The sequence below is a fragment of the Rattus norvegicus genome, chromosome 19 (genome assembly GCF_036323735.1).
Source record: "Rattus norvegicus strain BN/NHsdMcwi chromosome 19, GRCr8, whole genome shotgun sequence".
Lineage (NCBI taxonomy): Eukaryota > Metazoa > Chordata > Mammalia > Rodentia > Muridae > Rattus > Rattus norvegicus.
Window position 1 is genome coordinate 33,141,288 of NC_086037.1, and position 144,179 is coordinate 33,285,466.

The 144,179-nt window shown below is 42.1% G+C and overlaps 1 long non-coding RNA gene across 1 annotated transcript; it reads left to right on the top strand.

Moving 5' to 3' along the window:
- The first annotated feature begins 32,670 nt into the window (after positions 1 to 32,670).
- LOC102549475 (uncharacterized) lies at positions 32,671 to 113,197 on the top strand. The gene is made up of 6 exons (XR_361697.5): positions 32,671 to 33,075; positions 33,151 to 33,297; positions 44,821 to 44,925; positions 48,115 to 48,849; positions 56,556 to 56,683; positions 113,102 to 113,197. It is a non-coding gene; the product is annotated as an uncharacterized LOC102549475 (long non-coding RNA).
- Positions 113,198 to 144,179: the final 30,982 nt, after the last annotated feature.

Consider the following 144,179-nt stretch of genomic DNA (forward strand, 5'->3'; position numbering starts at 1 on the left):
GAACCACATCATTCTCCAGCCTGCTCACAGGTATCATGCTCTACACACAGTTGACTTTCCTGGGTCCCCAGTCTTCAGAGGACAGGTTATCACTTCCTCAGCAATAATGATTCAACACAAAGGTAGGCTTGTACCTTATTGTGTGTGTTTGTGTGTGTGTGTGTGTGTGTGTGTGTGTGTGTGTGTGTGCATGACATGCAGAGTACAATGCATTATACACATGATACTATCTATATGTGTCTATTTACACATGATCTCTTACAGCTTCTGTGGCTCTGTTTCACTAGAGAAGCCCGATTATACAACTATTGACACCAAAAAGTAGGGGTCTACAATAATAAATACCTCAAAACATAGACATATCAGTACAATCTGGTAGTGTGTAAGAACTTTAAAGGTTTTAAGGTATATGCTAGAAAAAAAACAAGGCAGTGTCATAAGAAAGGTTTTAAGAGACCATGATGGTGAGGACCAGAGAGAGGAGACTGTGAGCAGTGTTTGGCCTAACAGTGGTACAAATAAAGGCAGTGAAGGCTATTTTGTGGAGGTCTCAGATGTAAATGAGGACGATGCATTGCTATAAAGTGGCATAGAAAAGGAGCAAACTGTGTTGGTGTTCAGGTATGCTGTGGAATGGAAGGAAAGGGAAAATAAATATTTAGCTGAGGAGATTTGAGGAAAAGTAATGGAGCAGTTTGGTCCCTCCTGACCACAGCAAGACACAAAGGGAGAGAGGTCAAAAATGGAACTATTAAACAAACAGGAAGTTAAATCTGGGAATTTCACAGTTTGTCAGTGAATGAGAGAGAGGGAGGGAGAGAGAGAGAGAGAGAGAACGAGAGCCTTAAGATTAGTACAGCCATGACATGCATTGTATTAGCAAATACAACTGAATAAGTAGGACTAAAGAGAGAAGGATATCAGTAAAGATAGTGTCCATTTGACCTAAAGGAGATAGGGAATGCTCTGGGTACAAATGTGTATTATTCTTCTGAACAAGAGAATATCTGTGAAGGCATTTCAAAGCCTCCTACTGATGCCTCTCTCAGCACGAGACTAACATGTATAGACCTAGCAGCTAAGGCTGTCCCCACCTCAGTTTTGAAGGACAGGAGCAACACCTAGCAGTGTTGTGTGCTCAAGGCAATTACCTCATTCTCAAAAGGCTGGATGAGAGTTGCTAGGTGTCTTAGGGTTTCCATTGCTGTGAAGAGACACCATGACCAAGGCAACTCTGATAAAGGACAACATTTAATTGAGGCTGGCTTACTGGTGATGTAGTTCAGTCCATTATCATCGCGGCAGGAAGCATGGTGGTACACAGGCAGTCATGGCCCTGGAGGAGTTGAGGGTTCTACATCTTTTTCAGAAGACAAATAGAAGACTGGCTTCAATGCAGATAGGAGGAAGCTCTCTCAAAGCCTACCCTCACAATCACACACTTCCTCCAACATGGCTAAACTCACAAGGTTATACCTCCTAATAGTACCACTCCCTGGGCCAAGCATATTCAAACCACCACACTGGGCAACATGGAGGTAGGGTCCCTCTGAGCCTTGGGATGACAATCTGAAACCCAACAGAGCTACAGACATGTAGTCCCAAACAGCAATGTCTCAGGAATATTGTCACTGTCCCATTGGGTTTAGAATTAGCAAAAAAAAAAAAAAAATTAGTCTTACTCTTTAAGGTATGATAGGATTTGTATTGAGAAGCTTCATATTTACTTGTGACCCATCTCTCCTTTTTCCCTTTTAACAGACTAGTTATGTTGCCACTCAACTATTACATCTAAGAAGCATACAATGTGTTGGTTTTGTAGGCTCCAAACTAGCAGTGCCATCCTCATTTCTGCATGGCAACAAGTCTATCTAGTCCGTGGCCTTGCCACAGTCTGACTTAGCCTTTGCCAAGCAATTGTTCTTCCCTGATGGTCCCTGTGAGGATTTCAACTTGATCCTTATTTAATGAGAGGCTGGGGTCAAAGAGCAGCTGAGGGGATGTGTAGCATATGATACAAGTAGCCAAAAGCTATGCTTTCTTTGTATTATAGGTCCACCAGGGAAGATTTATTATGCAATCGCATGTCAAAACATGGGGAAACTCCACACTGGAATCATGCATCTGCAGAGTAATGAAGACATACACTTAAAGGATCGAAGTAGTGGCAGCCTTCTGAGTGGCTGTAGGGACAAAGTAAAATAATGATCAGAGGCCTTCTGCAGGGCAGAAGTGGCTTACAAACATGGAAAGGGTAAGACAGCGGATGCAGTGGAGGGACATCTCTAAACACTAATGTGCAATATAGAAACTCTCATGGTGGGTGTCAGAAGCCTCCTGGCAATGTTCTTAGAGTCACCTTCATTATCTAGAGTATCAGGAGTGACCAGAATAGTCACTCACATTGGTAACAACACCAAGCCACATCCAAGGTATGCTTAACTTTCTGGAGACCCACTCTTAACGAATTGAAACATTTCTCCAGACTGTGGGGCAGTAAAGAAAACAGCAGGAAAATGAGGAAGCAGAAGTGACATTGACAATCAAAGTAGATTAGAAGCCCAGCAGAGGTGTTTCAGCCCCTGGGAGTGGAGGGAGCTTTCTAGTCAGTATACAGGCTATGTGGATTCGCCTCTTCAGTGGGCCTAGACTTCTTAGCTTTGTGTCATAATGACATGAGCTCGTGCAAACATCAGTAGAACCTGTAAAAAGGGGAGCCCTCCTCCCATTGGTGAAAAGGAACCGAAGTGAAATTGGTGGGTAAGAAGAATGAAGCCAAGGAGAGGGACTTCCTTCTCTGAGCATCCGAGCTACCAGTCTCACTCTGGTAGCGATTTGCTTTGTAAGCTTGTGTAATGACATCCTGATTATTAAGGTTCAGACGCAGGGATACCTGAGCAAATGGTGTTGAAGGCAAAATGGCCCAAAGATGAACTTAGCATCCTGCCTCTCCAGACATGCATTAGTCCACGTCTTGTCATCCAACAGAACAGACTATAGTTTCTTTCCCTGGACTCAGCCCTGAAATGGGGAAAATGAGCTGGATGACCAGGATGAGGATTCTTGAAAGAGGATTGGCTCCCTGCTCCAAGTCAGAAACAAATGTGCTAAAAAAAAATGTGAATGCAGATGGATGCCTCAGGACAGAGGGGCTCAACCATGACTTACCACAGAATCACTCAGGTAGTGATCGGAAGCCTTCCTCCTCCAATTTACACACTCCCTGGAGCTGGTGCTCTGTAGGACATGCTTGAAAAGTGCTTCTAGTGATTTTAATGTGCAGTCAGTATGAGAGGGAGACAAACTTTGAGGTTTTGGTGTTCCTCAAGTCCTGGTGATATCATAGGAGCCAGCAGGCTTCTCCTGAAACACCAGGAGAACATCAAATGGAAACTTAAGGAGTCAGCACTGGGCCCCTCCTTTTCTTCAAACGTCATTGCCTGTTTCTCCTCCTCCTTTGGTTCTCCTGGGCAATACCCACCCACTCTTCTTGTTTCGGTATCTTAGGGCTTCTTTGCCTATCCACACCTTCTTGAGGTTTCTACTCTCTGAGTTGATATTCAGAAAACTCTGGCCATTCCTAATCTTTTGGCACCTCAACTCGGTCAATCAGAATATTCACCCAGAGTAAGTAGGAAATAGGGGGCACACTGGTCCCCAGCCAAAGATCAGTAAAATTCCCTCCCCCTCCATCTCCTACCCTGAGAGTCCTACAGGACTCCTGTCAGCCTGTTCTTCTGTCCTTCTCTCACCTAATCCTGAGTGTCAAGAGACAACCTTACATAGTAGGGATCTACCTGTAGGAGATGAAGACAGCCTGCAGCTTCAGGGCCATATTCAAAATTAAAGTCACAGGTGAGCTTTCTGGTTATACAAATACTAAGTCACTTTTGCTCCTTTGGCTAGTGTGACTTGCCCTCTGTCACAGATCTGCATCCTGGTGGCACTGATGCTTCTTTCATTAAGTTCTTGTTGTGGGGAGCTCATGGTCTCACTGAGGATAGATGTTAAGGGATCCCTCTAAGGGAAGGTCCTGACTGATACACCCCCACAGGAGTCCCAGGGTGTGGACTCCACTTTGGGAAAGAAACATGGATCCTAAATGGAATCATTTCTTTCAACTCTGGCAAATACATGCAAACCAAGGTTATAAACTATGTTTGCATAGGGATACCTGATAATAACTCTCACAAAAGGCTGCTAAAAGCACAGCTATACACAAGGCCTGTCCTGCCTCACATGAACAAAGAATTCTGCAGCCACCAATGCAGACACCACCTAGTCAACCTCAGACAGTGATCACTACGGTCAGAGTCCTGGGGTCACAGATTATTGTATCAAAGCACCTGATGCAATGCAGACGCCTTTAAAACTGTCCCTTGTCTCTGCCTCTTTGAATACATCTGATGCCTTATCTAAACATATGTTTAGTCCCACTGCCATGCTCTGCCAGCACCCAAAAATTGTCATCATGCTTTGGCAATTCTCCTTTTGACTTTTCTTTTAGGTTGACAATTTCGGTTTTGGATTTCCTCCATCTTCCTGATAAAAAGTACAAAACAGCCAACTGGAGGGTCATCCAAGTGGGGTCCTCCTGAGGGCAGGTAGCTTCTTGTGGGGAACACTGAGAGCATTGTAAGAGTGGCCCCAAACTAGTTGCTTAGATTTAGTTCTTTTGCCAATTGGTGAGAAGCAACTGAAGCTTGTTCTCTCCTCATAGCTCAGTGTCCCAGAGAAGAGCAGTTTTCAGCCTGTCACAATGGCTAGATTGAATAGGAGGCAATATTATGTAAGACGTTGTGGGCTGTCAAGAGGTTGTAGCTAACAGATATTAGGGAAATTATAAGTGTTAGTCACTGTATTTGTGTGTATGTATACATAGTATACTTTATAGTATATAAATGTTATAATAAATAATATAAGTGATAGATAATACATTCATTTTATTTGTGCCATGACTATAAGAGGTTATTCTTGGCATTTCGTTCATTTCATGCATATAAAAATTAAGGTATAAGTGGATACTAGCCTAAATGCTCGAATTACCCTAGATGCACAGAACACATGAAACTCAAGAAGGATGACCAAAATGTGGATGCTTCACTCCTTCTTTAAAAGGAGAACAAGAATACCCTTGGGAGGGAATAGGGAGGCAAAGTTTAGAACAGAGGCTGAAGGAACGCACATTCAGAGCCTACCCACATTTGGTCCATACATATACAGCCACCAAACTAGATAAGATGGATGAAGCAAAGAAGTGCAGGCTGACAGGAACCTGATGTAGATCTCTACTGAGAGACACAGTCAGAATACAGCAAATACATAGGCGAATGCCAGCAGCAAACCACTGAACTGAGAACGGGACCCCCATTGAAGGAATCAGAGAAAGGACTGAAAGAGCTTGAAGGGGCTTGAGACCCCATATGAACAGCAATGCCAACCAACCAGAGCTTCCAGGGACTAAGCCACTACCCAAAGACTATACATGGACTGACCCTGGGCTCCAACCTCATAGGTACCAATGAATAGCCTAGTAAGAGCACCAGTGGAAGGGGAAGCCCTTGGTCCTGCCAAGAATGGACCCTCAGTGAATGGGATTCTTGTGGGGAGGGCGGTAATGGGGGGAGGATTGGGAAGGGAACACCCATATAGAATGGGAGGGGGATGTTGGCATGGAAACCAGGAAAGGGAATAACATTTGAAATGTAAATAAGAAATACCCAATTTAATAAAGATGAAAAAAATCAAGGTAAAGGGACTTAAAGGCTTTGCTCATAGTCACAGCTATAGAGTTTCCGAGGTGGGGTTCCAACTCTAGAATCCAGGTTCCAGGGCCAGCAGAAAGCTGCATCCTAACCTGCTCAAGACCATGTGCTCAGTACAGGGTGGTCTTCTCCATTTGGTGGAAGGTGAACGAGATCGCAGGACACAGGACAATGGATGGATGCTGCTGATAGATGGATGCTGCTGGCAGGTGACTTGCTCACATGTAAGACCACGTAGTCAGCCTTTCCCTCCCGAATGGATGTTTGCTCCAGTGGACTTGGGGCTTGGCAATATGAGCATGTATTGATTTAGGACTGTCCCAGGGGGCCAAAGCCCAGTAACTCAGGAATCAAGCTTCGTAGCCATATTGCCAACTTGAAGCACAGCAACCCTCCATCGAATCCTCAGAAGGTGCTTTGCTGCTAGAAGGAAATGTTTAGCGGCGGTTCCTCTTTTAACTGAATATGAAAGCAGCACTTGATTCCCTGGGCGTATGCATGTCTAACTAGAGCTCCAAATCACAACCTAATTAGCACCATTCACTCCAAAATGGGAGCTTTCCTCTCTCAGGGAATAGAGAGCCATTAGAGAGGCTTCCTGTCCTAGGTCCCTCATTTGCTCTACACGGATTTCAGTTTGTTCAACTTCTGTCTCCTGGTTCCAAACAGGCCCCTAGGAACAAAGAGAATATTATCTCTCTTCTGGCCACATCTCACATTCTGCTCCCCTTTTCCGATTTCTCCCTAAAGCTGGAAAAAAAAATCGCTACAGTGTTTCAACCTGGCTGCTCTCTTCTGTGGTTGGAGATCAGCCCTGAAATTTCAAAGACACTTCCTTTGTTCAAGATTTAAGGAAACAATCACCACCTAGCAAATATTGATATGACTTTTAATGGCCATTTACCTGATTAATATCCTTTCATGCTACAAGGCAGCATGAGACTCAGCGCTTAAATGAAAGCCAGCTCCAAAGCGTGGAGCACGTGTGTTACTAAGAAACAATGTTTTGTGTGATTTAATTAGTCAAAGCTTGGACTGGAGCAATTAGAGGCAACCTTAGAGAAGTGGCGGCCGTGTGGAGCCCTTTTCTATAAATTGGTTTTTTAAAAGAAAGACATCATGGTTTAATAATTGCACATCTTGAGTGAAATGAGGAACCCCCTTTTAATTGGGAGCATGGGTGTGCTAATCGCAGGGCTCCAGTCTTCCATATCTTCCTCATTTTTCTTGGGGGGAAAATCTAAACGACTTGCAGTTATTTCTGGGATTTGACAGTGGTTGTTCTGTTCCACTTCCTGTTCCCATGAACCCCTCCCTCTGTAGCGTTTTTTTGGGGCTGGCCTTCCCTTTGGTGTGACAACTTAGGAGAAAAATGGAATAATTCACCTGGTCAGGCTGAATTCAGGACATAAAAGTTCCTTTATTGCGCCGTGACATATGAAAGAATTGGTCTTGGGATGATTTGATGGGGCCTTCTTCTTCTTCTTCTTCTTCTTCTTCTTCTTCTTCTTCTTCTTCTTCTTCTTCTTCTTCTTCTTCTTCTTCTTCTTTTTTAATCCTCGCGGTTTAACGATGTGTCAACCTACCACCAAAGGATTGACTGGCGTAATGCTTATTACTTAAGATAAAGATAGATTTCTTGTGTGATGCTGTGGCTTTGCAGTTGATACGGTCTTATCAGGAAAGTCTGCCTAACCCAGGGAGGATCTGACTTCTACATTTCGGTGCTCTAGATGTCTACTTAAATTAGAAGACAAGCACTCGCCGTAGAGGGAAATAAGCACCCAGATCCAAACGTGAACCATCTTCTCTATCACTTCTCTATCAGGGTCCCTTGATGCCACTTTGTTGCTGTTGTTGTTGTTTTGTTTTGTTTTTCCGATGTAGGTAGACTGAATTTGTACATACTGAGGACTCAGATTTCCTTAAAACATGAACAACTGGACATAATATATAATCTCACAGTGTTGGTAATCTATGGTCACTGAGTGAACTAGTTGGAATCCCTTTGTCTCTTTTTGCACTGTACAGATAGCTCACCGGATATGACGATGGTATTTAGAGTTCAGGAGCTCCACCTGGCACTGGATTTGGATATCTTGGGCCACTGATGAGGTAAAGAGATAAGACATTGGTTGTAGCCCTCAGTCACACCCAAGGTAGCATTGGCAAAGAATGATTGCCACACAGCCATCTATCACCCATGCCGCTGTTTGTGCTACAATGGGCTGGTTGAATGATTTCCCTATCTGTCCCACCAACCCTAAACTGTCTACTTTCTACTTCTACAGGATGGGTCCTTAATGTGTTGCCAGAGATGACTCTGATCAACAGTCCTTGCTAATGTAACCTTTTGTTAAAAATTACCCTAGAGGCATCCACTTGAGTGTTTCTCAGTGCCCGTCTTAGGATTCCTATTGCTGTGATGAGACACCGTGACTAAAGGTAGCTTAGGGAGGAAAAGCTTTAGATCACTCACAGTTCCATATAAGAGTTTATCATTCAAAGCAGTGAGGGTGGAAACTCAAGCAGGGCAGAAAGGAAGGAGCTTGTGCAATGGTTTACTGGCTTGTTTTCCATGGTCTATTTAGTCTCTTATAGAATCAGGGCCATCAGCCCAGGGGTGGTCCACCCAGGCTTACTGGCTTGTCTTCCTTCCATAGCTTGCTAAGTCTCTTTCTTATAGAACCAGGACCATCTCACCCACAATGGGCTGGCCCCTTCCCCATCAATAAGTAATTAAGAAAATGGCCTACAGGCTTGTTTATAACCCCATCTTCTAGAGGCATTTTCTTAACTGAGTTTTCCTCCTTTTAGATGACATTAGCTTGCATAAAGTTGACATAAAACTGTCTAGACCAGTGCCCAAGTGGCTCAGGCTGAGAAGGACATGAATAAGAAAACACGAGTCTCTATCTCAGCTCGGTAAGGGGGGTCCTTCCAAGGCTGGAGCTACAGTTCCAGAGGCAGTTTGAGTCCATCTGGAAAGAGCATGGAAGGCTTCTTTAGCTTTAAATTATGGATTGTGAAATGGATTCATGGATGATAAGTCTCTGCACTCAAAGCCATATGCTCTGAGCTCTTTTTGTAGCGAAAATACATATGCTTTGCACACATCCTTTTTTTCTTATGTGTAACTCTTTCATTTCAAAAGAAACATGGGAATTTGTTTCTCTAAAATCTTTTGAGCAGCAAAGACAAAGCTGATGACACAGGATGATACTCAAACACCCAACAACAGTGGGCCCATATGCTGGGCAATCAGGTGGATGCCAGCTCCCCATAGTAAGTGCCTTCGAATGGGCTGTAGTGGGTACTTTGCAAATGGCCTCTTCGACCATCCAGTCCTGACCCCCATTCATTTCGATTCCATTGTCGTTGTTCTACATTTGACATACCACTCCTTAGAAAGGGCTAGATACTTCTATGTAGACTCCTAGTGGAGTTAGAGTACCCGGATGTCACTGTTTTAATAAACAGTATCATTTTACACAATGCTTTGTTGAGGAACTCATTTCTTTTTAGCAGATTCTTTAGTACTAATAGATAAGGCTATTCCTTTTAGTTACTGTGTAGAACACATAAGATAGGTACTTTTAAGAACCCCCAATGCCTTTTGAAAATGAATGCAAATGTTAATAATAAAACATCCACTTATTTAAAATATCATTATATTAACTATCTAAAACATCTACTTATTTAGAATGTCATTATATTAACTATCTTAACAGGGGGAGACAAAAATTGCAGTTACCCTAACTTTCCTGGTGATTGAGACATGTTCTTTGTTAAAGTGGAGCAGCAGGAAATGAGCAGGCACTGTGTATATTCACACACTAGCCTGCTTGGACAGAAGAGTCTTTGGAAGATTCCGAAATAGAAAACTTGGAAAGAGAGTTTTCACTATTGCCTTTTTTGGCATGAATTTGGGGATAAAGAGTAGGGAGAGGTTCCTTGGTAGATGAGGGGACCGAATTGTCTGGCTCTCCATTTGTTTAAATGAGGAAAGCAAACTGTGCCAGGGACAAAAGCAGGTGGAAGTGTCTCGAGTTGATGTGGCGATTGTCTGGTTAGCTCTGTGACCCCTAACAATTGTTCTCGAATCAGACTAAATCATCAAGCATTTATATCGATATCAGCAACCTCTGGGGAGGGCAAGGGCTTTCCTGAAATAAACTGCAGATTGAACCTTTTCTGGAAACAAAAAAAATCCCAACCAAACATAGAATATAGATCGACCAAATTAAGATCACTCTATTGAAACTTAAACAAGCAATCCCCTGAGGACCCCGTTCAGCGAATAGCAGCTGCTGCTCCTTGGGCCCCTCCCCTTTCCAGCCCGTGTCTGACCTTTAGGTCCCAGGGGTCACCCATTCAGATGTACCTCCCCTGACCCATCCAGCCTGTGAGTGGCAGGCAATGGAGGAGCAGCTGTTTCAGAGGACCCAAATGCCAAAGCCAGGACTTCAAGGTCACTCCTAGCCCCACCCAAACAGCAAGGCTGATTAGGGGTCTTTGTCTCCCATTTCACCACTGAGGTCTGTATAGACTCTAGGAACTCTATTAGCTTGGTTGGGAGAAGGGTTTTGTGTGTACTTTTTATCAAGGAGAATTTCTCCAGACTAGCAGCTAGATTCTTTTTTTTTTTTAATCTTGCATACTAGCCAACATTTATTGACCATTTATTAAGTCAGGCAGTTTATTGAGTGGACTATTCAATTACCATTGAGATATATAATGATATTATACCCATCTTACTAACGAAGAATCTCAAAGCGCTTTAAAGAGTCAACCATGCAGCTAGTCATAGTTTTCTCTGTGTCGCAAAGGCTCACTCTCACATTTAGTTGGAAGATACTCAAGCTTCTGTGATAACACAGGGCAAGATACCTGGATAATCTTACTCCAGGGGTTGCCGGATGTAATGACTGCCCTCTGAAATAGTTGTTTAGAGCATAAAAACAATTCCATCAGGACCAAGTGATATGCTCAGGCATGTTGAGGCTCGTCCAAATTCTGGAAGTTGGAATGTGACAAACTGGGTATGCAATGTGGCCCCACAGAGAGAGAGAGAGAGCTCGATTACCAAGTTTCTACCACCCAGTGGTGTCATAGTGGTAGGAACATTGCAGCATAGTGTAACACCTTACTCAGTTGACTATGGGGCTGCTGGTGTAGACTAACCTCTCCTCTGCCTGTGCTATATAAGCAGAACACATGGTTGTGTACAATATGCAGTGCTTCATAATGCTCAGAAGTATGGTATTTAATGCTATTGGCTTAAATACTTACTGTATGATGCCTTTAATCATTTTAGCATACCTTCCTGCTCATTAAGAAGAAAACAAAACAGTATGTTGTGTCACACTCGCCATTGCTTCATACATGCCATGCTTATTGGGCCTCTTGGACACACCAGGAAACTACATCAAGTAACTACACTGCATTGTCTAGGTTTGTACAAGGTACATTTGATGATGCCAGCACAACGGAAGTGTCCAATTACTAGTTCCTCAGAAAACATCCCAATCACTAAGCAATGCATGTGATACTTATTGAGCACCATGACAGATGCTACTTCACAGGATCCAGTTATCACATGGATTCCTAATCTTCCTGTGGAAGAGATCTGTTATTTCTCTCATAGATGAGGAACCAGAGGCCTAAAGAGATGCCGAGTCTCCCAGAGTCTCTGAGGTAAGACAGTTTCAGGGCTTGGAATCAGATTTTAATCTTTTATTATATAATATGCTCTGCTGTATGAATCATATATTATTCTACCATGTTCTATCTTATTAATTCATCAGTGTTAATGTTTGCCCCATGCTTCATATACCTGATATGTTCTCTACTGTCTTCTTCTTCTCATAGCCTACAATTTGTAAGTAACTAAGTCTAGCTCATATTCACAAGGAAAAGACTGCACTGTATCTACACACCAAATCTAGAACCCCTCCGTGTAGAAGATTTCTCCACTTTTCTCCATGTATTTCCTTATTCAAATCCATACATCTGTACAGTAGAATCTATCTGACTTTGGTGCTTAAGTTGCTCAGACATGGACTTTAAGAGTCTTTTTTGATTGGTTCTTTTGTTGTTTGGACAGGGTTTCTCCCTTATTGTGTTTTGGGCACTTTCATAACTTCTGAAAATTCATGGTGCTCAAAGACATCTTGTAATTTCTGTGCCTAATCCCTAAAATCAATTATTTCTCTAGGAGCCCTTTTAACAAATAATAGTGTCTAGAAACCAAGGTCTTGTGTCTGAGTATGCTCACTGATATCTGGATTGCCTCTGCTTGTAGCTGTTCAGAGTGGTCAAAGCTAGAAGATCATATATATGCATATATATACATATATATAATATGACCATATTGATACATCAATGTATGTGCTACTATAAATCTATACTAATCATTGTATAGGCACATGTCTCTAATTATTTCTACAGCTATCTAATTTGGAAGTTTAATCTGTTACCTCTGGTGCTAATTCAGAGCCATAACTTTCTTCCCTTATTTATTTGTAAACATTACTTTTTCAGAGACCGAAAAGAATCTGTCTCCCACAATTCACCCTTTTATTCTCCTTGTTCAACTTTAATGTGCACGTAGGTGCAGATTTGTGAGTCTATGTGCACAGGAGCAATACATTACCAATGTAAGTACTATGATTATACGAAATGTGTTTTGTCTTTAGCATAAAGCTTGATGTCAAAATACCATTCTCCCTGGTTACTTAGCCCAACCCTATGCTCTCCTTAAGCGTAATAAAGCTAAGCTGAGAAGGCATAGCAAAGTCGGCGCTGGTGCTGCTCTCTGATGTTTGCAATAATCTTCTCTAAGCAGCATGGGAGGTTTGAATTTCTCTGCCTTCATTTAAATCAGAAAAGAACATGGTACCTGCTTTGCCCATGCAATGGAATAGAAGCTGGCCAGCATTGCTTCTAGGAAAGAGCCAATCGCTTGTTGCTAGAGTCTCTGGGCCTCTCTTCTCATCTTGCTGATTATGGAAGGATCCTCTACTGTGAAATTACAGGATTTTTCAAATGGAAGATAGCAGCCCAGGAGGACATTTAAGAGACTCTTAATGGAACTTATATGGAATTTTACATTTGTTGTTTTAAATACCTAAAGTTTTAGAGTTATTAAGGCAGAATCATTATGGTTTTGTCCAATATATAAATAGACACAAGTAAGGACAATAAAACATGAGAAATAACTCTATAGGGGGAAATTAGGATTATGGAGATATGCTTTGAATTATGGTTTTAAAGCTGTCTCTGCTCAGTAATTCCTTTGGAGATCTAATGAACATAACTGCTCTCTTCAAATACAAGGAGTTCTGTGATAGGTGCTTTCCTCATCTCTGTAACAGATTACCTGACAGAAGCAACTGGGGGTGGGGGATTCATTTTTGGCTCATGGTTTGAGGGGATACCATCATGGTGGGGAAAGACCTGGCAGCTAGTAGCTAGGCCCCTGATGGTGGGACTTTGTAGTGGTTGGTTACAGTCAGGGATTGAAGACTCAAGCAGAAGTAGGGCCAGCCTAGAGCCCTCAAAGTCTACGTATTCACTCACAAGTCGAGGTTGCATGTCTCAAAAGTTCCAGAACTTCCCTTAAGAGCTCTACCTTCAGGGGCTGGGGATTTAGCTCAGTGGTAGAGCGCTTGCCTAGGAAGCACAAGGCCCTGGGTTCAGTCCCCAGCTCCGAAAAAAAGAACCAAAAAAAAAAAAAAAAAAAAAAAAGAGCTCTACCTTCCATTTTGGCTGGTTTCATGGATTTTTAGAAATCTGCCTAGGTCATATGTCTTCTCTCAAGCAGGTCTGTCATTCAGCCAGCAGTTGCCATGGGTTGGTGTTGAGCTCTAAGTTGTATTGTTATCCTGTGCCCCTCAGATTTAGGTGGATCAGGGTGAAGGAGGGCAGCAGGTGAGATGATTCCTAGGGAAGTTCCTGCTACTGCCAAACCTTAAATGAAATACAAAGGAGATATGGAGCCCAATTTCAGATGGGTCATTTGAGTGGTGGAAGTGGAAGAATGCTTTACGCTCAAGGCTGTCCTACTTTGGGTCCCATTTTAAATGTCTCCATTAATAACAATGCTGATTCCACTGAAGCGCTATTCTCTCTCTCTCTTTTTCAGCAAAGCTGGATGGACATCTAAGCCTGATGAAGGTCAAACAAGGATTCCAAGATTCCAAGAGTGGCTAAAATTCAAAATACTCAATGCTCAACGGAATCAAGTAGACTGCGGTGAACTGAATGCAGAGCACGTGGCCATCTCAGATGGATACTGTGCGCCATCTTCAGCAGCCGCCACCGTGAGGGATTGTGGGTAGTGTTGTATCATTCCAGGTTTGCAAGAGAAATGTCTGTGTTGTGTGCTTTGGTGAACTAGTCCGATTTCTCAGAAACAAAACAAATCACCCAGAGCCACCAGTGCTGTTGAAGGTGCTTGTAGAACAGGTCTTCCCAGAGGAAAAGATGTTTGGTGGTAATCCACACATGTTTATACAGAGGGCTGCTGAGACCCAAGGGTCCGCCATTTGCTAAGGTCCTCAGGGACATCTTATTTTCTATGTTGTCAGCAGCCTTTCTGCAAGCTAGTGAGGACCATTCACAAGACACAGCTGGTTCACAAGGGCAACCCTCTTCCATGCCATGAAGCCCTTGTTCCCTCATGGGGCAAGGAAGCTGTTAATGGTGGGCATTTTCAGTTCTAGCTGCTGGGTACTTCTAAGGATGTATTACGTACCTGTTCCTGCGTATGAACAACAGCATCCTCCAGCTTTTCAGGAGGGCATGCAAATCTAATCCCATAATTCTTAACTCAAAGACAGAGGAGAAAGAGAAGCATGGTGACATTACCTATCACAAACTCCCTGTACACTGGACATACAACACTAGGAATTGGGAGAGGAGCGAAGAGCCAAGCTAGCATTAGCCACCATGATATACGGCTCTAGTTTGTTTCACATACACATGCTTCACGTTCCAGAGTCCAGGGTTTTTTGTTTAACTCTCCTTTTCATGGATTGTACAGATTTGGGTGAGAGTAACAACATTGTTTTGCTTTTTCTCACAGCAGCAAGTTATCCATCCACCCCCGACCCTGGACCCCAGTCTTCTGAGAGCTGCAATCAAATGAAATCTTCAGAGCATGATGGTAAGTAAGTTCCAGGGCTCATTCTGCCCTGTGGGGAAGAACGGACTCTCTGGACCAAAGGGCGATGGCACTGTGGGCCTAGGGCCACCTTGGGGTGTTGAGGTAGCACATGACATTAAAGGATGGTTCCAGAATCAGGAGATCTTCACTGATGCAGTGAGCCTCAACTTTCTGTGCTGGAAATTCTCCACAGAGCTTGAGTCTCATGGTTTTGATGAGAGCAGGGTTCCTACAGAGCTTTAAGTGGTCAAAGGCAAATCTGGCAGCAGAGCCAAAGACTTGGTATGCGATGGGGGGGATAACTGAAGTTGGAGCAGAAATGCAACTGAACCAAGGAGCAATTGTAACAGTCAGGGCAGGAACCTGCGGCATCACAATGTGCAGCTAAATTCCACACACTTCCCTCCAACAGCAAGCTATTGACTTTGGTCCTATGAGAGAGCACATGGTATTCTGCTGAGGGGCTGGTTGGGTGGATTGTAGGTCAGTACATGCTATCTCACCACACTGACTCATCTAATAAGTATGGACCATGATTCCTTGGTGAAGCAGTAAAAAACAGGTTCATGGGCAAATACACACACATATACATATGTACAAATAGACACAAAATATACACACATGCACATGCATACATACATGTATACACTGGACAAACACATGTAGACACAGATCCACAGATACATACATGCACATATATGCACAGTATGCACAATGACTCACATACATGTGCATACATGTACACACACATAAACATGTATATATGTGAAAACACAAGAATGCTCACATGTACACTTGAACATACATACAAATGAGCCAACGCATGGGCACACACATGTACACACAAGTGCATACACACATATACATGTGTATACATATATACACATAAATAAACATGCACAAACACATATACACATGTATACACACATATATGTATAAACATGCACAAATACATATATACATGTATACACATATACAAACATGCACAAACACATATACACATGTATACACATACACACATATACAAACATGCACAAATACATATACACATGTATATACATATTTACATGAATAGAAACATGCACAAACTTATTCACAGACACTGTGATAGCTAATTTTCTGTGTCAGTTGGGGGAAAGGAAGTTCAGAGACCTAGGAAAGCATTACTGTTAAGTGTGTCTGAAAATGATTCAGTTGAGTTTGAACATTTAGTAAAGAAGAATTCGAAACAGTGTGGTTCGCATCCTCCAATTTGTCAGATTCCAAAAGGACAAAAAGGCAAAGGAAGGCGGTTACCCTCTGATTCAGAAGTTGGTGCCTCTAGCCACAGAGAGTCAATGTCTTGTATTTCTGGACTTTGGACTCTAGGGCTTAAGTAGCAGTTTTCTTACCCCAGTGCCATCCAACCCTGGCTTGCAGGTGTTTGCTTAACACAGTCATTAAGAAACTGGTATGTGTGACTATCGGACTAAATGAATGTCAAACCAGGGACTATTAGTCCACATACATACAAAAAGAGCATTCCACGATCACTTGGTAACTTTCTCGAAAAAGCAATCTTCAAAGCCTATGCATCTGCTAACAGTAGACAAAGGCACTGCCATGAGAATGTACAGGACAAAGAGAAACTGAGCGATCTACATCCACTGCGGTCTCAGGCAACAGAGGACAACACTAGGCTTATTACAGAACTTCTCTTTAAGGACATGGGACCAAGTGACTGTGGACACCAACCCCACAATCCAGAAACCAAAATAAGTCCTCCACGTCCTCCCTTCAGTTGTTTCTGTCACAGCTGTGGTTTGTCCCAGCCACGAGCACAGTAACTAATACAACAAATGTGGGGCTGGTGTCATGGCTCAGTTGGGAAATGCAGGCTGGTCATGCAGAGCTGAGGCCCTGAGTTTGATTGCCAGAACCCACACAAAAAGCCAGTGCTGGAGCGCACGGTTGTAACCCTAGCATTCCTATAGTAAGGTAAGAAATAGAGACGGAAGTGACTGGTAGTTTGAGGGACAGCTAGCCAGAAGTACACAATCTGCAGAAACAAGAGAGAGACACAGCCTCAATAAATAATATTGATTATTAAATATTATTATTATTAAATAATAAGATTGAGCCAATTCCTTAAAGTTGTTCTTTGACCTCCATATGTTCATCATGGGGCCTGTACTTACACACACACACACACACACACACACACACACACCAACCACCACCACCCAAAACCCCTCAAACCCACATCAATACATTTCTAGAAATAAAATAATGAAAACATCAAAACATCCCTACATTTAAATCTATATATTACTGTGAGGAAAATGGAGTCTTAAATAAAAAAACAAACAAACAGTTTACTTGCTCATGTAGGGAGCCTCAACATTGTAAAGATAGTAAATTTTACAAAAATTAATTGATATAGATTGAATTTAATTCCAATCACAAATCTATCATGCTTTTTTGATTGGAACAGATGAGCTGCTACTAAAATGTACACACAAATGTAAAAAAAAATTACAGATAGTCAAAATCACATTGAGAAAGAAGCAATTTGAAAGATGTATTCAGTCTTATTTTAAGACTTACTATAATTCTACAGTAGCCAAGACAGCGCAGTAGCAACTGACACAGAGACAGACACGTAGTTCAATCAAATAAGAAAGAAGGTTCCAGAAAAGACACACAGCACAGCCCACTGACTTTTGAAGCAAACACTAGTCAGTTTAAAGGTTCGGGGAACAGCTTTTCAGCAGATACCACTGGGTAGTGCCTGTAAATAACAGGTTGAAAACCGTCCTGTAACTCGTGGTTCCTGTCATATGCAAAATTGTATTGCAAACCGGTTCCAGAGCAACATGCAAAAAGTCAAGTGGGGAGTGACTATTTGGTGACCTGGCTAGACAGGAAAAGGTATTTTTCGACCGAATATGAAATGTAAACTATAAAATAATAAGAATAAGCATGATGTCATCAAAACTGTAAAGTCTCCACGGCAGAACTCAGAATGCTCAACGGCAGACTGAAGAGAACATTTACAGTGTTTGCATGAGGAACTCCATGTACGATAGTGTATTTGCATACAGAATGTGTGAAGTCCAGGAAATGAAAAACACAGAGATGAATGACCCAATAGATAACAGACAAAACACTAGACAGTTCTTCAGAGGATGCATTAATGCCACTAAGCACATATGAACAGATATGTTCAGCATTGAAAAACCTGCTGGCAAGTTTATACATAAGCCAGAAGAAACTACTGTATGCTCAGTAAAATCTGTACAGGTGAAAATAGCCAGTCTTGAAGGATGCACGACAACTATGCTGTGCTTGTCTTTGATAGGTAAAACTATAAAATTATACGTCTACCTTGGGAATCTGGCAGTGTGTGACAATGTCGAATATATACCAACCCCTACATGATTCAGCAATTTCACTTCTGCCTACTTACCCTAAAGTTGGTGTGTGTGTGTGTGCGTAGAAAAAATTTAAAGTTAGAACCAAAAAGAATTAAAAGACAATACATTTGAATAATAATCCCTAAACTTGACCATGTAAAACCTACTGTATGCCCATCTTGGTTCTTATGTGTTTGGGTAGAGCTACAAAGTTCTATTTCCACCCTTACTGGAGCCAGTTCAGCCTGCTGGTCATTTTAAACTCAGGCTGTTCTAACACAGCTGAATAATTAAAAGAGTACTTTGATTTCCATAACTGATCAGTTGCAGAAGCATCTTAAAGAGCAGAGGTAGGCTGCTATTGGCCTCGTAAGGAAATCTCTAGAAATACTGTGCAAGTACCTTTGGGTGTAATGCCATCTCTGTGAGGCTACTTGGGAGCAGAGTTCTCCACGGTTTAAAGGATTTCTCCTGCTTTTGCTCATACTCACCCCCTCCCCATCCATCTCCTTTAAGATGCCAAAACTCTTTTGTCTCTGAGACTATACTGCCTTCAAAGTTCCTTTTGCTTTCCAGTCTACAAAGGTTGGTAATTTAAGGAAAAAACAAAAAACATAGACCTGAAGTGTGAAAAAGAGACAGATAATATATATATATACATATATATATATACATATATATATATAATTTACAGATAAATGTATGTATTTACAGATAAATGTATGTGTGTCACACACATTTCAGTTAATCACTCTGGTCAAGATTATATGCTGCTATGATGGAGGAGGCTGAAAAACACCTCTGAAGAACCCAGGGTGGAACTGGAATTTGAAGGAAGAGGCAAGGCAGTGGGCAAGGAGGAAAACTTCAAGGAAAAAGACCCAGAATATGCAAAGGATGTGTTTCATTAAGGGATGGGAAGGAGGCCACTGTTGTACAGTGGTCCCAGCCAAATGAGCAGGACAAACACGGCATCCTTTCAAAGGCTAAGATTTGTCCTAGAGTAAGTGGGAACCCCTTTGGTTCTTCCCCCTTTTTAATATGTCTGCCTGTCAATGTATCTGGGGAAAGTTTGATCCTCCGTTCTCCACACTTCTAGGACTACATCTAAATGCAGGGTGGACCCTTTGACAAAGCATGACCCTATAGACTCAGGAGGACCGCCATCCCCAGAGACAAATAGCCACTCGCCAACGGATAATATACTCTAGCCAACTCTTGCTAGAGCTTTATTTCAGCAACTTGGGATATGGAATCATTTTGCCATTTGATTCAAAGTAGTTAGGCGAAATGGCTGGAGAAATAAAAGTAATTTAGGTTATAAATGAGAATGCTAACCTCATGATAGGTTGCTATAAAGGAAGACCAACATTAACGTGCAGTAATATGCAACTTGAACTTAGGGAGGAATGAATTATGTCCTGCAATAATGAGGAGGCAAAAAAGTTACAGGAATCCTTACTGTGGGGGAAAGCGGTTTCCACGGCGAGGTTCTCATCCGGGTCCTTGCCCATGCATAATTTCCTTAGGAGTCTCAGATATCCTATGTTAGATCTAGAGAAAGAAAGGGGTTAGTGTCCAGGGGAGGAAAAAAATGCTATTAAACTCATTAATTTCAGAGTTCTGGCTGTTGAACGATTGTGAAAGACAGCCGTTTCTTGGCTCAAATATGGTCCAGCACTACAATTCTAAGTGTGAACTTGTGAAAATATTGAGTGCATGTGTTAAAAGAAGCAAATGTAGGGTGAAACCTTGTTTAGTTAACCCCATTTTGTCGGTAATAAAGGAGGGGAATACATGAAGACATGAAGGGTCTTTTTAAAAACAGAACCCAGAAGAGAGAATAAAACGGAGTGATATACTTCAAATACTGAATAGAGCCCATTTTACCTTCTCATTTTAGTACCTTCTATTACTTCAGAAGCACGCATTTACATATCAGTGATAAATCAGGTGCTGATCCTGACAGCATTTTTATTAGGTGATGGTTTGAACGTACTACATTGGCTTGAATGGCTGTGCTTCTGAAAGGGGCCCTCACAGCTGTGTGTCCTTTAATGTAAATTCCCCAACCCAGAATGCCCAGTTCTCTTTGCCAAGCAGCCCTGCTATTGAAGCTTTGGTAACTAGAGAAGATTCCAACCTCACAGCTTTGGCTGGGGTTCAGTGGGGCATGGGAGGTTGGTGTAGGGATGTTCATGGCCACAGGAAACCAGAAGGCCCAAGGGAGGGGGCCAGAAGGAAAAGCACTGGGCTCAGGTACAAAAATATATGCTCCACTCAACTAGAGGAAAGTGGACCCCAGAGGAAAGTGGCTTCACTGGCAGACCAGTGCCATCGTGGGCCTTCAGTTCTTGGTTCTATGGAGCTCCAAATACTCAGATCTGAATTCTCATCAGAAGAGGCTCCCTTTCTCCACCGAGTGTTCCGGTGTCTGGCCTTTGCCTAATCGTGCCTGCTCATTAGCCTTCACAGACCGTGAGAGGTAAGGGAGAGCGCCTCTTCAGATGCCTTCCTCTTTATTTCCTGATATAAGTAGTGGCTACATAACCTTACCCAGTTTCCGCTCTCACTGGCTTCTTTGCCCTTCTCTTCTTTGCTCTCGGTTACGCTGTTTTTATTGGTGATGTGTTTATTAGCAAACATTAATATAATAATTTATTGGCATAATTAACATAACATTAATACAATAAGCCTATATTACAACAATATAATGAATATTTTTAGCATATACTAATTATGCAAAAATAGGATTCACCTTGATGTTTTCATGCATGTACATATGCCTTCTGATCATATGCCCTGCCCCTTGTCTTCCTCTCTTCCCTGCTGATTTCTTCTTCTCAATCGGTCTCCTTTCTACCCTTCCTCCTTGTTTTGTTGTTCCAGTGAGTCTCCTTAGGGTCACAGGACCATGAACCTGTTTCCGGTGGCTACACCACTGAAGAACATATGGCCTCCACCTTCAGCAACCACTGTCTCTAGCTGGAAGTTCGGTCCCCAAGGGTCCCCTTCCCCACACACTCTGCAATGATAAGACGCTGATCTTGGGCAGGTCCTAACAGATAATGCCAGCTTTTGTGAGTTTGAGAGTTTTGGTCTTATCTTCCCAGGAAGACAGCGTTCCACTACACCTCCAGCCCTTCCTCACGCCCTTACACCCTCTCCACCCGCTCTTCCACTATGTTCTCTGAGTCTTGAGGGGGAGGGTAGTACACAAATGCTCCATTTATGGCTGAGTTGTTGAGCTATTCTCAGCACTTGGACCTGCCTCTGCAGTTACAAGTGCCCTCTGCGGAGAGAAACTTCTCTCCTCAAAGCTTGCTCAGTTTCCCTCCAACTGGAAAAAAAACTTTTGCCCAGGAGAGCTCCTCTACTCTTCTCATCCCCATACAGTTTTGCTCATTTGCACCCTTTGTGGATAGGAGAGAAAACCCCTCCCAGTCAGGGCCTGGCTGGCTGGAGAGGCTTTGGCTCTGCTTGTTCTTTGTTCCCACTGGGCAAACGCTTCTATAGTTGCGAGTTCGAATGCCCAGCTGTACTACTGACTGGGTGTGATCCTCGGGTATGGCATTCACCTCTATGAGTCCTGGTGGCTTCATTTTTAAAATGAAGAAACACAGAATAACATCCCTGGTGTTGAGTGGTTAAACTATAACTGGAATGAGACTCTTCTTCATTCGTTGTTTTGTTTTTCTGTTTTTTTTTTTTTTGCTGTTGTTTGTTTGTTTACTTCCTGAGACAGAGCATTACTATGGAGCTTAGACTAGCCTAAAACTTATCAGGTAGCCCAGGTCAGTCTTAAACTAGTAATCCTCCTGCCTCAGCCTCCTAATGACTAGGATAGCAGATGCATACAATCATAACCCACTCAAAACAAAACAAACAAAAACCCAAAATGGATAATAGAGTGATATTACGTCATTTATTAAGAAGTGGGATTTTATTACATATGCAACTTACAAATTGTCATTTTACTGAAAATATATTTTGATCATTTTAATGCTACCCATTTAACATCAATACATTAGCCTTTTAAGTATATTGGTTTAAATGGCTATACCGTACCCCATTGTGAAGTTTAACTTGAGAGAATACTCATTAGAGGAACTGATTTCAATGCTGTGTGGGAAACAATGCTTCAAGGTGCTTCCTCACCAAGGGCCCGCATCTTTCTTCCAGGGCCTGGTTTTGAAAATGGAACACACAGGTCAGTACAGAAGCACATTTTAACGACTCTTCATTTGCTGAGCTGACTTTCATTTTCCATGTCCATTAGTAGAAATAGAGACATTTTTATTTTGATCTTATATTCATTGTTTCAGGGACCCTGAGCAATTTGGATCTAGAATATTTCATTTTTTCCCTCATGACTTTTGCATCTGTGTGCGTCTTCCTAATAGATACGGTGCCAAACACAGATTTGACAGGGCGTTGAAAGAAGCCTACTCCTGAGGCCTCAGCAGAGTGGTCCCTAGATTAGCTAATGTCTTCACGAAGGCCTTGGGAATTCAGCTAATGTCAATATGTTGTTCCTAATAAAGAGGTCCACACATTTGTGTTCACGATACAGTACTGGGGAAGGGGAAGTGACATTAAAAAAAAAAATCAATGCTTGAGTCCTGCCTCAGTGGGTCTGGGGAAAGGCCCAGGTGCTGAAATCATGTGAAGACTCCACAGGAGATCGTCATGCATGGTTGGAGGTAAGAAGGATGAAAGTCCTTTAATTACAGGTGAGGAACTGTAAATGAAGTCACATCTGTTTCCTTGCACCTGCTGGAGGTGTTGTCTGATTTAAGGGCCACCATCTAGTCACTCCCACTCCTTAAACACATGAACAAAAAAATAGCTTCCGAATACTGGCAGCGTTTGGAAGCTCAGGTAAAATACAGAATTAGCATCCACTTTTCTCTCTCAAGTTTGCTGTGGGGAGCATCCCAAGAGTAATCTGCAAAGCCATTAACCATCTCTCTGTGACCAGACCTCTCCTCTCGCAGGACATTAAATCTCTTTTGTGGTGACGATACCTACTGTTGGGGTTCATGAGTTAAGGGGAATTGAGAAACTGCTGGTTCTTACTGTGTTTGTAAGACAACCTCAGCCTCATGTGTGTTGGGAATGTAAACTCTTGATGCAGCTCACTGAACTTGGACATCTGCAAGCCCTGGGGGACCTGTAAGTAATATAGTTCCAGGGACAACATTTGAAGAAGCTTCTGCACTCTCATCTTCCTGAGTTCTCACATGTTTGTTTAAAAAGAAGTGTATCCAGTTATGGCTGTAGACAGGAGGCTGAGGAAGCACAAGTTCAAGTTCAAGGCCAAACTGGTCTATACAGAAAGGCCTGCACTGTACAAACTAGTAAACACACACACACACACACACACACACACACACACAAAGACACACACAGACACACACACACAAAGACACACACACAGACACACACACACAAAGTCACACACACACAGACACACACACAAACACACACACAGACACACACACACACAAAGAGAGAGAGAGAGAGAGAGAGAGAGAGAGAGAGAGAGAGAGAGAGAGAGGAATTTAAGAAATACAAATTGTGGTCCTCCTACAAGAAGATATCAGCCATACTTTGCAATTAAAACAAGAAAAACTGACCAAGACAGAAGGCTGCCCTTACCAGACTAATGAGATATGGTTACAACTTTTGGCAGAAGTTGAAGTTGGTAAGGCCATTTGGAAGAGATATTTAGCAATATTTCCTACAATTAAATGATTGTGATTACCTAAACTAAAATTCAAAACAAAAATTAATTAATTAACGTATTTTACATCCTGACCCCAGTTCCCCCTCCCTTCTCTTCTCCTAGTTCCTCTTCCCACCTCCCTATCCACTCCTTCTCTCTTTCTCTTCAGAAAAGGGTAGGATATACAGATATCAAACATGTCATATCGAGTTGCAGTAGGACTACACATATCCTCTCTAGTTAAGGTAGTGCACTAGAAGGAAAGGGTCCCAAAGGCAGGCAATAGAGCCATTGACATCGCCTGCTCCTACTGATCAAGCTACACAACTATCACATATGTGTGGAGGGCCTAGGGCTCTCTACAGGCTTCCTGGTTGGCTGTTCAATCTCTGTTAGCCCTTACGGGCTTAGGTTAGCTTATTCTGTGGGTTTTCTTATGGTGGAGGACTCAAGTTTAGACCTTTATTTACTTCCATATTTTAAGACCACATTTCTCTATTGTTTATAGCAGGAGGTAAGATCATGGCGGTGCTGGCATCTGCTAGGACAGTTACCCAAAAATGATGGAACTAGAGGGAGGTGAGACACTGAGAAGCTATGTGCAATCTTTGGAGACTTTTCTCCCCTTTTTTCTTTTCAGATTCTGAAATAGGGGTTTACTATGTAGCTCAGACAAGTCTTAGATTTGTCTTCTTCCTGTCTAGCCTCTTGAGTGCTGGTATTACAGAAGAGCCCTACCAAGCCTCCCACTCCAACTCCTCCTCCTCCTCCTCCTCCTCCTCCTCCTCCTCCTCCTCCTCCTCCTCCTCCTCCTCCTCTGTCTTTTTCTTCTCCAGACAGAGTCCCACTATGAAGCCCTGACTAGCCTAGAACTTGCCCTTGTGGATCAGATTGCCCTTGATCTCACAGAGATCCTCACATTCCTGCCTTCCAACCTGGATCTAAAGGTGCAGGCCACCACACCAACATAAACTCAGCTTTCAAAACTTCTTCTTTTGTCTTGTACTCCTAGGGATAGGACCTTGTGTACCCCAAACAAATACTGCACCCTTAGTAGCTTCCATCGCTCCTTCTCGGACTAAGAAGGAGACATTATTAGCACACTGACATCAGCTAGAAAAGCCACAGCACTTGACATTCTTCCCCTATCTGTAGGGCCCGTGTGATCTGTCTCATACACAGGCACGCTCTGAATGAGCGCTTTTATGGAGACAGTGGTGTCTCCTTACTTTGGGCCCCATCCCCCACTTCCACCACAGCACTATGAATATTTCCAAGATCAGTTGCTAAGAACCCAGGTCAAGTAGTGGTGTGTGCAAATGTGTAAATTCTGAGCCAGGGGAGCTCAGTTATTAGCAGCTCCCAGGCTGATTCTCTCCACAAGAAGAGCACCCTCTTAGAGCCGCTTCATGAAGTAGTCCTGGGCTCCATGGCTTCCTGTACCGGATGACCATCTTTGGAGTTAACCATAACGATCACCGGTATCAAAACAAAGTAATTAGATCAGGGTGTGAGCCACCCCCACGGAGCTCCTAAAATACATTTCAGTGTTACATAAAGGTCAACAGTACCTTGTCTAGGAATACAGGTCAATGAGAGAACTTGCCTTGCCTGCCCACAGTTCCAGGTTAAATCCTCAGCATTGCCAAAGTAAGAAAGATAATAGTGTATGTAGCCCGGTAAACACCACATCGGCTAGTCCTGAGATGGTGCAGTGCGCAGCAGACAGACTTTCTGAAGATATGAAGTGTGTAAGAGGAGAGTAACAAGAGAAGGAGACCAGTTGTCTATTCTAGACATCCTTGGCATCCTTCCGTTCATCCCAGGTCCACGAAGTCTGCCATCCAGGCCAAGTCCACTCCTTTTATTTTATCTTTTGTCTATTTAGAGCATAAGTTTGGTCTTACTGCTGGGGCGGTGCCCTCAGCTGGACTGCTTCCCCATCAGAGTTTGCAGAGTCATGGCTGGTCTCTGTTTAAACCCAGACATCAGGAAAAGCTCAGGTTCATGTTTTCCCTATGAAGGTTGGGATCTGTGAACTGTACTTTTTTTTCCTGACTATTATTATTTCTCGTCATCTTCTCTGTCTGTTGTGTACATTTTCTTGCATCTTCTCCCAAAGCTGGCCACGTGTTAGTCCATGATCTCCAGAGTCAAGCTTATCCGCACGGCGGCCTTCCAGCTTTTCTTCACGCGCTATTTCCCCGGCTCTCAATCGTCATGGATGCACAGTCCTTTTGGAGCCTTTCATGAGATTACCTCTATTAATATGATAAGTGAATACTGGCAAATGTAGTTCAATTAACATTTCATAATCAAGAGCATACTGTAAAGTATCAGCTGGGCTCCCTCCCCGTAAGGTTGAGCAAGAACCTTTTCTGTTGTGTTTCTGTTAGCTGCATGAGTGCTAAACATGGCTTTTAATTAAATAATAAAGAATATTACAACCTTTACAGTATCATTAGGAATTTTGATGTGGAACAACAACTTGATTCTTTAAAAATTAATTGCCTAGGAGTATATTTAAGTAGTATTGATTATGCTTGTACCTCGTGTTGATCTGTGATACTTAACCCAACATTTAAAATATCTTTTTTTCCATTATACGTTGTGATGCAAGAATAAAAGCAAAGTAGAAAACAAATGGGCACTTGAATTCTAATAGCAATAAGCAATAAATGTCAGGCATCTGGAAATTATGGGTGCAATTTCGTCAGGGTACACTTTGTTCTTCTATTATGCCTGCATGAATTTTGCTACAGGCAAAATCTATTACAGATAACAGTTAAGAACCTTTCTAATCTACACAGATAGTCATGGCAGAATGCTAGAAAACTAAATGTTGGAAAATGTAATATTGCTGGGGAAAATTGACACTTGTAGAAAATAATGTGGCCCTATTTAGAACCACAAATGGCCATAATTTCTTTAAGATCATGGTGTATCGCATGTTTCTGTGATGGGTGACCCAGATGAAGGACGAGGGCCCTGGTAATGAATCCTGTTGTGGATATGTGCATGTAGGGAGATGCTTATCTGGAACCCGAGAGGTGGAGTTTGTGCTTAATGATTGCCAACCATGTTGTAATTACAAAGGCAGGTTGCACGTGAGAAGCCTGGGTTTTTTCCACTGCCCTTGGGTACAATGGGGAGGAATATTTCTATTCTGGGCACACTAGAACCCCTCCGGAGAAAGATTAGTTGGTATTCACCTCTCTTGATGGCAGGCAGTGACCCTGGGTAGTTGCTAGGTAAATTTGCTAACGGGGTTTTAGGGAAATTGGCTCCTGGCTATTAACTGGCCGAAATTGTTTTTCTGCACTTAAAGTCCAGCTAACCTGCCACTTGTAGGTTTCAGAGAATGAGAACATGTGTTTGAAAATGAGGAGTCTGTCATTTACTTTATTCCCTCGCGTTCTTTATTTTCCCATCCACTCAGTCTGTCTGAGCATTACCACCTGGATTAATTATCTACCGTGGTGTAGCCTATCACCCTCAGCATCACACTGATTGCAGCAGATGCTCAGGGTCTCACAGTTCACGTGGGCCAGCCTTTGGGAGTAACTCTGATGGGTGGATCTGGCATGAGGTTGATTCCGGCATTAGTTGACTATCTGATGTCAAACTGGGGATGAGGGTCGCTCTTTCAGAAAGGTAGCTGAGGCCAAGAGATATCCCTTTCTTGTACATGACTGAAAGGAGGCCTCTGCTTACCTTGTGGGTTTCTACACAGACTGCTTCCATGAATGGACAATATGGAGGCTGGCAAGCTCAAACGCAGTTTATCAAGAGGGGGGGAGCCTCTGTGCCTTTGAGGGACTGAATCCGAGACGTTACAGCAATATCTTCTCCCATAGTTTAGATTTCAGTTGTTAGAGACAGAACCTTTTGATTCCTATTCAAACTGAAGGGGGACAAACGTTCTTCGATTTCTGAAGTAGTAAAGAATTCATTAAAATATTTTCAGAATACCATACCAGGACAGGCTCAATTTATTTTCCAGGCCTGATTAGATGCCAGCTTGTCTACCTTTTTTTTTTTGATTTTTTAAAAGCATATTCTTCCTGTAACTCCAGGTAGCTGAGTACCTTACCTCTTAGAGCATAGCTCTTTGGATACTAGGAATCGTTATTTCATGCATTTTCTTGACTTCTCCCCAATAAAACATGAGGCATTTGTAATTTTATTTTTTTTTACATTTTTAAAATTTATTTTATGTATGTGAATACACTGTTGCTGTCTTCAGACACACCAGACAAGGACATCGGACCCCATTATAGATGGTTGTGAGCCACTGTGTGGTTGCTGGGAATTGAACTCAGGACCTCTAGGACGAACAGTCAGTGTTCTTAACCGCCGAGACATCTCTCCAGCCCTAATTTTATTTTCTTTAGGGTTTGATCTGTGTTAGGCACACGACTGGTGCTTCATCAGTCATCATGAAAGGTTGTCTTTGGTAGTAGGCCATAGCTTTACCTTGGAGTCTTAGGTCAAAATCTGATCCTCCCTGATAGAACACTGGGTGGGAAATGTGTTCTACAGGGGATGTAGTTAAAACACAATCTACAAGTCAATTGTGCGGAAGTCATGAGTTAGTGCATAGTGAGAACGTGACAGGCACTGAGACTTCAAATCCCATCCCCCACACCCATTGGCCCTTCAGATCATTCACCGCAAATATCCAGGGACCTTGTGAAAGGTCTTCAGTTTGCATCATCCCACTGCTTAAAGCTCTCCTATCACACTCTTTATCTCTCCACAAAGGAAAACTAAATATTTGTTTACTGAAAGACTGCACGTCTTAATTGTGTGTGTATGCTTTAACTGTAATGCTAGACTTCTGTTCCCAGAAGTAATTAAGGTGCATCCTTATTGGAGGTTAAAAGGCTATGACATATTTTCTTTTAACTAAATGCCTCATTCCAAGGCAAGTTGAAACCAAATGAGCCTAATTGCAGCCTGCAACGTCTCTTGGAAATATGTTTCTTCTTACCTTTTGACTGCTGCCTCTTTGGAAATCAGAGTTAGACAACTTGTTTATTGAGAAAGACAAAAACGGGAAAATTTTAAAAAACAATTTCATGTTAAAACATTCCACATTAGAATGTTTCCTATGATACGAGTATCATGTGATATCAGGGCAAAGCCCTAATAGCTCACGGTCCAATATGGTGTGGATGCCTTTCCATCTGAGTCTCCACCTCTGCAGACAATGGACTTCTTTCTCCCCTCAGTGCAATGACATGGTTCTATTTGGAGGCTCTGTATACTTGTCCCTTCCTCCTGGCAGGTTCTGCTGAATATCTTGGCTAAGCTGTGTTTTTGTTACAGGTCTATGTGGTCTTGGAGGGGTGTCCTAAATCATGCTACCTTGTGTGACAATTAAAACCACCGTGATTGTCTTGTTCACTTATTAATTTACTGGTTTATTATCTGTTTCCTTCTCTCAAATGTCTGCTTTGAGATGGTGGAGATTAGAGCCTGGCCCATTTGTTTGTTGTTGTATCCCGGGACTCTGCCAGCACACGCAATGAGCAAATGTTCCCTGAAGAAATGAAGCAATCTTGGCTCTGCCAGTTGCCACCTGTGTGACCTTGGGCAAGCCACTCTTCTCTATGTTAAATTACACTACAAAATCGACTTGTTATGAAGATTAATAATACACAATAAAATGTTTAGCACTGTGCCAGGTACATAGAACGTGTTTAATAACTGAAATTTTGCTTCTCTGAGACGCCTCATCGGTGCGCATATGTGTGTGTGTGTGTGTGTGTGTGTGTGTGTTTGTGTGTGTGTGTGTGTGTGTGTGTCCATGAACACATGCAGTGGGCACTGAATAGATATGTGTCAATTAAACATAGGAAGTTCTCCAGGTCATTGGATTGCACAGCTAGACTGTCAATCAAACTTCTTCAATGTGATGGTTTGTAAATGCTCGACCCAGGGAGTGGCACTCTTAGAGTAGGTGTGGCTTTGTCAGAGTAGGTGCATCACTGTGGGTGTGGGTTTAAGACCCTCATCGTAGCTGCCTGGAAGCTAGTGTTCTGCTGGCAACTTCAGATGAAAGATGTAGAACTCTCAGCTCCTCCTGTACCGTGCTGGCCTGGATGCTGCCATGTTCCTGCCTTGATGATAATAAACTGAACCTCTGAACCTGTAAGCGAGCTCCAACTAAATGTTGTCCTTATAAGAGTTGCCTTGGTCATGGTATCTGTCCATAACAGTAAAACCCTAACTAAAACACCCACCCCTTGTTTGGGATTTGATGCATCTTTGGTAATTCTCAAGGCCTGTGGGTTGGGCTAGAGAAGATGGAATTTATGGAGATGGGAGGTTTTCTGGAGCCATAGCTTCTGAGTGTAGTTCTCCCTCTAGCTGAGTGATAGGGACACCTCATTATATATACTGGTCAGGTTTCGGATGTGGGAAGCTGAGACCATAATGTCAGGCTTCCTCTTCCTTTCAGTAGTTTCTGTCACCTTTTCTGCATCAGGAAGGAAGCCACAGCTCTGCCCACACGTGGCCCATGTTCTAGGTGGGGAGACAGACTGGGGACAATCATTCCCAAGAACAACACAAGACCCCAACAGCAAAGGAGCTCAGAGGTCAGCTGCGGGTGCTCTTCATCACCAAAGGCTATTGTGTCCCCATGTCATCTGGCAGAGAAGTGTTCATGGACTCACAGGACTTCACTGGATGGATTGTGTGGAAGTACAGGGCTTCATCTCCTCAGAAGTGATGGCGGCTCATCCTAAGGCAAGGGGTCTATTGTGTATCTCCACAAGCCTTACTCATACACAGAGCCAGCCCGAAGCCAATACCAACAAAGCAGAATAGTGCCTCAAATGGTAGAGATGTAAAAACGAATTTCACATCCCCAGTTGGAAAGTTGTCAGGCGTAGCAATTTAGATATGCTGGTCCCATCCTCTCCTACTGAAACTTGTCTCTCGGGCAAACAATGGTTTAGGAAAGACAGTGAAGGGTTTTCCTGTTGAGGACAGACTGCAGGAAGCTTGGTAAGAGCCATACTGGAATGTGAAGAGATAGAGCTCCCCAAGCAAGAATTCTTGTAGCTGGCCTTTGGCTGCTCTGTGGGTTCTTTTTTCTTCTACCTTTCTCCACCCTTTTAACTCCTTAACACTAGATAGAAGAGAAAAAAGGATAAAGATGAAAGGGGGCAATGTTATCATTAGAGTACTTCCTACTGATTAGGGGTATTGTTCCTTGGGGCAAGTTGAATCTTTGCTATCAGGATATCTAATTTCATTTTCATCTTTCCTCTTTCTGTGTAACTGCTTAACACACGGCAGTCACCATCAGCCACAACCAACCAGCAAGCCACCCCACCTTTTGGGATTCCAGGACTAAGATACCATGTGAAAAGTCCCCAAAATGTCAAATGTCACAAAATTGCAGAAGCTATCTGCAGCTGGAAAAATCACGTCTCTGCTAGAGCATGAGTCAAGTCATAGTCAGCTGCTGTGGACAATCTGAAGTGGTCCCATATCCCACACCTTGGATTAAGACAAAAACAAATTCTTATAATATTTCCATGCTTTTTAAAGAAACCAAAATTCCAAAATTGTCATTACAGAGTTTCACTTTCCTTCCGGTTAGTCGTTGTACAGCACTCAACCTTTGAGATCAATGAACTTTTTCTTGGAGATTTGTGTTCATCATTATTAACTTAATTGTTAGCTTACAATTATTATAGTGGTAATAGTTCTATCTTCATGCTAAATACTTCCTTGAGTAGAATAACAGTAGCACTTGAAGCCTATCTCTGAATCTTGATTGCAATATCATCTTGATGCCTGATGTGAATAACCACTTAGAGGTGTCCATCAGGGACTGTATTTTCATGTAAATTTCAGAGAATCCTTTGCTCGTACACATTTGACATTAACATCCCTGGGTAGTTGTGAGATCAAATTTGAGGGGAAGAATGTATTTTTCATCAACCTAAAGACCAGGTGTGTTGCAATCTGAGAGAAAGGCCACCTTGCTCGTCCCCTGTTCATCTATCTCCTCTGAAGTCTCCAGCTAAGCCTCATGACAGTCCCTTCCCAATGTTTACCTTGTCTATCACTCCAGGCTCTAGTCAGGATTTTCTCACTTAAGGCCGACAAGATTTTAGATGAAATATCTTAGTGCATTGCAGTCCTTTGAACATCCCTTTGATTCCTTTGAATTAGCTGCTGTTAGAAGAGTGGGAAGGCCAGCGATAGATAGATGTGTAAGCCAGCAGTGCCCAAACTCATTTTTGTTGACTGTGTCCAAGTCAAACACATAAGAGTCTTTCAACACAGTCATCCCAGAGCTTCTGCTCCCTGGTGTACTTACTTAGAAGACTAAAGCAGATCCTAGAAGGCTTATTTTTAAAAATCTGATGGATACCTGGGTTTTAGAACAGAGTGCTTCAAACTCAACACTATGATTTTTTTTTAAACAATGAAAAGTAAGGATGGAACACAGGTAGCCAGTAACAGAAGATAACCAAAGCTGGGCCTTTCCTTCTGACTTTGTCAGCATTCTTTAGTTATGACAACATAATGATGAATAGCTACTCAATGAGTACAGCTCTATAGTCACACAGCGAATATGCGAGTATATATGTATATGATTATACATGTCACTATACAACATAACTTATATAACACCACATACACAGACATGGAGACAGAAAGAGGAACAATTAAAAATTCATAAGAAACTCTTTAAAATATCTGCTTGATCAGGGTTCTGGTGGACCTGGGACTGATTAGTCCCTGATCTGGATTACTTCTGAAGACATGAGAAAGGTTGTGGAAGAAGAGAGCACACAGCTAGAGGGCTAGGCATGTATTTGTGAACACAACTCAATGTCCTGAATGTGCCTCTCTCCCAGGAGCACAGGGACTACTCTGCTGGGCAGGAGAACAAATGAACTGATGTTCCCAGGACTTCAAAATTTGCCATTCAGGGCACATTCCCCTGGGATTCAGGGTATCCTCTAGCAGGAGCCACAACATCATCTGGTAGGTTGGCATATCCCTCATGTGTCCAAGTTAGTCATATCTTTTATTATCAAAGTAACGTTTTAACAATGTAAGTTTCAGCTCACAGAAGGCAGTGTAGAAACGCAGCATGCCTACATGCTTCCTTCACGATACCTCCTGTCAACTGTGTTGAACCAGTGCTGACAAGTCTCATCACCCAAAGTCCACAGGTCATGTCAAGGCTCACTTTTGGTGCTCTAAGTAAGTTGTTATCATTTTCTTTATCTAAAAACTTTGAGATATTAAAAAAATAGAGACAAATTAAAAGTACTACAATCCTGTACCCAAATTTAAATACCATAATATTGAGTTTGCCAGTATCTCTCATCTTTTTGTGTATGTGTGTGTACACGTAAGTGTTCTCTTGTTTTGACAGTGGAATTTTATAAAGCTAATAATGTGTTTCAGATCTCTAAAGGGCTACCAGTTTTGCTCCTTCAAAGGCAAATATCATCATTACCATCTTGTTTATGCAGTTATTTCTAGGGGCGACTGCTTCCCAGCAGACTTCCTGTATCCTGGACCTTACAACATTCTGATCCCTCTTTAGTGATAGTCTCAACTATAGACACAGGAGCCTTGATCTAGATGTATTCATGGGAGATGGGCTTCCCAAGGCCCATTGGTCTATGCATTCTGTCCAATCGTGGCTTTCTGTGCTGGTTTCCAGTTGGTCTAGGAAGAGCAAAGCAGTAGAAATAAATTTGGTTTTAAAGTCTGTGACATCACTAGCTCCAGGAACTTGACTAGGTTTCTAATACCTGGCATGATTCTTTTGAGTGAATCCTAGGCCCTAATAGAGAGCTGTGGCTACCACTTATTACACCTTCATAGGTGACTTGCCATGCTGGCCATTGTTGTGGTTCATAGGGGTTGTGGTTGGATAAGACTATTTATTGTGTGCATAGTATTTCCTAGTACCATGGAGATTAGACTTCAGGAAAGAGGCTTTCAGGTTAGACTCAGTTGAATCATGTGAGCCCTGTGTCCTATATGTACAGTGTCTTCAACAACAGGGGCTGACCTTCGACCTCTTAGAAACTACCAAAGTCACCAATAATGGTCTGTATTGTTTGGGGACTCACTTGGCCTTCCATGGCAGGCTGTGCTCTTTCTTATGATGCTTACTGAGGTTTGATTAAATGGGCAACTGGAAGAGGAGGTTGTGGACTGTGATGTCAGGCATGGCCAGCAAAGGCACTCGACGATGTACATTCTATCTATGTATTTTTCCTCCAGAACAATCTTCTAAGAGCTGGGTACATGATGGTCATGAAGGCCAATCTAGCTCTTTGTCTGTGGAGCAACCATCTTGAGGGAGAAATCAGAGAACAAGGATGTAAAGAGCTTGTTAAGTCATGCTGTCGTAAGAATGACAACCAGAAAGCAGGTTGATGGGGCTGAGGGAAGAAGGGGCTATTGAATGGCCATGGTGGCTGAACTGTTCTTCCAGCAAACTTATGAGACAAGCAGGGTATGCTCATGCCAAGGAGGAGCCTAAACAAAGTCTAGGCATTCAAGAAGTCTAGGGAACCATGGGAGGCATAGCCAGGGCTAGAGGAAAAGTGTGGATCCAATGGGGTTTGAAGAGAGAAGGTCATTTGTTGAAGGATGTGTGAGGATGTCTTCTTGCCTTCCCATTTCCTGTTTTCTGTTGGGAAGCTAAGGACAGTGGAGGATTCTGTGGAATGTAATGTTCCCAGGGACATGGATAGAACTAGCCAAAGGAATACTCCATTTCCCTTTCTGTAAGGTCTTTCTGCTGCTTTTTTTCTATAGGCACCAATCTGTTTTTCTTGATATTATCAAGACAGTGTCTTGGTATATAGTCAGTGTTCAAGGCTGATTTTGAAATTTACCATCCTCTTGCCTGAGGGTTAGGATTACTGGTATGTGTGTGAGGAGGGGAGGAAGCCCTGAATGTGTAAAGTCCTAAGAGTGTGTTGTTGACGTGAAGTAGCTTTGTCAAGGACTCTAGCCACAGACCCATGGGGGAATGACACAGCTATTTTTTTTATAAATGTATAAGTTATTTATAAAAATGTTATTTAATCTTATTTTATGTACATTGGTGTTTGCCCACATGTCTGTGTGAGTGTGTCAGATCCCCTGGAACTGGAATTACAGACAGTTGTAATCTGCTATGTGGGTGCTGGGAATTGAACCCCCCTGTCCTCTGGAAAAGCAGCCAATACTCTTTTTTTTTAAATCTTTATTAACTTGAGTATTTCTTATTTACATTTCGATTGTTATTCCCCTTCCCAGTTTCCGAACCAACATCTCGCTAACCCTCCCCCTCCCCTTCTATACGGCTGTTCCCCTCCCCATCCTCCCCGCATTACCCCCTTCCCCCAACAATCAGGTTTACTAGGTATTCAGTCTTGGCAGGACCAAGCAGCCAATACTCTTAACCACTGAGTCATCTCTTCAGCTCAAAACATCTACATCTCAAAAAAAAAAATCACATGTTTATCTGGAATTCAAATATGCCTGGGCGCCCTCTGTTATCTGATGGTATTGCTTCTGGGTTACGTTCCTGAAGTCCAAACATGCCAGTGATTCTTCAGCTGGGTTTTGCATTCTTGCCCTGGCTGCCAGGGATAGACCTGATGAGGTAGTGAGGGACTAGAGAAAGGACAGACACATATACTCACAGACAGAGGTACACATAGACAAAAAAGCTGAGACTGGGTGGTCTGCACACTCTGGTGGGAAGACACAGGACCCCAGACGCTTAGCATGTTTAGTGAACACAATGGAACAGAGAGGTGAGGTTACTGTATACAGCTGAACATGGAGGTAGGGATATTATGTACAGATAAACAAGGAGGCAAGCAGGATTATTATGTACAGATGAATTAAAAAAGTCAGTCCAGCTAATCCCTGTAGATGCAATCTACAGGGAACAGTTTTCAGTCTGTAAATACCCTGGGGGAGAAAGATACCATGAACAATTTCTTCCCTTCTTATTGACATTTGCACTTTGACCCTCAAGGAAGACCTTGCTGCCCCTCCAAGCCTCACCTCAAAGGAATTGTATGAACGTAAAAGTCAAATTCCACTAGACGCTCTACAATCTCACCTCTAAGTCTGGTAATGCCTACCAGGAGAACTGCAATGGCAGAACCAGATGTTTTTGTGTGTGTCATCTCTCAGAGGCACGGACTTTACCTTGTTGGAGACGAGTCCTTGCCCTGTTTGGCTCCTGTTTCTTCCAGGATAGATTTGTTTATTTCCGATTGGCTTCTTTCTCCTGAGGATCCGAGAAGATGCCACAATATTTGTTAGTAGAGCTGGAGAGATGTCTCAGAGGTTAAAGTCACTTGCTGCTTTTGGGGAGATCTACGTTTGTCCTGAGTATCGATGCCAGACAGTTTATAACCAACTGTAACACCAGCCCCAGGGGACCTGATGCCTTCTTCTGGCCTACACAGGACACCTGAGCATACACGCACACAAGACAACACATACACATAATAAATAGTAAAATAAATCTTTTCTTTTCTTTTTTTTTTTTTTCGAAGCTGGGGACCAAAGCCAGGGCCTTGCGCTTGCTAGGCAAGCACTCTACCACTGAGCTAAATCCTCAACCCCAAAATAAATCTTTAGAAATGAAAAGATAATAGTCAATGTATACTTAATAGGGGACCAAAGAGCCAGTTTCCTTTAGATGGCTTCTGGAAGGGACAAACAGCTCAGCAAGGCTTCAGGGTGGGAGGGGGTGTAATGAGGTCTTCACAGAGGTAGCTCTCTTTAGAATTTAGGGTGGTTTCGGAGAGGGTCACAATCCACTCAGCTCACTCAGCCCAAGGCAGTCCAGACTTACTGCTCTCCTACAATATTCTGAGTTATACGCACACCCTCCCTCTCATAACCGTCCTGGTTTGAGGTAACGTGGTCACTCCACGATGTGCAGGAAGCTCAGACCAGGACATCCATTTTACAGACTGTGAAGTCACATGACCTGCTGGTCTTCTCTTGCTTCACTGGTAAAGGGGAGCATCAACAAAACTCTAAGCTCCCCCTCCAGAAACTTCTGTCCGTTTTTGGGCTGGAATGGTAGTCAAAGGACATCCCATAGGCAGCCTTTCCAGACTTGGGGTCAATTGGTATTCAGTGTTGCCATATGCTTTGTTTATTTACGCCTAGCAGACTTAAAACCCAAAACCGAAACCTCTTCTCTTGTCCTGGGGACATGGAAACCGAACGCTAGTTGATGCCTGAAGCAGTAGCTTTAGTGCGGTCAGATCATAGGAGAGCAGGCATGACTCAGCTGGTGAGAGCCGGCTTGTGGAAACGACTTTATAGACTCTTTAAGGAGGAATTGCACGATGTGATAGCAGAACATGGCCAAAATTTCCACCTTTTAGCTCCGCTGTTGGATTTACAAGGTTTCCCTCAGACCAGTTTTATGTGAGCCCGTTCAGACCTTGTAAACGGAAGTCTGTGTTTGCATTCATTTAAACTCCTGTGCTTTGAAATGAAAAATGTCTATCCCGAGTTACTAAATAAATTGCTGTCCGTAGTTCCCAGCCACCCCCCCCCCCTTTCACCAAATGCATGTCTGTCTGATTATGTTTTCTTTCTGGTGCAGGCTACCAAGCCCAGGGCCTTACACAGGAGAGCAATTTTGATACCAGCAGTTGCCGTTTACGTTCATGTTTTTTCTGGTTTTGGTGGGATTTTTGTTGTTGTTGTTGTTTGTTTTATTTTTTAATTGTGTGCTATTTTACAGTATGGGTATACCAAAGCATATAGAAATGATTCCCTATTGGTGGATTTTGAGGTTATTGCTAATTATTTGCTATGTTTAATTATTGATATTATCATGCATATATGAATTTATGTAATATAGATTCCTAGAAATGGAATAATTAATTTTATTAGTGTGTGTGAGTGTGTGCATGTGAGCATATATGTGTGAATGAATGTGTTAGTGTGTGTGTGAGTGTGTGTGTGAGTGTACGTGTGTGTGTGTGTGTGAGTGAATGTATGTGTGTGAGTATATGTGTGAATGTATTTGTGTGAGTGTATGCACGTGTGTGTGAGTATATGTATGTGAGTATACATGTGAATGTGTGTGTGAGTGTGTGTGTGTGTGAGTGTATGTATGTGAGTGTGGGTATATGTGTGTATGTGTGAGTGTGTGTGTATGTGAGTGTATGCATGTGAGTATGGGTGTATGTGTGTGTGAGTATATGTGTGTGAATGTATGTGTGAGTGTGTGTGTGTGTATATGTGTGTGAGTATGTGTGAGTGTGTGTGTGAGTGTATATATGTGAGTGTGGGTGTATGTGTGTGTGTGGATGTGTGTATGTGTGTATGTGTGTGTGAGTATATGTGTGAGTGTGTGTATGTGTGAGTATGTGTGTGTGTGAGTGTATGCATGTGAGTGTGGGTGTATGTGTGTATGTGTGGGTGTGTGTGTGTGTGAGTGTATGTATGTGAGTGTGGGTGTATGTGTATGTGTGTGAGTGTGGGTGTATGTGTGTGTGAGAGTGTGTGTGTGTGTGTGAGAGAGAGAGAGAGAGAGAGAGTGTGTGTGTGTGTGTGTGTGTGTGTGTGTGTGTGTGTGTGTAAAACCCATGCCACAGTGAGCATGTAGAGATCAGAGGACAACCTCAGATACTGGCCCTCACCTCCCACCTTGTTTAAGACAAGGTCTCCTGTTCACCACTCAGTATCAGGATGTCTGGCTGGGAGCTTCTGGGGAACTGTTCTCTTGTTCCCACCTCCCACCACACAGTAGGAGAGCCTGGGAGTCTATTGCTCCCACCACCCAGCGCACAGTAGGAGCTCTGGGATTTCAGACACACCTGTCTTTTGAGCTTGCTGGGGATCTGAACTCCTGTTGTTAGGATTGAGCGGACAACAATTTACTCATTGATCTGGCTCCCCGAGCAGGATTAACTGATTCTTATTAGCGATTGGTGAATTGACATTTTCAAAGGACTCTTTTCAGTTGCTTGTCAGTTTGAAGGGACTTTTCAGAACTTGAAGCAAACTTTGGAGTGACAGCAAGGTTTCAGGTGTTGGCTGTGCATTGCGTCTTTGTTGTGGTCAGGCAGTTATCCCTTGACCCCTGCAATTGGATCAAACTGAGGCAAACTGAATCTTACTTATGTAGACCCTTGCTCTCTGTGACCTTGTTTTTATGTCCTGAGTGATTCCTTAGACTAGACTGCAGTCCAGCCATGAACGGCCCTGATGGGAGAATACTTTTATCCCTCAATCTGTAGAAGCTGAATTGAACTTACTGGGATTAGCTGGTACTGATGGACTTGTTCGTCTACTTTAATTATCCTTCCAATGAGAGCTTTTTCCCCAGACTGGATTTTGAATCAGAAGAATGGCAGCTGCAGGAAATGTTGAGTGAGATCAGCTAAAGATCTTACAGAAAAGGTGCCCACAAGGAAAGCTCTAGCCTGAAGGAGGTAGAAAAGATTTTAGTTTCTAAAGGAGAGGGCATTTTCTGAGGAGTCACACTTAAAAGGCAGAAAAAGAATTGTTTTACTTGTTCTAAAGCCAGCCAGGCTGTCCTGTACTGAAACTTGCTCCCATAAAAGCTAAAAGTTAACAAAAGAATGAAAGCTGGAGAAATTGAGGGAACTTGCGGGTGGAAGACAAAGCCTGGACAAAATGGCTTTCGCGAGCATCATGTTCTCTGCCGCCCTCTGGTGGCCATGTGAAGGAGCGAAGTGTAAAGCGGTCTTAAGTTCATCTTCAAACTGACCTGCAGTTTGTTTCCACTGCAGCCTGTTCTTTCACAGAAGGCGGAAACAGTGATGCTTCTGATGTAATGACGTAAACGAACAGCAGAGAGGGAAAACGGAAGGAAACGGCAGTCGTTTTGGTTCAACACCAACTGTGCCATATTCTGCGTCCAGTCCTGGAGGCACAGAGCGGAATGAAACATGACTGCAGTTTTTGAAGCGATCCCAATATAGACAGGCGTGCACAAATGAGCGAGCGGTCCTGCAGCCAACCGTGTGAGCAGCAGTTGACAAGATGTAGGTCCTTGACAGCAATTCTCAAGTCAGATTGACATTACTTACTGAGAGTTTCCATTTGCTCCCAAATAGAAAAACAAAACAAAACAAAGCAAAAGCCCTCCACATTCTTGTTTAGAGTAGAGATGATGTTCGGGGAGAATGGATGTTTTCTTTCTTCCCTGACTCTGTAAAACATTGGGTTTGGGACGCTGAGATGGCACACGTATGACAGTTCAAAGTTGAAGCCTTGGCTTGGAGATGAAAGGCAAACTGTGTACACGAGCAAAACACACCGCTCTGTGAACAGCAGCGAATGCAAGGCTCTGAGGAGGCTGATGCCACACCATATGCAGTAAGGTCAAAGATGGTCACCCGACCTTCTCTGTGGGGAGTACTAAGGGTGTTTCTCAAGGGCTGTATGCAGGCTCCTCTCCTGAGTAATTCTAAGAAGCCCTCTGTATTCAGGGACACCTAATGGCACTAAGAATTCTTACTCTTGATATAGTTTTAGGGCTACATTTATAGTAGCTAATATAGTCTTTGAGTTAACACAAGTAGCCATAGAGGACTGAGGAAGTTGTATTAAAGATAGTGTTCTGCGTTGGGGATTTAGCTCAGTGGTAGAGCGCTTGCCTAGCAAGTGCAAGGCCCTGGGTTTGGTCCTCAGTTCTGGAAAAAAAATAAGATAGTGTTCTTTTTTCACTGTGTAGGGGTGCGTGCATGTCCATGGGTGTGAGAACTTGAAGCCACACTTGGTTTTATAAGGGAAAATGGCTCTTTTGTGTCTTTCCCTTGTGACTCACGAGTTCAAAACACCCTTAACCATGTAAATGATAAAGTGGTCACTCAGGCATCAAAACCTGAGCTGCACTAGTCAAGGCAAACAGAGCTCCACTCTCCCTCTCCCCCAGGGTAATCGTGAAGCTGGTGACATCTTGTCACCATAGAGAAAGATGTTATCTAATAATGCAGCCATTCTAGAGGAACGGTGAACAGCGAGACAGTGTGTAGTCAGTGATGCTTGAACTCCCGGACAGAGCCATACTTGAACCATGGCATACTGGTTAATATTCCAGTTATACAAAGCAACCCATTTCTCTGGCTATTGCTCAAGTCAATAAACCCCATGCTTTGGTGACTCTTAAATGATCTAAGGGGCTTATGGAGAGGTGGATTGTGTTCCTCACCTTCATGTAGATCTGGGCTTGAGGACTTGAATCTGGAGTGATTTCCAGGGGATGGAGTACTTGCTAGTTTGGCTATCTTACTATGAGAACCATTGGCTTAGAAGTCTTCTAGTAGATTCTCCTGCTTATTCCCCAAATTAAGTGGCTTGATAGCAGAGGATATTTTCTCAAAGAGGGAGAATCTTGGGGGAAATTCCTGGAAGGGGCCCCAAGAGTATGTTTGAAGCCAGTCAGGAAGCACTTGAAAACGTGGCATGACCATGCCCCATCATGGTGCGAACCATTTTAGTAGCTTTATTTTGCTTTATTTTGATCTCTTTCTACTCTCATCCTACCCCCCCCCCCTTTGTGGTTAGAGGCAAAGCCAATAGAGTAGGTGACAAATTAACCCAAACAGTAGGACTAATGCGTGTTTTGTCAACGACTTAAAACGCACGCATTGAGAAAAGGCACATTTTTTCCCCTCTGATCCAGTCTGTCAACAAAATGCTTTTCAGGAGAAACATCAAAGCCATTTCATCTGCAAATTTCATTTTTTTTCCCCTGGAATCCCTTAATCTACACTGTTGACAAAAATTTCTGTCAAGTGCCTCAAACCATTGTATTAACAAATCTCGTTTTGTCAATCATGATTTAGGCTGCTTGCAAATGCATTTTGTAATATTCCACTCCATCCTGTGGGAAGAACAGCTCACAGTCAACGCCTCAATCTTAATACTGAGAGCGAATGAAGAAGGAAAGGGAAAGTGGTGTCATCCACTGGGGGTCCCTATGCATTTCAAGTAAGGGTAGCACGTCTGAAGTCTTCCCTTAGCAATGCCAGGTTGGGGAGACTGACCATGAGTGTTGGCGAAGGCACAGAAACTGTACCTCAGGGTTCCTGTTTAGTTTGTTATCTGTGAATAACAGCCTTGCTGTCTTCTCCTCTTAGGCGACTCACTGTGCCTACCATTGGTGGCTCCTACATCCACTTCTAACACCCCCTGATTATGAATTCAAGAGGATGGCGCGCATGTCACTGCGTTTAGATTTCAGTGTGTCTTTGCTTTAGTTATCACACCATGGTGCCGAAGATGGTCACCACTGTCTCTCCTAGCCACTCTGAGAATGTCTAGGGGCATCTGCTCAAAGAGGAAGCTATTTTAGGTGAGCTCAAGCTTGAGATGTCTGTTTTCTGCTTGGCTTATCTCCGAACTCTTCATAGTGGGATGCCAGGGAGGGGCTGTTGCTGCGGTTCCCAATAGCCTCTAACATAGGAAGTTGCTAAGTTTTCTTGGTGAGGGATGTCACTGTGGCCATCAAATTATGGTGGACTAGACACCCGTTACTGCAGAAAATAACAGATGTGTTAGGTTAGATGTTAGGGGATCTGAATGTGAGTCCCGACTCTACCTCAGAATAGCTACTGGATTTGAGAGGTCACTGTTCATCTTTTTAATGACACTAAGTGAGAACTCCTGAGCTCTTAGGAAGAACAAGGGAGAGAAGCTTGTAAGCTTGAAGTTAGAATGATGGTCAAGCACAGAGAACATAGGCTGCAAGGAATGCTGTTGCAGAAATTCTGGCTATCTCGGAGGAGGTCGATTTTTCTGTGCCGTAAGCCAAAGCAGACTGATGATGTAATATGGGATCATAATTCAGATGGCTTCAGAAACCCTGACCTTCTATAGAGTCTAAAAACCCATTCTTAGGAATCAGATACATAGAATACCCTCAAAGGTTGCTAGGCTATGTAGGAATGATGTCATACAGGTGAGGGCAGGTACAAGATAGAACGAGGCCTATCATTGAATGAGAAGGAAGGATGGGTGGGGGAAAAGTTTGAGGGAAGAGAAGGAGACTAGAATGGGAGGAGACTGGCGGAGGAAGCCATGGAGAGAACATGGAGGCTGATGTTAAGATTCTACTCTGTGTATTTACAGGTTGTTATAAGTATTCTTAAGGGACAGATGTGTACAGGGCTTTGTATGTTTAGGTGGGAAATTATATCTTATCAATTGGAACACAGGTTATTGTGTTGTGTGTTCTTTCATGTAGCGAGAGAGTGTGTGGCGGCAAGAGATCCTGGGCTGCCACAGAGTTGGGATGTGTGTTTCTGGCATAGTGCCTTGGGAACTGGATGGGTAGAGAGATTGCTGCCAGGCTCAGAGAGAAGCCTTTGGCAGTGCAATATGGGATAGAGCAAAGTGGGTGAGAGGTTCTGCTGACTGAGATGAAGACATCTACCAGATATCTTGGGGCACTGTGGTACCAGACCTAGCGGGGGTAAAAGACAGCCCTTTTGTATAATTTTACAGCAACAATGCTATGCATATGTGAGTTCACCTTGGCTTTTTGTGTAACAATTTATGGAAACCCAACCAGGAAGAATCGGGCCCTAGAACTCAGAAAGCACTAGACAGGAAGCAAGATGGGTCCTTCTGATGCCCAAGGAAAGAGGCCACACTGAGGCCAACTCATGTTTGATCCCCACCGCCATAATTTTGCTTCCATCCAGTCTATCACATGTGAAGAATGATTATATCCTTGAGAAGATTTAGATACAGGCTGGGTCTAGAAAGCCTGGTGACTGCCTGACTGCTGTAATGGCTGTGACTTCCATCTATAAATCCCCATGTTGAACACTGTGACAGAGCCAATGACTTCCGCATGCTACCACCCCTACCCGTTCCTTCCCGCCTGCTTAACCCCTCCACAAACTTTTCTTCTGCCAGTAAAACTAGCCCTGTTCCACTTCACTCTTCCCAGGCCTTCGTCATCTTCATAGCCACCCAGATTCACTCTCTTCTTCCACATGACAAGTGGTGTGCCGCTATTAACAGGCTTCCTGGAGCTCTCGACCCTGGGTTTTGCTGCCTACAGCTGAGGGAATCGAGATTGAGTACACAGTTGGAGAGAAACAAATCAATTATAATAAGTGACAAACAAACAAAATCTCTGGTCCCTCAGAAGCCAGAGCTAATGTACTGAGTTCACAAACAAGGGCTCTCGGGGCTGGTGCTTTCTGGAGAATCACCCTCAGAGTGAGTGTCCCCAGATGCTGGGAGGGAAAAGGCAGTGGGCAGCCCAAGGGTAGAGAGAAAGACCAAAGTTGTAGCCTGTGGCTATAAGCTCTGCTCATTCTATTGCACATAATTGGTTTTTCCCAGGAAACTTTTGTACTAACCTTTGGCTTCTGGATGCAGAGACTGGCCTACAGAATAAATGAGTACGATAGGCAGTGTGACAATCAGGACTTTGTAATCGCCAATTATGGATAATGTGGCCTCAGCCTGTTTATAGAAAGGGGGGACTGTGCACAAGCCTCTTGGTTTAGGGACCCTAATCACGTAACGGTAAACCTTACTTAAAATATGACTGGATTCAAGAGCTCACGACACTGCAGAAGCGACTTCCTATTCCTCATCAGCCCAGCTTCCTCTTTGTGGAATCTGTTTGCAGATGGTTTTGTCTCATGGATGCAAAATGATGTTTCTGGGGCCCAAAGCCACGCCCCACTAGCTTCAATTCTGGCAGAAAAGAGGTCTTATTTCTCTCATTCCTAGAAACCTCCTGAGATTTAGAATGACCAAGGACTCTTGGATTCTCTGCTTAACCATGAAGTAGAACCAGTTGGCCTGAATTGTAAGAGCCTAGAAGGAGCAGGTGAGGTAAGTTGGCAAGGAAACTGAAAATCAAAATTGACGGTGGGGATGGACTTATTAGTCAAGGCTGGGTGGAAAGCACACAGATTGTTGTTTTAAGCTGAAAGTAGATTATTGTGGGATATTCCGTGAGAAGGGGCAAAGTCTGACTCATCAATGACATCCAGAAAAGTCACCCAGAATTGACTCACAGGGGGAACTCAGGAAGCCAGGAGTTGAGATGTTCCACCATATCTGGACTCTTGGAACATCACCTTTATGTGATCTAAGGATCAAGAATCTCCATCAGAGACATTGGCTCCAGCAAAGTGGTGCCCTCTTTACTGCCATCTACAAAGTTAATGAGGCCTTTTGTTAGATGCCCTATAATCCCACAAAACCCAAGAATCATTCTAGAAACACTAACTAGCAAAATCATGCTCTCTGCCTCCCGGCCCTCCCCATCCTGTGTGCCACGCTGACAAAGTCTAGAACCCAGAGCCATGAGGAGCTAGAAAAGAAGAACATTCAACTTCACAGTGCTTAACACCATTGCCTAGCATAAGGGTAGGACAGAAGTTGGACGGCTCCTTTTGTAACTCAGAGAGCCAAGTAAGGACTCCCTACTACAATAGAGAATGTAGCTGCACACAAGGCAGGTCTATATGTATGCTCAGTACTTCCTAGCATGGATTCATTTTACTAGAACATAGGTAAAGAGACCTATGAGGATAGGCATGCTGCATTCGACTCATCCATAAGTACTTAATTAGCAAAGAGGCACATGGCTAAGAAGATGGATGAACAGCAGATTCATGCAATACTTGGGTAGAAGGCATAGCAACCAGCCATGGGATAAGGAAGAGTCTAAGAAAGAACAACCACTCCTGACTTCTTTGACTATATACCCATGGTTCTGCAGACCCTGAAGCTGTCACTGTGGGTACTGAGAGCTAATGATCTCCCCCTGCTCTCTTGTGTTCTCTCTCTCTCTCTCTCTCTCTCTCTCTCTCTCTCTCTCTCTCTCTCTCTCATTATTATAGTAGTGTTGTTTCCTGTATGCATGCCATGCCATGTATCCTCCTATTCATCCTATTCAACGTAGAAGAATTATTCATTCAGTCAACTAATACTTGTTAGTTACTTGCTATGTAGTGGTCCTAGTCCTCTGATAGTGTTATAGCCACTCACAAAGCAGACAAAATTCCCACCCTTATGGTTCTAACATCCTGATGGTGATTTATATCTCTTTGGGGAGAGAGCAAGTTGAGGCAAGCATTTCTGACCAGTGGCGACAGGTAGTATTGGAATTCTAGCATTCTGGCAGCGGGGCTGTCACTTACATAGCGTCCCATCTGTGCCCCAGGGCTCCCTTGAGAGAAAGTTCCAGAGAAGGACCTTCTTCCCCTCTCATTGGTGGCTGAGCTGAGCCTCTGGGCTGCTGGTTGCTGCAGCTTGGATGACTGGAAAAGCATGGGACAAAGCTAGAGCTGGGTAGGTGTTTGGAGCCACAGTGAATAATGCTCTGCCTCAGAGCTCAGCGTGCTCTTCTCCTTGCAGGGAACAATGGCGGCTGTGCTGAGGGCTGGCACTAAAGAGGAAGCTGCTCCAGACTCTGATTTCTTTACCTTATCACCCACTCTTTACTGCTCTGTGAGGCATATGCACCCATGTAAGACAGTGTAAGAAAAGTCACTAAAAAAAGTAGTCTTCCCAAGGTCACACAGCTAGAAAATGGGGGAGTAAAGGCTTAAGCCCTCTTTTCTAACCCATCGCTATGCGAAATTATGAAGGAAAGGTCTTCTAATGCATGAAGCATCTTCCTTTTTAAAGATGTGTCCATTTATTTACAGACTTACTTATGTGCGTGCACAAATGCACGTATTTGTCTGTATGTCAGGCAAACATGAGACGGTGCACCCCTGTGGATGTACTGGGGGCAAAATAAGAAGGCATTGTGTGCACTCTTTCATAGTTCTCCACTTGTTACTGTGCACTAGGACCCTCCTTTCTGAATGGAGGATTGTGTCAACAAGCTCCAGAAATCATCCTGTTTCAGCCTCTCTCCAAGTGCTGATTCCAAGTAGCTGTGGAGAACATCAGGCTTGTTACCTATGTGTTGAGTTCTCTTAGTCCTTGTAGTTTTTCCATCAAATGCTCTTAGCCATGGAGCCAAGTCTCTGACACAACCATCTTACTTGTTATCTGTGGTGACATAAGATCAGTTCAGACCCATGGCTAGGCATCTGCACTTTACTGGACTCACAGTGGCATCCTGGAATGGGAATTTAAACTAAGCGATACCAAAGCAGAGAATTGTCCCTTGGTCTGATGTTCTTGGTCTCCATCATCACTGCTGTTTTCCTTAAAGTTGGTTCTTGGCTTGGCTGACATTCTGGGTACTTTTATTCTTATTACTGGAGGATAGATTTTTTTCCAACAATACTTTCTGTTGTAAATAATTTGACGCATTTCCTTTTGCATTAAAAGGGAAAAGCATCTTCTGTCACTTAAATTCAGCAATTTCATATTCACACTGGGGACTGACCCAGTGGGTGACTTGCAGAGGCCTCCTCTTATCTGGCAGAGATGCGAAGAGCAGGGCTTGCTCAGTCTGGGCACCTACAGCATGAGAGAACAGGTCATTTTTAGCTGTGAGATTGTTCTGTGCATTGTAGACATGTGGCATCATCCTTGGCCTGTTTCCACCAAATGCCAGTTGTAGACAGAGAGCTGGCCCTATTTTACATTTCATCACCAGATGCCAGGCACTTGAACTCAAGCTTACTGCAAAGGAGGCTGGGAAATGTACACTGACAGTCTTGGGCCCCCAAATAAAAATATCTAGAATTACTGCAGAAGTTCACAGCTCATAGTGAAATAGAGAAATGGCCCCTTGCCTGTAATGTTCTGTCTAAGAGGATAGCATTAGGAGTCAGGGATACCTGAGTGGACCTGGAGAATTTGTTGATTTTTTTTAAGAGATCAAATGTCCAATGGACAAGGCAGTGGTACCTCCTCATACAGATGTCAAAACTGAAGTCACATGAGAAATAAAGAATGGTTGCAATTGCTATTCACTTTTTAATGTCCTATAAAGGGCATAAAGCAGCATACAGTTCTAAGATTCCCTTGCAATAAGATAGGATTAGGCTGCCTGGAATCTTACATATGAATGTGCTCTATGAGTACGAGGCCCATGTGATTCTCTTGCAGGCAACCTCTGTGACATTCCTAGGCCTGAATCTATTGTGGAGGTCTCTGATGCTCCAAAGGAAGGACAAGATAATCTAAAAAGTCAGGCAATGTGTGTCTTGACATGGCTTCAGAGAGCACAACCATGCTGCGTCGACATCGGGGACTTCGCCTGCCTCTGCTGGCTCTGGTATATATAACAGAGAAGCAGCTTTGATTGTATGAAGCTATTGAAAAATGGAAAAGTCAATCTGTTATAACAGCTAACAACCTCTGACTGCTACCTGCGCATAACAATAGACTGAACCCTCGGAAAGTGTCAATAGCTGTTAGATAATATTATTGATAGGAACAATGGGTTTCTGAATTTGACAGACAGTTGGAGACTACGGAGGGGAGAGAATAGGAGTCGAATGGATTGATGTACATCACTGTGTCTTTCACCAATTCATGAGACTTGATGGATGGATCAGCATTGGCTTATGTTATGCTTTCAAGAGCATTGTTATGATCCCAATGGTGCATCTCAAAAACTAGAAGCCCTGCCTCCTCCCAGGGGATGGAATTGAGTCATCTGAAGAAGAATCTATAGTGAGCTTCTCAGGAGGACCCAGGAATGAGATCCAAGTTAAAAAAGAAAAAAACAGTATGTAAGGAATCTGAGAAAGCCTGGCAGGTCCTCAGATGTATTCCTTATCAACATGAGAAATTCATTTTTCTGAAGAGATTCACTTGAATCCTGTACATTGAAGAAAGGTAAGGCTTATCCCAAGAGTTCATAAGGGTAAAATGAATGCAGTGAGGACTCCCAGAGGAAGAATCTATTAACCCCTTTTTCTATTCTCTCTGCCATAATTTTGTCTTCTCTGATATTTAAGATATTTGTAATATTGGACTTTCAGAAGGCCATTAAACATTTCCATTAGGTCTCTTGAACATCAATGATAGTGTGTTGAGTAAGGGACCTACAAAGACACCATATCTTAATCTATGGGATGTGTGAATATGCTACCTTCCATGATGAATGGGGTTTGCAGAAATGATGCATTGCAGCTCTTTCCCCCAGGCTTTCTGTGTCCATCAGACCAGTCATCATGGAGTAGAGGCTGCAGTGGTGGCCTACAGGGTATGTTGGTCCAGCCATTTTAGTAGCAATAGATAAGCAAAATGATACAACAAAAGCTAGCCATGAGAGGGGTAATGAAGTTGTTAGCATTTGTTAGCATTCCCTTGGAGAGAAACTGGGAGGGGATCACCTGATCACCAATGGAAGTCTAGTCATTATGCCCTCCGGTCTGGTCCCTGACTGTAAATAGAGGTGGTGGAGAATATAAGAGGTGAAACATTGATTAAGGGTGGAACTATGAGGATGGGTACTAAAGCTTTTATGAATTATCCCAAATGCTGGGGTAGGACTTTTCAGTAAGGAGGCTGCTTTGGATTCTCTGAAGTTCCTACCAATAACAGTTCACCAATTCTACTGTAACCAACTTCAATAAAGGCATTGGTTTACCAAGATGGACTTAGATGGAGTCATTTTGTCCTAGTTAGGTTTCTGTTGCTATAATAAAACTGGCCAAAAGCAACTTGGGAAAAAGGATTTTTTATTACTGGTTACAGTCTTTCATGAAGGGAAGCCAAGGCAAGAGCTGGAAGCAGAAGGCAATGGAGCAATGCTGTTTACTGGCTTGCTCTCTCCGGCTTGTTCAGCTACTTTTCCCGTAGAGTCCAGATGAGCCTGCCTAGGGATGGCACCGCCCATGGTGGGCTGGGCCTTCCTACACCAATTAGTAATTACAAACATGCTTCATAGTCACAACCACAGGCTAATCTGATCTGATCAATTCTTCAGTTGAGGTTCCCTCTTCCCACATGAACCTAGGTTTGTGTAAGACATATTTATTTGGTCTGTTGGTACCTTATCTGGTAAGTATAGAATTTTCATCTCTTCTCCATGGGAAATTAGCATATAAAGGTGTGCCTAAATTAAAAATCAGAGAAGACTCTCCTGAACTAAATATGTTCCATGTAACCAAACAAAAATGTTCTTCTAAGAGGAAGGCAAGGGGACTAGGACTTGATGTGCTAAAGATTCTAAAGGTTGGGCCATGCAGAAGCTCTCATCTGAGAGATGCAGTGGAACCCAGAAGCTTTAATGTGAATGAGAACAGTTTCTTACTTCAGAAGCCCCAGAAGGAACCAGCCCTGCCAATACCCTGATCTTACTCCAGTGTGATTTGCTTTGGTTTCTAACTTGTAGAATGATGCAGTCATTGTTTAAAAAGAAGCAAAAGCCACAGCAGTCCATCCATAAAGAAGCAGACACAATTCCCTTCAACAAGGCTCATTAGAGTGAGAAGCCTCAAGGCCATGTTTGAGCCTTGGGGTGGGAGCAAGAATGTTAGACAGAAACAATGCAGAATATGGAGAGCTAAACATGAAAGAGAAGTTTGACTTTAAAGTTGCAGAAGAGCTTCATTAAAAGTAAAAATATGAGAGAGAAAGAGAAAGTGTGTGAGAGAGACAGGGTGGGGGAGAGGGAGAGGGAGGGAGGGAGAGAGAGAGGGAGAGAGAAAGGGAGGAAGAGAGAGACAGAGAGAGACAGAGAGAGACAGAGAGACAGAGAGACAGAGAGACAGAGAGAGAGAGAGAAACAGAGAGAGACAGAGAGAGACAGAGAGAGACAGAGAGAGACAGAGACAGAGAGACCGAGAGAGCGCCACTATGAGAGGAATGGTAGGGGGACAAAGGTAGGACCAGAGGAGCCTCTTCAGAGAGCATTCTTCATCTTTGGGCCAAATTCTCCAGCAGTATCTCTGAGGAATCTTGGACCCAGCTTCAGGACAAATGAAATGTCTGATTCTTTTTAAAATAATGCTGTAGCAGTATTGAGAAGGTACACATTGCATGACAGGATACATGACAAGGAACTTGGAACAGCCGGCTACCATAAACTGGGAGCTGTCAAGTTACAGCACAAATTGATTCTTAACTCTGTCTCAGAGAGAACTTCAGAATGGCATGGCCTGATTCAAGCTTAGGGATCCAGTCTAAAGGTAGACGCCTATGTTTCTCTTAGTCATAAGCTTGCTATTCACTAGATAGTCTAGTTAGGGTAGGGGTTACTGCACAGGTCGGGATTTCTAGTTGTGATAGAACATTTAGCACAAAACAGCTCTGCGAAAAAGCTATAATGGTTCCAGACATGTCCATGTTGAAGAACTCAACAACAGTATGAAAACTTGAATCCAGACCAGCCGGTGGTAAAGCTGATTTCTTCTAGAATTTAAACACCAATTGCAAGAAGCTTTCTGATTGGTTGGGGTGCATTTTATGAGTGTCTCTGAACCTATCATTGAGGTAAAAGAAATCAAGAGGAGTGGTTCCTACACAGTGGTCTATATAGCAGTACTTGAACCCAGGCTTCATATTTCAAGATAGTTGGAGGAAAAATGAAGAAAAACATGTGGGACAGATGGGCTCTCATTTGGCCATTAGAGCTGAGGAGAGGTTTGCTAACAGAAGACAATAAAAATCTGTAGTGAGGATGATGGCGGCTGGGTTGGTAGGATCTCACTGGGTAGTACAGGCTGGTTGCCCACTGCTGACCTTCTGCCTTAATGTTCTGAGCGTCATGATTATGGAAGCGTCCCCTCATGTCTGACTACATGACAAAGGCCGTCAGTGGCTGGCTAAAACAGCTTATAAAGATCTCCCCATCTCTTTTCTTTCTCTCATCTGTACAAATTAAGTCACTAGTAGTAAGGGCTAAGCTATCTTATCCCCTCCACCCCTTATTTTATGTATGTGAGTACACCATAGCTGTCTTCATGCACATCAGGAAAGGGTATCAGGTCCTGTTACAGATGGTTGTGAGCCACCATGTTGTTACTGGGAATTGAACCTGGTAGCTTTGGGAGAGCAGTCAGTGCCCTTAACCACTGAGCCATCTCTCCAGCTCTCTTACCTCCAGCCCACTGTTTGCCACATATTCTCTAATATTTGGGATTAAGAGTCTCTGAGACTTACCTGCTAGGCACAGCTCTTAGGGCATTGTAGGCAAAGCTGAACTTGAATGGATGTAATTAATCATCATAACTGATTAATTTCTTATAGAGAATATCTGATTTTATCAAAACAGCTGAGCTCCTGAGTTCTGGCACAATTTCATGCCTAGAATGAGCTTGCTGTCCCTCCTGCCCTGCCCCTGATCTTTTCTGCACATTAATATGGCTTATTGGGTTCCTGTGGTGTTGGCCATCGGAGCTATTGAGTGAGTTTTCTTCCACTGTAGTGTTGAAATAGGATAATACCAAGTGAGAACCTGCTGGTTTTCTAAAAATGACTCAAAGGGTGTGTGTGTCTGACTCTATTAATCTCTCCTAATTTGTGCCAGCCTGCTACATTTAGACTGGAAACCTTTCTTTTGCCCTAATATTTAAACTCTTCTGATCAAGATCTTCTATCTGAAGAATGTGTTCATATGTGTGTGTACGTGTGTGCATGTGTGTGTGTGTGTGTGTGTGTGTGTGTGTGTGTGTGTGTGTATGTTCCAGCTCCTGTGGCATGTGTGGTGATACAAGCATCGCCGTCTAGCTAGCAAGCTATACTCCTTGTTCAGGGGTCTAGAGAGTGGTACAAGTGTGGTGGGAATGTGAAGCGATATCGCTAGGCAGTATGGGACTTCTCAAGAAACCAGTTCTGGGTATGCCTTGGCTAGGCTAGGGGGAAGAGCTCCGTGTCTCTCAGTATCTCAGGTCCATGTTGTCCACATCTGGTGTCCACACTCTACCTGTGGTGTTGGAGGAGCTGTTTGGTGCTATGAAGTGAAACCTCATAAGGGGTAAGAAAGGCTATGGAGCCATTCCTGAAAAAGGACTGCCAAACTCAGAGCTCTCCACCTTCCGTGTCTATGCTGGGGATCTCTATGTGGATGAAGCACACAGCGTTTAGTATGCTAAGCAACAGACCAGATCTGTATAGAACCCTCATTCCCTTCTCTTATGGGCACTTATTTTAGGCTTGCTACTACACAGTAAGCCTGCTGCCCAACACATCACTGTGAGCACTTGTTCAGTCACATGTGTCATAGGGCTAGGCTTTCAAAGGACCATCTGTGGGAATATAGAATCATTATATTTTTCCTGGAACAATAGGCTTGTATGGGTTTGTGCCTACATCTTAATCACTCCTTATGAGTGATCTGTAGACTGAAAGGATTCCTTTCGAACAAACATGCATTCTCCATTTATTGCTTCAGAATACAATGCTCAGGGTGAAGTGCCAGTCTCTGGGCCTTCCCTACTCCTGAGGACACGGAAGGGCACACATGTGGCACTTGCAAGCTCACAAGTCCATACTTGGTTCTGTAGAATGTTTTTAAGTTCCTAGAATCTTGCAGACATTGTCTTTGTTTTTATTTTCAAATTTCTTTTCTCTCTCTCTGCAACTCTGTTGTGACCATTCCTTCATTTACTAACAAGACAATCATGGGGCAGGAGTCAGGGAGACGTCAGGTATTGCAGATAACAAGACAGAACACCAAGAACTTCTCTTCTACTGTTTCATCTTTCTCTCATACACAATTTCATGTGTGCTATCACATGCATGCATGTGCATATGTTCTACTACATACATGTTAACATATACATGTATACATACACATGTGCTTCCAGCACATATGTTTGCACACATGGGTATGTATGCACACACACATGCATTCCTTCATTACATATATGCTCTCTCTCTCTCTCTCTCTCTCACACACACACACACGTGAACATGCATCCTCTTCTATTGCACACATATTTGAACACGCATACATGCATGCACACCAAGGCACGGTCTTCCTTCACACCATTTGCTTTCCAGTCCTCTTTCTCTTTCACCTGACAGAGGACCTAGTCCCATATTAGGCACAGTACCTGCTATCTGAAAGAGAGAATGCAGAGAAGTCTGGCCATGGTCTCCAGTGAGAAATCATAATGAGGAGGGGACTTGCCGAGCTGACACACCGCCCAGAGCTGTGGCCCTGAAACATACTCTTACCTAAAAAGGTATGTTGGGAACACTCCACTAACTCCTCATCCCCTCGAGCTCTGAGACCATCAGAAGCATCTACTCTGTGCCTGCTGGGGGAGAGAAAAAGTGAATAGCCCCAAGAGGTAGAGATATTTTTAGGTAAATAGCAGCTCTCTTCCATTCAATTAATTCTTGGGACATAATAGGTGTTCAGTAAAAGTTTACATGAGAAGAAATGATTCTTTTGAGCTTGGTGTTATATAAAGTATTATTGCATGGTATTATTATATTATATGTAATATTATTATGTAAAGTACTATTTTTAAAGGAAGTCCCCAATTTAAAGGTCTTGAGGATGTTCATACTTTAGAAGATTTAAAGTGACGTTTAGAATATTCCTACCCATGATCCTTTGTGCCCCTCACTGCTGGAAGCACATTCTGTTTCTCGTTAGCCTCCCAAGTCTTTGATTTTTGTTTCTTGTCCGGCCATCACTTTATCACTCCCTTTAATGAGGTTCCACACAGAGAGGCAAGGCTACACACACTTCCCTAATTGCAGCCCAAGAAACGACAGGGTCATTTTATAGGCTGATATGACCCAGGGAATGAAGGCCTACTGGTGGCTGAAGAGTGACCCTAGGTTGGAGCATCAGAATGAAGAATCTGTAGATCTCGTCCCTCTGTCACATCCAATGTAACTCCTTCCGGTCTCTATGGCTGTCTTCTTAGGAAGGATGGAGTGGACAGTCGTGCGTGAGGCCCTCTAGGCAGATGGCCTCTGCCTATTGCACAGTAGCCTCCAGTCCATACTTGTGATCCTCCTAACAGGTAATTTGGGGCTCCTTGCATGTCAGGTACTGCCTCAGGCTCTTGGTCATCAAGAGCTCATGTGACTTTCAGGTCCGTCACTTCTACACTAACGCACCTAGGCTAGAGTTGAATGGGCTGAGCTTCAGGAAAATCTGGAGCTAAGTCATACTCCAAAGTCATGCTGTTAGCACAAGTGAGAGCTAGGTTTGAGTGAAAGCAATTTGTGCTTATATGTCAGGGCCCCTTCTCTCACTCTTAGTCCCAAACCACACCTGTCTACCCGGTTTGCTTGTGAATTCCAGTCACTTGGTTTTCCTGGCACCAGACTCTGAGTAAAGGCAGGACTGAGAAGTGGAGGGGAGGTGAACGCCTTAAGGTCCCGACTTGATTTGCAACAGAAATCAAGGTTAAGAAGGGAAAGTGGCAGGTCTTCACTTCACAATCCCTCATTCTTTACAGCCTTTCTCAAAGCTTGGTCAACAGGCAGCTGGAGGTACATTTAAGTGACAAACTACGACATTTCTAGTTTTTTATTTTAGTAACATGTAAATCCCTGTAGAGAGTGATTTGGGTTTTCTTATTTTAGAAATCATTTTTAAATTATTATTTTACGTTTATGGGCATTCCCTCTACATCCATGTTTGTGTAACACTTGTGTGCAGTTCCAAAGCAAGCCAGAAGAGGGCATCAGAGCGTCGGGAACGGGAGTTGCAGATGGTGAGGCAGAACAACGTGGGTGCTGGGAATTGAATGCGGGTACTTTGGTAGAGCAGCCAGTGCTCTTAAACTTGAGGCTTCTCTTTAGCTCCAAAAAATATGTTTAATCACAGCTCCCCAAAACAGGGTCATGCTGTGCCACGTCACTCAGCTTAATTCTCTTTAGTACACAGAGAACTGTGTCCAAAATGATACCCATTTGTGCAGGTACACACACACCACATCCAGAACTGATCTGGGATTGGTCTCTTTCCAGAACTTTCCTTATCATCTCAGTTAAAGCTGAATACGTTAAGTCTGCTAAAGGATGTAAACCGAGCACCTCCTGTTCTCTGGAAATACATTGTGGAGGCTGGTATCCCCACTCCTTTGTGTATGTGTTTGCTATCCTGATGGTTGCTAATGAGAAGCAAGCTGAGCCTGCAGTACCAGCTGAGACCCTGCATCAGCCAAGCAAGTCGAGCCAGGCTCTGGACAGCCCCTTGGAGTTTTTCCTTGTTGAGCAGGAACTTATGATGGAAGCCAGAATCATCACTGTGTCCCTAGAGCACTGACTACTGTGGAGACATCCCAATAGTTTCTGTTGGTGTGTGTGTGTGTGTGTGTGTGTGTGTGTGTGTGTGTGTGTGTGTGTGTGTGTGTGTGTGTGTTGGTGGTGGTGGTGGTGGTAGTGGTGGTTGAGTAGATTGACTCTGCCCCTCTACCTGTCTGCATTTTCACAATTTACCAATCAGAGTTCTGCTTAGGATTCTGCTTTAATTTTGAAAAAGAAGGCGCATAGCAATGGTGGGAAAGCTGTTTGAATGGTAGGAAGAAAACAGACCTTGCAAAGATGACTTTAAAATAGACCTGTGATGGGATTGGGGCGAAGAAACTCACCTTTGTAAACCAGTATTATTTACTTTTCTGTAGCTCTGATACAACACCATGATCGAAGGCAACATAATGAAGAGAGAGCTTGTTTTGGCTTATGCTCCAAAGGTGATAAAAAAAAAATCCATCATGACAGAACAGTAGGACTGGTATCCCGAATCTCGAAGGTGAGAGATCATATGCTCAACCCCAAGCACCAAACAGAAAGAAGAAACGGGGAGAGGCAGGGGATTTTAATCTCAAAGTCTCCCCCCAGTGATTTACTTCCTCCAGGAAGTTTGCACCACCTAAACTTCCCCTCAACAGCGCCACCAACTAGGGGCCAAATGCTCAAATGCCCAAGACTACTGGGAAAAGCCTCATTCGAACACTGACAGAACCTGTTTCCTCAGTCTCAAAACTGTGGTCTTTAGGGTTGATTGTAAACACTGAAGCTGCACAAAGGAAAGAAGCCAGCACCATTCTTGAGATGGAGTAGATTCTGGGTAATGGGGAATTTCTACCTGCTATTACCATCATCACGGTATCCCTTTTGAGATTACTTTTGTTTCATAGGGAACAAAAGCGGAGGTTGAATACCTGTTGTAGTTAGGGTATGGCCCTCAGATCCATATGTTGAAGCCTTGGTCTCTGAGCTGGTCTTGGAAGATGGCGTCTAATGGGAGATAATTGGTCTGTAAACTCAGAGTCCCCATGAAAGGATTGATGACCTTTTGTTAACAATGAGTTAATTACCTGGAGAGTAGATTGTCAGAAAGGTGAGTGTCCCTCACGGTCTCTCCTTGGTGTATGCTGTTCATCCTTTTGTTCTTCCACCATAAGAGGAAGGACAAGAAGATGCTGATGCCACAGCCTTTCCGGCCTCCACATCAGAGGGAAGAAACGCCCTTTCTGCAAAAATATGTCAACCGGTGGTATTAGTTGAAACAGCATAGCGCAGATTAGTGCAATACCAAATTGGGAACCCCAGGAGGGCCTCCATGAGTCAGATAGATATATTCAGTAGTGGCGATGGCAGAGGTGGAGTTCAGCTACAGACTGGATAAGCCGAGCTACCTTTTTGTAAGTACAAGGCCAATTAAGGACCATTGTCATTGGGCAACTCGCATGCAGCCACCAAATTCAGAAGTCTACCTTTGCCAGAAAGAAATAAAGTCTTTAGGCAGCCAGGGTAAACCAGGGAAGGAGCCCAGAGTGCACAAGCAATGGTACCTGGGGCATAGGCATGAACACAGCACAGAAGACAGTTTCCATGGTAGTCCCTAGGATGAACTTCTTCCCATTGCCTGTGTTCTGGGGAAGAGAAAAGAAACTTCTTTTCTTTATTGATGCAGGGGATCATACAAAATGGCCTATTTTCCCTTCAGATGACTCCTTGTGGAGACAGTACCCTAAGCCTGCAGTTCTGGGTGGAGCGCTCTAATAGTAATGAATGATCTGAAGTGACATCTGTGCCCACCCCCTTCACTCTGCCTTCCCGTCCATTAACACCAGCACTCTATTCTGGCCCAATTAGAATCATAAAATGACTCGGGCTCAGAAAGATGTGTTTTGAACTTGAAGTTGCCTCTTCATATTTTTAAATCATTGCATTTGAGTCTAATTCAATATGATTCTGTATTTCCTTCCCATTGAATTTGTGTGCTGCTCTCGCCTACTTGTTGCTAGGACAACCAGCATTAGATCTGGCGTTCACTTGTTGTCCAGGAGGAGGCTGTTAATTAACTCCCTGAAATTGCAGGCCAGGTAATCAATACCAAATGTATGGACTTGGCTGGAATGTTTTAATTAAATTTACAGTAATTTTATTTGCAGCTTCTTTTGCAATCTGCATGGCTGCCATTGATTTCTGTCTCAGACACAATGGCCTGTTCACCAGCCAGGTCATCCTTCCCTTTTAGTGCCTTTCCCCATCAGCTGAGCCAGTGTGAGACGAGGATTCACAAGGCAAATTGTTAGTTAAAGCGATAATACAAAAATGAAACAAGCCTTAAAATATGAGGAGGGCTGGGCTTCTGCCAGTGTGGGACGAGTTCTGTGTGAAATGAATCCAGAAAGCAGGGCTCAGAAAGGGTCCATGGAAAATAACCCGAGATGGGCAGAAAACAGCAAAACCCAAACCATGCTGCAGCCTCTTCAACGTTGCTCAAAATAAGATGGTAACCACCTGCCCTCCACCACTACAGTATTCTTAGCACCTTCGTGCCTTTCTAGAACTGAGCTGTGCACCTCTTAGGAGAAACATGCCCCCTCGTCCTTAAATAAAGAAAACGAGGTTTCCCTGGCAGCAAGACCAAGTCAAGGGCATTGCCTTCTCCCAATAGCTGTAGGTGGTGGCTTATCCTCACCTCATAGAATTATCATGGATTAGATAAAATCTTACAGAGGATAGGCCCAGAGCATGCACTGTGGAGTCAGTCAGGCCTCTGAGTCCTATTTCTCATTCCACTTGCTATTCGAATAGCTTTAGGCCAAGAACATAACCTTCAGGGCCTCAGGCTTTTTCCCTGTCAAATGGGCACATTGCCACCTGTCTCACGTTATGTGGAAGGATGAACATAAAGCCCGGGCCGGTGAGCCTGGCTCATGCACCCCTGGGTTCTTGTTTCGTGTGAGGCCCCACTACACAGTTGGGACCAATACCTCGGTCCTGAGAGCTCTGTTGTTTAAGCCAAGCAGCTTTCCCTGGGGTGAAATGAACAAACTTGTACCAATTACTCAGGGTGATTGGAATTTATTGTAAGGATATTTGAGACCCCAGGTAGAATAAGAATTGGTGCCAACAGACACATTAACACTCCAGACATGGGTTTGTTGGTTTTTTTTTTTTTTTCTGTTAGAAGGGCCCTGAGGAGCATCAGTCCCAAAATCTTTCCTTTCTTAAAGCAATGAAGCCCAAGCTGAGGACTGCTATTTTCTCATTCGTCACCTTCTACAGTGAGGAGTCTCATGAAAGACCTCTGTCCCTTCAGGAATGGGCAGCTTCTACAAGACAAAGTCTCCTCTAAACCACATACCAATCGGTTGAGTGTCATAAATACTTCCGTTCACATAGGGCCATGCTAAGTCCTTCGTAGCAGGAGCAGAGGCTGGCTATGATGACTCCACCTAAGAAAAATGACAGACACTTGGCTAAAATAAGAACTAAAGAAAATAGCCTCGGTGGGTACCCTGTTACAATAGTACCACCAGAACTTTACCTCCCTCCCCCCCCCTCTCTCTGTCTCTCTCTCTCTGTCTCACTCTCTCCCTCTCCCTCTCCCTCTCTGTCTCTCTGTCTCTGTCCTTTTGCTCTTCTTCAAACAAACTTGTATTTGGTGATACAATAATTTATTTGTTTTTAGTACTTACTAGGGACCCATTAGACATCACTGAGTAAGGGAAGAAATAAAGAATGTGTTGGGACAGGTTAACATGCTTCCAGATAACTCCTTCAGGTGGCAGAAAGCAGCCAAACTTGTGACGCTCCTGGAGTGCATTTCAAGAGTCCTTTTCTAAGTCCAGTGATCTGTTTAACTGAAGGTGTTATTGGCCACGAGAGCCTGGAATGGCCTCCAGGGAGAGGGTAAGATTTGTATTATGGGTAACGACTACTTGAAAATTCTTTCTCTCTGCCCACATGTTATGTTTCAAATAAATAGAACCTTACTGAGACTGTATTAATTCCCCTTCAAAGGCAATAGAAGAACTGCTTCCTGGAAGCATTTCAACTAACAAACAAAAAGAAAATGTTCCATGATGAAAATATAGCTGTGGTGGTGGAATTTGACCATTTTTCCCCAACCATAAAATCAATCTCTTTCTTGGTGCCTAAGATGATCTGTTTTTGGGGGACAGCATATTTATGAACATTTAAAGTTATTTAAATGCAGTTAGAGAATTAGGGATGGGCGACACTTGAGATCACACTCTTCCCAGTAGGTGTTCCTCATATAAATCTCTTTCTTTACATTTTTTTATGGCAACTGTTCTCAGAAAGAGAGGTCTGTGAAGGATCAACTACAAATTAAACAATGTGGGCTCAGCTGGCCAATCCTTTTTGTTGAAAGACCCTGAGAAGTGTCCCTCACCCTACCTTGAGCAAAGCCAAGGACTCTGCCTTTCAGAGACACACCCTCATATGAGGTCCCACACGGCCATACTCATTCTAGCCATTTACAGAGGAAGTCTGAGGGACTTGGGACATCGCTTACCTTCCAAGGAGCTGTAGTTGGCTTTGAAGGGACACTAACAAATTCAAAGCAAAAGAGATTTGAAGAATGTGAGTTTTTGGTCCCGTGTCTCGGCGGATTCTTTTTTCACACACATATAGTCATCTGTGGAATAATTATATAGTTTACCTATCTCTTCTCTAACTTTTCACCCTGTCCCAGAGACTGCAGTGCAGAAGACAGGCGCACTCTCCAAGCCAGAGTTCTGTCCTTAAGACAGGCTGAAGTTCACGGTAGACATATTCTGTGATCCTTCGTGGAGGGTGTGGTTGGGATTTCTGTTCCCTTCATGTTTAAAGGAGTGCAGAATTGGCACAGGGGTGACAAGTCACATGTGCTGTGCACACTGTGCTTAAGTCCCCATTCTAAGTCCTTTGGTATGAAACTCTCAAAACAGGTTTTTGAGAGCAGTAGTCTTCCATGTTTTTTACATAAGAAAAGACTGAAGCAAAGCAAATTAAAAACAAATAAACAAACAAACAAAAACTTGTTCCAAACCAAAATGGTGGTTAAGAGCCCGAATTTAAATGCGGGCAGTGTGACTTCAGTCTATGGGCTTAGTTTATGTCCATTAGTCCTCCATCAATCTTGAAAATGTTCAGCACAAGCTGTGCTCCCGCAGGCCAGGGTAGGTCTCCGTGTCTGTATCTCTAAGTGTCCAAGTGACATTGCTGACCCAGTAATCAAGCTTGCAGCAGCAGGGCAGCAAAACAGTCTCCTAGCCAGAGAGGCTGGCTCTGTTTGAGTTCTTAAGCTGCAGCTCTCCTGACACATGCTGTGGTTTCTGTCATTTAAAAGGAGTTATGATTATGAGAAAGGCTTTATTGATTTGTGGAGTAAAAACACTGCCTATACTGGTCATTCCTGCAAGACACTGAAGATGAGTAGTTCAGTGCGATCACCGGAGACAACCTACAGAGTTGGATCATGGCTCTGACTTTTATAAGCTTCGTGACTTTGCACAATACTATGGCCCTGATGAACTCTACTACGGTACCACACCTCACAGGATTATCTTGAATCCTTAATATGGGTCCAGGTTCCAAAGCCGTAGGCTCAGAACAAAGTTTAGTTCTGGGTAAACACTTATGTGTGTCGTTGCAAGGCAGCTTCAGCTGAATGCATTTGACAGTAGTTTTGTCTAATTTCCCAGTCTTAGGCATCAGTAGAACAGGGAGTGATTCACAAAACAGTAGGACAGTAGGAGCGATTCAGGACAGTAGTTAGAGCTTACACACCCACTATCCTTTGAAACTCTCGAATCCCTGGTGTGTATCCCATGCGTGTGTGTGTGTGTGTGTCTCTGTGTGTGTGTGTGTGTATGTGTGTGTGTATATGTGTGTATGTGTATATGTGTGTGAATCCATATACATATTGATTGACACATACCTGTGTATACCAATGTGAATAATATTCCTTTTATAGAAATAATATAGTGAGGCATTCAGAATGTAGAGTAGGGCTCATTCATGTCCCACCTGACCCTCCACCCCCACTCCACCAAGGGTAATGCAAACTGTTGTGTTCTCATAGTAAGCATTGACTGTGGGGACCTCCAACCCCAAGGTAGTGGCAAAGTTAGAATTGGTTTTGTTCTGTTTTCCTTCTATTTTCTAAGAAAACAGACACTAGGTGTTTCAGACATATGGAACTACACTAAGGACATCACAAAGACCCAGGTATTAAGACTTACCTCACAGCTTCAGAACTAGAATATAATAAAATACTCATTTTCTCCTTTCATGCCCTACCCAGTCGTATTTTCTATTTTTCCTCAGAGGCAGATGCTATTCCTTGTAATATTTATACTTTTAGTATTTTTGGCTATAGGCCTGTGTGTGACAAGGTGATGTTCTATAGAGTTAGTATTTGCATATCACATGTCCTTGAGCAATTTGCATTTCTCTGCATTGCGGCTGTGATGTGCATCCATGTCTTCCTGTAGCTCTACGGTTGACTTCTATCACTAACAAGTGTTATAGCCCAAATTAGTGCTCACCCTCCTGTTGATGAATTCTTAACTCCTTTGAAGGAGTAGAGAACAGCTGTCTCCCCACGCATCCCTCCCCTCGTCCCAATACAGCAGAAAGTCAAGCCTTGGACTTTCCAGACTTGGTTCTAGAGTTCAAAGATATTTTGTCTTTTGGCTCGAGTAGATGAAAGCAAGCACCCTCTGTAGTCTTCGATGCTTGTCTCTTAGATTCTTGTTCTTTTTACTCTACTGTACATTTGACTTTTTTTTTCTTTTTTTCTTTTTTTCGGAGCTGGGGACCAAACCCAGGGCCTTGCGCTTGCTAGGCAAGTGCTCTACCGCTGAGCAAAATCCCCAACCCCTCTACTGTACATTTGAAAACCATGCCTAATATCCAATACACATTTGATTTTCTACTGGGCTGCGTAAGCTTCCTCATAGCTCCGTCAAGCTGCTATTCTGTTGACAAATTGATGAAGAAGAGTACTCAGGAAATGCCATGTGAAAAGGCATTGGATTGGAACGAAACCCCATCGATATCTTCCAATAATAACTGTCTTACTGATAGGGACAGTTAAATCAACACGGATGACTAAATGCTATGACTTTTGTGAGTATCGCGTTCTGATCCCATCCACATTTCATAGCTATGTCCCTCCTTTAGAGATCTTGTTAACCTACAGATTTGAAGCCTCAGGTGGAGGACAACAGTTGAGATTCAATGTCCCTAGGAAGCTCTCAGAGGAGGCAGCTGCAGGGACCTTGGGACACTTATTTATCTTGTGGGTGTGCTGTTGATTACAGCTACCTGAGACAGAAACACAATCCATCCATCTAGATCAACCAAATGAAAGCGTCTAGGGCTAGGATCCATATGGTAGATTTCCACGGTGTCTGGGTTATTGGGATGTACAATCAAAACTTCCAAGAAACCTCATCCCAGGGCAGACGTTCTTAAACTTTAGCACACATTAAACTTTCCTGGAAGTGTTGTTAAAATGTAAGATGGCCAGGAACCAGCCATGTGACTCAGTAGGTCTGGAGTGGACCAACGAATCCCTATTTCTAACAAGCTTCCCCGTGATGTTTAAGGTTGCTGGCCTTGGATCCCCTCTTTGAGAACCATTATTAATGACTGGGGTTTTCATCAGTGAAAGAGGTACAAGTATTTACCCACTTTTCATGGCCATTGATGGTTTAAGTGAGAAATTTCCCTTGGAAGTTCTGGTATTTGAAGATTTGGTTTCCATTTGGTGGCACTGTTTGGGAACCGTTGTGAGGTACTGCTTGCCTGGAGAAAGTATGTCATGGGGCAGACATTTATGTTATACGGCCTATTTGTTGCTTGCTCCCTGCATGGTGCTTGTGGTTGAGGATGTGAGCGCTTAGCTTCCTGCTTCTGCCAACACAGCTGTCAGCTATTGCAATGCTTCTGTACCACTGATGGACCTTTATCCTCTGGAACTGCAAGCCAAGATCAACTCTCTTCCTCAAGTTGCCTTGGTCATGGTGATTTTGTCACAACTACAAAATGCCGTTAATACATGGCCCAGTGAATGACCCATAGACTAAAGCTGTTCTATTGTGCACACAGTAGACAATGAAGAAATGATTTGTGTGATGATTAATGCTTCTGTTGTATGTATGTTCAAGTGGGTTGATTAATAACTCTTTAGTTGACATATTCGTGATATTCAACACATGGTCTTGTTTCATTGATGTTCTTCTTTTATCAATGACCTCAAATCTACCTGCTTATGTTTAGTAAAGACATCATGGCTCCGACATTATTGTTATTATTTCCAGCAGGCCACATCTGCCTTGAAGTAGAAGCAGTTTCTTGAGAGATTTAAGATGATGTAAGACTGGATAGTCTCCAAAGGAACGATAGAAAGGGAAGGCAGGGAGTTGGTGTACCCCCTTCTGAGCCTTGAAGCTCTGTCATGACCACACTTCCTCACTGCAACTGTGGCACACACAAACTCCATTGTGCTTTCTCTCCCTTTGAATGCTGTGTTTCCATCCAGCTCCTCCCTTGAAAGAAGTGCTCCCAGGTGGTAGTCTCAGGCCTAGTAGCTGCTTGCTGCTTCACTGTCCTCTTTGTTAACCTGAGAAGGCTGCCTTCTGGGTTTTGCAAAGAAGCACATCCTTCTCCCTAAATTCACTGTGTCAGAATGACTGCTTGCTGGGCTAGGCAGCTTCCTGGGTGAACTGCAACTATTGATCTTGTACCAGCATCGTGAGTAATGCAGACAAGACAGTTTCTGGTGCCTTCTCTGACAACAGGCCACATTTTGGACTCCTGCTGGATGTGGACTGCATCGTAAACATGCCCAGCTTGTGCTGACAGCATGGAAAGCACTTGAGGATAAACATTTGGGCCGGCTAAAAATGTCTCTAAGATTGGGAGTGTTTCATCAAAAGACTTATCTGTGCATTTCTGAGGGTGTTTTGAAAACCTTCTGTAGTCCCAAAGCAACAGTTCTGATGGATTCCTTGGTCAATATCTTCTGCATTACCTTAAGCTTCAAAGAGGAAGACTGAAATGAAAAGGTTAATTCATATTAAAAATGGACAGGTGTCCTTTCTGGGACATAGAAAGACTTAACTGGGGAATGTTTGTAATAGATTAAGTATTTGGGGCTGAGATCAGACTATGTTACCTCTTAATGCTTTGGGCTTAGGGATCAGAATCAGTTGCCTAAAAAAGATGGTAATTCTCCCATAGCAATTGTTGGGCTAATTAAGTTTGTCACTAGTTCTGGGGAAGCTAGAGCAAAGCAGAGATAGCTTTAGAGCCGAGGCTGGTTGCTGCTGTTTTGTGAAATGGTCTGAAATAATTGTCTTCTGGTTGATAACTCTGTCACAGTCAATGTTCCCTTTCTAGAGTTGAGCTTAGGCATGTGGTCCCAGGAAAAGCTATGTATTTATTAAGATCCATGCTACTGTATACTAAATTCTCATCTAACCTGGAGTAGAACCTAAAAGACAATGGGAAAGCATCCATTAAGGAGAGATAAATGCTGCACGCCCATTGGAAAGCCCTGTAGTGATGGTAGGCTAATGCTGTGAGCACATTTTATGAATGGCCTTTGAATGGGGAGGCAGAGTATAACATGTATCCATATTAGTTTTTTAATATGATCTTGTCCATTAATAGAAAGAAGAAAAAGAACCACTACAATAGTAATCCTGATTCTTAGGAATTTCATACCTACTCTGTGCAAAGCACTTCAACCAGGAGATCACTGCTCTTCAGGGTGGCTCACAAGGGGAGGGCTGATCAATCCACCGCATTTGTAGAAACCGAGAGAGAAGAAATGTTGTCCACGTTTGAATATTTGGTAAGTAAGTAAGCTGGGGCTGGAATTTAATCAAGATCATGGAGCTCCTATCCCAACTCCCATGAAGGAGGCAAATGGGTCCAAGGAAATGTGGATCACAGGAACATGTGAGAGGTGACATCCAGTTCTAACAGGAACTGTGGGGTAAGTCTGAGTTTCAAAATTACAGAAGCACTTAATCACTTATACTCACTGAAAGTTGTATTATCTATAATCTATCTTCTATCTATAATCTATCTATCTATCTATCTATCATCTATCATCTTTCTATTTTCTATGTATCTGTCTACTATTTATCTACTATTATCTATCTATCATCTTTCTATTTTTATGTATCTACTATCATCTGTCTACTATCTATCTGCTATTGTCTATTATCTATCTATCTATCTATCTATCTATCTATCTATCTACCTATCATCAATCATACACCAATCTATTATCTATATTTTCTACATAAATACAAGGGTAGGTGTTCTTTATCCCTTAACAAACAACCACCAGATCAAATTGAAGTCTGCTAGCTCATTCACTTTTTTGTACTATGTGTACAAAATTTTATATACATAGTACATTTTTCTACTTTTATTAGATTTACCACTTATATGCTGCATTCATAAAAACACATAGAAGTTTTATTCCTTATAACAGTAAATGGGGCTATATACAGTAATGTGCAATGTGTTCTCTTAAAATACATCTATCCTTAAATTCTGAGTATACTGTACTATGACTAAATGTATTAGTCATTGTTTTAAAAATAAAATTGCTAACTCACTTGGTTAGCATTTTATTGAATTTTTATTTAACACTAGTCAACCAGGCATTGTTGCACATGTCTATGATCCCAGGACTGAAACAGTAGGATTGTGTGTGAGACCAGCCTGGGCTACACAGAGAGACAACTGTACGATTCAAACTTAAGGACAAGGCAGCCTTAAGCAAACACCAGGTGGAATTTAGGATAACACCCTGTTCCAGGAAATGAGCTAGCTGCCTTTAGCAGGGGTCCTTCACCACCCCTTCTGCATGCGAAAGATATTTCCCCACCAAGGAACTCCAATGAATTCAAAGGACAATAGGAGGCCACCAATAAATTAAAAAAGTAATAGGCCCCACCAGTGAGAAATAACCAACTCATGCTGTAACCTAAAGCCTATACCTTGAAAGAGTATAAAGGGTGTGGGCCTTTATTCTTCAGGGTACAGGGTCACCCCAGCGTACTGTCTTATTAAACCTCTTGTTTATTGCATCGATCTCCATCTCTGTGCCTCTGGAACATCCCAGACGTAGGCCTGATCATGTCCTATACAACAAACAAGCAAACAGATTGTTTAGTGTTTTATTTCGGGAAAATGACAGCTTGCTTCTGCATTTGGACTTCTGACTATCCAAGCGCATCCAGGGAGCTCCATTCTCAAACGGTGTGCTATATCCTGTGACATTGTTTTCTTACAGAGCAAGGGTAAGGTGTATATATTTTAAAACATCATCCATTTAAAAAAAAATCCCAGGAAGTTGTTTTTATAGAAGTTTTAAAATATTTTTGAAATTAATTCAGGAAATCTGAAGAATAAAAAATTTACTTAAAGAATAAAAAATGTATTTATCGAATTTCCTGAAACTTGTTAAAAGTAGTGGTATTTGAACCATGACCTCCTTTTCCCAGCTTAAACCCAGAATTCCATGTCCAGAGTTGCAAGTTGAGAGCTATGCTTTCCTAGAGGAGCATGCATTCATTTCTCATCATCCTGTGCTGCCGTTATTCCACTGAACCCTCATTCTTAGGGCAGAGGCTCTGGGAAGCCACAGCACACTGAGGACAATGTACTCTGTTATGGTCATCGAAAGCCATTTCTTAGGGTGTGCCGAGCCAAGAAGACCTAGGCTACTGTCCCCACCCAATATCCTGAACTTTGAATAAGGGATGCCATCCACAAATGCTGAACTCAGGTCTGGAGTTCATGGCTTGGACATTTTACTTAGAAGCGAGGCAGGCATCGAGAGTTTGTGGCTCCTCTCTAATGTGCTGATTGCATTTGCAATCGAGTTTGAAGGAAGCTCAAACTTGAATGTGCTCAGAAAAAAAATCAATAGAAACTTGAAAGGAGAAAGCAATAAGCTACACACTGGAGTAATTTACTTTCTGGAAAGAACCAGCAAAAGAGAGAACTAAGAAGAATATTCTCAGGATCAGAGCAAACTGATGGAAATATCCATCCAAAGGTCCTATGTTTATTGGATCAGACAGGGAACAATGTGTGCCCCAGGGCATCGTCATAAAGGAAAGAGCAAACATCTGGCAATTAGTGGAGCTTGACTCCATGGTGATCATGAGAGTGTGGAGCCCAAGGGAGCTCTCTCCAAACCCCTGCCATTCCAGGGTGACCTGACATAATTGAGGTTGTACTCACCGAGGAATAACGACAGACCTTCATTCTGCAGTAGGGATGCAGGAATCATGGAGGACATCACTCTTCTTCTCCAGTTGTCCTATAACAAATAAATAACAAGAGCACAGTCTGAATTGCTGTTCCAGGCCTAACCACACCATAGTAAAACCAGGAAAATACAAATTGCAGACTGGAAACAGAAGGTGATAGAGCAAGTGCTTGCAGAGTTGACAGAAAAATGTCCTTGCTGAAGAGAAAAGTTGTGGTGACAATGGCTCATCAAAGCAAAGAAGGAGAGATAGACAATTGAAACATGAACCAAGTATAAACTACATCTGAAAAGCATACTAATGAACTGTGTGTATTTTTAGCAGAAAAAAATTGTAAAGAGTAAAAATGAATGAATGAATGAATGAATGTAAAGTGTAGAGAACAGTTGAAGAACAGGATATACAGAAAGCACTGAAAGGAGGGAATTGGCCTGATCCAAACTGACTCCATGACAGGCCTGCCCAGAACGGGGCAAGTCAGTTCCTGGAAAAAAAAATACAGGCTTATGTTACAGGGGCTGCTCCCCATTTTGCAAAAGGATAGTTAAGTTTTCAGCCAAGAGGTCGAGAGCTACCTGTCCTTGGCATGAAGCAAGAATAGTCAAGTATGCTGGAAACAAGATCTAACCAATCATAGCATACCCAGACACCTAGAGATAGAACCCGCCAATCAAGATATAGATCACATAGCCCTCCCTAATGTTCCTCCTTTTGGCTTTAAAACTGAGTCTGCAAAGTCAGTCAGGGTCCTCCCATCCTCATAGAATTGCACCTCTGCACACAGGAATCTGTAGAATAAACAGTCCGCTTTTGCATGCTATTCGAGTCTGGGGTATCATTCTTCAATGATTCAAGGATGCTAAGAGTGTACGTTTTTATACTAGGCACTGTGAGCATTATTGAAAAAGTCAAAAAATTGAAAACCTCAAAGTTTATAATGTAAAGAAGATACCATAGGCTAAGATTAGTTATTATTGTATAAAAACAGTAAAATAAGATTTGTGAAGCCAAGGGTAGAATGTTTAGCTTCAGTACAATGGTCATGCCCAAGGCCCTCATGCTCACCAGCCATTCACTGACTAAACCCAGAACAACTGTCTCATAAGCTCCATTTAACCAAATGACTTATACAGATGTGACTTTTTATCCATTATTTTTTTACAGCACCTTTTAATGCTGAGATACACAACTACCATGATGCTGTGATTAACTACAGAGTTCAATGGGCTACCACGCTGTGCAGATTTGTGATCATGCACTAATAGCTCACACCTATGTTTTGTTACAGTGAATTCGAGGATGTTGTTCACAGTCGTGGATCACCTAATGACAAATTTCACATAATACAACCCGGTTGTTAAATGACAGATAACTATAATTATATGTTGGCCTATAATGTACATTCATGTAAGATAATTACAAGTAGCAGTGCACAGGAGGTGGGGGAGAAGAGAGCATACTGGAGTAAGGAACGCACAGCATGACAGCTCCAGACCTCATGAAAAAGAGGGAGAAGCAGAAGCACTAAAATATCACCAAAAACCAAAATCAACCAAACAAATGAAAAAACAACTGTTTCTCTCATTCTTTAAATATTTTTAGTAAAAAAATTATATAAAGCAGTGATTATCATATAACTGGGTTTTAAACACATAAGAGGTGTCCTTCTTATCATAAAAAAACAGAGCTAGATTCCAAGCACAGTGGCGCACACATGTAATTCTAGCACTGGGGAGCAGAGGCAGGAGGATTGAGTTCAAGGTCAGACTGAGCTCTAAGAACCAGTTATAAATCATCTTTATAATGTAGCAAAAAGTAAAGGAATAGAGTTATATCTAAATATTTTTTAAATGTTTTTCTGTCTCAAGAGATAATCTAAGATTGGTTCTTGTAAGTTACTATACATTCAAGAACTCCAGGGATGACTAAAGAAATATCTTTTACAAGTAGTGAAAATTGCTAAAACACTAAATTTTTACAATTGAAAAGAGCACGCATAGAATAAAAGCAACAAAGGGGGTATAGAGGACCTACCAAAACACTTGGCATGTGGAAACGCAGTCTAAACCAGAACACTATGTAAGTAATTTCAGTGAATATGAGTGAGGGTATTAAATCATCCAATCAAGAGACAGGTTATCAGACTGGAGCAAAGAGAAAACAGAACAAAATTCAATTACTCGCTGTCTCTAGTAGACATACATCAGAGACAAGGGGACAAGTGCATTGGGAGTAGAGGGGTGGGGAAGATCTACTGAGCAGAAGCATCCAGAAGGGAAGGGAGGTAGCACCTGGGACATTGTTGCAGAGCAAAGGCTACAGGAGGAAAAGGCAGACGAGGCACACTGTTGAAGGGAAGATATTAAAACTATGAACATGTATGTGTCATGTTTTAGCTATAGAGCCCTTGGATATAGGAAAGACTGGCAAAAATGATAAGCTGGAGTAGACATTTTAAAGATTACAGAGTCATCCTTAAGACTTCAGTAGCATCCCAGACTGTCTGGTCCTCAACAGCACATCTGACAACAGAATATACATTCTGATAAAATACATAAAAGACATTCAGACCCTAAAACTAGACTTAACAAATTTTATCATGCCAATGGGGTGATACTGGAATGGACAGCAGGAAGACAATTTGGGAATCCATGAATAGTGAAATTAAGCAGAGAGTGTACGACTGAAATCAGAGTTACGTCAGGAGTCCCAAAAGGCATTAGGACATACTTTAAAATAACCAGAGCACGCCATAAACACTTTAGAGTCCAGGGTGACAATACTGTAAGTGTGTGTGGCAAAATGGAAGGCAAACAAATCTCAAACAATAACATAACTTCAAGACACTGAAAACAGAAGATCAAGTTAAACTTACAAAATTAAAAATATAAGAAGAACTAATGCCCGTTCACAATAAGAGCGCTAGGCAAAGTCAGAGTACGCAGGAATATTCAAGTCTCCCAGTTCACACACATATTTACAGAAAAACAAACAAACAAACAAACCCTGAAACGCACACCCCAAGACAAAACCAGAATCATTGCCACTCCTAGCTCTTCTAGCCAACATTGGTAAGGGTGTTTCTTTCAGAGTATTTAGGTCATTAAATGAAATAAAAGTTGTATTAGCTGGCTCAGGCAGCTGTGGACAAACACTATTGGGTGCAGGGCATAAACAATAGAAATGTGGTTCACATAGCTATGAGGGTTAGAAGTACCAGATCAAGGTCCATCAGGAACAGCTAGGGATGAGATCATCATAGCTTCGCTTTTTAGTACTGAGGCCTCAGATGTGGAGAGGAACCATGAGATTCTCTTCAAATCTTACTCATCAAAAGCCCACTTTTGTGAACTCATTTGAATTTATTTCCCGACTTCAAATATGACCACAGAATAAGGCTTTAACATACCGTTGTGAGGAAAGAGAACATATTCTCTCTATGGTGTGGATTTAATCTAATGCTTGAATTATGTTAATTGGGTCCCCAGCATTACACGGGAATGCACACAATGCTGAAGGTCCCTGTCCTCAGTTGGTTTGGATTGGTAAATAAAGTTGCTGGCAGCCAAGGGCTGCATAGAGAGACAAAGGTGGGACTTTAGGATTCTCGGGCAAGTGATGAGGGAAGGAGCAAGAAGGAGAGGAGTGGCTGCCGTGTCTGAGAAGGGCAGGATGGAGAGACAGCCAACATACAAAAGCTGGGAATTATGGTCCAGCCATTGAGCTGCTTAAGGTATATTAAACTATAAGGCTGCATGCCTATGCATTTCATTCAGGAACCCAGAACACTGGGGTGAGTAGCGAGGAATGCTTGTGCTGCCAGCAAGTCAATTTGAGTAGGGATTAATTGGGTACTACATCATATCTATAACATTCCACCCCGGCTGTTCCCAAATTAACGCAAAATATATTTGTTTTCAGCCTCAAACTGTCTAGTTCATTATAGAATTAGCTTTACAGTCCAATCTACAAACTCTTTATCTAAACATGCCTCGGGGATCATTGCAGAAGAGATGGTGGGACAAGTATAAGAAGTCTGCTGGGAAAGTCTGTCCCAGGAATGGCTGCATAAGCAAGGCCAGAGCAGTGGCAACATCAATGGACATGTTAATGTGGAAGAGGAAACAATCTCATGGGGTTCCATATCTAGACAAAGAACTACAGCCACTGAGGAAAGCTAGGAGAAGGGGAATTAGACTCTCTCAGGGATGAGCCCTCATCAATTTTCCAGTACAGAAAAGTCAGTCCTGAAACCATATAAACACAAATAACAAAAAAAGGCTCAACATGTTATATACATTTATCTATTGTCTATCATCTATCTACTGTCTCCTCTCTCTCTCTCTCTCTCTCTCTCTATCTATCTTTCACACACACACATCTATCTATGTGTACATACACACACATATGTAAGAATAATAATCAAACAAAAAAGTTATCAACTTGAAGGTGAGGTGCCATGAGAGGGGCTTGGATGAGGATGGAAGAGAATATTATATTACATAATTCTATGTTGATTAAAAATACAAAAAATCCCAAACCTTCATCTAAATGAAACATGAAGTATGATTCACCCTGATGCAAAGTTTTCTAGCTTTGGACTTGCGAAACCAGACAAGTCACGTGCTCCTAGAACACAATGAAAAGACGGGAAAAGACTAACCATTCCCGTTTCAACGGGGTACCTGAGGAGGAAGAAAGGGAAGTCTAGCTAGACAAATGCCATTGGATCTCAAGGCTCTGGCATAATACTCTTTGGTTAGGTGCTCTGCCCTGTAGGGCCATCAGGGATAATATGTCACTCTTACAGCTCTGTCTTCTAGGTTTTCCTAGACAGTGGCCCTGAAGGGAAGGGGACATAATCTACACCACAGGAAGGAAACAACCCCAGAATGGCTCCACTAACAGCAGGCCCTTGCTTTGCTTTTCTCTCTTATTTCTCTGATTTTTGTAGAATTGACTTTCTATCAGTCACTTTACAGAGATCTGGCATTTTTTTCTATGATTCAATTCCGAACCCTTCCAGACTTTGTCTACTAGTGAGCTTCTCATCACCCCTGTGATGTCCTGGGATACTGAGATAGCTTTCACACCAGTGCTTCACTCCTTAGGACCATCTGAATAAATTTCTTTATATCCAATGCCAAAAATGCCATTGGATTGATGACATAAGCAACTGCAGTTTATTCTTCATGCTTCAGGTGTTCGACATCTCAGGCAACAGTCTGGTCATCAGTTCATGGTGACCGTTTCCCATAAAGATCTTCATAGCTCACAGATATCCATTCATTGGTGTGTGTGTGTGTGTGTGTGTGTGTGTGTGTGTGTGTGTGTGTGTGTGTGAGAGAGAGAGAGAGAGAGAGAGAGACAGAGAGAGAGAGACAGAGAGAGAGACACAGAGAGAGACAGAGAGAGACAGAGAGAGAGAGACAGAGAGAGAGAGACAGAGAGAGAGAGACAGAGAGAGAGAGAGACAGGAACAAAGATAGAGACAGAGGAACAAAGAGAGAGAGGGAAATAGAGGCAGAGACAGAGGGACAGAGACAGACAGAGAGAGAAGGAGAGAGAGACAGAGAGACAGAGAGAGAAGGAGAGAGAGAGAGAGAGAGAGAGAGACAGAGAGAGAAGGAGAGAGAGAGAGAGAGAGAGAGAGAGAGAGAGAATATCACATCTATTACTTCATTCAAGCTTGCTTGATTCTTTAGTGTGAATGCAGCCACACTAGGGATTGGTCCTTCAACAGTGAGGTGGGAGATGGTTAGGTCCTAACGAAAGGCACTCAGATGAGAAAGAAGTAAAATTTTCCTCTATTTTGGAATGGTGTGATTTTGCATCTCACAATTCTCAGACAACCAGTAGGAACCTATTAAGACTAAAAACTGAATTCAGCAAAGTGGTGGGCTGTATATAATATCATTATAGATAAATAAATAATAATTTACATAATAAAAATTTAAGTTGAAATCAAGAATACAATTCCATTCATATTATGACGTGAAGCATAACATTTTTAGGAATAAGTAAAAAAAGGGTTTTTTTTTGTTTTTCTCTATAAACATAGACATTATGGAAACAGAGAAATATCCAAATAAACAGGAAGATATGTCAAGTTTGTGGATTAACAACAATATTGTTATAATGACTGCCCCTCAAATTGTTTGCATATTCAGACGGATTCATATCACAATCTCATTTGGACTCTTCAGAAACTGACAAACTAGCCCTAAATGTCATGTGGAGAAAGAGAAACAGAACCATCTTGAACAATGTCATAGGACTTGTAGTTTGATTCTTCAATTATATTAATAGAGTGACCACGACAGTGTAGTAACACAGTACAGTGGTGATCACGATTCTGTGTCAGCAGTTCTTAACCTTCCTAATGCTGTGACCCTTTAATAGAGTTCCTCATGTCATGGTGACCCCCAACCATAAAATTATTTTTGTTGCTGCTTCATAATTGTAATTTCATTACTGTTATAAATTGTAATGTAGATGTCCTTGTTTTTCAATGGTCTTTGCAAAGGGGTCACAACTCACAGGTTAAGAAATCTGCCTGTGGGCTATCATGGTGATGTGGTGCTTCACAGGGATAGATGGATAGAATGGGCAGGGAGTAAAGAAATAGAAGGACATTTGTAGCCAGCTGATTTCCACAAGGAAATTGGAGGAATCTTTTTAGAAAATGGTGCAAGGAGCCAGTGGGACAGCTCAGAAGTAAAAGCCTTGCTACATGAGCCTGCTGATGGGAGTTCAGTCCCCAGGATCCCTAGTGAGAGGAAAGGACTGAGTCTGCAAATCTCCACAACCTCTCTGCACAGTGTGTGTGTGTGTGTGTGTGTGTGTGTGTGTGTGTGTGTGTGTGTGTGTTTGAGTGAAATGTTTTGTAAATATCTGTTAGGTTTATTTGGTTTATAAGGTCAGTTAGCTCCATCATTCTGCTCAGTTTTGTCTAGATGACTTGTCTATTGGCAAGAGCTGGGTATTAAAGTCTTCCACTGTTAGTGTGTAAGAGTAGGTGTGTGATTTAAGCTGTAGTAGTGTTTCTTTTATGAACTTGAGTGCCCTTGTGTTTGGTGCATAGATGTTAAGAATCACAAAGTCCTCTGGGTAGATTTCTTTTTCTTTTATGAGTATGCAATGTCCTTCCCTATCTGTTCTGATTACTTTTGATTTGAAATACATTTTATCAGGTATTAAAATGGCTATACCACCTTGCTTCATAGGACCACCTTTTTTCATCTTTCACCATGAGGTGATGTCTCTCCTTGATGTTAAGGTGTATTTGTTGGATGCCACAGAAAGATGGATTTTGTTTTAGCAACCATTCTGTTAGCTTGTGCCTTTACATTGGGGAATTTAAACAGAGTTTATTGATTCATGTTATTTTGTTGTGGTTGTTGTTTTTGTTGTTGTTGTTGTTGTGGTGGTGGTGGTGGTGATGGTGGTGTGTGTGTGTGTGTGTGTGTGTGTGTGTGTGTGTGTGTGTGTATTTCTCTTTTGATTTGCTGGTCTGAGATTTATTTCTTGGGTTTTCTTGGGTGGGGTCAACCTCTAATTTTTCTTTTTATTGGATATTTTATTTATTTACATTTGAAATGTTATCTCCTTTCCTGGTTTCCCCTCTGAAAACCCCTTACCCACCCTCCTCCCCCTGCTTCTATGAGGGTGATTTCATACCCAACCACCCACTCCCACCTCCCCACCCTGGCGTTCCCCTACACTGGGGCATGACGCCTTCATAGGACAAAGAGCTTCTCCTCCCATTGATGTCTGACAAGGCCATCCTCTGCCACGTATGCAACTGGAGCCACGGGTCCCTCCATATATACTCTTTGGTTGGTGGTTTAGCTCCTGGGAGCTCAAGGGGTTCTGGTTGGTTGATATTGTTCTGTTTCCTATGGAGTTGCAAAGCCCTTCAGCTCCTTCAGTTCTTTTTAAATTTCCTTTGGGGACCCTGTATTCAGTTCAGTGATTGGCCTCAAGCATGTACCTCTGTATTTGTCAGGCTCTGGCAGAGCCTCTCAGGAGAGAGTTGTATGAGGTTCCTGTGAATAAATACTTCTGGGTATCAGCAAGTATTTTGTGTCTGTATGTGGGATGGAGCCCACAGAGGGTCAATCTTCGGATGGCCTTTCCTTCCATCTCTGCTCTAAACCTTAACACCAAATTTACTTCCATGAGTATTTTGTTCTCCCTTCTAAGAAGGACTGAAGCATCCACACTTTGGTCTTCCTTCTTCTTGAGCTAAACAAAATTCTGAACTGAGGAATATAAAATGGCCATGAAGCACCTAAAGAAATGTTCAACATCCTTAGTCATCAGGGAAATGCAAATCAAAACAACCATGAGATTCCACCTCACACCAGTCAGAAGGGCTAAGATCAAAAACTGGGGTGACAGCAGATGCTGGGGAGAATGTGGAGAAAGAGGAACACTCCTCCATTGTTGGTGAGATTGCAATCAGATACAACCACTCTGGAAGTCAGTTTGGAGGTTCCTCAGAAAATTGGACATAGTACTACTTGAGGACCCATCTATACCACTCAATTCATGTGGTCTATGAATTGTATCTTGGGTGTCCCGAGCTTTTGGGCTAATAGTCACTTATAAGTGAGTGCATACCATGTGTGTTCTTTTGTGATTAGGTTACCTCACTCAGGATGATATTTTCTAGTTCCATGCATTTGCCTAAGAATTTCATGAAGTCATTGTTTTTACTAGCTGAATAGTACTCCATTGTGTAAATAAACAACATTTTCTGTATCTATTCCTCTGTCGAAGGATATCTGGGTTCTTTTCAGCTTCTGGCTATTATAAATAAGGCTGCTATGAACATAGTGGAGAAGGTGTCCTTGTTATATGATGGAGTATCTTTTGGATATATGTCCAGGAGTGGTATAGATGGGTCCTCAAGTAGTACTATGTCCAATTTTCTGAGGAACCTCCAAACTGACTTCCAGAGTGGTTGTATCTGATTGCAATCTCACCAACAATGGAGGAGTGTTCCTCTTTCTCCACATTCTCCCCAGCATCTGCTGTCACCCCAGTTTTTGATCTTAGCCCTTCTGACTGGTGTGAGGTGGAATCTCATGGTTGTTTTGATTTGCATTTCCCTGATGACTAAGGATGTTGAACATTTCTTTAGGTGCTTCATGGCCATTTTATATTCCTCAGTTCAGAATTTTGTTTAGCTCTGTACCCCATTTTTAATAGGGTTATTTGGCTCTCTGGAGTCTAACTTCTTGAGTTCTTCACATATATTGGACATTAGCCCTCTATCAGATGTAGGATTGGTAAAGATCTTTTCCCAATATGTTGGTTGCTATTTTGTCCTTTGGTCAGTGTCTTTTCCCTTACAAAAAATTTACAATTTTATAAGATCCCATTTGCGGATTGTTGATCTTAGAACATAACGCATTGCTGTTCTGTTCAGGAAATTTTTCCCTGTGCCCATATGTTCGAGCCTTTTCCCAAATTCTCTTCTATTGGTTTCAGTGTATCTGGTTTTATGTGGAGGGCCTTGCTTCCCTTGGACTTGAGCGTAGTACAAGGAGATAAGAATGGACTGATTTTCACTCTCCTATATGCTGACCTCCAGTTGAACCAGCACCATTTGTTGAAAAATGCTATCTTTCTTCCATTGGATGGTTTTAGCTCCTTTGTCAAAGATCAAGTGACCATAGGTGTATAGGTTCATTTCTTGGTCTTCAATTCTATTCCATTGATCTACCTGTCTGTCTCTATACCAATATCATACAGTTTTTTTTTTTAAATCACTATTACTCTGTAATACAGCTTGAGGTCAGGAATGGTGATTCCCCCAGAAGATCTTTTATTGTTGAGAATAGTTTTTGCTATCCTGGTTTTTTTTTGTTATTCCAAATGAATTTGATGGGGATTGCATTGAATTGTTTTGGCAAGATGGCCATTTTTACTATATTAATCCTGCCAATCCATGAGCATGGAAGATCTTTTTAAAATGTATTACATTTATATAATTTTAATATTTTGGTAGTTACTTCTCTTCCTTTGTGGGATGTCCCTCCTTTATCCTTATTAGGTATCTCTTCCTTTAAATGCTGTTTTATTTTTATGGTGATTATTCTACTTTCATTATCTTATTCTCAGTCTTTCTATATAATTTTCTTTTACTTCTGTCTCTCTAAGCAAAAATTGAGTATCATTTGTTTACTTACTGTGACATTTTCTGGAATAAATATTAATACGTGTTTTACATTTTTTATTTTTATATTTTTGAGACAGGGTCTCCTTATGTAGCCCAGAGATGACCTTGAACTCTTAACTCTTATACGTCATTCTAGTTCAGGGTTTGCAGATGTGCACCAATACAATCTCAAAAATACTGACTCTTCCAAAACGCATTTCTACTGACTGTCTGGTCTTTCGATTGCTATAGAATTTCTTAGTTTATTTTTTCCTAAGCCTTGGTGACTGCGAGAATTTTGTGTATTCCCTTTGGGTTCCGGTGCAGCTTCAGAAGATGTGGTTTCTATCTCAGGTTCTTGGTGATATTTGAAGAGTTCTGATCATTGTTTCTGAATGTCATTCCCAGTGAACCACCTGCTGGTGACTTCGATCAGTAAATCTCTCTGAAGTACAGGAAACACTCTTCCTGCTTTTTTTTATATTAACCTCGTTTGAAAGCTCGCTGTTTGCTGTTGTTTTCTGAGATGATCTCTTTTGTGTAGCCCAACCTGACCATAAGCAGTCGGTTCCCTGTTCTCCTGCCTTTCCAGTCTGGGATTCCAAGTGAGTGCATCCACCTTCGTTATTGAAACCAAAACTGTTCATTGAAGAAGGCACAATTAGGACACGGGTGCTCTGATTCTATGGGTAAAAGTGGTTGTCTACAGGCCTCACCACCTGAGCTTGACCCCTAGCTCCCACATGGCAGTGAGAAACCAATCCCCAGATTTGTCCTTTGATCTGCACTCACATATACCATGGCACGTGAATATCTGTGCTTACTCACACTCTCTGTCAGTCTTTGCCTGTCTGTCTGTCTCTGTCTCTGTCTCTCTCTCTCTCACAAGTAAAATACATAAGTTAGACAATTTGTGGAAATGAATGAGAAACAGGAAAATCTTCACTTAACTACAAAAGATGACTTGGTTTTCTTAAATGAGAGTACCATTATAGTTACTGGATTTTTCTGTAGAATAACCGGACCAAGGCTCATTTAGTCTCACTGAAAACTGCTACGTGACATCATGGCTCAAGGTGGTGAAATACGGTAGTCGATGATTTCTGAAGGTTTTGATCTTTCTCCTATTCATTTAATGAGTTTATGTCTTTGTTCCTAATGACTTCAGCAGTAGATGCTATTTGATCCCATGTAAAATGATGTGTTTAATTAATGCTGGCTCTTAACGCTTCATGAGGAAACACTTCCTTGATTTATAATATACTCCTTTACAGATACCGTCCTTGCAGTCTGCAGGGAGAGGAGAGTATAGAGCAGAGCTATTCAGCAGGTTAGAGCAAACCCTTGCTTTGTATAGGGTCCCAGGTGGAAGGCAGGAGGACACAGCAGGTAATCTCAGCACTATGGAACCTATGAGCAGCTCCCCCTGAGCATACAAAGGAAGTCAGGGCAGGGCCTAGACCCTGGGTCTACCTAGTGTAATGGGGGAACTCATGATTGCAGGATGCTGGAAATACCTAAAATGTTATCATTTATTTGTAACTTAAAAAAAGTCTTTTCTGTTTGTTTGTTTATTTTACTGGATATTGTGGCTCATGCCTGTAATCTTAGCACTGGAAAGACTAAGACAAAAAGATGACCATAAGTCCAAAGATGGATTCAAATTTTACATTGTGAGGTATCACCAGTGAGGTATGTGAGATTCCTTCTAGTCTTTTATTAATTATCTTCCCCCACCCCTTCTGGCTTCCAATAGCTCCTACAAATGCATAGTATACACACACATACACACACACACACACACACATACACACACATACACACACACACACACACACACACACACACACACACACGAGTTTTCAAAGCTCATTGATGAGCAGCCTCTTTAAGTGACTAATGGGCTTTAGGGTGAATACTTCAGACAAAAGTATGACTCACATCCTGGATAGGATGAGTAGAATAGGAAAAGTCTTCAGCAGATACTCACGATACATAAATGAGAACTTGCCGATTATTTATTTCAAGGTTTTCCCTTGTAATGTTTTCAGATTGGTTGACTAAAGGTATTGGATGCAGTGGAACCTGGAGCTACAGGGAAGAGGTGAACTCGCTCATTTGTATCTTCAACTGCATTTGAAAATATCTCAATCTGCACAAATATCAATTCTCTCACATGTAACATGTATTATTTATATGTTGTGCTTTCACTTAGTTTATTTCTACCCTAATATCTGTTTTTTATCAGAAAAAAATCAGTGATAGTTGTGTGGGAGTTCATGAAACAGATACTAGCTGACTGGCTATTTCTTCATCTCTCTCTCTCTCTAAAATGGAATTATGAAATATGACACCTTTTTTTTCTCTGTTGCTAAGGCTACAACACATCTTAATGTCTAAAATAGCCATCGACATTTCAATGAGGCAAAGAGCTTTTCAAAGGAGAGATCTGGGGCCCAGAAAGGAAGAGCTGAGGTTAACAGTGGACACAGATTCGTGCATTTTAATTACTGGCAAAACCCAAATTAGATTCTGTGATAAAATAGCATCAGGTATTAAGGGAGGCCAAGAGGTCGAAGGCACCAGGGCCCTGCCAACGATGCCCATCATCAGTGCTGAATTGATTAAAGCATTACAGGGTGAGCTATTTCTGAGCGTATTACAGTGTTTCCTCTTGTTAGGTGCTACATTGGCTCCTTGCTGTAAAACATGGTGAAATAATTGAATTACTGGCAATCATAGGGAAGACTCCTGCCGTGGAAATGGTGTCACAACATTTTAAGAGGGAAATAGTCAGAACACTTTGTTCATGGTCTGAGAATTCCCTTATCCGTCTCCTCTGCTCAACGTCTAGTCCCCCCACTGCTTTGTTGACCAGCAGAAAGAGGCTAGACAGGAACCAAAAACACCTGAATGCCTGGGTACAGGAAATGCTGGCTGCTACATTTCCCGGCATCCCTTCAGAGGTGGAATGTCTACACAGACACCCTGTGGAACCCCAGAAAGAGGGCATGGCTTTGCTAATTTTACATCTATGACATCCTTTCGCATATTTACTCTCATGGTTATTTTACATGTCTTAGATATTTATGTAAGGTCACAGTGTATTTACACATATACATATATGTAAATGTATACATGCAGAGATGATAGGAAGCAGAGACTGCTCTTCCCCCTCCCCCCCCCCCATTTCTTGTGAGGAAACAGAAAGTCTCCTCAAACTGTTTACAAAGAAAGTACCAAGGTTCGTACTTTAAATCCTAGAAGTGACGGATAGATCATGCCCTGTTGCCTACAGAGGAACAAGGATATGGAACGAGAAAGGAGGGTGCAAGCGGAAGAAGGATAGGGGGTCTGTGACTGGCAGGGCACCTTGCCTGCTGCTTCCTCTTGGAAGGAGAGAGGTATTAGAGGATGACCTTGACCTCAGCTGTCACTGCCTAGAGTCACTCCCAGGACATGGAAGTGCCCTACATGCTCCTTGAGTGAGTGCCCTACGTGCTGAGGGCCGGGAGGTGTCTTCAAAAGTAGAAATCAAGAGTGCCTCACGCTGCTCAGAGCCCTAGCTGTCCACAAGAAGAAAGGCATTTTTTTTGGCAAAACAACTTCACTTTGTAGGGCTCCCTTCCTCAAGGCCTGAGATGAGGTGGCTTTACCAGATAGGTCATCATTACTCAAGCCATTTCCTCTCTGTTTTTATTTTTATTTTTTTTATTTTAATTTTTTTTTTTTTGGTTCTTTTTTTCGGAGCTGGGGACCGAACCCAGGGCCTTGCGCTTCCTAGGTAAGCGCTCTACCACTGAGCTAAATCCCCAGCCCCTCCTCTCTGTTTTTAAATGGTTGGCCTTCAGAGTGCAGCACTGAAGTCTGGCCAATGACATAGAAATTTGCGTCTCCTTTCATTTGGAATTCCTTTAAACGAGGGCTTTAATTCATTTACTTACTTTTTTATGCAACTTATTTCTCTCAAATAGACCCAAAGATATTTATTTTGTTCCTTTTGCCCTATATCCTGTATTGTCTTGTAAGTTGTGACAGCATGGGCCTGTGGAAAGTTCTGGTACACCTCTGCCCTTTGGTATGGCTCATTCTGGGAGTGTTCTGTGTTTTCTTAGACAGGGTTATTGTTGCTGTGATAAAACACCATGACCAAAGTACCTTGGAAAGGAAAGGGTTTATTCAGCTTACATTTCAGTATTACTGCTCACCACTGAAAGAAGTGAGGAGAGGAATTCAAACAGGGCAAAAACCTGGAGGGAGGAGCTGATGTAGAGGCCATGGAAGGGGTGCTGTTTCCTGGTTTGTTCCTCACAGCTTGCTTAACCTGCTTTGTTATTGAACTGAGGACAATTCACCCAGGGATGGCATCACCCAGAGATGGGGTGGGCTCTCCCACATCAATCACTAATTAAGAAAATGCCATCCAGCCAGATCTTATGAAGTCATTCTTCGAATTGGCATTCCTTCCTATCAGATATCTCTAGTTTGTGTCATTACCATAAAACTAGTCAGCATACCTGTTTGCTTTATTTTGTATGTTAGTGTTTCCTCATTTGGTGTTAAGAGATTTTTCTATGCTCCCTTTGAATATTTCCTGTCCTAGTCCCAGATTTTTGCCATTTCTCAAAGATGTATAGTCTTTTTTAAAAAAATCTCTTTTTTTCTTCCTTGAGAGTAGATTGCTTCTTATCTCTAGTTTTGTCTGTACTCAAAAACTTTTCTTGTTAACTTTTTCACATATCAATCCAAAGAGCTCCTTTCTTAGAAGAAAGTGTTTGGCTGTGTTACTAAGTGAAGAGTTTAGAAACAGAATTCCCAATTTGCCTTCTGTGGTATCTAGACCACTGGAGTCATAGACAGAAATTCGTTAACAACAACATGCTATCCAGAGTGAATTTAGAAATGCCAATTAGTTAGGTGACCCACTGAGAAACAGAATTCTTTGCACCTTTTCTTCATGGGGCAAAGCATGCTTTAACTGCAGAGATTATCAAGATGATAATTACGCATGCAGAAGGGGGTGGGACATGTTCCATACATGGCATTCCTAACTGTGAACTCGCTTCCTTCCTCCCCAAAGGCCTTAACCTCAGCTGCATTCACGGCAGGTTAGGGCTTATATACATTTAAGGATGGTCTTTCCTGAGAAGGGAGAGAACACAGACTGATTTCTGCCACTAGGTAGTGAGATGGTATGCTCATAAGAAGGGCCACTTTCATCCTGGGCAAAACCCTTGACTTCTAAGGTTCTTCAAGCCTTATTTATATAAATTTTACTCTAGAGGAAACACTTTCTTTTAAATGTAATTCTAAACAGGGCGAACTTTAACACACACCCTTCTCCCAATCATTCTGGGTCTAGATCTTGGGAAGAAAGTTTTTCTTTTAGCAAAGAATAGATTCTGAAAGCAAATTTAGTTCATAGCAGCACATGTAGCCAGGGAGCAATTTCTTTTGGCCTAGGGGAAAATTGTACATTCAAATCCAGGGAAACCTGAGCCCACCTCCAGCATCACCTTTTGATTCTTGAGACAGGGTTGATTAGTGTCTTCCCTTGGTTGCTAGGGCTGCATTTTGAGAGACTCACTAGAGGGAACATAAATATGTCCCCTCCCCTCTGCCCCAGGCGACAAGTGAATTATTCAAGGTGGACTCAATTAACTGAACCTGGGCTTGTCACCATGTCTTAAACAAGACTGGTAAATTTAATGCCAGGACAGAGAAACTGCTGCCATATCTAAAGACATAACAAGGCAGGCCAGGATAGGGAACAGCTAATTACTAGTTTGAGGAAAGACACCAATGAGTATGCTTTTATCGGTCTGTCTGTCTGTCCCTCTATCTGCCTGTCTATTTATACTTTTGAAGATTTATTTTATTTTTTAATTTTATTCGTGTGTGTGTGTGTGTGTGTGTGTGTGTGTGTGTGTGTGTGTGTGCACAAATTCAGGTGCTCATAGTGACTAGAAAAGGACATTAGATCCTTAGTAACCAGAGTTGTAGACACTTATGAGCTATCAGATGTGGGTGCTGGGAACTGAACCTGGGTCCGCTAAAAAGAACAGTGTGTGGTCTCAGCTACTGAGCCATGAGCATGCTTTTAGTTTTATCAATATTTTGAGCACATTTTAAATGTGTACATTCATCAAAATCTAGCTTGTCAGATTATTAAATGAGAGAATAGTTTTGTTGGTTATAATAAGGAGAAATTGCCTAAAGTATGAGGAAGTTGTTCACTACGGCTGGTTGAGTTCTGGACAGTCAAATTGCAACACCTTTCCTTTTCCAGCTCTCTTGTCTGGATCCATCTTTTGATAGAAACTCAGAAGTCTCTCTAGCTTGAGAACAAACCACCAATTATTTTAGAATCACTGGCTCTGGTTTGGTAGAAAACCCCGAATGTTCATTATACTCCACACAGGCACTGAAATGATTACTTTCTGGGCCTCTGGGTCAGGGGAGTTCAACAATTCCTTTGAATTCCCTCTCCTTTATGGAGGGCTCCCAGATGAACTGCAACTGGGGACATTACTGTCAGCATCAGCTTCTAGACTTCTGACTCTGGAGCCTGAGTTTACAGGACTCAGTGGGCTTGAGTTAGGGTAGGGCATTAGATAGGGTGAGAGACGGAGGTCCGTCACTCTTCTCACTATGTGACCTCATGATTAACACAGAAAGCAGGCTCAAATTGCAAAGCTATTAAATGAAGAAGACCTTCTTTAAATGTGGGCATTTCTAGGTAGAACCTGAGAGATCTCTACATTAAAGTTTACAGCAGATAAAATGTACACAGTGATACAAGGCAAAGTGTCTGAGAGACTCTTGGCAGGATTCATCAATCACCCTAGACCTTCTCAGTGGGGATAAAGGGCTCAGCATGACTGGGAGAAGGGTTGATGTCCCAGGAATCTTGGTTTAGTAGAAATATATCCTTTGAGTTAGTTTTTATTAATAGTTTTTGGGGGAGAAGGGTTGTAAGAAAATTTCCCCTTCATGGGCCATGGATTTATTACTAAGTGCCCATATCGAATCTCTTGATCTGTTAAGCACTGTGCAGTGCTATCTATCACAAGTGACGATCTTTAGGGAGGCAGTAGGCACAGCTCCTAAGACAGACAATACGTCGTGGATGGAAGCTATTCAGTATACTTCTCCTCTCTTCCTTTCTTTTATGAACAAAGAATGAGCAGGTGAAAGCAGGTGCCATGTGGTTGAATGTTTGCTTAAGTGATATTTACTAATATATCAGTTAAAGTTTTGGTAATTAACAAATGCTGAAAAACAATAACATATTCATGCTTTAAAATATTTCAAAATATAAGATATATATATCATTTGGATCTTTTGAATATTTCGTTAGATAAATACGACAAGTATTGGCTCTAATTTGGGGAGTTGATACTTGCGGCTATGAGAAGTTAAGTCATTTGCCCAGGTCACAGTTATTTCATGATGTGGCCAGAATTTGAATCAAGGCAGGCTGTTTATACTTATGACTCTTACACTGAACTAGGCATCAAATACTATTGATATTTATTGTTACACAGTCCAATCTGTCCATCATCTTCAAGGCTTTGCCTCAGCTTTACCACAGCAGATGTGAAATACTCTAGATTGTATAAATTTCTCTGGTCCTGGACCTTGTTCTTTCCTATGTAACATCCCCCTTCTTTTTATCTCATCCATGGCTCTTAGTTTGTACACAGACCTAGGACATACGAAAGTGAATTGGTAACTAGAGGGCACTATGTGGCCATTGGGTGCTTTGTTGTAATTATTGTAGGAGAGACAACTTCTATTTCTGTCTGGTAGCCTTGATGTTAAAGACCTTCTCATGTTTTCCAGACCACACATTCTCAGTCCCTACAGATATTGTAGCTGTTAGTTCTGCGTTGCTGTGGCCAAAACACCTAGTAGAAACAACTTAAGAGAAGAGGGGTTTGACACCCGCGGATCCCGGCCCGCAGCAGCTCTCTGCTCCCAGACCCGGGGAGAGAGAGACCCAACCGCCTGGTCAGGTGGGCACTCCTGAGGCTGCAGAGCAGAAGAGACCACCAACACTGCTCACCCCTGCCCACATCCCTGGCCCAAGAGGAAACTGTATAAGGCCTCTGGGCTCCCGTGGGGGAGGGCCCAGGAGCGGCAGGACACCTGCCTGAGACACCACCGGAACCTGAAAGAAACAGACCGGATAAACAGTTCTCTGCACCCAAATCCCGTGGGAGGGAGAGCTAAACCTTCAGAGAGGCAGACAAGCCTGGGAAACCAGAAGAGACTGCTCCCTGCACACACATCTCGGACGCCAGAGGAAAAAGCCAAAGACCATCTGGAACCCTGGTGCACTGAAGCTCCCGGAAGGGGCGGCACAGGTCTTCCTGGTTGCTGCCGCTGCAGAGAGCCCGTGGGTAGCACCCCACGAGTGAACTTGAGCCTCAGGACCACAGGTAAGACCAACTTTTCTGCTGCAAGAAAGCTGCCTGGTGAACTCAAGACACAGGCCCACAGGAACAGCTGAAGACCTGTAGAGAGGAAAAACTACACGCCCGAAAGCAGAACACTCTGTCCCCATAACTGACTGAAAGAGAGGAAAACAGGTCTACAGCACTCCTGACACACAGGCTTATAGGACAGTCTAGCCACTGTCAGAAATAGCAGAACAAAGTAACACTAGAGATAATCTGATGGCGAGAGGCAAGCGCAGGAACCCAAGCAACAGAAACCAAGACTACATGCCATCATCGGAGCCCAATTCTCCCACCAAAACAAACATGGAATATCCAAACACACCAGAAAAGCAAGATCTAGTTTCAAAATCATATTTGATCATGATGCTGGAGGACTTCAAGAAAGACATGAACACACTTAGGGAAACACAGGAAAACATTAATAAACAAGTAGAAGCCTACAGAGAGGAATCGCAAAAATCCCTGAAAGAATTCCAGGAAAACACAATCAAACAGTTGAAGGAATTAAAAATGGAAATAGAAGCAATCAAGAAAGAACACATGGAAACAACCCTGGATATAGAAAACCAAAAGAAGAGACAAGGAGCTGGAGATACAAGCTTCACCAACAGAATACAAGAGATGGAAGAGAGAATCTCAGGAGCAGAAGATTCCATAGAAATCATTGACTCAACTGTCAAAGATAATGTAAAGCGGAAAAAGCTACTGGTCCAAAACATACAGGAAATCCAGGACTCAATGAGAAGATCAAACCTAAGGATAATAGGTATAGAAGAGAGTGAAGACTCCCAGCTCAAAGGACCAGTAAATATCTTCAACAAAATCATAGAAGAAAACTTCCCTAACCTAAAAAAAGACATACCCATAGACATACAAGAGGCCTACAGAACTCCAAATAGATTGGACCAGAAAAGAAACACCTCCCGTCACATAATTGTCAAAACACCAAACGCACAAAATAAAGAAAGAATATTAAAAGCAGTAAGGGAAAAAGGTCAAGTAACATATAAAGGGAGACCTATCAGAATCACACCAGACTTCTCGCCAGAAACTATGAAGGCCAGAAGATCCTGGACTGATGTCATACAGACCCTAAGAGAACACAAATGCCAGCCCAGGTTACTGTATCCAGCAAAACTCTCAATTAACATTGATGGAGAAACCAAGATATTCCATGACAAAACCAAATTTACACAATATCTTTCTACAAATCCAGCACTACAAAGGATAATAAATGGTAAAGCCCAACATAAGGAGGCAAGATATACCCTAGAAGAAGCAAGAAACTAATCGTCTTGCCAACAAAACAAAGAGAATGAAAGCACACAAACATAGCCTCACATCCAAATATGAATATAAAGGGAAACAATAATCACTATTCCTTAATATCTCTCAATATCAATGGCCTCAACTCCCCAATAAAAAGACATAGATTAACAAACTGGATACGCAACGAGGACCCTGCATTCTGCTGCCTACAGGAAACACACCTCAGAGACAAAGACAGACACTACCTCAGAGTGAAAGGCTGGAAAACAACTTTCCAAGCAAATGGTCAGAAGAAGCAAGCTGGAGTAGCCATTCTAATATCAAATAAAATCAATTTCCAACTAAAAGTCATCAAAAAAGATAAGGAAGGACACTTCATATTCATCAAAGGAAAAATCCACCAAGATGAACTCTCAATCCTAAATATCTATGCCCCAAATACAAGGGCACCTACATACGTAAAAGAAACCTTACTAAAGCTCAAAACACACATTGCACCTCACACAATAATAGTGGGAGATTTCAACACCTCACTCTCATCAATGGACAGATCATGGAAACAGAAATTAAACAGTGATGTCGACAGACTAAGAGAAGTCATGAGCCAAATGGACTTAACGGATATTTATAGAACATTCTATCCTAAAGCAAAAGGATATACCTTCTTCTCAGCTCCTCATGGTACTTTCTCCAAAATTGACCATATAATTGGTCAAAAAACGGGCCTCAACAGGTACAGAAAGATAGAAATAATCCCATGCGTGCTATCGGACCACCACAGCCTAAAACTCTCTTCAATAACAGTAAGGGAAGAATGCCCACATATACGTGGAAATTGAACAATGCTCTACTCAATGATAACCTGGTCAAGGAAGAAATAAAGAAAGAAATTAAAAACTTTTTAGAATTTAATGAAAATGAAGATACAACATACTCAAACTTATGGGACACAATGAAAGCTGTGCTAAGAGGAAAACTCATAGCGCTGAGTGCCTGCAGAAAGAAACAGGAAAGAGCATATGTCAGCAGCTTGACAGTACACCTAAAAGCTCTAGAACAAAAAGAAGCAAATACACCCAGGAGGAGTAGAAGGCAGGAAATAATCAAACTCAGAGCTGAAATCAACCAAGTAGAAACAAAAAGGACCATAGAAAGAATCAACAGAACCAAAAGTTGGTTCTTTGAGAAAATCAACAAGATAGATAAACCCTTAGCCAGACTAACGAGAGGACACAGAGAGTGTGTCCAAATTAACAAAATCAGAAATGAAAAGGGAGACATAACTACAGATTCAGAGGAAATTCAAAAAATCATCAGATCTTACTATAAAAACCTATATTCAACAAAATTTGAAAATCTTCAGGAAATGGACAATTTCCTAGACAGATACCAGGTATCGAAGTTAAATCAGGAACAGATAAACCAGTTAAACAACCCCATAACTCCTAAGGAAATAGAAGCAGTCATTAAAGGTCTCCCAACCAAAAAGAGCCCAGGTCCAGACAGGTTTAGTGCAGAATTCTATCAAACCTTCATAGAAGACCTCATACCAATATTATCCAAACTATTCCACAAAATTGAAACAGATGGAGCCCTACCGAATTCCTTCTACGAAGCCACAATTACTCTTATACCTAAACCACACGAAGACACAACAAAGAAAGAGAACTTCAGACCAATTTCCCTTATGAATATCGACGCAAAAATACTCAATAAAATTCTGGCAAACCGAATTCAAGAGCACATCAAAACAATCATCCACCATGATCAAGTAGGCTTCATCCCAGGCATGCAGGGATGGTTTAATATACGGAAAACCATCAACGTGATCCATTATATAAACAAACTGAAAGAACAGAACCACATGATCATTTCATTAGATGCTGAGAAAGCATTTGACAAAATTCAACACCCCTTCATGATAAAAGTCCTGGAAAGAATAGGAATTCAAGGCCCATACCTAAACATAGTAAAAGCCATATACAGCAAACCAGTTGCTAACATTAAACTAAATGGAGAGAAACTTGAAGCAATCCCACTAAAATCAGGGACTAGACAAGGCTGCCCACTCTCTCCCTACTTATTCAATATAGTTCTTGAAGTTCTAGCCAGAGCAATCAGACAACAAAAGGAGATCAAAGGGATACAGATCGGAAAAGAAGAGGACAAAATATCACTATTTGCAGATGACATGATAGTATATTTAAGTGATCCCAAAAGTTCCACCAGAGAACTACTAAAGCTGATAAACAACTTCAGCAAAGTGGCTGGGTATAAAATTAACTCAAATAAATCAGTTGCCTTCCTCTATACAAAAGAGAAACAAGTCGAGAAAGAAATTAGGGAAACGACACCCTTCATAATAGACCCAAATAATATAAAGTACCTCGGTGTGACTTTAACCAAGCAAGTAAAAGATCTGTACAATAAGAACTTCAAGACACTGAGGAAAGAAATTGAAGAAGACCTCAGAAGATGGATAGATCTCCCATGCTCATGGATTGGCAGGATTAATATAGTAAAAATGGCCATTTTACCAAAAGCAATCTACAGATTCAATGCAATCCCCATCAAAATACCAATCCAATTCTTCAAAGAGTTAGACAGAACAATTTGCAAATTCATCTGGAATAACAAAAAACCCAGGATAGCTAAAGCTATCCTCAACAATAAAAGGACTTCAGGGGGAATCACTATCCCTGAACTCAAGCAGTATTACAGAGCAATAGTGATAAAAACTGCATGGTATTGGTACAGAGACAGACAGATAGACCAATGGAATAGAATTGAAGACCCAGAAATGAACCCACACACCTATGGTCACTTGATTTTTGACAAAGGAGCCAAAACCATCCAATGGAAAAAAGATAGCATTTTCAGCAAATGGTGCTGGTTCAACTGGAGAGCAACATGTAGAAGAATGCAGATCGATCCATGCTTATCACCCTGTACAAAGCTTAAGTCCAAGTGGATCAAGGACCTCCACATCAAACCAGACACACTCAAACTAATAGAAGAAAAACTAGGGAAACATCTGGAACACATGGGCACTGGAAAAAATTTCCTGAACAAAACACCAATGGCTTACGCTCTAAGATCAAGAATCGACAAATGGGATCTCATAAAACTGCAAAGCTTCTGTAAGGCAAAGGACACTGTGGTTAGGACAAAACGGCAACCAACAGATTGGGAAAAGATCTTTACCAATCCTACAACAGATAGAGGCCTTATATCCAAAATATACAAAGAACTCAAGAAGTTAGACCGCAGGGAAACAAATAACCCTATTACAAAATGGGGTTCAGAGCTAAACAAAGAATTCACAGCTGAGGAATGCCGAATGGCTGAGAAACACCTAAAGAAATGTTCAACATCTTTAGTCATAAGGGAAATGCAAATCAAAACAACCCTGAGATTTCACCTCACACCAGTGCGATTGGCTAAGATCAAAAACTCAGGTGACAGCAGATGCTGGCGAGGATGTGGAGAAAGAGGAACACTCCTCCATTGTTGGTGGGATTGCAGACTGGTAAAACCATTCTGGAAATCAGTCTGGAGGTTCCTCAGAAAATTGGACATTGAACTGCCTGAGGATCCAGCTATACCTCTCTTGGGCATATACCCAAAAGATGCCTCAACATATAAAAGAGACACGTGCTCCACTATGTTCATCGCAGCCTTATTTATAATAGCCAGAAAATGGAAAGAACCCAGATGCCCTTCAACAGAGGAATGGAAACAGAAAATGTGGTACATCTACACAATGGAATATTACTCAGCTATCAAAAACAACGAGTTTATGAAATTCGTAGGCAAATGGTTGGAACTGGAAAATATCATCCTGAGTGAGCTAACCCAATCACAGAAAGACATACATGGTATGCACTCATTGATAAGTGGCTATTAGCCCAAATGCTTGAATTACCCTAGATCCCTAGAACAAACGAAACTCAAGACGGATGATCAAAATGTGAATGCTTCACTCCTTCTTTAAATGAGGAAAAAGAATACCCTTGGCAGGGAAGGGAGAGGCAAAGATTAAAACAGAGACTGAAGGAACACCCATTCAGAGCCTGCCCCACATGTGGCCCATACATATACAGCCACCCAATTAGACAAGATGGATGAAGCAAAGAAGTGCAGACCGACAGGAGCCGGATGTAGATCGCTCCTGAGAGACACAGCCAGAATACAGCAAATACAGAGGCGAATGCCAGCAGCAAACCACTGAACTGAGAATAGGTCCTCTATTGAAGGAATCAGAGAAAGAACTGGAAGAGCTTGAAGGGGCTCGAGACCCCAAAAGTACAACAATGCCAAGCAACCAGAGCTTCCAGGGACTAAGCCACTACCTAAAGACTATACATGGACTGACCCTGGACTCTGACCCCATATGTAGCAATGAATATACTAGTAAGAGCACCAGTGGAAGGGGAAGCCATGGGTCCTGCTAAGACTGAACCCCCAGTGAACTAGTCTATGGGGGGAGGGCGGCAATGGGGGGAGGGTTGGGAGGGGAACACCCATAAGGAAGGGGAGGGGGGAGGGGGATGTTTGCCCGGAAACCGGGAAAGGGAATAACACTCGAAATGTATATAAGAAATACTCAAGTTAATAAAAAAAAAAAAAAAAGAGAAGAGGGGTTTATTTTGGCTCATGGTTTCACAGACTTTCAGTCCATCGTGGTAGAGAGAATCTCTTGTAAGCAACACCTGTCAGTACAAAAGTCTATGGTCAATGAGCTGAGGCAGGAAATAGGAGGTGGGACACAGGCAGAAAGAGAGGATTCTGGGAGACAGTGAGAGATATCAGATTTGCCTGGGGGAGATAATCATAAACCAGCCACATAGAGGAACTCAGGAGAGTATAAAAGGGAGATTCGCTTTTGAATGCTGATGAGATGGACTGCAAACCAGAAGACAGCTGAACTCAGGATAAAGTAAAGAGGAGATTTACCCTGGACTTAAACATATGACGCTGAAGAGAACTATGTGGAAGACAGAATACTTTGAATGGGTTAAGTTATGAGCTAGTTGGGGAATGAGCCAAAGATTATGCCCTTGGCATTTCTTAATAAATAACTAGTGTTGGAGTCATCATTCTGGGATGACTGGAAAAAGGAAAACCAGACTCTTTTTAACACAGCACTTAGGGAAGGCATGGAGGAATAGTTTAGTCTTTCATGACAGCAACTTGTGTGGAAGGGTACTCCCAGCATGCTAGAGTTCCAGCAGCCCTCAACTTGTGGGTTACAACCCTTTGGGAGGGTTGCATATCAGATATCCTGCATATCAGATATTCATATTATGATTCATAACAGTTGCCACTTCAGTTATGAAATAGCAATGAAATAATTGTATGGTTGAGGGGGTCACCACAGCACGAGGAGCTGTATTAAGGGGTCACAGCATTAGGAAGATCTAGAACCACTGTGCTTGACAAAGTAGAATGAGTCAGAAGCAGGAGCTGGATAGAGACTGCAAATGCCCTCCCTAGCGATCTACCTCCTCTGTCTCCACCACGTAAAGGCTCCACAGCCTCCTGAAATAGTCCTAGCACCTGGGAATAAAGCCTTCAAGAGATGAACCTGTGGAAAACTGTGGGACAATAAAAGACACCCTAGTTCCTGGTTGAGGAGGTTTGAAACCCTGGTGACCCTGAGGGACCATGGGTGTTTCGCCTGACTCCCAGGAAGTCAGGCCAGTCACTAGTCCAAATTCCTCCATAGATTTGTGACAGTCAGTCCTGTAAGGGCAATGCCTCAAGCCTCTTTACAGGTTGAGGAGGTGACCACAGGTCACTTAGGCTCAAGACAGATCTCCACTATAATGAGGTACCTGAAGGCCTGGAGGCTTAGCCAGTGAAGCTTTCCTTCCCAGACACTCCTCCCTGTAAAAGGTATTTAATCTCAGAGAACTGGGGTACAGTTTTACTCAGCCACCTCCCTCCATGACAATAAAGTCTTGAAATCATGGACTACCTCTGTCATCAGAATCCTTCCTGGAGAGCCACAGAGAAAGCCTTTGTCTAATCTCCTAAAGAAAGCCTCCCTGTGCTCCCAGTGGTGCCTACCACTAAGCTCAAACCCACAACCACCCAGCCAAGGACTATTCCCTCGGGACCAGCCGGAGCTTCCCGCCCTTTTCCCCCTCAGCCCCGGACTAGATCCAGTCCCACGGGATCCACTCCATTCTCAGCTCTTCCACAGCATCCCAGTGGCCCCTGGATGCCCAAGAGCCTGAGAACCAGACAGCAGGCCCAGGGAACCCCCAACCCCAACTCCAGCTGTGTCCCGCTGAGCGCTTCTCCACCCCCAGAGCGGTGTCCTGCAGCTTCCCACAGTCGACACCCTCCCGGTGTGAGGTAAGCATGGTCAAACTTCCCATGTCCAGCCTCCCCAGGCCCGAGACCTGTGGCAGAGCGGATGCAGGACCCCTCATTAATCCTACAGGAAACATTTAGGTTCAGACCCTAAGAGGTATTTGTCATTGACACTAGGAAGAACAACACATAGCTTTATGACCCAATTCCAGAACCACAGGCTAAGAATTTGCATATCGTAAGAGGGCCGAGTACTGGGGTTGGGGGTGGGGGTATTCTTGGCATTATCTATAATTTGGTACTATAGTTTCAATTATTCTGTCTGCCATATTGTTCTGTGTTAGGTAGCCAACTGGAGCACAGATCAAGTGATGTCCACGCTCAGGGTGCATTTCAAGCACCTGAGTCAAATTCCAAAGCCTTTCTGACTGCCAAGGTGTCCCTGGAGCAACTTTCCAAAGGTTTCTACTGTAGAACCCCCCTGTTCACTGCCACACTCAGGTCTTGGTATCTATCTCAACACTATCCCTTCAGTCCCGACTGTTTCTCAAAAGTCTCATCACCTAGTTTCTCATATGGGCAACTACCTATGTCTACTTGGTACACGTTTTGTGGGAGCTTCTGCTCCAGGAGCTGCACAGTGAATCCTGGTCTTGTATAGCCTACTTCTTTATCGTTCCCAGTGTCCCTGTAAAATTACAAAGTGCAAAAAATAAATGCCTCTAACAAGGGTTACTTTCAACAACAACAACAACAACAAAATATCCATTTAGTTCATTTGTCCATTGTTTGATTGGCAGTTTATTGTACTGGCATTCAATTTCTGCAATTCTTTGTAAAGTCTGGGTGTTAGCTCCCTGTCTGACTGTAACCGGAAGGGGTTTTCTCGAGTTGTGTGGGCTGTCTGCACTGTTTCTTGTTTCTTTTGCTTCACAGCCATGTAGGCCCATCTTTGGATAACGGGGTTTGTTCTTATGCTGTTGGTGTTCTATTCAAAAGGTTATTGCCTACCCCCTAATATAATTACTTCCCCTATGTTTTATCCCAGAAGTTTTAGTGTTTCGGGTTTAAAAATAAGGTCTTTGGTCCATTTTGAATTGATTTTTGTACAGCATGAAAGATAATCAAATTTCATTCTTCTTGGTAGAAATTCAGATTTGCCCATCCTTATTTATTGAACAGAACATCTTTTTGCCGATGTATATTTCTTCTGCCTTTGTCAGAAAGCAAGAAAAAAATCATTTTATCTAGGGGTTCTCTTTTCTATTCCACTTGCCTTATTTTTATGTCGAACCAGGCTGTCCTTACCCAGTGTTCTATAGCATCCTCTGAGGCTGGGTGTTTTGGTACCCACATCATTGCTCCCATACCTTGGGACCACTTCAGCTGTTTGTGTTTCCATGGGAACTCTCATATTATTTTTGTTTGTTTGTTTGTTTGTTTTTTACAAACATGCGAGATATGATCTCAGAACTTTGCTAAGTGTCACATTAACTTCATAAATCAACTTTAATAGTACAGCCATTTTCAATATTAACTCTGCCAGCCTAGGAGTATGGCGTGTCTTCTCATATCTAGCATCTGAGATTTCTTTTTTTTTTCAGTATTTTGAAGTTCTTGTTGCAGAAGTTGTTCATTTCACTGGTGGGTATATTCCAAGGCACTTAAACTTCACAGTGATCTGTGAATGAACTGCTTTTCGTGATTTCTTTCAGAGTACACTGTTGGTAGAAGGGAAGGCTGGGGATTATTTTATACATTGATTTTGTAGCCTGCAGCTTTACCAAATTTGTTGGTGCGTAAGAGTTTCTTCGTAGACTCAATGGGCTTAGTCATGCCACCTGGAAATGGCATGCAATGCCCATGTAAATGGACAATTCTTTCCAAGTTTGTCTTTCTCTTGTTTAATTTCTGTAGCTAAGACTGAAGAGAAGAAAAAGTAGGTTATCTTATTGATTTTAGAAGAAATATCCTCAGTCTTTCCACTGACTGTAATGTTGGCTATAGTTTTGTTGTACGTAGACTTTATTACCTTGGAGTGTGTTCCAGCTATCCCTAAAATTCCCAGAACCTTTCCCATGAACGTGCTTCAGACACTGTTAAAAGCATTTTCAGCTTTTTAGCATCAGTTGGAACGACTGTGTGGCTTCTGTCACTGCGTTTATATAAAAATAAACACAAACACTTTTTTAAAAGTGTTCAATCTCCTTAGTTGTCATCTCTGTCTCCGTCCCGCAGAAAAGAGCGACACCATGACGTTCTTCTCAAAGCAGTTTACTCAGGAACCTTTCTTTCTGCATGCAAGCAGCAATGTCTCTTTTCTTTTCTTCCCTCCTCCCCCAGCCCCCAGCATATTCCCTTATATCCTCAACTCCACCTCCTCCGTCCAGACTGCGTAATCTCAGTTCATAGGTCCACGTCACATGGCCTGATCTTGCGTCATGGTGCGCCTGCGCAGCTCTCACGATGGACGTGGCTAGTTTCAGGTATGTGAGGAAGTCAGGTGCTAGTCATGAGACTTAGCTGCAGTCCCGGGAGCCATCTTGGGACTGCCGCCACACCCGCTCCCCACTTAGTCTTCACCCACCAAATTTTTTCATGCATAAGACGGAACCAACTTCTCTCTGTATTTATCTTCAAAAAAGACTCAGAGTAGGCAAAGTAATCCTGAACAATAAAAACATTGAGGGAGATATCGCCAGTCCTGGGTTACAGTGACGTTTTAAATCCATAGTAAAGAACAAAACAAAACAAAATGATGTTATCGTTTTGACATAAATCCAGACACACTGATCAATGGAATAGATTCGTAAACCCAGGGAAAACCCCATACTCCTACAGCCATTTCATGCTTAACAAAGTGACCAGATGAACACATTGAAAAAAGAAGGTGCCTTCAACAAATGGCACTAGACAAACTTGACACCTTTATGCAGAAGAATGCAGCTAGATTCTTACTTTTCCCTACACAAAAGCTAACTTATTTCTAATTAGATCTGGGGACCTACCATACAAGAAGAAATTTGTGTCTGACACGGAGGACATGGACAAAGGCCTGTGGCTGGGTTGGTCATAAGCCCTAGGCATGAACCTACTGCATTTGTTTTGTCAATGGACAATTATCAATCTTCCCCCTAAATATTTGTGTTTAGAGTAATTGTACCCTCAGTCTTGGCCAGAGGACCTTCATTTTTTTCAGATAATAATGGTTAATGCAAAGATTGGTACACAGTCTCAGTACTAACAGTAAGCAACTGCTAAGTGATCATCCCTCAAAGGACCAATCCACAATTCCCCACTCAAGGCTCAGGAAACAGTACAGAAAAGGAGGTGGAAATAATGTTACATCTAGACAATAGGGCTGATGACAATGAAATGCTATTATTCTGGTTGTGACATGGCTGTTTTATTCATGAACTCAACAACTTCAGTGGCTGCACAGAATTGGCAAAGACTGGACCCATCACCCATGATGGATCCCTTAGGGGATTATGGGTACTGATCTCTCCCTATAGTGCTATTGGCAGTTAGTGGCTGCTTGTGGAGTGGGAGCCATTGTCCATAGTGGTGAGTTGTCCATGCGTTAGTGGCTGTGTTTCCATCCTATCATGTGGCCCGGGTTAAACATTGTTGGTCACCACAAACCGAAAATCATAGGAAAGACATGTGAGTGAGAGGGAACTTGTTGGAAGGAGAGAGTGTGCGCTGGTTTTCACTTTGTCCCACTGAAACCAAGAGTAATTTAGGTGAGAAAAGAGTTTACTGTAGCTTTCAAATTATTGTCCAGCATTGAGAAAATACAGGCAGTAACTCAAGTAGGAACTTAAAGCAGAAGCCATAGAAAAATGTTGCTTGCTGACTCATGCTTAGCTAGCATTCTTAGACATCCAAGGTCACCATCCAAGTGATAGTACTCTATCCATGGTGGGCTGGGCCCTCATACATCAACTAACAATGAGGCCAATTCTCTATTGACATACCTACAGGCTAATCTGATCCTCTCAAATTTATAATTAAAGCTAACCAGGGCAGAGAGTTTTGGTAGCAAGGAGGGAGATAGGAGAGGGTAGGTGGTTGGGTTTGAGAAGATGAACTATATACACACAAGAAACTGTCAAAAATAAATTATTTATATATTAGTTCATTAATCATAACAAAAATATGTTAACATTATTTATTATAGATAATATTCTTTCAAACCAACAGACTTAGCATGAATGTGTCCAATGTTTTTCTGACGTTATTCAATCTCTGATTTGTTAAATGAAGCCTGTAGGCTCAAATTTGCTTTTGTATTCAAACTATGGATGTGTGTTGATTTTATTCAAGTACAAGAAGAGAGCTCAGCTTCAGTGTATTTAAAGGCTTTCTCCCAAATATTTGTGAATCCTTTTGGGTACTACGCCCACACATACTCACCATGTGGTAAATTTTGAAAAATTCATTTTAATGTAGAATCTGAAATAAACACGTTCCTATTTTGTTCTATTAGCCTTCACTTGAGTCTTTTATCATTTGGTCGAATCTTGATTTTATGATATCAGTCACTTGTCATTTGATAGTAGTCAGTTTACTGAGTTGCAAAGAACTTCAAAATATTATATTTCCATTTAATGATTTAAGAACCATGTTCATTGGGCTGGTAAGCATTCTGACTCTGTGTGTGTGTGTGTGTGTGTGTGTGTGTGTGTGTGTGTGTGTGTGTGCGCGCGCGCGCGCGCGCACATGCAAACATTTAAGTGTGCAGAGAAAGAGTGGTATTCCATGTAATAATAAAGTATGAGGCCAGAAAGAAATAACATAATAATGATACCTCAAAATATTTTTCATCAGACTCTTACAGTTTTCAGATTGTGTAGCTCCACTTACAATAAATAAATAAATATAAAAAATTGAATAACATATTTATCAGTACCAGCCTTGTTCTCACCACTGAAGTCATTACATATTGAGAAGACATCAAGCCCTTAGTAGAGACCAGGTTTTTCCTCATTCCTAGTTTCACTTGAGAGCTTATATTCTATAATAGGTAGCAAATACTGTGTTTGAGTAGAGATTCATACTGCCTGCCAGACACCTTAATCTGAACAACCATGACTAGTCAGCCAATTTTTCTTTTATTTTTTCTTTTATTTATTCATTTGTTTTTATTTTTTTTTATTTTTATTTTTGCTTGAGAAGGATGCTTCCTGGTAAAAGTGGCTAGTTTAGCTCATAACTCAAACACATGCACAGTTCTTCCCTTGAGAGAACCAGGGTTCTTTAGTGCATCTTCAAGGGCTTCATGTGTACCTCTTATTTTATTACATAAAACATTTAAAAGATGTGTGTCCAAGGCTGAAGACTGACTAGAAATAATTTATTATTAACGGTGTTTGCCACTTTTTTTCAGTATATGTTGATGTAGTTGATTTGACTCCTGATGCAATTTAATATGCTTCCTTCGTCATTGTAAAACACAAGCATTTTTGTCCACAGCAGAGTCTTGCCTCACAATCAAAAAGACAAACAACAATGTCTTAGCATTTATATGAAATATTTAATTTCCTGCATGCATCCTGAATGGATTTTGGCTACCCCCAAAGGCTTGTGAACCAGAGTTTGGAAAACTCTGTTTTAAATGAAGAATAGTTCACATTCTCAAATATAAAGCAAACAAAATCAGGGTTTGTTATATGGAAAGAAAACCTGCCATATAAGTGTCAGTGACACGGGAAGCCAGTCTGACGCTCAAGCGGTTCAGTGGCGAGATTGAGTCCAAGAATGTCTGGCTCTGATTCTTGACTTTCTTTTTTTAAATTCACTTATTTAATGTATTAGTGCTTTGCTGCATATACATCTGCAGACCAGAAGAGGACATCAGATCCCCTTATAAATGGTTGTGAGCCACCATATGGTTGCTGGGAATTGGACTCGGGATCTCTAGAACAGTCAATGCTCTTAACTACTGAGCCATCTTACCAACCCCTGATCTTTGACTTTTAATCCCTCCTTCGTAGTAAATGGAGTTCCTTATTAAGCATCTCTAACCTTATGCTGTCCCTACACTCTCCTCTTAGAATTCATATCTTCCTCACCACCTCCTCAGAGCATCTTCCTATCTCTTACCTCTCAGCTTTACCTCATCTCCTGGGACACTTTCTCCTGCTGAACCACGGATTCACATTATTCTCCCCACATAGAGATTAGTTACCTCTATTTGAACTTAAAACTACTGCTAATTTTTTTCCATATTTTGTGACTTCCACATTGCTGGTCTGTATACTGAGTGCTATCCACAGAGAACTGCGGAGCTCTGTCCCAGCTGGAATGGCCGAAGAGTTACAACTCTCTGAGGGGCAGGGAAAGCCTGAACAAGGTAGGCCGCCAAGGCTCTTCTGTGGCTGCCACTGCTCTGGAAGGGCAGGTGGTGGGATGCAGCCGGTGGCTAGGAGCCACGGCTGGGGCCACTGAGTGGGAGGTGATTGTAGAAGGCTCTAGCAGTTTCCAGCAACAAAAGCTTTGGGAGAGCATTCCCTTCCCCAAGGTGTTAGAGCTCTATGAGACAGACATTCTCAGACCATCTTTGGTGAAATAGGGTCTTATACACATTTTGGGGTGGGTGGGGTCTAAAGGCATCTGCTTTCTATTGGCTTGATCTGAGATGTTAGCAATGCCTCATCTACACGAGGAGGGGCTTCAGGGGTTACCCTATGTGAGGATTGTTACAGTCCTCTCCATGGCGTATCATGGTCCCATGTTTCAGGACAGGAACCTGGTCAGAAGTAGATTTAAATGCCTACTGTTCTCAGTTATGAGAACTACTGGGGTTTCTGAATCTACTTGACCTAACCAAGCTTTCTATCTGGTACCATGGTCCATACCAAGATGACATTACTTTAGATGGCATTGATTGACAAAGAATTAGAGGATACCGCATGCTTTGTGCTACATAGAGTTCTACTGATGTCAGTTTTTCCTCTTAAAGGTAAAGGATATCACCTCAGAGCTTTCTTCATTTTTATGCAGTGTGCTTTGTTCGCCACAACTTCTGTCAGGTCACCAATGTTCCTAACTCTGAATCTAATTTTATCCACAAAGTTCTCTGGTGCACAGAATTTGCAGCATTTTACTGGATGTCTAAAATGACCTGTCCTTTCACGGACTAGACATAGGGGGCAGTATTATGATGGGCTCTAATGCATATTCATTGCTAATTTGACATAGATTTGTCTCCTGAGAGTTGCTGCATAATCAGATGTAAGCAAAACCCCATAAATGCAGCATCTTTGATTTTATTTTTATTTTTGTTTCCTCCAATGCAGTGTGTTTGTTTCATAGCAATGAGCATGATGAAAGGAGAGATCATCTTGGATATGAATTCTTGCCTGACTCAGGGTCTTTAAGGTGGTTGATATGAAAATGTGGCACAGGTGTGCGATTCTTCTGCTAATTTCAGCTACTTTATCAAGCCCGATGCCTGATGCAAGTGAAAAAAATCCTGAATTTATTATTTTTCAAGTTACTAAAATAAAAGAGCATTAAAACCGAAGCTGTATCTAGATTACTCTTTCTGAAAGCTTAACAATAAGCCTTCGTCAGTAGCTTGAAAACCCACAACCGCTCAACTGGAAATTGGAGGTGACAGCCTGGATTTTGCTCTGACTCTAAATAGAATTTGTCAGTGCATCGGAGAGGAAGATTTTGCTTTCTGGGCTATCGTACAGGGGCTCTGTGGACCAAGAGAGAATTATGGAGTGTTAAAGCTGTTTGCAGTATGGTTTAATTGAAGTTTAACTTATGTATGTGTCATAAGACTTATACTGGGAAGACATAAATAACTGTGTATTCACCCCATGGAGAGAGAACACTGAGTAGATCAAAGAAAGACGTCTGTCCAAGGCCAACTTGACGAATCGCTGAGTTAACTGAGGTTCCAAACAGGGCCATTGGGTGAATCAAAGCCAGAGGTAATACTAGGAAGTCACCTGGGTAATTCTCACAAGCTGTACCACTAAAGTACCTCATCCGTGAGATAGAAACTCACAGAAAAACCAAATAAACAAACAACACTCGGACTAATTAAATGAACAAAAAAAAACTACACTTCCAAAAAGTTCCCTGGGAGTTTCATGGGCAGCTACACTTCCTGGGAGTCCAATTGTTGTCAACTGTTTATCACTTGCGTGATCTTGGTGACGGGAAAACCATGTGAGTATCTTGCAGAAAGCTCACAAAATTATGAGCTCATGAAGTTATGAGACCCTTTGCTCTTCTTCCATGAAAAGTGTCAATGGGTCTAATCTTATAAGGGCCTTGTGACGGGAATCATAGTTGTTCTGATTCAATGTGACGATGCTCATGTACAATCCAGAGGAATCGGCTACAGTGCACTCTACACTGCCATCCAGTTCTCATATTCCTTCCAATTAGTCTGAGATGATATTTCCTGAGCCTTATAGGACAAAGCGTGGATGTATTGCTTCTTTCTCCCATTAGAGCCTAACATTGACCTTTTCTCCTGTCACCGCACTACAGACCACAACATGACACTCATCTTCAACGGTTTAAACAGTAATAAATCTCTGTGGTAACCACCAACCACTGCAAAGTTCTCTCCACTATGGGCAATAGCAACAATAATCTATCTGTGCAAATGTTTAGAATACGCATATCATATTCAACAAAGCAATAGCAGTAGCCTCCCCCACTGGAGTTCATGCTTTCCCTAGTCATAGGCTTCTGCTCATATGTACAGCACCAAACATGGGTTCCTTCTTGTGGCGCAGGGCTCAAATCAAATGGGAAAATAGTTGGACGTACCTGTGACAGTTGCACCATCATTGCCCGAGTGAGCATAATTTGATCAGCTTATTGATGGTATAACATGTAAGTTCCATAGCTAAGCAGGATTGTTAGTAACAATTCTCCCATAGCAGCCAGCAGACCACATCTGGCACTATGAATGCTATTCAGTGGGAAGGAAGCGTCAGCTCAGACCCAGCTTAATTTCTTCATGTCCTAGAACTAGGACATGTATAGTATGTAGAAATAGAGGCTTACAGTTAAATTTTGCAACCAAAGGCAGTAAAAATAGCCTGCAGCGTATAGAGAAATGTCCTACACGGCCATCTTAGCCAACATCTTATGGAAAAGCATCCCACTGCTAGTACTGAGGTTTTTACCCAACAACCTTATGACCCTCCCCTTCCATTCATACAGAGTACCTTTGCTCAAACTGTAACTGCTGTTTTTATTATGCTTTCAGATGTTTTACAATATCTATAAGATATCCAGAGGTAAGTACTATATAACAAAACCTTCTCACAGAGGGTGGATAGATTCTCCCAAGGTTCTTTGTCATTCATTCCAGGCAAATACTGTTTTATCTTATGACTCAGTAATGAAGAAGATAATATAATAAGAAAATGTTCACTCCTGTTATGTACAAAAGCATGAAAAGATCCCATCACTTGTTTTAATTATTGTGTCCAAAGATCAATGCTTGGGTAACAACAGCATGGGTAAGTGCATGTCCGTATCTAGTTTTCCATAATCCACAATCCTTCTGTGTGAACTTCCCAGACTCTCAAGGACATTGAAAATGTAGTGCACTGAATAATTAGTCCCTGAAATCTACAAGGTCCCATTTCACCAATCACAACTACCTCTTTCATTTACTCTTAGGTATAACGCTTCAATTGTAGTATGCAAAGTGTGTTCCCTAGCATACTACCCCAGTGTACTTTCTCATGTAGAGAAATGACAGAGTATGGTTGTCAGGGTATAATTGACCATTTCCTTAAAAAATTTTAAAATATTATTTTTAAAAATAATTAATTATACACATGTATGTGCATATGTTTAATAATGAGCATGTACAAGTTCAGGTGCCTACAAAGTTTAGAAAAAGCCACCTACTACAGCTAGGATTATAGCCATCTATGAGTCAACCCACCCGGGTTTTGGGAACCAAACTCAGATCATTTGCAAGAACAATCTATCATTGAGCTTTCTCTTCAGCTCAGTAATTGTCTCTTCTTAATCTTTTCATCCAAAATGCTATCTTCATTTCCCTTCCCTGCTGTGTGTTGGCAATGGTGTTTTGGAGAGTTATCATGGATAAAAGTATGCTTGGACCCACATCCAGAGTTCAAGAATAACTCCAGAAAACCAATATAGGCAATTCAACTTGAGACTACTGGTCACTCTTCCTAGACCTCTCCTACACGCAAGCTTTGGTGCCCTATCAAGGAAGTGACTGTAATTGTATTTACCTCGTGTGATTGTCTTCCTTCGTGTTAACAGGGCATGAAGTGGGAGTCACCTACACCTCTCTATGATTCACACCTCTGCTAACATGTTATTTATGCTTTAAAGCCTTCTAGAGATGTACGAGCAGAACATTTTGTCAAAACTTTCCCAAGGAACTTTGGTTTGACATGGTTATTAACTGCCTTTTCCGTTGATGACTCAGCCAAGCTCCTTGTCTGATTTCCCAGATTGACCCAGACGTAGGGCAAGCTTTATACTTACTTCTTACCTTCACTCTTAATGATTTCCCCAGCCATATAATAAGGCACTAACATGGCGGGCGATCACAAACTATTTACTTCCCACAGTAATTTCCACATTATGCTAGCAAGTTTCTTCTGAATAGATGGACAGATCTCATCCACATTAGGGACTCAAAACCAGTTGCCACAGCAACGAACATCTTTGCTCAACAGTACCTTCTTCCATGGTTTCTGCTTGAGCTCCTGTCTCGTGTTCCTACTCTGGCCTCTCTCTAGGAATGACTGTAACCAGTGAGATGAAATCAACTCTTTCCTCCCTAGACTGCTATTCGTCCTGGAGTTCATCAGAGCAACGGGACGCAAGCTAAAAGAGACATTCACTGATCAATTAGTTGTAAACACCACTACTCTCGCACCAACCAAGAGACATTCACTATGGCTTAAATAAAGACAATTTAAAATTTGAAGCTAGAATCCTCATTCAAGAAGTGATAGAAGGCACAGTGTTTCCCTTTCTGGGCCTGGATTGCCTCTTTTGGTATAATAGTTCCAGAAGATTTTATATTTTTTTACAGCTGAATAAAATTCCTTTTATCTAATTTCGTCGTTACTGTAAACACAACAGTGACGAACATGATTGGATGACTTTCTTCACCATAGGACACAGAGTCCTTTGAGTTCTGGCTAAGAGTGGAATGGCTATGACCACATAGAGCATTTCTATTTTCAGCTTTATGTGAAATCTCCAGACTGATTCCATATTCAGCGTGCAGTAGGGCACACTCGCACTAACAGTGAATGAGATCTCTCTTTTCCTCTCATCTGACAGCTCATGCTTTCACAACATTCTTTGTAGGGTGAAATGGAGTGGCAAAGTGGTCTTTATTTGCATTTCCATGTTGGCTAAGAAAGAATAATCCATGATATATTTATTAATAATTTACATTTCTTCTTTTGAGAACTCAGTTCAGTTTTATAGTCCATTTTGAGTGAGTCATTATTTTAGTGTTCAGTTTTTAATTATTTGTATTTTCTAGATATTAACTGTCAGATATATAGCTGGCCACACTTTTTTTTCTATTTGCCTCTTTACTTGGTTGATCAATTCCTTTGCTATACAAACATTCCTTACTTTTATAATCTCCTATTTGTCACTTCTTGACCTATTTTCCGAGTCCTATTCAGAAATTTTTACCTCTTACCAGTGTCTATATATTGCAGTATACCCTGTACTTTCTCCTTTAGCATTTTTTGTAGTTTTAGATCTTATACTGAATTCCTCAATCCATTTGGACTTGATTTGTCTATAGGGTAAGAGTTAAGTTCCATTCTTCTATATGCGAATACCAGGTTTTTCTGCACCACTTACTGAACTTCCAGTCTTTTGCACTGAGTGGAGTTTGGCACAGGTAGCTATAGTTTCTTAGACATATATCCAAGTCTCACTCATTAACTTACAACCCACCTTCTTGCTTCTTTGTGCTTAATATCTCCTCAACTCCTCCCCTGGACATCTCCTGATTTCTTTTCTGTCTTTATATTTTTTAATTTTCCAGAGTAGCTACAAATGACATCGTATACTGGGAAGTCTTTGTGTCTGGCTTCTTTGACACTGTATTTTAATGTTATTTTGCTGAGCTAATTGTCAGTGTTTGGTTTCTTTTCATTGCCAAGTAGTGATTCTATTATAGAGGTAAGCAGGAACTGGCATATCTACTGACCAATTACTGGAAACTTAAGTTTTGACTGGGGCTACTGAGAATGATGACACTGTAAAATTGTACGCAGATCTTTATGACAATGCAAGTTTTAATTTCACCATGAGAAATTGTTGGATCATATAGAATGCTTTAAGTCACGTTGTGTTTCTTTTAAGGAAAATTACATAGCCTTTCAACATATTAGTTCTTATAAGAAAATGGTGACTATTTGTTTCAGAAGGTGTACAGGCAGGGCTACCCACAGCTGGAACGGTCAATGGTAATGTTCTTGCCATTTGGTATTGAATAACTGCTGTGTGGTAGTTATGCCACAGATTTATCTTCCCAATTACATTTTACTCCAGCATAGACTAGTCAGCCTTCCCTGGATACCCACCAATGTTGCCGTAAAGCAGAGGGTTGCAGACCAGAGATGGGGACAATCAACTGAGATCTGTGACCACAGGGAATCCACAAAGTGGCTAACAAGCATGCGGGTGATCAATCGATGCTATCATATTCTTGCAGGTACAATGACAATCACCTCATTTTACTTGCACAGAGCATTGATTGTTTTCCCCTCAGAGACACCACGAGTCAGAAGTGTGTCCATTTATTAAGGCGAAAATATGAAATATAATTCATCCAACTTCCCCCACACCAATCAGCCAGTCTTCCCTGAGTGTCTTCTTTAGACTTTCTTGTGGCTTCCCAGGGATCTTTGATCTATGTGAGGGGAAAGGTTTTTGTTATTTTGGAAGCCACTTATGTTGTCTATGGAAAGTGGATTTGGATAGGAAGAAATGGAGACATATAAGATTATCTGTTACTTGGGGTTGAAGTCACTAAACAAAGGCTGGTGCATTTGAAAAGCATGAACAGGAAATACTCATGTTAGGAAAGGTACTACAAAAAGCAGTCATCTTGCCAGGCCCTTGTTTCTGATTCCTTAATATTGTGGGCTATACTGCTAAGAAAGATTCTTGCGTCCATGTGGTCCCCATTAGAGCCAGAAGCTCGATCCTACTGAGTTTCCTCAGTGGCACACATGGTTCCTGTACTCAGCAGATGTTTTACAAAGTTTACCCAAATGACCAATGTGGGTCCAGAAGAGTCAATGGAGTAAGTTCTAGCTTAAAAGACTTCTGGGTCAAGACACAGAAGGGATGAAGGTCTGAATCAAGCTGGTACATAAAATAATCATCACATCAACCATGTAAATCATAAGTAGCAATCTCGGTGAATCCTTGCACACGTGAAAGAGTACACAAAGCATCGATATCTGTAATATTAAAAGACAAACATAACCAGAAGCAAGGAGCTGGAGATGTGTCTCATCAGCTGGTTTATACATTGCTTCTGCAGAGGACTTTGTCTCTACCTATGATGGATGTCACAGCACTGTAACTCCACCTCCATCAGAAATGGAGACCTCTTCTGGAGTACACGAACACCTGCACCCATATGTGCATGCACCCAGACCCAGACACACTCACACAGACAAAATTAAATAGAAAATAAAAAGTTTCCAAAAAAAAAAAAGAATCCCAAACATGACATGTTCACTAGTAGGAAGAATGAATAAATTATGTTATAGTCATTCAGTGAGGACCAAAGTGAATGAGCCGTGCATGGTAAATAGCAACAGGAAATTTGATGAAAGGAAAATAGAAGGGCAGAAGGCTTTGGAGTGCATAATATGCTTTGTTCAAAGAGCATATTACTGTGAAGATCAATGAAGAAACTTATTTTTAGAAGTGTACACATCCATGGGAGTAAATGGACGAGCAAATGCATCCTTTCTACATTCTCTCCCTTTGACCCACCCCTAGGAATTTGGAAATAGGACCCGCTGTCTTTCCTTCACATCTTCCTTAGCTAGCAAGCAGGCCCAGTTTCTTGATTTTCCATCCATATAAGGGATGGCTGAGCCTTCTTGTCCCAACCCTCTCTCCAACCCCCTCATAGTATTTGAGGAGATTTTAGTCAGGTTACAGAAAGTGCTCTGGACTTGGAAAATAAATTGAAATGTCCAAGTCCATGACACAGGAGAAAACTGAAAAGAGATAAACCAATGAATGGAAAGACAATCGTAATGGAATTTAACTGTGGCTAGAGACAAAAGGACCTTAGAGTGATGCGGTGGGAAGGGGTGGCTTAATAGGCCCCTGCTGAGGCCTGTCCCCAACCCCAGGTATCATCCATATGAAGGATCTAGTATAAAATGAAATTTATTTGGGACATGGGAAGGGGTTGTGGGGAAAGGAGTAGAGGCAGAAAAAGAAAGGGGACAGAGAAGGACAGAAAGAGAGAGGAGAGAGAAAGAAGGGAAGAGGTGGGTCAGGAACACAGGGGATAGGGAGTGTGAGGGGAGGGGAGGTCACACATAGAGACAGGACAGGGAGAGAGAGGGATGGTGGGGGAGAGAGGCCACAAAGTCCTTTTACAGCAAGCTGGGCTCAAGTCTGGCTCTTGCTAAGTAACTGTTGGTCAGAGCCTAGAGGAAACGCTAACACTAGGAACAACAGCTGGCTTTATCAGTATTAATCACATCATAGTCAAGAAATGACCTGTGTACGTATCTTTCAAAGGCACATTTCTCTCCTCCTCTCTCCCATTATCCCAGGTAGGTATCTGCCCAGTGTTAAAACACCATGTGTGAAATGATGCTTTTGGAATTCTGACATGTCCCAGTTAGAGACCACTAGGAGGGATACACAGGACCCTTCCCCATCACGTACCTGTCGTTGACTTTTCTCATCTGTGAACTTGCCATGATTCTGTCCTGGCTTCCTGGAGAAAGAGCTAAGATGGGATTTGAGAGTGGTTTAAGTTGAGCAGTACCAGGTGTCTTCTCGATCACCCTTGTGCAGGGAGAGGCAGGGGGTCTTGGAGGTGGGTGGGAAAGAGGTTGGTCTTTGTTCTTTTGCAAGGACTTCTCCTTTGCAAAGCAAGCTCAGTTGTCTCTGGTACGCCCAATATTCTTTCCATCTGGAAGTAAAAGGAACAGTTCAAAGACACTATTTCGTTGAAACTTACTCTTCTGTTTTAAGCTTACCATTAAATCTACCATTGACTTCCAACATCTAGCATGTTGACATGGTATTTCACCAGCTCAACAATTGGCTCATGCAAAGTCTGCCTGTTATTTTATGTGGAACATGCAATCCCTCCACTGTCTCCAGCATGGTAACTTCACACACACACACACACACACACACACACACACACACACACACACACACACACCTTGGTCCCGTGTCTATGCACTCCTCTCTTCCTCTCTCTTCCTCTTCATTACTGAAAGGAGTTTCTTTTATTGAGCACACGCTTTTGGGTTTGGCCATCACAAATTTTGAACTCTATTTTTTTTATTTTCAGAAGATTTTGAATCTCTTCTCACTTGTCAGGGAAACTTTTTTTTTCTCCCTTGAAGCAGGTTTCTTTTTGTACTCTCCAAGAACAGCTTGCAGGCTTGCAAAAAGGAGAAGCAGAGTTCTTTAGGGAGCTGACAGAAAGAGCAGATGCAGCCCCAGCATGAGGCTCCTGATCTCCACAAGTGGCTCAGGAACATTTTATTTGTAAAAGGAAGGACAGAGGCCTTCTCTTCTCCCCATGTCTCGATTTGCATTTTATTAGGCACCCAGTAGGATGGTTTGTAAATTGACATCTCCACTCACAGATCTCTCTGTCAACCCCCAGCCTACCAGAGGGCAAAACACAGGGATCCTGGAAACAGGGTAGAGCGAAAGGAATCAGACATTACAGCTCACAACTGGGGCTTTTTCTTCTTCAAAAAGTGTCTTTTGTTTCTAAAACTTCTGAGGGAGAAAAAGGAGGGGGAAATCTCCAGAGATAGATGCAGGCAGTCCAAGGTTCAGAAGAGGAAGGCTTTGGCAAAGGAGGGGATGGCAGAATAGGATGCTATGATTACACCGCCTTTGGTGGCTGTGTGTTCTGGCATTAAATAACCTCTCACTTAGCCTCCAATTCCTCATAACCACCCGTCAGAGAAAAACATCTAGCTTTCCTGACCAAGTAAATATGGCATCAGCCATCTATCTTTGCATCCTTTGTCCGGGATTCTCCTCCATGAACAGAAAGAAAATCATACCTCCTGAAGAGTTTCAATCGACTTCCTATAATGATATACATCTAGTCATTCTAGAAACAAGGAAAACAAACTAACCACAGAGAACTGATCCCCACCACACACACACTCACACACACACACACACACACACACACACACAAGGAAAACAAACTAACCACAGAGAACTGATCCCCACCACACACAAACACACACACACACACACACACACACACACACACACACACACACACACACACACACACACTTCTAATTTTATCACCTGAGAAGCATGCACTGATAGTTATCTTTTGTGCCTGGAACTCTTTTGAAGTGTCAGGACCAAATTGTGTTCGGTTGTTTTTTATGTCTGTGCTGCTCCGTACTGTGGAATGTTCTGAGTGTGCTATGACTGCTACTTCCCCTGGTGTGAGAACGACCAGCAGCTTGGCTGTTTTGTATGTAGTTCGGTTTATCTTCAGTAGAATTTGAACTTAAAAATAAAGCTAGCAGTTCATGACTAAGAAGACTGTACAGCAAAAATGAAGTTAGAGGGCAAGTAGCTTCTTGTGTCTTTCTGAACTATGCAGAAAGACTTCATAAAGACATTAAATGTCATCTGTTTGTTTTCTTTTTCTTTCTTTTTTGTTTGTTTGTTTGTTTGTTTGTTTTCTAGAATGATTAGCTACCAGCTTGCCATCTTCCCCCTTCTGGACACTAAGATTATGACTTCCAGATTTCTGAATAACTGAAGTGTCCTCAGGGCCCAGGGCTCTGTGGATTTAGGGGCTAAGGAGTCTCCTCTCAAACCTTTATCATCTCTACGGTGCCTGCTACAATGAAGCAGAGAATGCTCCTGCAATTCCTCTGCCATAATCCCTTCATGTCTTGCAAAGATCTCCATTTTAGCACTTCACTGTACTTAACCTGGCTTTGCATCTCTGTACAACTTTTCTGGGGACAAAACCCAACTCTCATCTTTTTATGGCTGGCACCACATGGGAAGGTTGTAGAGGCCATACGTAGTGCTATGTCAAACACAGTGAGTGGGGCAGGCTCCAGTGGATGGACGAGTGCTTCGACTCAGCCTTCCCTCTTTCTCACTGACCTATCCCTCAACACAGGAAAAGTTGTGGCCAAAGAGGAAAAGGCTACTGGAAGGAAAAAAGACCCAACCATACACCATCCATTTGGTCATACTACAACTAGTGTACTGGTCCAACAGGAGGCTAATGAAGTAGACAGAGCTCAGTGATGAGGACGCTCTCAGACAAGAGCGACACACATTTGCTTTGGTTTGCTTTGTGTTGACCATGATGAAAACCTGTCCCTAGTCCTCATCCATCCTCCTCCTTCACGAAGTGAATGCTGTGTGAGGGGAAGGGTCTTACCCAGAGTGTTAACATTACCAACAGCTGCTTTTCTGTTTACATTTGCCTTCCTCTGCTGAGATGACCTGTGTTTCTAGGGAGCTGCGTGTTCGTACTCCCACCTCCCCAGTTTCCCTTCTGTCTAAGCTCTGTCTGAGTTCAACCCTGAGAATGTTTTAGTTGGTGGTCATTATAAACAAACATTGGTCTCTGCCACTGCTCTGCCCAATATTTTTCAAAGCTATCTAGTATCCTTTGGAATATTAAAAAAATATACTTCTAAGAAACAATAACAACAACAACAACGATGGTGACAACAACGACTACTACTTCCATATCTCTATTTTCTTCCCAATGTGAAGAATTAAAACAGAAGAGCTTAATGCATCTATGGGCACAGACAATGATGGGGACATTAAAAATAAGAACAAGGGGTTGGGGATTTAGCTCAGTGGTAGAGCACTTGCCTAGTAAGCGCAAGGCCCTGGGTTCGGTTCTCAGCTCCGAAAAGAAGAAAAAAAGAAAAAAACTAAGAACAAATACAATGAGGGGTTATGATTCAAAAATTGCCATCTGCCAGGTTTTTAGGTTATAGATCCTAGACTTGGCCTTATTGTCGGTGAAAAGTCAGAGGATTTGGAGCATGTAAGAATATAATCAAATGGAACGCTGTAGATTGACATACCTTTAAGACCTTGTGAGCAAACTCATTAATTTATGTCCTTATTTGTTTCAGGTAGTGACATAAGAAGACCACAGAGGTCTGGATACAGGAGGGTTACACCTAGGTCTAGTAGGCCACCAAAGTTGGACTGAAGATATCTCCCTGGTAAGTAGGCTGGGGTCCCAACCTGACAGTTTCTCTAATTTTTTGATTTTAGAAATAGTTTTGTAAGGCTAGAGGGTCAAATCCTGAGTGTAGCATAAGCTAGGCAAGTGCTCTACCACTCAATTATACCATTCGCTTCTGTTGCTTCCTTTAAGGAGCCATCTTGGCATTCGCATGAACTTAAAGTGATTCCCACCCTTTTCTCAGATATAATTAGCTTCCCTTTGCTGCACTCCTGCTCCCCGTCATCTGACAATGAACAACTGATTCATACTGCCTACCTCGTTGAGTCGGTAAGGGAAATCTTTGAAGTTCTGTTGTGTTGGCATGCTGACGTTGTAGGCTTCCTTGGAAGAGCCAGAGACTCTACTGTTTGGAGTCTCCATGAATCAGCAAACAGAGCCCAGGTTGTCCTTCCAGGGTCAAAAGAGATGGTTGGCATAGACTGAACAAGAAACAGACAGTGGTACACCCTGGCTTGTTTCCTGTCAACTAGACACAAGCTACAGTCACCTGAAAGGAACCTCAATTGAGAAAATGCCCCCATAGGATCCCACTGTAGGCATTTTCTTAATTAGTGATGAATGGGGAAGGGCCCAGCCCTTTGTCGGTGGTGTCATCCCTAGGCTAGTGGTGCTGGGTTCTATAGGGAAGCAGATTGAACAAGCCAGGGAGCATCTCTCCTCCATCGTGTCTGCATCAGCTCCTGCTTCCAGGTCCCTGCCCTGCTTGAGTTTCTGTTTTGACTTCCTTCAGTGATGGACTAAAGGATGGACGTGTAAGGCAACTTAACCATTTCTACCATTAGGTTTTCGTTATGGCGTTTCGTCATAGCAATAGTAACCCTCACCAGGACAGAGCACAAGAGTTCCTGTTGATATAAATGTGTCTTCCACATGAAGGAAACCCTGGCCACCAGTCAGCCAGACCGATTAGACCCAATGTTCACCAGATAAAAACAGTACTCTGAAAAATCGGATGGCCATCATCCCTTTTATTTCTAAGTCAGACAAGATTGCTGGCTACTCTAGTGTCAGAACGCTTATTTATCGGAGAGCTGTCCCGGCATCAGTATTATACTAGAAGCTATAGGTAAGTGGAAATATATGCAATAAAACACAAGGCCTAAGCCTGCAAAGAATGTTAAAAAACTAAGGGCAAATGAAATCTTAGAAATGAAAGAGGGGAATACATTCTGGGTTAAAGTCATTTCTGCAGTCAAGCCCCAGAAAGTAATTTAGGGGGAAGACTTGCTTGAAATGGTGGCCAACAATCTCCTCTCCTTGATCAGCATGGTGTGCAGATATGTGGCCAGGGACTGCTGCATGAGAGAAGCCAGGAGAGATGGATGCCAGTAGAGGGTAGGACTCAGCCAAGGTCATCCTGGAAACACGGACCAAGAGCTTTCTGGATCAAACCACACCTGAAACCTAATAGATTTGGAATTCGTAAATTTCACAATACAACAGATGCCTCTCTTGGGTGTATGTTTTGTTCCTTGTAGGGAAACTGATGCATGGAGAGAGCTATTTGTATGAGGGTGAGCCATGTTTGGATGGAATGCATAGACCCCATGGAGGGGAGGTTTTATATTATGGAAAGGAGGGATACTGTGCAGCTGAAGTTGGTTAATTGGAGGGTCCTGAATGGGAAAAGGAGATACTGAGCCACCACCGAGGTTGGATAATTGGAGGGTCCTGAATGCTGGACTGAGACAGATATTTAGAGGTAGACATCAATATTCCTGCTTGATAATAAGAAAAAAGTTACTAAACCTTTTATAAAGATGTAAGAGCGATGTTGGCCACTAAAACCTAGGATCAAAAATCATGTAACAAGCCTAGAGAAGACCTTACCTGGTTTCTTATGCCTTTTTCTTCTCCCAGAAGGAAGACCCAGAGGGGCCAATTAATATCTCCCCAGGCCTTCATTTTGCTAGATAGCATCTTCCACCAGGCTTCTGGAACTGCTTTCATGAAGTTTAAAGGTTGCTAGGTATAAGTTTATGTGTTCCCTTGTAAAATGTATTTGTGATATTGCTTCGGTTTGAAATAAAACGTGTTTCCCAAGTTATAAATATGAAGTTTAGAAGAAAGCATATTTCTTGCAGAAAATGTATTCCCTGTCACACATTTTGAAGTTTGTTTTCCATTTTTCTTTATCTCTGCTCCTTCAGAACCGTGTTTGTTTTTTTTTTTCTTTGCTATTATGCAAGATTTGCAGCCAAACACTCTATGGTGTTTGTGTATTCTTCCTTAATCAGATAAGAAGATCATTCAAAGCTTTATCTAGACATTTCCATAGCAAGTATTGTTAAAAATAATTCAAAACAGCCCAATGAAAGGGACCAAATCTCAACTGGAGTAAATATGTTTGGCTGTAGGAAGCAGAGTCTGTACAGATCTGCGACTGTGGTTAAGGCACCAAGCTCAACGACTTTGGAAGATGTACGTTTTTCAGGTTATACTATGTAATAAGAAATATGAGCTCGACCTTTGCTGACTATTTCTCAACAGATTACCTAGCCCATCTGTTGGTCCATTTTATGGGACACTGGCTCGGACTTCTACCACCCACCATCTGACGTCTTTGAGCATATAACTCACTGTTCCTAATAGTCCTTGAGCAGAGCTTGGGGGCATGTTGCTTAAGATTTTGTTTAGGGTTAGAGTTCAGGTGCCTCAAAAAGGGGCTATTACTCTTTCTGAAGGATCTAAGCTGACCATCAGAGAACTAAGTTCAATGGATGAGTTACAGTTCAGCTTTCAGTTTTGCATGATAAATTTGAAAAAAAAATGGCCTTTGTTTCTCCTCAACATAGTCTCTTAATCTTCACTGTCTGCCTACCCATACTATTTTAATGGGGGAGTCTACATTTGTACCACTGAACAGGCTTTCCATTTTAGAAAGCCTGACCATGGTGTACAAACGGACAGCTATTCTACCATCCATCCTTCCACCGAGTCACTGATTATAATGGGCGTGGAGGGCTAAGTTGGTTCCAGGAACTGAGCCACCAATGCTGATTCTAGCAGAGTCCCGGCATCCTAACTTGGCGAGCAATCAAAATTTCAATTAGAGCAGAGTGTGCAGAGCCTCTCAGAGGGAGGAACACGGGAGCCAGAAATCAGCGGAGAAGTTATCAGATGAAATGATTCTGCCGGGGATAGCTTTTCCTTGTTCGCCATGGTGGTTTCCAGCTGGTGCATCATGCAAGACAATTGCGGAAAGACAAGGCTTTAATAGTGCATGAGTCCTATCATATTTCAGTCCGATCATATCCTGTTAGCTTTGTAAAGCCCCATAAACTTGTGATCCTTCAGTTGAAGGGGATTTTTCCCCAATTAATGCAACATTCCTCAAAATGTGTTTCATATGATATTCAATATATACGATAATCCCGAGTGGCATTAATTAAGTATGGGGTAGCACAACCTATCCAGTCCTTGGCGGGTTCCTTTCATCCTAAGCTTCATGAGAGGTCCTGCAGCATAGAGTTAACTTCCCCAGATTCCCGTACCTTGGTCCTTGAATCACCTTATGCTTTCCACTGTTCTTCTACCGGATATGGAAACGGTGGGGTCATTGGAAAGCTGGGAAGCTCCAGTGGTTCTGGTGGCAGTGCAGCTAACACAAAGTACTAGGAGGAAGAGGATCTTTCAAAGCCAGCTTGTAGCTTCTTCTAGGTGGCAAGATTCTTAGTTCAAGGAGCAAGACGTTGTGTATACATAGGTTAAGGTCCAAAGGGCAGCAGCAGGAGCTAGCAGGAAGTGCAGTGGCTGGAAGACACATTAAATGCTTACCTAAATGCTTTGCAAATACGTAAAACACATGACAGTATTTCTTGCTTGACCCTACTCCCACCTCCCACTGACTTGCTTAGCTTCCTGTAGTGGCCCTCCTGCTAGTTGATCTTAGTGTCTGCTAGATCTATGCCCCTCTAGGTTTCTACAGGTCTTACCCCTTTGATGAAATCACTTCATTTCTAAACACGCGCGCTTGCGCGCACACACACACACTTCCATACTCTCACACACACACACACAAACACACACATATACACACCCTAAATATGGAAGGCCCCCTTCTGTCAACAACCCTGATTTAAGAACATAAAAGGAAACCTTGCTTTCTTGTCTACCTGCTTTAACTCTCACTGGCAAGTTCATCCACCCTGTTGCTAAAGAATCCCTTCAGTCCTTTTTTTTTTTTTTTTTGGTTCTTTTTTTTTTTTTTTTTTTTTTTTGGAGCTGGGGACCGAACCCAGGGCCTTGCGCTTCCTAGGTAAGCGCTCTACCACTGAGCTAAATCCCCAGCCCCCTTCAGTGCTTTTAAAACCAAATTCTTCAGGCTTCTAATGTAGGCTGAGGACTAGTAGCTCTCCAGGAATCCTTCAGGACTTGCAAACTAGATTGAAATTTCTGAGACCTCCAGCCCCATGGACTGAGTAACTTCTAGATTCTTAGTTTGTCTGTTTTCATTGTGTCCGTTCTGTTTCTTAGAGAAGCCCAACTAATCCAATCTTCTGTAACCGTTTGTTGCATAGTTTTGTGTAAAAAGCCCAATGTACCGGTATACATAACCCAGGTAGAGACAGACACTCACACGGAATAGAAGTATTCGCCATCTTGTTTTCAAACTGAGACAGTGAGGAAAAACCTCCCTAGGGGAAGCGAGACCTCAGCCCAAGCTGGAAAGAAGTGAGATTTATAAGAATGGGCTGTCAGAAGTACAAGATCCCGAAGAATCCTTATCATGGTCATGCCTTTTCCCATTCCCTTTGGATTTGGGGGTTCCTGGGTCCACAGTCCAGTACTGTATTGGCAAGTGTGCCGATGAAAGCTCCTTTTCAACAGGATGGAGGCTGTCACAGTGAATTGTTACAGATTCTGTAGGTGACCCCAGTCGGGTAGGAGAGAAAGCGAAGCAAGGTAAACGGTACCATGACCAAGGGAGGGGTCTGGGGATCAATGAGAACACAAAGGAAGGACCCAGCTTGGTTGAAGAATGAAGCAAGGACTCAGAATTAGAGCAGGACAAGGCCTCTGCTAACCTTGGCAAAGCATAGGAACCTCACTGTAAAGACAGAGGAAGGAGAATTGTTGAATTCCCAGAAGATGCACACCTATTATGGGTTGTATTATGGGAAGCCGGCATAGAAAGCAGGCAGGGATGGGGCCAGGCATCTAAACTCTGCTTTTTAAAGGGTTATGGGGTCAGAAGAGTCAGCTTCCTGTTCTATGCAGCCAGGTACATGGTCCATTATTCTGGTCACCTCTTTCTTTGGGCCTCTGTTTCCCCATTCTGTGGAATATTTGTTTCTTGGAGGCATTTTCTAGTTTTGAGCTGTCTATGACTTCTGTGGCTACCTGCATACAGCATTTTGGTCTCTCTTGTCCTGTTCCTCTAGATGATGTGATTTAGGTAGGAAGTCCTCCTCTGATGAGTGTGGATCTCAGTGAGGGATGGTTCTCTACTTGAACACCTGTCCTTTGAGCCCTAGACCTTTGTGTTAAGTAAAAGAAAGAGTTGTAGGCAGAGCAAACTTGAACAGTTATTGTCCAATCCTTTTCTTTCTCCTGTGCTGAGTAATCTTTCTTCTTTTCATATTTTGTATGGTTTTCTATTAGATCAAATCAAATGGATGTAATGGACTTTTTGTTTTGATAATTTCTTAGAACTAGAAAAGCCCCTTCTTCCTCTCCATTTTGTGGGCTCATTAGTAAATACTCAGACTTTTAACACACATTTCAGTGGCTTTCTATCAAGTTTTGTTATGTTGTAAATTAGCACATTCATTTGTTTAGAAATCTTAAAAAATTAAGGAGCTAGAAAAATCTGATTTAATACCTGTGTTTTCACAACCAGAATAAAATGCTATTATACTTTTTCTTGGTTTGCTTCAGGTCAAAATTTTAACAAAGCAATAAGAAACGGCACATGCTTGTAGGACTTTTTTACTCATGAGCAGAGCCCCATTCTCCACCGTCTAACATGAACTCCATCTTTAAATTTCAACTTTACACAGCAGAACAGTTATCTAATTATAACTATCCAGTAGATAACCACATAATTCATAGTGTTTGTCAAATCTTATTAGTATTTCTGTTTTTTAAAATTAAAAAGCTATATGCCAAGAAACAAAATTGAGAATTATAGTTACGTCAAGTGAAACCAACTAAAAGAGGATAAATAAAGGAACTAATAGGAAATGTATGTGTTGAGATGATTTTTTTTTTTTTTTTTGCTATACCACTTTGGCTTCTGGTGGGGCGCATGAGCACAGCTGCCCAGGAGCTGTCTTGGGTCCATGAATCAAAGACACACACATTAGTTTATTTTTAAAATGTCTTGGCTACCTCAAAGGTTGAGCACTCCTAAACCTTCCCCTGCTACCCCAGGCCCAATTTGGTAAGTGGCCAATGGCCACTTACCCAAAATCTCACATGTGGTTGGCTTTATCTTCTGTCACTATTGTGTCCCACCCTTCTTCCCAGAGTCACGTGATCCCTATCACCTGGAAGGGGTCCAGAGCCTTTTAGCCTTTCCTTCAACACAAATACAAAGCCTCTCTCCCAAAATAGCATGCCCTTAGTCCAGTAACCAGAAATCATTAAAGATATTGCTTGACCTTTCTCCCGGAGGAATTTTAATATAACCACCAAACTCATAACCAAACACTTTTTGATAATTAAAACAATTCAAAGTGACTAAAGGAATCTAAACAAATATTAACCGTTGAGACAGTGATTCTTCACCATCTATGTACATGTGTATGGTCAAGTAGCCTCTGGACTCTTCCACTGGGGGAGTCTTCCTTGCATCACTTTTAATTGACTATTCCTATTCTAGAGTCAATTACACTTAATACTCAACCAATCTGTTTATTGATGGAGGGTGGCACTGATCAGCGTGTATGATGCATCTGCTACGACTGACAATATCTCCCAAATTTAATGTGCCAGAAGCTCAAGTTTCAGTGCAATAGCATCAAGGGATGGAACTTTACCAGGGTGCATGTGTTCATAAAATGGATTAATGTCTATCTCCAGAGTGGGTTATGACCATCTGAATGTACTTACTAATAAGACACGACTGGTCCCCTTCTGGTCCCTCACACTGACTTGCCTTTCCACCTTTCTTCATTGGACGATGCTAGATCCTGGTGACATGCTTGTACTTCTAAACTTCCAAAATTGTGCAGCAAATAGACTTCTGTTTCTTATAAACTACCCAGACTCAGGTAGTCTGTCAAAGCAAAACAAGACAGATTAGGACAAGAGCTTCCCTCTATCCATGGAAACAAAGGAAACAACTTTCTGCTTCCCATTTTCTGAGATCCTGGGAGTAATGCATTCAGATGACGCAAGTCGTTGATGTGATCTTAGGAATGCGAGGCAGAGTTTCACAGACAGTAAAGAAACTCTTCATGGCTGGATTTGCACACAGGGCAAGGGCTGGTGACTTCTCACATTTTTAAATAGTACACATCAGGCTTCTCTTGCTGTAAGTGTTTCATATGCATCTGCCTACATATGCATATTTGAAAATTCTCATGTTACCCCTTTTCTATCAGGAAAAGCCTTCAAATAGCTTTGGCAAAAATCCAGAAACATATGACTGGAAGTGTCCCTAATTTGTTGAAAGTGGCATTCTTTTATGCCCAGCCTTTCTAGGTTCCTGACGAAATTCAGTGGGAAGTCTCCCAGTCTCCCTTTACTTCATGTGCCTATTGATGATATTTTCTACTTGAGCTAGCCAGAGTTCGATTCTGCTGCCACAATTTTATAATAGTGTTTCTTATTCACTTTCAAGAATGGTTTAAAATGTCATTTTTAGACAGGAACTTGATATTTTAGGTAGATTTTTTTCACTCTTTGTGAATTATAACTTCTGTGATATATACACAATGTCTGAGTCATACCTACTTTTATCTTATTTTATTACTTATTTATTTACTTGTGTTTTTTTAAAAACATTTTTTCCTGATTGGAGCTTCCCTTCTCTTTTCCCAGTACCTAGCTCTCACTGCTCCCCATACTCTCCTCCCTTTCTCCTCAGAGAATAGGAGACCTCCCAGGGATATCAACCTACCTTGGCATATCAAGTTGTAGTAGGACAGGGAGCATCTTCTCCTACTGAAAAAAGACCCAAGGGCAGGCAACAGAGTCAGAGACAGCCCCTTTTCCTGCTGTTAGAGTTCCTGTGGACCAAGCTGTATGACCGTTATATACATGTAGTGGGACTAAGCCCTTCTCATGCATGCTCTCTTATTGGTAGTCCAGTCTCTGTGAGCCTCTCTGGGCCCACATTAGTTGATTCTGTAGGTTTTCTTGTGGTATCCTTGACCTCTCTGGTTCTTTTAACCATTCCTTCCCTATTCCTTAGCTTTGCCTAATTTTTGACTGTAGGTCTCTGCATCTGTTTCCATCAGCTGCTGGGTGAAGCCATTCAGAGGTCTGTTAAGCCTTCTGTCTCTAAGTATAGCAGAATATTAATAGTGGACTATCTTTCATGGCGTGGGACTCAAGCTGGGCCAGTCATTAGTTGGCTATTCCCTCACTTTCTGCTCTGTCTTTTTTCCCTGTACCTCTTATAGACAGCAAAATTGTGGGTCTAAGGTTTTGTGACTGGAGTGGTATCCCCATCCATCCATTGAAAGTTTTGTCTGGTAACAGGAAGTGACTGTTTCATGTTCCACAAAGCCTATCACTAGGAGTCTTAGCTACAATCACTCTCATAGATTCCTGGGAGTTTCCATTGCCCTAAATTTCTAGCTTGTCCCAGAGATACCTTCTCCGCAATGATTCCAGTTCTCTCTCGTGCCATTTCCCCCACACTTGACCTCTCCTGGTCTCCTCCTCATCCCCTCTCCCACCCAGTTCCCTCCGTTCACCCACCTTTTGCCCTTCTTGACTACAGAGGGCTAGACAATGGTCTACTAAGAGAGGGAAGACTAAACCCCTAGAGTGTGTGACCAGTTGTTTGTATGGCAAATTCTCATGCCCACTCTGCTCCCCCTCCCTTAATGGGATGATTGACTGCAATCAGACCAGTGGCCTGAGAGGGAAAATAAGGTTGGCTGGATCAGCCTGTGGTGATGGAAAACTCAGGCTCTTGTAAGTGCCAGGAAGACAGACTTTATCGAACAGCTGGTTTAATTGGGAGATGGGGGAAAACAAAGGCGATTGAAACCTTTGCGGGTGAGTAGGTGCTATGGAGTGAGTGTGCAACACTGGCCCTATCTGGGATGCTCTGCATGCCTCATTTGAATAAGGAGGAATTCCAGGTGTGGTTGGACATGATGATAAAAGGGGAAAAGATAATTAACCTGGGTACTAGCCTATGTGACTTCCTCTGGGAGGGCAAAGGCTGGGGTGCAGGTCTACCTACATGCTCTAGGACATACAGGTCCAGGATGTGGAGGGGAAATCCTCCTCTTGCCAATCTCAGAATGAGATTTCTGGTGTTCGGACATGCCTTGATCCCACTCTTGCCCAGGCTTGCTCCCCAGGGTTCCCTGGTTCCCCAGCCCCACAGCAAAGGAGCTTTGCATATGTGATCAAAATCTCAAGATGAGAGATTGGTCTGGACCATGCAGGAATGTCCTGCCTGTAATTATAAGCATGTGTATAAGAAAGATGCAGAGGGAGATCTGGGTTTATGATGAGACAAGAGGAACAGGGAACGAAGTGCTAAGAAGACAGAGGAAAAGTCCATAAGCCAGGGATTATTAGTGACATCATGGAGCACAGATGGATGTCCCTCAGCCCCCAGGAGGCTCCAACACTGGCCGCATCTTGACATTTGGTCCTTGAGAGCCAACTCTCATTCCATTGCTATCACAGCCTAGATCTGAGTGCTTGGGTTTACCATAAATGTGGACTAATTTGTCACAATGGAGATAGGAGATTAATCTCTAATGAAACACGATCATTATTTTGTGGGCTTTTGCTTGGTACAGAAAGCAGAGCACATCTGACTCCATCATAGATTTAGCCCAAGAGTATGAATGACAACTTCAAAGTATGTGCTGTAAAAACGTTCTGGTAGCATGAAGGGAGATGGTGTCATGGTTTCTGTAGCTGGGAAGCAGGAGAATCCTATGGTGAGCAAGCTTCTTCACTTGATCTTAGCCAAAAGGCCGAGAAGCGATGGTGAGCAAGCTTCTTAAGGCGACTTATAGTGAACACATGACGGGCATAAGCTGTATGACTTTTAAAAGCTCCACCGGTTATCATGCAATTCTCCTTTCAAAGAACAGCATGGCCAATCTCCTCCCCCAGGTTTTATAGCCTTCAGTGTCCATTAGTGTTAATAAGAGGAGAGATGGGTATGAAGCTTGGCCAAAACATCAATGTAATGTGACCCTTGCATAAAGAAACTCACAGGGAAAATGCATGCCAAACATAACACTTCTTTGTTTTCTAAGTCCTTCAGAGAAGGAAAGAAATAAACTAATTGCCGTGGCCGAGTCATGTGAAAGATCACAAGGCTTGTAGTCTGCAGTCCCCGCAACAGCTATGCCTCCTTTTAGATGCTGTATACCTAAGAAGCTCTTAGAAACTTAATCAAAAATGCTATAAATATTTCAAATGTCCATGAGGCCCTTTGTTGGGAAAAGAATAAGATGTCTATAATCTTCCCCCCCTTGGGTGTGTGTGTTGGGGGGGGGCTGACAGGGAATGTACAGTAAATGGATACCTGCTAGAATAATTTCAATAACATCTCAATCTCTTTCTATTGTTAATAACATTATTGTGGGCGCACCAGGCAGATTGCACCTGAAGTACATGCTTTCTAAGCCTGTATCACAGAGATTTCTAGCCCAAGCTTGTTTCTATTTTACAGCGTGTGTTTAATAGAAGCGGGGACACGGCTAAAGGTCATTGCTTACACTGTGGCTGGGTGTCTTACAATGGCTGACTGATGTATTTTAAAAAGAGTAGTTGAATATTTAGACTGTCCAGGATGGAGAACGTCTCCCCAGCTGACAAACACACATCTATCTCGATAATGGAACCCATTCTTTTTATTTTTCTCTCTCCTGTGTTTGCTCACATAAATACAACACGGAGAGCATTCAGCTGTGACTCATGAATAAATCTTGAAGATGCATGAGAAGACGCGGCATTCAGATTTGATTTTCAGAAAAAGGGAAGTGAGGTGGAGTTAGGGGGCACACATTTTAGAGACTTTTATTGGTCCTGATAATGTTGTTATCGTTATTACATTGCGTCCTCTGCTATCTAGTTAAAGGAAAGGTAAGATCATTGGGTAATTTAATGAGTGACTCCACATTAGGCATCCAAGGTGTCTTTATGCTCAGCTCTGGGGGTTAAAGTACAGGTCCATTTCTACAGCCAACTACAGCATTTGAAGAGGCAAGGAACTACAGTAATACTGCTCAGGATGAGCAAATGTGGAGCTCACTATTGGCCGCTTCCTCCTTTTTTTTTTTTCTTTTTTTTTTTTTCCAGAGCTGGGGACCGAACCCAGGGCCTTGTGCTCTACCACTGAGCTAAATCCCCAACCCCCACTTCCTCCTTCTTTAATGTCCATTGTAGGTTGCTAATTGCTTAAGTACCTCTTTGGCTCCAGTATTGGAGATACCTGAATCTTGCTGTGTCACTCACCAGTGGACTGAAGAAGGTATTTTCAGCAAAGCTAAGGATTATCATTTTCTAACATTAGCTCAGTTTTGTTTGTTTTTTTTTTGTTGTTGTTTTTTGGTTCTTTTTTTTTTCCGGAGCTGGGGACCGAACCCAGGGCCTTGCGCTTCCTAGGCAAGCGCTCTGCCACTGAGCCAAATCCCCAACCCAGCTCAGTTTTATTGAATGTGCTTATTTATTTCCTTGCAAAGCCAAAACAAAAATATCTGCCTTGGTGGAGCTAAGGAAGTACTGGCAGATGCTAAGAGGTGCTAAGTGGCCAAGACCAAAGTGAGTAGTAAATCCGAGTGGCAGGTCGAAATTTGTACACATGCTCTAACTTGTGAACAACACTGTGGTTTATACTTGGCAACAGCTTATGGTAGAGCAGAAATGAATTTTCAGACCAGAGTCCATTAATAACGATGGATACCATCTGTATGTATTTGTTCATTTATTTATTTAATAATTTGATACGATTCAGCCAAGAGTACATGTCTGCATTCTTGAGAATTCCAACTAGGAGGAAGAGAAATACAATGTGTTCTGTTTTGTAATCACAGAGTTGCCTTTAGCTCTGGCCCAATTAGCTTTTCATTTAAATAAGTAGGGCAAGCATCCTTGACCCCCCTCCTCCCCAGTTTCTAACAGTCTGAACTTGATGCTTCCAGATCTTCTTTCTGATGCCCCGATGTGGCAGATGTCACCTTTAAGCACAGAGCATCGCCATCTCTGTTAGACCATGATAGTCTTCAGTGACAATGAGAATTGTCATTGAGTAGATTCAAAACATCCGTCTGGGACATATGTTGGCACCTGGGAATTATGCAGGTCTTTTGATAAATGAGAAGTGTGGAAGCCATGTGATCAGAACAACAGTTTATATCACTGTTACAAGAATTTCCCCTAGTTTTAGCTGTCTGGTACTTGTAGAATCTTGACTAAAAGTCCCCAAATGGCATTGAAATTCCTTTTGTGTATGTGATCTTGCCTCTGTTGTCAGCCCTCAAAGGCATAGATGTCATATTAAAAAGGATACTGGGGAAGATGAGCATCTCATTTGACTTTTTATTTCTTGTCAAAGTGGAGATAAGGGGCAGGAGATTAAGAAAGAGAAAGAGAAAGAAAGGTACATTCATTTAGAAATGACAAAGATAATATTTCTCCATTTGCTCTTTCTGCCAGGCAAGAGTAATAAAACCTGCTTTCCCTTCCAGAGTTGTTTTGAGGTACAAATTGGGTAAGAGATTTAAAGTTCCTTGGAGAGTCTGGGAACATGAGGTTTGTTCTGACATCCTTCAGGTTTGGCTTAAAGTAATGTAGAATAACGTATTTTCGGTGGCAGGAGTCAGAATAGGTTCCATAGTATCTCCCCTGGTTTTCAGATCATTCCACTCCATGAGCAGCTCCCGGTGAGCCAACGTTGTGGACAGGCCTGTGGATGGGTATGAGCACTATGCTGGGGCTCTGTCTTTCTCAAGTCTATTAGGTCACCTTGAAAAGATGTCTGGGTCAGCATCTTGGCATACATGCTACCCAGAGGCTACTACTGAGATGCTGATAAGGTCTCTGCTTTGGGAGCCCCTGCTTCTAGCAGCTCCTTCCAAGCTCCTGCATATCATTTTCTCCTTCAAGGTTCTTTTTATTCGTTTCCTCTCGCAGTGTTCCTAATCTGGCACCTGCCTTTGTAGGGGGTTGGTCTGATGCTGCTTGTGTTCAAATGCTAAACTCTGTACCCCATGATATGGTTGTTCAAAACAAGCAGATCCTCACACATACCAGCTTTCGTTGTATAACCCCCCCCCAATCCCCAGTTATCTGTGATTGGTTAATAAAGAGGACTACAGCCTGTAGCTGGGCAGAAGAGAGGTAGACAGGGCTTTGCTTCCAGGGCTTGAGGTTTGAGGCAGAAACCATGAGGAGGGAGAAAGGAGAAATAAGGAAGAGTTCTGTCTTAGTGTGGGTGGATCATGAATGCCTGGACATGAAGGCTGGCCTCGCCTGTAGGAGCAGCACAGGTAGAACATAGCAAGTGATATCTCAGGCTATTGCTAGGAACGTAGGCAAAATAACATAGAGGATTGATATCTGTCCAGCTTTAGTGCTTTTAAAGCTAATTATAAATACAAAGCTTTGTTTCTTTTATTTGGAGCGAAATGATCAAAGGTGGGGGAGAAATCCCCAAACAATGTTTACCTCAACAGGCTTTAATTGAAACAATACTGGTTTCTAGCCCTGTTTAAAATTCACAGGTAGGCCTGCAAGTCTGTGCCGTCCACTGGGGCAGATCATCAGCACGTTTCCTCTCTGAAGACCCTACAGTCTGAAGGCCTCCCAATAGATCTGCTTCACCCAGAACAACAGGTAAGAGACCTACCCAAATAACCACAGCATCCAGGAACCTGGAGGAGCCCAGCAGACACAGGACCCATCCCCTGTACTTGAGTTCCACCTCCCTTCCCTCTAGGGAAGATTGTCAGCTTGTCTGTGACATTGAAGACCCCACAATCAAAAGGCCTCCTAGCAAGCACAAGGCCCTGGGTTCGGTCCCCAGCTCTGAAAAAAAGAAAAAAGAAAAAAAAAGGCCTCCTAGGAGATCTGCTGCACTCAGGGCAAAGGACCCACCCCACAGACTGAAGGCCTCCCAGGAAATCTGCACCGAGGGCAGCAGGACACATCAACAGCGTGCCTATCCCTCTGAAGACTCCACAGTCTGAAGGCTTCTCAGAAAATCTGTTACAGTCAGAACCACAGGTCTCCCAGGAGACCTGAAGCAACCCAGGGACATAGAAAGCAGTCTCCAGACAGAGACACCCTGGCCTGTTAACACCAAAGATAACCAGATGTACAGAGGCAGGCCAAGACCATAAGCAACAGAAGCCAATATATTTTGGCACCTCATGAACTCAGTTCTCCCACCACAGCAAGCCCTGGGTATTCCAACACACCCGAAAGCCAGAATTCCGATCTAAAATTGTATGTCATGAAGATAATAGAGTCCTTTAAGGAGGATATAATAAATAACTCACTGAAAGAAAAACAGGTAAACAGGTAGAAGCCCTTAAAGAGAAAACAAACAAATCCCTTAAAGAAATACAGGAAAACACAACCAAACAGGTGAAGGAATTGAACAAAGTGGTCTAAGACTTAAAAATGGAAGTAGAAACATAAAGAAAATACAAAGGGAGGCAACCCCAGAAGCAGAAAACCTAGGAAAAAGGTCAGGAACTTCAGATGCAAGCATCAACAACAGAATACAAGAGAAAGAACAGAGAATCTCAGGCTTAGAAGATACTTTAGAAGATATTAACACAGTCAAAGAAATTTTAAAACATAAACTCCTAACCTAAAACATCTAGAAAATCCAGGACACAATGAAAAGACCAAAGATTCCCAACTCAAACAGCCAGTAAACATCTTCAGCAAAATCATAGAAGAAAATTTCCCCAACCTAAAGAAAGAGATGGTCATAAATGTACAAGGAGTTCATAGAACACCAAATAGATTGGACCAGAAAAGACAATCCTCTCATTACATAATAATCAAAACACTAAATGCACAGAACAAAGAAAGAATATAGAAAGATGTAAGGGAGAAAGGCTGAGAAACATATAAATGCAGACCTATTAGAATTATACCAGACTTCTCAACAGAGACTCAAATGCCAGTCCAGGAAAAAACTCTCAGTCACCATAGGTGGAGAAACCAAAATATTCCATGATAAAACCAAATTTAAACAATATCTTTCTACCAATCCAGCCCTACAGAGGATTACTGAAGGAAAACTCCAACATGAGGAGGGTACCTACACCAGAGAAAAAAACAAGAAATTAATCATTTCACAACAAAACCAAAAGGAAAAAAATCACGTAGACACAATGTCACCTACAACAACAGACATAGCAGGAACAAGCAATCAGCTCTCTTAATAGCTTTCAATATCAATGGATTCAATTCCCCAATAAGAGAACATAAGCTAACAGAATGGATATACAAGCTGGACCCAGCATTTTGCTGCATACAGGAAACACACCTCAGTAACAAAGAGGATCACTACCTCAGAGTAAAAGGCTGGGAAAAAGTCTTCAAAGAAAATAGTCCCAAGAAACAAGCAGGAGTCACCATTCTAATATCCAATAAAATAGACTTTCAACCAAAAGTTATCAAGCAAGATGGAGAAAGACATATTCATCAAAGGCAAAACCCACCAAAAGAAAGTCTCAATTTTGAACATCTAATGCCCCAAACGCAAGGGCACCCACATTCCTAAAAGAAGCCTTACTAAAGCTCAGTGTATACATTGAACCCCCTACAATAATAGTGTGAGACTTCAACACCCCACTCTCACCAATGGATAGGTCATTGAAACAGAATCTAAACAGAGAAACCAAATGGATTTAACAGATATTTACAGAACATTTCACCCTAAAACAAAAGAATGTACCTTCTTCTGTACACCTCATGGTACCTTCTCCAAAACTGACCATATAATTGGTCACAAAACAGGACTCAACAGATACAAGAAGATTGAAAGAATCCCATGCATCCTATAAGATCAACAGGGACTAAGGCTAGACTTCAATAACAACAAAACAATAGAAAACCCACATACTCATGGAAACTGAACGATGCTCTTCTACTCAATAACTTGGTCAGGAAAGAAATAAAGAAAGAAATTAATGACTTTCTGGAATTCAATGAGAATGATGACACAGCATACCCAAACTTATGGGACACAATGAAAGCAATAATAAGAGGAAAATTGATAGCACTAAGTGCCCTTATAAAGAAATTGGAGAGACTCTACATTAGCAACTTAAGAGCACACCTGAAAGCCCTAGAATAAAAGAAGCAAACACCTGAGAGGAGTAGACAGCAGGTTATTAGTCAAATTCAGGGTTGACATCAACCAAATAGAAACAAGGAGAAAGATACAAAGAATCAACAAAACCAAAAGCTGGTTGTTTGAGAAAATCAACAAAATAGATAAACCCTAGCCAAATTAAAGAGCACAGAGACACTGTCCAAATTAACACACTCAGAAATAAAAAGGGAGACATAACAACAGAAATTGAGGAAATTAAAAAAAAAATCAGATCCTACTACAAAAGCCTATACTCAATAAAACTTGAAAATCTAGATGAAATGGATGATTTTCTAGACAGATACCATGTACCAAAGTTACATCAAAATCAGGTAAACTATCTAAACAGGCACATATAACCTAAGGAAATAGAAAAAAAATATATTAAAAACCTTCCAAGCAAAAATGCCCAGGGCCAGATGGCTTTAGTGCAAATTCTATTAGACCTTCAAAGAAGAGTTAATAGTAACTGTCCAAGCTATTCCATAAAACAAAACAGAAGAAACACTACATAATTCATTCTATGAAGCCACAGTTACTCTGACACCTGAATACACAAAGACACTACAAAGAAAGAACTTCAGACTAATTTTGTTTATGAATATCAATGCTAAAGTACTCAATAATATTCTAGCAAACCGAATCCAACAACACATCGAAGCCATCATTCATCACAATCAAGTAAGCTTCATCCCAGGTATTCAAGGTTGATTCAATATACTAAAATTCATTAATGTAATCCACTCAAAGAAAAAAAATCATATGATTGTCTCTTTAGATTCGGAAAAAGCATTTGACAAAATACAACATCCCTTCATGTTGGAGATATCAGGAATACAAGACCCATATCTAAACATAATAAAAGCAATATATAGCAAACTAACAGCCAATATCAAATAAAATGGAGAGATACTTAAAGCAATCCCACTAAAACCAGGGACTAGACAAGGATGACCACTCTCCCCGTATCTATTTAACACAGTACTCAAAGTTCTAGCTAAAGCAATGAGGGAACAAAAGGAGATCAAGGGAATAAAAATTGACAAAGAAGAAGTCAAGGTATCACTATTTGCAGATGATATGATAGTATTCATAAGCAACCCCAATTTTTTTTTTTTACCAAAAATGTCTACAGCTGATAAACAATTTCAGCAAAGTGGCTGGATATAAAATTAACCCAAGCAAATCAGTAGCCTTCCTTTATACAAAAGATAAACAGGCTAAGAAAGAAAATAGAGAAATAATACCATTCACAATAGTCACAAATAATATAAAATATCTTGGGGTAAATCTAACCAAACAAGTGAAAGATCTATATGACAAGAACTTCAAGTCTCTCAAGAAGGAAATCGAAGAAGACCTCAGAAAATGGAGAGATCTCCCATGCTCATAGATTGGTAGGATTGACATAACAAAAATGGCCATCCTTTGAAAAGCGATCTACATATTACACCTAATCCCTATTACAGTTCCAACACTGTTGTGATTTGCCCTGGAGTTATCTGTATTTTTATGCTAATTCCACTGTCCCAAGGACAGCTACCTAGTCTTGTACTCAGGAATCAGGTGACTTCACCAGAAACTTTTCCCCATTGAATTTGTAAAATACAGGTGAGGGGAGGTTCAGAATAGAAGGAGGCCTGTCATTGGAGGAGAAGGAAGGATGGGTAGGAGAGAAATTTGAAGGAAGAGGAGGAGACTGGAATGGAAAGGAGGGGAGGGAAGGGATAAAGAGAAGCAGGACAATGGAGGCTGATGTAAAGGTCTCACTCTGAGTATTTACAGGTTGTTATCAATGTTCTTAAGGGATGGATGGCACCAGGCTTTCTACGTTTAAGTGGGCAATTATATCTTATCAATTGGATCTAGGATTACTGTGTTGTGTGTTCTTTTATGTGAGGGTTTGAGTGTAGGAAAGTGTGAGGTGGCAGGAGACACTGGACCGTCACAGCAAAGTTGGGATGTGTTTCCGCCAAGATATCTAGCAGACATCTTGGGGCACTGTGCTGCGGACCTAGTGGGATAAAAGACAATACTTTTTTTATTTTTATATTTTTACAACAACACAACACAAATCTTCAAAGACATGGAAAAAAGCAATTCTCAATTGTGTATGGAAAAACAAAAATCCAGGATAGAGAAAACAATTCTTAACGGTAAAAGAACTTCTGGAGGAATCACCATCCCTGACCTCAAGCTGTACTACAGAGCAACAGTGATAAAAATAGCATGGTATTGGTACAAAGATAGACAGGTTGATCAATGGAACAGAATTGAAGACTCAGAAATAAAACCACACACTTACAAACACTTGATCATTGACAAACACAAAAATATACAATGGAAAAAGGAAAACATCTTCAATAAATGGTGGTTGTCTAACTGACAGTTGTCATGTAGAAAACTGAAATAGTTTCATACTTGTCTCCTTATTCATACCCAAAAGGACATGCATGGTATGCACTCACTGATCAGTGGATATTAGCCAAAAAGTATAGAATACCTAGGATACTTTCCACAGAACTCAAGAACAAGCAGAATGGCCCAAGTGAGGATTCTTCACTCCCACTCTGAGGGAGAAGAAAGCAATCATGGGGACAGAGGGAGGACATGGGTGGGAGATGGGAAGAGGAGGCGAAAAGAGGAGCATGATCAATAAGGGGGCGGGGAGGGGGCAGGAGGGAATCCCAAGGGCCAGCATAGTGACTGGAAACATAACCTGGGGAAGTGGGAGAAGGGAGAGGGAGGCTCTAGAAAGTACCAAAGACCTGGGAGGTGAAAGATTCTCAGGACTCAAAGGGAGGGACCTTAGATGAAATGCCCAACAGTGGGGAGAGGGCACTTGTTGAGTCCATCTCCAGTAGAAAGACAGGGCATCAGGTGGAGGGATGGAGTCGCCATCCCACAGTTAAAAACTCTGACCCAGAATTGTCCCTGTCTAAAAGAACTTCAGGAAAAATGGAGAAGAGATTGGGGGAAAGAGATTGAGGTGGTCCAGTGGCAGGCTCATCTTGGGATCCATCTCAGAGAGAAGCTCTGAGACGTGACACTATTACTGATGCTATGGTGTGCTTACAGATAGACAGGAGCCTAGCATGGCTGTCCTCTGACATTTAATAAGCAGCATATTAAAACAGATGCAGATATTTATACCCAAACAATGGACTGAAGTCGGGGACCCCCTTGTTGAATTAGGAAAAGGCTGCAAGAACCTGAGGAAGTGGACAACCCCATAGGAAGACCAGCAGTTTCCAGGAACCCGGAACCTCGAGGTCTCTCAGGCAATGACCCACAAACCAGGCAGTATACACTAACTGGTTTGAAGCCCCCTGACACATATACAGCAGAGGACTCCCTGGTCTTGCCTCAGTGAGAGAAGATGCACCTAACTTTAGGGCCCCGGGAGTTGGGGAGGCCTGGCCAGGGGGGGAGGGGTTGGGGGATAACGGAAGGCATCCTCTTGCAGACAGTGAGGAGGAGGAATGTGATGAGGAACTGTGGGAGGGCAAACTGGGATGGGTAACGACTGGACTATAAAAAAAAAAGTAAAAATAATAAAAATAAAATCCATATGTATGTGGCCCTGGCTGGGAAGTTCAGATTCATAGTCTGAATGTTCGAGTATGGATCAGTAACTCATCCAACAGCCACTAGGGGCATCAGTACCGTATGGAAGTGTAGCTTCTGCAACCCTGGCGTTTTATTAACCGTGCCCTGTTGAAAAGAAATACCTTAATTAAATGCTGTGCGTGTGCGTGTGCGTGTGTATGTGTGTGTAAAGTGAGCAGTCACATTCTGAAACACTAAAATAGCCCTCTGGAACAAAGGCTTGAGAAATAGAAACTGAGACCTTAGTTTTCAGCGTCTTGTTACATAAGCAGCTCCCTGCTCCTTGGACCTCCTGTTGATGTAATCAGCCATGTATTTCAACATTTCTTTACAGACATGATAGGTGTGGAAAGGGTTTTCGATCTCTGTGTAAGATGTTGAAAGTCTAACTGTGTCTCTGCCTCCCAAGAGTCTCTGGCTCTATCTCATAGGTCAGGCTGACAACCAATGAGATATGTTAAGGATTGGAGAGTTCAAGTGAGTTTTTCCTTTTACTGTTCAGATATTGCAAAGACAACTTCACTTTAGAGAGGACACAAAGGAAGGAGAATTTGTCTTTGTTATTATTCCACGTTTCCTCTCAAGGGCCCCTGACCTCTCTAACGTTTACTTCATTAAATTTGCCTCCAGTGTGTATAGAATTACAAAGTTAAAGGGGAATTTACAAAGTATTATAGTTCAGTCTTTAGTGTATTAATGATTTATAGAATATCACTGACACATAGGACCTTCAGTGATGAAAGAAAAACACCTTCATCTGCTTGACTTTGTCCTGGTTATAAGTTGGTCCTCCTTGTTTTGGCTTAAGGCATTTTCCATCTTCGTTGTTCTTTGAATTTGCAATATCCCCTACCAGTTCATGCTCTGGATGCGTGTTCTGTCACATCAGGAGGCTATGAACTCTGTAGGAGTAGGGCCTACCTGGCAGAGTGGTTCCCTAAGGATGAGCCTTTGAAGAACATCTCATCTATGGTTCCAATCATGCTCTCTGTTTCCCTGTCTTCTGTGAAGTGAACATCCTTCACTACTTATCCTACTGCCATAGACTGGGCCTCTTTGTCACATCTTCCTACCATGAAAGACTGAAGCCATCTGCCAAAGTCTTTGATCCCTTATGTCACCACTGTAGGGCACTCATTCACAAGCGTCAGAAAGGAACAGATCTATTCTGCCTGTATTCGAACATCTTACTTCTCTGGGCACTGATGTGATCCTCAGTTCTTCCTGAAGGAGAGTTAAAGAGACATGGGCTAGACAAGGAGAGCTAAAGCCAACTCCCTGAGACATCTGGAGGAGAAATGGCAGGGAGACACAGAGGCAGATATCTAAGCAGGACCAATGGGGAAAGGGAACTCAGCCATTCTATAAAATAGGCAAACCAGAGTTCATTTACAGGACTCAAAGCCTCTAGCCTTCTCATCCCAGAGAGATAAAGCTGTCACTCCCACTGCCTGGGTCTTCATTCTTTCCCAAATCTTAAATTCTTTCTCCATCCCTAGGAACAAACTCAGTGATCCCCTAAATGACCGCCAGCACCTAGTTAGGAACCAATCTTTCCTAATGTAGATTTTAGTTCCTCCTCTTCTCCACTGACTGGACATTTTAGAAACAGAAATACAGAAAATCCCTCTAAGTACTCCAAAGAAAAAGTATTCATGTAAAATTCTAGGCACAAGATTAGAAAGGTGAGCATACTCCTTGGCCATCCATTATACTTGGAGGGCACTTTCTTACCTTCCCCCCCCTTTTTTGTCTAATATCAGCAAATAAACACCACTTTCTAAGTCACTCTAGGATGGACAATCATTTCCAAAGGTTAAATGCACTCAAGTATACAAAACCAACATTGGACCTGCAGTGAATTGATGTTTCTTTTAAAAAAAATCACATCTTCTTGAACGACACAAGTGTTTGTTTCTAGTAAGTACTTTGTGAAGCCAGCCATGTCAGTCTCTGGTGTATTAGGTATCGTCAGAGCACCATTAGATAGTTCTGTTGGAACAAAACTATATGTACCACAATAGTTTACTTCTAAACAATCCATCAACACTGTTAGATGGCACGTCACAAGTCCTTGTGCATCTTTCCTGTGTTACAACAGCAAAGATTAGAAACTAATTATGCACGTCGTCAGTATTGGTATTTGTAATTTATTTTGGCTTACATCACACTAAATAATAATGCAGGGAAAATTTTAATAGGGTGTATACATAGCCATAAAGGTGTTTTTTTAATTGCCAGATTTTGTTTTTAGAAGACGTGATTTTTGATGTTTTAAAGACAGATTAAGCAGCATAGGCAGTCCAGCCAGGGCTGAGTGAATGTGTTTATTCAGTCGTCATGCAGACGGGTATCACAACCTTCCCCCTTAGCTCATGTGAGTCTGTAGTTTGAAGAGCCAGGGAACTCACAGATAATTTCTATGAATTAATCAATTAAACCAGAGATAATCCTTGAGAACCAGAAATAGTGATAGAAGAAGGGGGGTGAAGAAAGAACACTGTGTGCCCTGTTCCTTGGAGGGTAATATACAGCCGTGGTAATCAGCAACTTTCCATGGAAGAGGATAGAGTGAGATACAAGAAAATGAAGTCTGTATTAGTGACACAATGTGATAACACCACATTGCAGAGTCCTGACTCCATTTCTACAACACAAACAGTCGCTAAACATCAATAACTATTGAAGAAACTCCATCTAGTGGTTTGTTAGCAGCATGTGGAAAGATCCAGGCTGCACACATTGTAGCAATTGCTGGGTGCTAAGTACATTTCAGGGGCAACCAGTTTTATGAATCGTTGAATGGATATACATTAAATAATTATTCGATGCCCCAAATCCAATGTTCTAGATCTGAATCATATTTGATTCCCCCCCCATTTAAGTAAATTTGTCCTTTTACAATTTTGTACAAGTTCACTATGAACTTTGCTTCCTCTATTCCCACCTTCTCCTATTTCCCTCCAACCCCTCCCAGTGTCTCCAACTCCTTATAAACCTTTCCCCTCTATTTACTTATTTGAACTCTGCTGATGTCCCACAGAGTTTAATTAGGGTGATCTGTGTGACCATCAGCTTGGAACTAACCATCAGAGGTTGGTGGGCTCAGCAGTAAGTATCCAAGTGTTAGGTGTCTTAGTTAGGGTTTTATTGCTGTGAACAGACACCATGACCACGACAACTCTTATAAAGATAACATTTAATTGGGACTGGCTTACAGATTCAGATGTTCAGTCCATTATCATCAAGGCGGGAATATGGCAGTATCTAGGAAGGCATCCAGAGCTGAGAGTTCTACATCATCATCTGAAGGCAGCTAGGCTCAGGGCCTTAAAGCCCACACCCACAGTGACACACCTACTCCAACAAGGTCACATCTACTCCAATGGGAGCACACCTTCTAATAGTGCCACTCCCTGGGCTGAACATATACAAACCATCACACTAGGCTTCCGCACTCTCCTGGAATCTGTCAGTGGCCAATAGATCAACAATATTGCCTTGTTCTTCTTTGCTTTTCACACTTGTTCTTCCAAACATCAAATGTCAGCCTTCCATTAGAGATTATTCAGGTCATACCACTGAGACTAGAAGCTTCCTTTTACTCTCGGCTCTTTGGATTTTCTAAGGGATGAGATGTCTTTCCCTCTTCCACCACTGTGTCAGTCCACTCTAGGATGTGCTACACTCAAGAATAACTAGTGTGACGAATAAAATAGCTTTCCATCTCTAAGATTTCCATATCTATTCAGGCAATATAATATAGAAGTACCGTTCAGTGGGGTGGATAGAGAGACTGTAAGGACAGCTTTAGAAAAATGCAGGATGGGTCCAGGAGCAGGTATGAAATAGTGTTACTTACACAAACGTAGCGACTAATATCTTCTTCATCTGAGATTCTTCATATCTGTGGCATGGATTAGGATGTGGCCTCCAGTTAAACATAATTGGTGCTGGTAGGGTTGTGTTTGATGATTGGCGTCAAGGCTTATTAAGATAGTGATTACTAGGGATAGCTTACAGTACAACTGAAACTCTGCTTCTTGTAAGATTCTTTCAAATACTTGGCATATTTTGAAGAAAAGCAACAAGTATAGGACACTTGTGTAAATGATTTTTCTTTAATATAACTATTGCAGCAAGTTAATCTGGTAGCTGTATTTCTTGACCTTATGTTAGTCCCCAACAATTACACAGAAAAACCAAGATTTATTTAAAACTGCACCTCAATAGCTGTGTAATTAAGTGATCTACCTTTACTTTCTATGCTAATATGCCTACCTTCCAGCCCCACCCCATGATACTTGCATATTATATTATTATTGGTCTGGCTTTACGGGCTTTCAGGTGTGCTTTCATGAACTTTCTCTCTCAAAACTTTCTTTGTGGCTCCAAATCCTCCATCCTCCTCACTGATCTGAATCTCTCTCTCCTCCTCTGGTTGGTGGACATCTTGATCTATTTTCTACTCTTTCCAGCCACTGGGTGATCAACATTTATTGACAAGGCAGAGACTAAATGGTAAGAATTGTTTGCACAAACTTGAGACAGAGATTTTTGGCATAAAGCATTACAATGCCATGTCCAAATGAAACAAGATATGAGGGTAGAGAAATCCACTTTGCATAACACAAGTGTGAACTTTACACAGTGTACAAAGCATTGTGCCTACACATCTGGCTAGAAAGCGCACTGAAGAGAGAAAACAGTTTGCCCAAGACCTCAAAACCTTCTTGACACTCTAAGGATGCAGTTTCAAACAAAATGGGGTTTCTCTCAGAATGGCATGGGGGTTAGGGGTGCTGTGATCAGATATTTATCACCCTGTAAGTCCTGCAATGAATTATGGAAAATCTAGACGTGTTTGAAGGTGAGAAAAAGACATGTTTTCATAAAGAGCATGATGAATAATCTGAGTGTACAAGAACTCAGTGTCTAGCCAAGGAATCCTGTGGATTTCTTCCCATTGCTTGGTCCTTGTCTTGTCTTCCTTCTAAGCCACTGGTACAGAAACACTTGTCATCACTAAATGGGTGTGCTTCCAAGACAGCAGGCAGGGTAGGACAAGGACGGCAGTGTCTGGGAACAGCCTCCTCTCCTGTCCCTGGGGGCCACTAACAGGAAGAGGTACACACTGAAAGGTGTTAAGGAGGATGCTCTTATTATTACACTACAGGACATGCTAAGAGTGCACAAGTCATAGTAAAATGAGTAATGAGACCACGTCCTGTGGCACCATGCCTTCCCCTTCCTGTGGGTTTACAATGCTTCAGACAGGGTTCTGGCAAATCTTTCTCTTACCCAGAAAGGCAGGCAGATTCTCAGAGCTGGTGACTGCCCAAGTCAAGATCTGCCTTTAGACTCAAGCCATGTTTTCTTAAGTCTTTGCTTCAATTCAATCTGTCCCATTCCAAGGACTCATTTCTACATCATATTGACTGAACAGATATGGAGTGCTTAGGGACAGGTACTATTTTACTTATCTTATTAGTTATTCTTTGGTATAGTGCATTCTATGGTTGATTGACACAAAAGCAAAAGGAGCATTCGCATTATTGACCTTTTTGAACTATAAAACATTGTTAAGTTGAACAATATGAATAAAATATAAAAACTGTCAATATGAGGAGCAGGGGAGACTCCTCAGTGCATAAATCTCTGGTTGCACACACTTCAGGACCTGGTTCAATCCCCAGCAAATGCATAGAAGCAGAGCATAATGCCAGCCCAGTGTTGTAGAGGCAGACGGGAGTAACTGAAACTTGTGGGCTACTCAGTCTAACCAAAACTGTGAGCTCCCGGTGGATTGAGAAACCCCATCACAAATAGATACATAGATACATAGGTAAATAGGTACATAGATACATAGAAAGATAGATACATAGAAAGATACATAGATAGATAGACTGATACATAGATAGTGGAGAATGATTGAGAAGTTCACAGGGTAATGACATCTGACCTCCACAGACACACGCCAGCATCACACACCACATGAACATTTGCATACAGCTTAATACCCTTATAACTTGGGGTTCAGATACGAGAGAAAGTACACGTTATTGTCCTATCTGACTCTGAGTTATTAGGTTTAATAGAATAATTTCCAGTTTCATTTTCCTTCAGATGACATGATTTTTCTTCTCCACTGCTTAGTAAACACCATGGAATCTATGTCGCACTTTGGAAATCCCTTCATCTGTGGTGTGTCCCTAGATTCATTCCATCATTTAACAATTGGTATTGCTACAATAAACATGGCCCATAAGGTGTCTCTGTACTAGGGTGACTTACATTCCTTTGAATATATTCCTGGGAGTATTATAGTTAGATCTCATGGTAGTTCTGTTTTGTTTGTGTTTGGTTTTTGGTTTTGTTTTGTTTGTTTTTGCTAAGGAACCACCATGTTGGTTGCTCTGGTGACTGAACTAACTTACGCTCTCGCCAACAGTATGTTGGGCTCCTTCCCTCCTACCCTCACCGGCAACAGCATTTTGTCTCTGCTTTTCTGTTTTATGAATTTTATTCTTTACTTTTATTTAATTAATATATATATGTATATATATATATATAACTATGTATCTGTTGCACAGACATATGACTGTACTGAGTTAAACTGATTTGTATTTCTCTGATATCTCAAAGTGTTGACCTTTCTTCCTGTCATGTGTTGTCCATGCATCCATCTTTTGAGAATTGTCTGTCCATTTCCTTGGCGCTTTGGTTGTATTATTCACTTTCTTTGTTGTTTAATTTGCTGGATTCCTTATATATTCTAGATATTCATCCCCTATCTGTGTGTCACTAGCAAAGGTTTTCTTCCAGTGCGTGGACTGGGCCTCTGCTCATGTGTTTTCTTTGCGGAAGCTTTTTGAATCCCCCAGATTCTACCTGTTGTTTCCTGCAATTATTTCCTGTGCTGCCAGAGTCCTTTTCAGATGCTCTTCCTGTGCTCAGATCTAGAAATGGCTTACTCTAGAGGCTGCTGGGAAGTGAGGCTTCAGATGGCACATGAAGGTCTTTGTTCTGTTTTGAATAGACGTTTGTGCAAGATGAGATGCAGGCATTCAATTTCACTTCTCTACATGTTAATATTCAGCGCCATTTACTGAACAGATTCTTTTCTTCAGTATGTTTTTAGCATGTTCCCCAAAGACAAGGTGGCTCTAGTCACCTATGTCAATCTGGGTCTCTGCTCCACATGCTTCTGTTTGTTTGTGTTACTATGATTCTGTAGGATATCCCAAAACTACCCTGTAGAGGTTTCTGGATTTGCTCTATGTGCCCAGGATTGCTTTGACTATAGTGTTTTTGTTTTAATATCACTAGTAAAGTTTTACACACAACTGTGTTTAATTAAAATTAAAGTTTGCAACTTGTATCCATTTTAAAAATAAAATTAGATCTAGCTTAGTTTTTTCAAAGAACAGAATAGTGTTCTATCATGACTGAATCACGATTTGTTGATATATTCAAAGTATGAATTCAAAATTCAAAGTATATCTGACTTTTAAAAATTACTATTATTTAATAAATGACCTTGTGCCATATATGTGTGTGTGTGCAGACCAGAAACCCTTTAGCCTGCATGCAGAGGAGTCACATCTGTGGATTGTACCAAAGTTCATTCCAACCAGCAGGAAGAATGAGCTTCCGTTTTCCCACATCTTCCCCTGGGTGTGATATTGTCTAATACAGTTTTGTGAGAGTTTCCTTTTTTATACTAGAAAGTCTGCTGGGAGTCTTTAACATTCGATCTTAAAAGATTATCCAATTTCTTTAACATACAGTAGATCAGTCGTTAATGTTTCATTATAGTAGCCCTCTATTCATGTTAAAAAGAAAATGTAGTGACTCTAAATGGGTGCCTTTTCAACCGGTGATATTGTGTCTTATCCAACTGGTAGCTCGGGCTTTCAAGTTCATTTCAAGGATTCAGAAGACATGATGCCGCTTCTGCTACTCTTAAAAATATGTATATGGGCTTTTGCTTGCATGTATGCCTGTGCACTGTGCACACGCCTAGTGCCCACGGACGCCAGAAGAAGGTGTCGGATCCCCTGGAACTGAAGTTGCAAGTCCTTATGAACCACAATGTGGTTGTTGAGAATTGAACCTGAGTCATCTGAGAGAACAGCCAGTGCTTTTAACTACCAAAGAATCTCTCCAGCCCCGTTTTCTGTGACTTTTGATCATATTTGGGTATCAATAACATTCACCTCTTGAACCCTTTACCATGTACCCAATTGTAAACCTTTAGACTGGCATTTCATAACCTTGTATAGAATTTCACAACAATTTATCTGTTCTCTCATCTCCACCATTGCTTTTTAAAGATCTATTTCCCTGCTATAGACTAAAATCATCTTTCAAAGACAAAACAATTCTCAAGGCCCTTTATGGTTCCTCCCAATAAAGTCTCAAACATTGTAGCTTGGTTTTATGATCACATGAGTATGAAATGTTGCCCCTCAGGCTCATATGCTGAACACTGGGTTCCAAACACATGGCACTGCTTGGGGAGGTTCTGAAAACTTTGGGGGAATCCACGTAATTGCAGGAAATTGAATGGGGTGGACACTTTTGAACCTTATACCTTATCCCAGTCCCTTGCTCCCTGCTTCAATGTCTGACACATGTTATATGCTTCCTCCCTTGTGATGTCTGTTACATACATGGAACAAAGAATCATGGGCCAAGGTCTCTGAAACTGTGAATGGAAAGAAATGAGTCCTTTCTTTGAGTTAGCTTTCGTAGATATTGGCTACAACCTACATAGACTATTTGTATCAGGTCGGTCACTTTTTTTTTTCTTTTTTTCAGAGCTGGGGACCGAATCCAGGGCCTTGCGCTTGCTACGCAAGCGCTCTACCGCTGAGCTAAATCCCCAACCCTAGGTTGGTCCCTTTAACTGCATCCCTCTCTGAACGTTTAGCCTTTGGGATTGGTTTATGGGGGAATCTGGAGAGGTATGGAAGGTAGATTAGAGAAAACCCAGGATTCTGTCTGTGGAGCTCAATGGGAGCATCTTCTGGGAACCCAGAAGGTCAGAATGCTAATCGGAACGAAGGTGGAAGAGTCCAGGCTTACAAAATTAGCATTGTGTCAGAAACTGCACAAGAGCCCATGTGTGTTTAGTTCAAGCAGAAAATATATCTCCATTTCTTCATGTAACGAGACTTTTCCTGAGGCTGACTTTAAAAGTAATTGACTAGCTCACACCTATAATCTCAGCATTTAGAAAGCTGAGGCAGGAGGATTGTTGTGAATTTGTGTCCAGCCTGGGTGACACAGGGAATTATAGTTCTGTCTGGGATGCAGAATGAGATCATATCTCATAAAACAAAGCAAAACACAGCATAAAAAGTAATGGAGTAATTAATTTGGTGGAAGAAATTTCGATAAAGTACAACATTCAGGCTGTAGCGTGTATTGTTTTGTTTTGGATGGAATAAAAAAAAAGCATTTATTTAGCTTACAGTTTATGGTCTATCTTGAAGGGAAGCTAGGGCAGGAACTCGAACCAGTAACCTGGAGGCAGAAACTGAAGCAGAGGCCACAGATGAATGCTGCTTGCTGACTTGCTTCCTCTGGCTTACTCGGCTACTTTCCTTATTACAAACCAGGCCTGCCGGCCCAGGGATGGTGCTGCCTATAGTGGGTGGAATTTAAAAGAGAGCAATAGAAACAAACAGTGGGGAAAAGAGGGAACATAAAGAGTTGGGTGGATAGGAAGGATTGGTGGGAATCTGGGAGGAGTTGAGAAAGGGGAAGCAACATGATCACAATATATTGTGTAAAATAAGTAAAAATTAGTAGCATTACAGTCTGTCAGATATTATTATATTATAGCTGTTACATATGTCATAGTTAGTCCTATTACATATTCGGCATAAATCTAAAGTCACCTTGGGAGAAGGAACCCCAAATGATGCATTTCTCAGATCAAACTTGCTCACACACTCTCCTGATGAATTTCTTGAATTGGGTTGCCCCATGGTCATGTGTCTAAGACATTTTTTTTAATTGCGAATTGAGGTAGTATGATTGTTGTCAGCTGCTTTGAGCCATGTTTGTATCAAGAATTGAAAGCAAAAAAAAGGAAAGATTTGAGAAGTACCAGATACAAACTCATTTCAAGTTGTAGATAAAGTTGGTTGTTAAAGAGATTAGCATCATTAGAAAGAAACAACAAGCTAGAGAGATCTCTCAGTAGGTAAAAGCCCTCGTCACTATGTCTGATGACTTAGTTCAGTCATTGGACACACATGACACAACAGAATTGACAAACTGACCCTGCAAGTTGTCCTTTGACCTCAACACGTATGCTGTAACATATGTGTTCACACACACACACACACACAGAGATGATAGCCAGGCTTGGGATGGTCACCTTGACATAACAGGAAAGAAGGAACCACACCTGAGGAACTGCCTCCATCAGATTGACCTGTGGTAGTGTCTACGCCTCTGTGCTGCATTATCTTAACTCCTACTTGATGGGAAAGAACTAACCTCGCTGTGACAATACCAAAGACGATCTTGGGAAGACGATCTTGCCTTCTAAAAGAAATCAAGCTGAGCAAGCAAGATGGGCAAGCCCAGAAGCCATATTTCTCCATGGTCTTTGCTTTAGTATCTGCCTTGAGTTTCTGCCTTGACTTCCCAGGATAACATACTGTACCTGGTAAGTCAAATAAACCCTTTCCTGCTCCTGTGATGTTCTGGTCACTGTGTTTATCACAGCAATATCTAAGTGATATTGTTTTTGCAAGTCTGGCAGGTTATGGAAGCTTCCGCTCTAGTTTCAGAGGAAGGCCTGGGGAGCTTCCGCTATGTATGGCAGGGCCAGGCTCTGAGA